Source organism: Mirounga leonina, unplaced genomic scaffold, assembly GCF_011800145.1.
Source record: "Mirounga leonina isolate KUSES-001 unplaced genomic scaffold, KU_Mleo_1.0 Mir_448, whole genome shotgun sequence".
NCBI classification, from domain to species: Eukaryota; Metazoa; Chordata; class Mammalia; order Carnivora; family Phocidae; genus Mirounga; species Mirounga leonina.
Window position 1 is genome coordinate 1,675,828 of NW_023270758.1, and position 144,179 is coordinate 1,820,006.

General features: G+C 47.1%; 1 protein-coding gene, 2 long non-coding RNA genes and 1 other non-coding gene across 5 annotated transcripts; 2 read left to right on the forward strand and 2 right to left on the reverse strand.

Annotated features, from left to right (window-relative positions):
- Positions 1 to 868: 868 nt before the first annotated feature.
- HS3ST2 (heparan sulfate-glucosamine 3-sulfotransferase 2) lies at positions 869 to 95,886 on the reverse strand. Its single transcript, XM_034988067.1, has 2 exons — positions 94,992 to 95,886; positions 869 to 2,353 (listed from the first exon to the last, which is right to left on the reverse strand). The coding sequence occupies exons 1-2, from the start codon at positions 95,483 to 95,485 to the stop codon at positions 1,735 to 1,737; spliced, it is 1,113 nt and encodes a 370-aa protein (XP_034843958.1). The 5' UTR covers positions 95,486 to 95,886; the 3' UTR covers positions 869 to 1,734.
- LOC117999140 lies at positions 10,407 to 24,198 on the forward strand. Of its 2 annotated transcripts, none has more exons than XR_004676223.1 (3): positions 10,407 to 10,547; positions 14,255 to 14,328; positions 23,085 to 24,198. It is a non-coding gene; the product is annotated as an uncharacterized LOC117999140 (long non-coding RNA). The 2 variants fall into 2 exon arrangements; XR_004676224.1 differs by having other exon boundaries at positions 23,308 to 24,198.
- Positions 60,160 to 60,372, reverse strand: LOC117999174. The gene has a single exon (XR_004676229.1). It is a non-coding gene; the product is annotated as a small nucleolar RNA U3 (small nucleolar RNA).
- Positions 95,304 to 105,015, forward strand: LOC117999141. Its single transcript, XR_004676225.1, has 3 exons — positions 95,304 to 95,389; positions 104,584 to 104,681; positions 104,780 to 105,015. It is a non-coding gene; the product is annotated as an uncharacterized LOC117999141 (long non-coding RNA).
- The last annotated feature ends 39,164 nt before the right edge of the window (positions 105,016 to 144,179 follow it).

Here is a 144,179-nt window from a genome sequence, read left to right on the forward strand (position 1 = left end):
ACAAATAATGCTAATCTAGTGTGATAAAAGCTGTAATTGAGATGTGTGCAAACTACCAAGTGAATGCGGAAGAGTGAGCAGGTAACTCAGCTTGATTGGGGAAGGCTTCACAAATATCAAGCAGGTGACGCTTGAATGGAGTCTTGTGGAAGCTTCCATTAGCTGGAGACATGGGTAGGGAGGGGAGGCATTCCAGGCAAAGGCAGGAGGACTTAAAAGAGTCAAGAAAAGACATATAGTTCTGTGAGGTTGGAACAGAGGATGAGGGAAGGAAGATCCCAGAAACTGGAGTTGAGGTTGTCTTGGGCATCCTGCTGGAGGATTTGGGCTTTATTCCGAGGTCACAGTATACACACCCAAAGCAGGGTTGTGAACTCACATGCCAACAGGGGCCAGGAGATGATGTCAATCAGTGAGGTGGGCCAGGAAGCCCTGGGAGCACAGGCTTTATCCAAAGGCGGCAACTGATTGTTACCATGCTAGAATGCACTCAGTGTCGCCAAGTTCCCATTAAAAAAAAAAAAAAAAAGGAAATCCATATTTTTATATGAACACTCCCAAGTTTTAACTGTTGGAAATTATTTCAAAACATCATGCTGGCCAAGCAAAAACATCTGATGTCCTATCAGTCCCTGGGCTTCTAGTTTGGCACTTCAGATATAAAGCTTAAGCAGAGAGCTGTCATAGTCAGACTTATGTTTCACAGTGTCCTCACGGATCTCCATATGACGTTTCTGCAGCAGCCTCTGCCAGCAAGAACCTCTTTTCCCCATCTTCACCCTCTTGCTCCTTGCCCACATGGTGTTTGCATCCCTCGCTGCCCTCCGGGACCACGCCCACCCCTCACTGTCCTCCGCGACCATGCCCACCCCTCACTGCCCTCCCAGACCATCCTCTGCACTAACCACCGCCCCCATCTTGCACAGGAGGAGCAGGATGAATGAGCCGTGCTCCAGGCCTGGCTTAAAGAGAAGAGCCCAGCATTAAGGACACGAGAGAGCCATATTTATTTCACATGGACAAGCATGATTCCTTCGCATGCTGAACATGAAAGCTCGCGTGAGGAAAGTACCCGTAACAGCAGAATTAATGTGCTTTTGTCCACAGGGAGCAGGGAGGGTCACAAAGTGGTTTTCAAAGACAGTTACCCTTCAAGCAAAGTTGAGACCACAGGCTTTGAAATCTCTGGTTTATTTCATCATCGAAGGGTCTGTCCGCTAGGAGTGGCCAGGGGTGCTTCCGGCTCTGCAATGTCTCGATGAGCTAAGGTCAGGAGGAAGAGGACAGTCTCCTGTCTCACCACCCAGGGCGGCTAGGGAGAGTGAAGCTCAGAGGGGAGGTACATGCCACCTGGAATTAGCAAGTCCGCACTGGGGTGGACAGTGACAGGTACAGACTGCTGTGTTCACAGCAACAGAACCATCACCACTTATAATATCTAGCATAATCAGAAGATCTGCTCTTCTTAAAGCAATTTCCCAAGGCCTCTGATGGGCTGAAGGGAAATGATTTGAAATTGACCAGACATGGCAGAAGCAGGTCAACTTTGCCTAGACAGACTGGGGAGAGCTAGTGGCAGGGACCCCCTGGTCTCATGGCCTTTCAGGATGATGGAACCCGAGATGGGAAAGGGGGCTGGAGCCTGGGTTTGGTTTGCTGGGGGAAGAGGATCACAGGCTCTAGGGGCAAACCTCATGGAAGAGACAAGCAGAAGAGCCCTTGCATCTCGGTGGCTCACTCCCACCTGAAGTCCTGTCCAACCGTTTCATAAAATTTAATATTATAAGGTCTATAAAATTCCCGGAGCTGGTCTATCACTTCCGGATCGATCTGTACATGAGTTCTGCCTTTCGATTTGCCCAGGCACCGAGGCAGGAGGCTCGATTCTGTTTTTCTCAAGCAAGGGAATCCTTTGGTCTTGTTGAAGTAGAAATGCTTGTCCGTGATGAACCTCTTGATGCCCAGAAAGTCCTGGACCCGGCCCATCTCGCCCGCCGGGTCGGTGATGAGCCGCTCGCCGCTGACGAAGTGGATCTGAGCCAGCGGGAAGTACTGCAGCCAGCTCTCCAGGTGCAGCGCGTACATGCCAATGCGGATGGCGTTCCATGACACGTCCACCTGGCCCAGCGTGCGGTTGCGGAAGGACAGGCCCTCGAAGGTGGGGATGTCTGGCTTCTTGGAGAGCGTCTGCGTGTAATCCGAGATGGCTCGGGTCACCGGGTTCCGCACAACCACGATCAGCTTGGTGTCCCGGGACATGTTGAAGATGCGCCGAGGGGCCTCCTGAGTGACGAAATAGCTGGGTGTCTTCTCCAGTGTGATCTGGCTCTCGAGGGTCCGGGGCATCAGGCTCCTGTGGGGCAGAAGCAGCACATCATCAGACTGGGTCCCCCTGGGGAAGGGGAGCAGGGAGATCACGAGCGGGCCCCCCCCCCCGCTTCCTCGGTGACATCTGAGCTCCACCTGCATTCTCCAGGGGAGAAAGCCACTTTCAGCAAGCGTGATGCTTACAATACTGTGTTGTCGACTATAATCACTACACTGCATTAGATCTCCAGTGAGGAAGCCACTTCAACTCGTGTTAGTTGTTTAAAAAAAATCTTTCTTTAACAGGTCTGGTCCCAGGAATTCAGCTGGGTAGGGATCAAACCATTCTGAACACCTACGAACTCAACAGGAGATCGAAGAAAAGAATAGCAACAACTCTCTGAACAGAAAAGGGACCACTTTCTGGAAGGTAGGACGTGCGGAGAAGTGAACCTGAGGCGATATTCGGGAGGGTAGACAGCGGGGGAGGGGGCCTCCGTCAGCCACTTCTGGCAAGTGATAGAGCAGTGGAGCACAAAATTGGAACTTTTAGAAGTCCACTCCGCTGAGGGACATCGCTCCAGTGGCTAAGCAGGGGGGTGTAACCCTCACTGGGACAGTGTGGTCTCAGGACCCTTGGGGTCACAGAAAGACTGGGGGTGCCTGAGTGCGGCAGAGCTCCCAGGTATCGGAGCGGGGAAGCTGGCTGCAGAGATGAAGCCAAGGAGCCAGCTCTCAGCTCAGGGTTGCCATAAACTGTGATCCGGGGCTGAGTAGGGCCACTGCTCCTCCAGCAGGGACCCAACAAGTGGCAGATCCGGGGAGACTCCCCTTCCTCCCCCGGGAGGAGCGTCGGGGGAGCGCACCACAGGGATCTGCTGGGTTTGGAGACTCCACACCGAGTCAGGTGCCAGAGATAGAAACGCTCGGTCACAGGCCGGGTGAGCACGGAGTGTGCCCGGAGACCAGGAAGACGGGAGTAACTGACTGCTTTTCTCTGGGGCTAAGGAGTGGGGCCCCGAGTTCTCAGCTCCTCCGGGGTGGAGATTGGGAGGTTGCCATTTTCACTCTCGGCCTCCAAAGCTGTACGGAAAGCTTGCAGGAAACAAAAGCTCCTGAGAGCAAACCCGAGCAGATTACTTAGCCCAGACCGAGCAAGGGCGGGGCAATTCCGCCTCCGGCAAAGACATTTGGGAACCACCGCAACAGGCCCTTACCCCAGAAAATCAGCAAGAACAGCCAGCCAAAACCAAGTTTACTGATCAATGAGAACGGCAGAACTCCAGCGCTAGGGGAATAATGCACATAGAATTCACGGCTTTTTTACCATGATTCTTTAGTCTTTCAAAGTTAATTTTTTTTAACTTTTTTTTTTTAATTTTTCTTTTTCCCTTTTTCAACCAACATCTTATCAATTCCTTTTTTAAAAAACATTTTTATTTTTCATTTTTAGAGTCATATTCTATCCCTTCATACTAGTTACCCTTATTTTTGGCATATATATATATATATATATATATAAGTTCTCTCTTTAAAATTTTGAGATACAGTTTCTTCTAACAGATCAAAATATACCCTAAATCTCTAGTGTATGGCTTTGTTCTAGTCTCCTGCCTGATCACATTCTCTCTTTTTTTTCCTTTTTTAAAATCCTCTTCTTTCTTTTCTTTTTTTTTTTTTTTTAAAGATTTTATTTACTTGAGAGAGAGAATGAGAGACAGAGAGCATGAGAGGGAGGAGGGTCAGAGGGAGAAGCAGACTCCTCGCCGAGCAGAGAGCCCGATGTGGGACTCGATCCCGGGACCCCAGGATCATGACCTGAGCCGAAGGCAGTCGCCTAACCAACTGAGCCACCCAGGCGCCCCTCTTCTTTCTTTTTTCAAAGAACTTATCAATTCCTCTTATAAAATTTTTTATAATTTTCATCTTTACAGTCATATTCCATCCCTGCATCATATTAACCCTTATTTTTGTACATACAGAAGTTTTTCTTTAAAATTTTGGGAGGCACTTTCTTCTAACAGCCCAAAATGCACCCAAAATCTAGTGTGTGGCACTGGTCTATGCACCAGCCTGATCATATCTGATCATATTCTGGGTTTTTTTTGTTTTGTTCTGTTTTTGTTTGTTTTCATCTTTTTCTTTTTTCTTTCTTTTCCCCCGGTTTCAGGTCTTTTCTGATTTGTTTAGAGTATATTTTCTAGGGACCTTGTTACCCTGTTAGCATTTTATTCTCTCATTCATCTATTCTCCTCTGGACAAAATGACAAGATGGAAAAAATCACCTCAACAAAAAGAACAAGAGGCAGTACTGACTGCCAGGGACCTACTCAATATGGACATTAGTACGATGTTGGAACTAGAGTTCAGAACCATGATTTTAAAGATACCAGCTGGGCTTCGGTGCACCTGGGTGACTCAGTCGGTTAAGTGCCTGCCTTCGGCTCAGGTCATGATCCCGGGGTCCTGGGATCGAGCCCCGCATCAGGCTTCCTCCTCAGCGGGGAGTCTGCTTCTCCCTCTCCCACTGCTTGTGTTCTCTCTCTTTCAAATAAATAATAAAATCTTTAAAAAAAAAGATACTAGCTGGGCTTCAAAAAAGCATGGAAGTTATTAGAGAAACCCTTTCTGGAGAAATAAAAACTAAAATCTAACCAAGTCAAAATCAAAAAGGCTGATTAATTAATGAGGTGCAATAAAAAATGGGGGCTCTAACTGCTCGGATAAATGAGGCAGAAGAGGGAATTAGTGATATAGAAGACCAAATGATGGAAAATAAAGAAGCTGAGAAAGAGAGAGATGAACAACTACTGGATCATGAGGGCAGAATTTGAGAGATAGGCGATATCATAAGACGAAACAACATTAGAATAATTGGGATCCCAGAAGAAGAAGAAAGAGAGAGGGGGGCAGAAGGTATATTGGAGCAAATTATAGCAGAGAACTTCCCTAATCTGGGGAAGGAAACAGGCATCACAATCCAGGAGGCACAGAGAACCCCTCTCAAAATCAATAAAAATAGGTCAACTCCCCGACATCTAATAGTAAAACTTACGAGTCTCAGAGACAAAGAGAAAATCCTGAAAGCAGCTCGGGAGAAGAGATATGTAACCTACAATGGCAGAAACATTAGATTGGCAACAGACCTATCCACAGAGACCTGGCAGGCCAGAAAGGACTGGCATGATATATTCAGAGCACTAAATGAGAAAAATATGCAGCCAAGAATACTATAGCCAGCTAGGCTGTCACTGAAAATAGAAGGAGAGATAAATAGCTTCCAGGACAAACAAAAACTAAAGGAATTTGCAAACACGAAACCAGCCCTACAAGAAATATTGAAAGGGGTCCTCTAAGCAAAGAGAGAGCCTAAAAGCAACATAGACCAGAAAGGAACACAGACAATATACAGTAACAGCCACCTTACAGGCAGTACGATGGCACTAAATTCGTATCTTTCAATAGTTACCCTCAATGTAAATGGGTTAAATGCCCCAATCAAAAGACACAGGCTATCAGATTGGATTAAAAAACAAGACTCATCAATATGCTGTCTGCAAGAGACTCATTTTAGACCCAAAGACACCCCCAGATTGAAAGTGAGGGGGTGGAAAATCATTTACCATGTTAATGGACACCAAAAGAAAGCTGGGGTGGCAATCCTTGTATCAGACAAATTAGATTTTAAACCAAAGACTGTAATAAGAGATGAGGAAGGACACTATATCCTACTTAAAGGGTCTATCCAACAAGAAGATCTAACAATTGTAAATATCTATGCCCCTAACAGGGGAGCAGCCAATTATATAAGCCAATTAATAACAAAAGCAAAGAAACACATCGACAACAATACAATAATAGTGGGGGACTTTAACACCCCCCTCACTGAAATGGACAGATCATCTAAGCAAAAGGTCAACAAGGAAATAAAGACTTTAAATGACACACTGGACCAAATGGACTTCACAGATATATTCAGAACATTCCATCCCAAAGCAAAAGAATACACTTTCTTCTCTAGTGCCCATGGAACATTCTCCAGAATAGATCACATCCTAGGTCACAAATCAGGTCTCAACCAGTACCAAAAGATTGGGATCATTCCCTGCCTATTTTCAGACCACAATGCTTTGAAACTCGAACTCAATCACAAGAGAAAAGTCAGGAAGAACTCAAATACATGCAGGCTAAAGAGCATCCTATTAAAGAATGAATGGGTCAACCAGGAAATTAAAGAAGAATTTAAAAAATTCATGGAAACAAATGAAAATGAAAACACAACTGTTCAAAATCTTTGGGATACAGCAAAGGCAGTTCTAAGAGGAAAGTATATAGCAATACAAGCCTTTCTCAAGAAATAAGTAAGGTCTCAAATACACAACCTAACCCTACACCTAAAGGAGCTGGAGAAAGAACAGCAAATAAAGCCTAAAACCAGCAGGAGAAATAAAGATCAGAGCAGAAATAAATGAAATAGAAACCAAAAGAACAGTAGAACAGATCAACGAAACTAGGAGCTGGTTCTTTGAAAGAATTAACAAGACTGATAAACCCCTGGCCAGACTTATCAAAAAGAAAAGAGAAATGACCCAAATCAACAAAATCATGAATGAAAGAGGAGAGATCACAACCAACACCAAAGAATACAAACAATTATAAGAACATATTATGAGCAACTCTATGCCAGCAAATTAGATAATCTGGAAGAAATGGATACATTCCTAGAGATGTATCAACTACCAAAATTGAACCAGGATGAAATAGAAAACCTGAACAGACCTATAACCACTAAGGAAATTGAAGCAGTCATCAAAAATCTCCCAACAAACAAAAGCCCAGGGCCAGATGGCTTCCCAGGGGAATTCTAACAAACATTTGAAGAAGAATTAATACCTATTCTTCTGAAACTGTTCCAAAAAATAGAAACAGAAGGAAAACTTCCAAACTCGTTTTATGAGGCCACCGTTACCTTGATCCCAAAACCAGACAAAGACTCCATCAAAAAGGAGAATTACAGACCAATATCCTTGATGAACATAGATGCAAAAATTCTCACCAAAATACTAGCCAATAGGATCCAACAGTACATTAAAAGGATTATTCACCACGACCAAGTGGGATGTATCCCTGGGCTGCAAGATTGGTTCAACATCTGCAAACCAATCAATGTGATACAATGCATTAATAAAAGAAAGAACATGAACCCTATGATCCTCTCAGTAGATGCAGAAAAAGCATGTGACAAAGTACAGCATCCTTTCTTGATGAAAAGTCTTCACAGTGTAGGGATAGAGGGTACATACCTCAATATCATAAAAGCCATCTATGAAAAACCCACAGCGAATATCATTCTCAATGGGGAAAAACTGAGAGCTTTCCCCCTAAGGTCAGGAATGCGGCAGGGATGTCCACTATCACCACTGCTATTCAACATAGTATTAGAAGTCCTAGCCACAGCAATCAGGCAAAAAAAAGAAATAAAAGGCATCCAAATCGGCAAAGAAGAAGTCAAACTCTCATTCTTTGCAGATGATATGATACTTTATGTGGAAAACCCAAAAAACTCCACCCCAAAACTGCTAGAACTCATAGAGGAATTCAGTAAAGTGACAGGATATAAAATCAATGCACAGAAATCAGTGGCATTCCTATATACCAACAACAAGACAAAAGAAAGAGAAATTAAGGAGTCGATCCCATTTACAATTGCACCCAAAACCATAAGATACCTAGGAATAAATCTAACCAAAAAGGCAAAGAATCTGTACTCAGAAAACTATAAAATACTCATGAAAGAAATTGAGGAAGACACAAAGAAATGGAAAAACATTCCATTCTCATGGATTGGAAGAACAAATATTGTGAAGATGTCAATGTTACCTAGAGCAATCTACACATTCAATGCAATCCCCATCAAAATACCACCCACTTTTTTCAAAGAAATGGAACAAATAATCCTAAAATTTGTATGGAACCAGAAAAGACCTCGAATAGCCAGAGGAATGTTGAAAAAGAAAAGCAAAGCTGGCAGCATCACAATTCCGGACTTCAAGCTCTATTACAAAGCTGTCATCATCAAGACAGCATGGTACTGGCACAAAAACAGACACATAGATCAATGGAACAGAATAGAGAGCCCAGAATTGGACCCTCAACTCTATGGTCAACTAATCTTTGGCAAAGCAGGAATGAGTGTCCAATGGAAAAAAGACAGTCTCTTCAACAAATGGTGTTGGGAAAATTGGACAGCCACATGCAGAAGAATGAAACTGGACCATTTCCTTACACCACACACAAAAATAGACTCCAAATGGTTGAAAGACCTAAATGTGAGACAGGAGTCCATCAAAATCCTAAAGGAGAACACAGGCAGCAACCTCTTCGACCTCAGTCTCCCTAGAAACATCGCCAAAGGCAAGGGAAGCAAGGGCAAAAATGAACTATTGGGACTTCATCAAGATAAAAAGCTTTTGCACAGCAAAAGAAACAGTCAACAAAACCAAAAGACAAGCGACAGAATGGGAGAAGATATTTGCAAATGACATATCAGATAAAGGGCTAGAATCCAAAATCTATAAAGAACTTCTTAAACTCAACACCCAAAGAACAAATGATCCAATCAAGAAATGGGCAGAAGACATGAACAGACATTTTTCCAAAGAAGATATCCAAATGGCCAACAGACACATGAAAAAGTGCTCAACATTGCTCGGCATCAGGGAAATCCAAATCAAAACCTCAATGAGATATCACCTCACACCAGTCAGAAGGGCTAAAATTAACAAGTCAGGAAATGACAGATGTTGGCGGGGATGCGGAGAAAGGGGAACCCTCCTACACTGTTGGTGGGAATGCAAGCTGGCGCAGCCACTCTGGAAAACAGTATGGAGGTTCCTCAAAAAGTTGAAAATAGAGCTACCATATGATCCAGCAATTGCACTACTGGGTATTTACCCCAAAGACACAAAAGTAGGGATCCGAAGGGATACGTGTACCCCGATGTTTATAGCAGCAATGTCCACAACAGCCAAACTGTGGAAAGAGCCAAGATGTCCATCGACAGATGAATGGATACAGAAGATGTGGTATATATATACAATGGAATATTATGCAGCCATCAAAAGGAATGAAATCTTGCCATTTGCAACGATGTGGATGGAAGTGGAGGGTGTTATGCTGAGCAAAATAAGTCAGTCAGAGAAAGACATGTATCATATGACCTCACTAATATGAGGAATTCTTAATCTCAGGAAACAAACTGAGGGTTGCTGGAATGGTGGGGGTTGGGAGGGATGCAGTGGCTAGGGGAGGGTATGTGCTATGGTGAGCACTGTGAATTGTGCAAGACTGTTGAATCACAGAGCTGTACCTCTGAAACAAAAATACAATATATGTTAAAAAAGAAGAAGAAGAAGAAGATAGCAGGAGGGGAAGAATGAAGGGGGGGAATTCGGAGGGGGAGACGAACCATGAGAGACGATGGACTCTGAAAAACAAACTGAGGGTTCTAGAGGGGAGGGGGGTGGGAGGATGGGTTAGCCTGGTGATGGGTATTAAAGAGGTCACGTTCTGCATGGAGCACTGGGTGTTGTGCACAAACAATGAATCATGGAACACTACATCAAAAACTAATGATGTAATGTATGGTGATTAACATAACAATAAAAATTAAAAAAATCTTTAACAGGTTTGCTTTAAGAGAGGAAACAACCTAAATGTTCATCAATATGGCTTAAATAAATGGTGGACTAGCCAATTAATAGAAATAGGCATATCTGTTGCATACAAAAAGGGGATGATTTCCAAGATACAGTGTTAAAGGAAAAAAGGCAAGATACAGCATGTTCACCTCAGGAAGGACACACAACAGACGGATAAAAATGGCTGCTTCTGGGGAGGGGTCTTGAGGTGGGGGCAGAGTGAGAAGGTCAGGGATAAATGAGAATTACTTTTATTGTATAACCTTTTACGCTGCTTACAATTTTTAATGTATTTATTGATTACATATTAAAAAAATACAAAAGGAAGCCACTGAACATTCTTCTGGCAAAAGATATTTCTCCAAACATATTAAGAAAATCTTTTTTTGGGGGGGAAGGGCGTGTTTTGCAGGAATAGCAAGTGTTTTAGAAACGAGTTCTGATGCCTTTTTCTGCTGGAACACATCTGAAATACATCCTCGGTATAAGCCTGAAATAGCATGGAACTCCAGGCGGTTCAGGACCTCAGCCAGAAGCCAGGTAAGGCAACCTCTTGCTCCCTTACTTTTTAATTTCCTGGTTCTGCTTGAGACTTTAAGGGACTATGGTGGGAAGCTCTGAAGTCTCCTTCCCTGATGCGTCTCCTTCAGGCCTTGATGGAGGGGAATACTCCTTGGCTCCCACTCGCTACTTCTCTCTGAAGGTCATGTTTTACACTTTAGACCACCCAAGGAATTTATTTATTTATTTATTTTAAGATTTTATTTATTTGCGAGAGAGACAATGAGAGACAGAGAGCATGAGAGGGAGGAGGGTCAGAGGGAGAAGCAGACTCCCTGCTGAGCAGGGAGCCTGATGTGGGACTCGATCCCGAGACTCCAGGATCATGACCTGAGCCGAAGGCAGTCGCTTAACAAACTGAGCCACCCAGGCGCCCACCACCCAAGGAATTTAAAAAAAAACGCAGATGTCTGGGGTCTATCTTAGACCAACTGATTAGAAATATATGGAGTGGGTACTTTTTTAAAAAGCTCTCAGATGGTTCCAATGTGGAGGCAGAGCTGAGAACCCCCACTAGAGATCATCGTTTCCCCACTGTAACTCACCTAACCCCCAAAGCATTCATCTTCACCTTCCTCTGGAGCTTACAGCCCTGGCTCCTGGTCATCGTCTTCCCAGTTCCCATCATCTACTCCATCCAATAACCCAGCTTCACAGCTCTTTAACCAAAATCTCCACTTTCTCTTTCCTTTTAGAAACTCTTCCTCATGGCCATATGTTGGGTTTTGTCATTGGAATTGCCCTAATTCTGAAATGGTTCACCCTGAAATTCCACTCTAACTGTGGAGGGGGTCGAATGGTGACCCTCTGAAAGATATGTCCACTCAGAACCTATGAATGTGACCTTACTTGGAAAAAGGGTCTTTGCAGATTTAATTAAGTCGAGGATCTCGAGATGAATCCAGGTGGGCCCTAATCCAACAAGCAGTAAGCAGCCTTATAAGGGGTAAACAGGGGAGAAGAGACAGAGAACGTGGTGATGTGAAGATGAAGGCAGAGCGTGGGGTGATGGATGTACAAACGGGAAATGCCAAGGGCTGTTGGCCACCACCAGAGGTTAGTGGTTTCAGCCACACAGTTTGCCCAGGAAACAAATACAGACTATTATAACCTTATTTCTTTCCACCTTGATTTAACACAGTCTCAAACTCCTTATACCTGATCTTCAAATCCATCTATGAATCCCTTGATTTCACGGTCCTCCATGCCTGCTCTGGACCCACGAATACCCATCACAGTAGCGCCAGGTCATGGTCACGAGCATCCTCCTCCTCATGCATTTCCTTGTGCTAGGTGTTCTCCCATCTCTAGCAATGCGTCCTTCCCACCTTGCATCCTCTCCTTGGACTGAGAGACAGCAGCAGAGAACATTACTGACCCTGACAGCTGGATCCTGGATATACTCATTAATTCGGGTTGCAGTGGAACTCTCAAACACTGCTCAGTAATTGTTTATATTTGTCTTTCCAGAACCCCCTACGGTTCTTCCTAATAAGTGCTCCACATTCTCACCAGGAGTCCCCAACTCTACTCCCATTCCTTCCCCACCACACACATCAGCTCCTTCTGCCTTCCCCTCCTCCACCTTCAGACTGTTCTCTGTACCCATCCTGCGCCCCTCCCACCGGTCTCGGAGGACAAGGTGGGCTCACCTGTCCACCTGTGCTCTCAGATCCCTTCCCCTGGTGCCACCCCCTGAACCTGCAAATCCGCTGTGACCTGACAGACAGACACACAACTGTTAGCCTGCTTCCGAGCTCAAGGTCTAGAATGGACCCTTGTGAGTTGAAAGTTTAAGATTTATTAATGCTGAGTAGGCCGATTATTTTTAAAAAATAGGATATCATTATTAGCAATCACAAGTGCACATGAACAGAATTCCTTGGCTGGATTGCCTTAGAAATATGGCTATATTCTATTCTGACCCTGGCATACCCTGTAATTAGGCACTGGCTTTAAGGACAAGAGCAGACAGCATTTTAGATGTGATGGTATGCTGCTAGCTAAGGACTTTCCAAACTCTACGGGAGTTACTGATATAAAGGTTTTCTCCAACACAGAAGGCTGACTTGACAAGCTACTAAACAGATTTCTTTGCAATACCCTTTAACATACTAACAAATACCCAAGAGAGAAATTTGTGGGTACAGTATTCCCAAGCTTATTTGACTAAGGAGAGATACTTTGCCAGGAGCACCAACGAACATCTCTCTGTTACCAGTCTGGGAAAATTCTGACCAAGTCCAGTGATCCCGGAGTCCTGCATCATGCCCCCAACTGTGCCCTAAAGGGAAGTCCCATCCTTCCCAGTCCTAACTAGCGTCTCAGTGGCAAAACCAAGTTACAGATACTAAGGAGACTCTCACTCCAGACTGCAAACAACATCACACAAGTGTCATGGTGCCATGAGTCAAATGGCTCCTGGACCTGGTGCATTTTCTCCATCCCTTCCGTATCGGTTTTTCCTCAGGTCATCAGGATAGACTTCTGAGGGGCTGGGATGAGCATGTGCAAGGAGACTCTACATATACCCCGCTGCTCTGTGCCCAGGCAGGTGTTGGGGGGCATTGGACTTTTCCTCGAGGCTCATTTTCCCTCTTCACATCATTGTTTAAATTTTGCTTACCTGTTTCCAGCTGCTAATAGCTGAACTCTTCTCTCTCAGCTCTGGCCTCCTTTCTTTACTATGTAGCTCTGCAAAAATTACTGGAAGAACTGTCTGACACCCCCAGTCTGGACTCACTCACCTCCCATCTGTTAGCGTAACCTGCTCAGTGGCAATTTTCCCTACATCTGGCAACAGCCCCCAGATTTCTCTATGAAGAACTCCCACTCCCGCTTTGGATAAAATCTTGGCAGGCCAAGGGGGTGGGTGCGTGACTGAAGTTAAGGCAATCAGGCCAATTGTGTCATAAAGACTGGAAACTGTGGGACTGAATCCTCCAACTGGGCACAGGAGCCTGGAAGAGCCTCCTCACCAGCCTTTCCTACCAAATCCCTTTGGCTGTCTTCATTCTCGTCCTTTAAGATTTATTTTAAGAGAGAAAAAGTGCGAGAAAGAGTGGGAGGGGCAGAGAAACAGGCAGAAAGAGAATCTTAAGCAGATTCCATGCTGAGCATGGAGCCCAATGTGGGGCTCGATCTCACAACCCTGAGATCATGACCTGAGCCGAAACCAAGAATCGGACGTTTAACCGACTGAGCCACCCAGGCGCCCTTGTTCTTGTCCTTTCTGAGACCTGGTTCTTCCATTTTCCTCTGTGTTCTGCGACTCCCCACATGTCCTTCCAATAAAGTACTACTAGTTTAAGTTCGTGAGCCTTGGTTTCTGTTGCTTACACCCCAAGAATCCAAATCTTATCTTTTTACAACCTGGCTTCCTCCCTGTTGAAGCCCTGCTCGCCCCACTGGATTATAAACTCCATGAGGGCAGGGCAGACAGCCACTGTGGATCTTCCCAACACCTCCCCCCATTCCACGTGATCTCCCCAGATGACCTCACTCCTCCACCAGCCTTTAACCAGCACCGAGGAGCTGCAGACTCACAAGTCTGTAATGGTAGATCCGACTCGCCCATGCTCTAGCTTGGAATGCCCAACCATCTGTGGACTGGACAGCATACCTCGACAGCTGAATGCCCCATTTTTCCCCCTAAACTCACTTCTCTCTTTTGCCTGTGCTTGCAGGTGATACCACCATGAATCCACTCACAAAGCAGAAACCCTGAGGGTCATTCCTGACTCCTCCTCGCATCATTCCGGTAAGTTCTCAAGGAGCCCCCTTGTCTCCCAGCGTGCTTGCACAGCCTCCGGCTTGTCATCTACTTCTCCCTGACTCCATGTTTCTACTCTCCTCCCTCTGTCCGTTCTGCATCCTGCGTCTGCCAGGGAAATCTTTCTAAAGCACATCCAATCTTGTCAACCATCAACTATTCTTTTGACTATTCCTTGACTTGGTACTCAAGGCCACTGCCTTACCTTTCCAGAATTAATCTCTTGCCACTTCCTGGCAACCCGATGCTCGTGTCATGCTGAATACAGAATCCGCTTCCCAAACACATTGTGCTCTGTCATGTGTTTTGCAACTTGCTGAGTTTTTTGTTTTTGTTAAGACTCTAGATCATTTTTCCTGTCTCGTTCACCCTGGAGAATGTTGACTCATCTTTCCAAGTCCAAACTACAAGTCACACCATCTGTGAACCCTTTCTTATAATTTCAGGGCATTTGGTGCATCCAACTACCAGCACCCTCATCCCATCATGCAGAACTTATCAGATATGCATTCGCTTATATCAACACATGGTCAGCCACTTGGGCAGCTTTCTCGTTAGTTTTTACCTTCTAGCACAACACCCGGTATACTACAGGTGCTCAATACATGGGTCAAAGATCCAGTGTCAAAGGCAAATACCTACTGACAGGTTATCTTGAGTCCTCAGCAGCTACTAGTGTTCGTTCAGGAAGCCCAGCCTTTTCTTGGCCTTCTGGCCATGGGCAGAGGAAGGTTTCGAGAGACAGGCCTGGGAGGGAGGGGGTGGTCATGGTGCCATTTTTAAGATTTTATCAGGGCCACAGGTACTCAGGATCAGACCAAGGGAGGTCCAAGCTCGGCTTCAACCAAACCTCCACATGTAAGAAGGTAAAATGAGATGTAAGAAGGATCTTGTGCCCTTTCTGTTTTGCCGACCACACACACTCCTTCGCCCAAGGCTCTCGCGGTGTTGAGAGAGAACTGGGCTGTGGCCGGTCTGCAGTGTGACTGGGGTGGGGGTGGGGTAAAGTCCTGCTGCCCACTGAGACCACCTGCAAAGCTTCTGGAGATATTTAAATGGTCGGGCCCCACACCAGACTATTTAATTAAATCAGAAACTCTGAAAGTGGGGCCTGGACCCCTGCAATTTTGAAGCTCCTCAGTTGATCCCAGTGCGTCCCAGGGCCAAGAACCACTGATGCAGACTGTATGTCCCTTCAGCCAATGAGCCTTTAATACAGTTGTTCGGGAGTATCAGCTGGGGTGCACCTTAGAGGAAAAGACTCCAGGCCCCTCCCCTGGACACTCTGATTCAGTGGGTTTGGAGTGCAGGAATCTACGTTTTTAACAAGCGCCTTCATGATTCTTCCCCTCAGAAAAGCCTGGGAAGAGCCACCATAATAACACGTACTCTCACCAGAAAGGTGCTCATGCTCATTCCTAATATATACTTATGTGTATGTTCATGTCTCTGCCCGTCCCTACCCCCAAGCACAGACTCTAAGTTCTAAGAGAAAAGGCTTGGTGTCCCTCTTGCTCACTTTCTCAGCACCAGGGAGGAGACTGGCACTCAGTAAGGGAGCAGGAAATGTTTGTCCGAGGGAAACACGAAGTCAGGGCATTCACGTGGGAAGAGTGAGGAAGGAGCGATTTGTGTCACTGGACACGTGTGTCTCTTCCGTGCCACAGAAGTCTGCACTCTTACCCTCTTCCTGAGGGAAGAATCAGACTTCCTGAGGACCCTACCAAAAAAAGAAAAAAAAAAAAATCTAAATACTCTCTTGCCAGCCTGAGGTTCTCTGGAAAGGATGTTGTTTGAGCTACCTGGTGGGGCGCAGGCCGCTCCCGGCCCCCCGCTGTCCACACCAGGGACGTCCTCTGCGTGTCAGCACATGGGAGCCTGTCTCAGCTGGGCCTGATTATGACCGGTAATACCCTCTGGAAGGTTTCATTTTCTACAAAATCTATACACTCCACGTATGTGTTCTGGAAGGCCCAGCTGCCTGGGGGACTTTGGTGATTTATTAGCTCCTAACTGGGCAACTAGGCTCCTTGAAAATCACTGTGGTCTCCAGAGGGAAAATTAAGAGCGGAAGAGGAGGAAAAAGGCTTTATTGCAAGGAACTGGTTCTTACAAGGAAAGCTGCTCACCCCCTGCATGCTGAGCCAAGTGCAGGCCAGGCCTGGTGGTCGTTTATCCTCATCTGGGTGAGAGGATAAGTGAGGACCCCTTCCTTCCAGGTCCACAGCCCAGAATCCTTACACTTATGGGACCCAGGAGCAAAACGTGAAGTCCCAGTTTGAACTCCATCAGCAACTCCTCATTGCTCACAGGATAAAGACTCTTCCTAATCTGGCCCGTGGCCACCCCGGGCTCTGGCCAGACTAGACCCTTCAGGGTTCTCCCCACAAGACTATATTTCAGGCTCAGGGACCTTTCACATGCTGTGAAGCCCTCGGTAGCCTGTCAGGCAGAACTTCAGATCTTAGCTCATCATCACCTCCACCAGGAAGCCTTTCCTGCTTTGCCTTCCCAGAAGATGTAGGCATTTGCTACCCTTGTGATTCCATGGTGCCCACTGCAGACAGAGCCCCCATTTCACACATTATCTGTGTCTATCAGAGCCCTAGAGTGTAAGGTCGCGGAAGGCGGAGATCATGACTGTCACATCTCTATGTCAATGACGCTCGGCCTAGGCCTGGTGGGCACTCATGTATTCATTCAGTAAACAAGCATTCATGAAGCACCTACTGTATGCCAGGGATACAAAGATAAGCAAGGTGTAGCCTCTGTCCTCGAGTTAACAGTCTTGTGGAAACAGGGGTGGGGGGGTCCTCATTTCCCAGTGTGAGGGCCAGTACCTGAACCTGGCTTCCCACAACGGCTGAGGGCTTCCTCCCTCCGGCTAGAGGGGCTTGGCCTGAGCCCAGTTTCCCCCACAGGTCATCAAGGTGCCGGGCAGCGGGCTTTCCCAGATAACTCCTGTGCCCAGCCTGCCTGGCATCCCAGTAGTATGACGATCCCCCAGCCAGCAGGGCTGTGCTCACCCCTCCCCAGAAGAAGGGAAGCTGCTGGAGGTGTGGGGGCAGAGTCCCTTCCCTGGAGCATACACCCAGGCCCTGGCATGTCCCTCGGGGCAAAGTCAGAAAACAGTTAACCCCACACCTGCCTCTTCTACTAAGACCCTTGGTGTGCACGTTTAACCGGTGCAGCCTGTTCTGTCTTCCATATCTCGTGCATTATGGAATTTGTCCTGGATCCTGCCATGTGACAGAGACCAGAGAAGGACCCTCCTTGCATGACATGTCCCTACAGAGATGTTTGGGGGTAGTGGACACCTCTAGTGGCTGGTTGTGAGCATGGGATCTGGAATCCACAGAAATGGGCACACAGCTTATTTCACTGAGCGTAATGTGCCCCAGGTTCACCCCACGCTGTTACAAGGGGGCAGGACTGCGTTCTTTTTTTACGGCTGAAAGAAGTAAGCCAGACACAGAAAGACAGATACTATACGATTTCACTTAAACGTCGAACTTACAGAACGAGAGAGTAGAAGGGCGGTTGCCGGGGGCGGGAGGGAGGGGGCAACGGGAGATGTTAGTGAAAGGGTACAAACTTCCAGCGAGAAGATGAGTAAGTCCCGGGGATCTAATTACAGCATGGTGACTCTAGTTAACAATACAAATGAAATTTGCTAAGAGAATAGATCTTAAGTCTCAGTGCGTGCACACACACACACACACACGGTAACTATATGAGGTGATGGATGTGTTAATTACCTTGATTGTGGCAATCATTTCACGATGTATACATATATGAAATCATCACATTCTAGATTTTTTTTTTTTTTAAAGAAAGCAACAAACGTGCAGCATGCATTGGCCGTATGCATGGTCTGCTAAGGGCTGAATGTTTATATCCTCCTTCAAGTTCATACTTGGAAGTCCTACCCGCCCCCCCACCCCCATGTGACCATCTTTGGAGGCAGGGGCGGTAAGAGGTAATGAGGTCATGAGAGTCAAGCGCTCACTGATGGACTTAGTGCTATCCTAAGGAGAGAAGCAAGACAGATGATCTGGCAGGAAGGCGGCCGTCGGCAAATGAGGAAGAGACCTCTCACCCTGAACCAGATGGGCCGGCAATCTGATGTTGCACTTCCAGCCTCCAGCAGTGAGAGAAGTAAATGCCTGTTGTTGAAGCGCCCCCGGCCCCCGTGGTAGTGTTGTGACAGCAGCCCGAGCCGACAGGGATGCGGTCCCCGGTGCCCTGGACATAAGCTTGTGCCTGTTGCACACTGGCCCGGGGCCTGCTCTGTGGGAGAGCTGCCTCCCTCGGTCTCCACATGAACTCCAGGAGGCCGCCAGCCTCGCTAATTCCTGCCTGCGAGCGGAGGAAACTGGGGCACTGAGAACGCACGTCATCGCTAAAGCCACCGCAAGTCACAGAATCGGGATTCAAGTGTGACTCTAGCACTAGAAGAAAATGTGAGAATGTAAAATTAATCTTGGCACGAGGACAGCCTTTCTAAGCATGAGACAAAAATCATGAAGGAAGAAACTGAAAAGTTAGACTCTGTGAAAAATGGAAGTCTCCGAGATGGAGAAAAAAAGAACCATAAATTGAATAGAGAGAAAATGACCCCTTGGAAACATATTTGCGGCATGTGAGCCTGAGAAACGAAGGGGTGACTTGTTTCAGAGTTTTTGCAAATTAGTAAGAAAGAGAGAACCAGCCGGTAGAAGGAAGGCACACAGGCCATGTGAAGAGTGAATAGTAAAAGAGCTTGATTAAAATAAATACGTGAAGGGGCGCCTAGGTGGCTCAGTCATTAAGTGTCTGCCTTTGGCTCAGGTCATGATCCCGGGGTCCTGGGATCGAGCCCCGCGTCGGGCTCCCTGCTCGGCAGGAGGCCTGCTTCTCCCTCTCCCACTCCCCCTGCTTGTGTTCCCTCTCTCGCTGTGTCTCTCTCTCTCTCTCTGTCAAATGAGTAAATAAATAAAAATGCTTAAAAAAATAAAATAAATACATGAAAAAGATACTCCATCTCTCGCAAAGTTAAAGAAATGCAGATTAAAACCATGATGAGATAATATCCACCTTTAACACCGGGAAAATATATTTTCCAAAAATGCTGACAGTTACTGCTGGCCACAGTGTGCTGAACTCAGCACTCTCCGACGCGGGCAGGGGTGTCCGTGGGCGCAGGACGGCAATAAGAGATCACCTCCCCAAATGGAAAACGCACCCTTAAATCCAGCAATGCCACTTCTGGGAGTTTATCTGTCCAGGTGGGTGAAGGCCTGGGTGCATGGGTGTCTGCAGCATCTGGGGCAGAGATGGGGAGGCCCGACCAGACGCCTGCTCCTGTTTGTCAACGGCAGCTGCCCAGCCAGCTGTGTGCGCATGGGGCGCTGTGCCTGGTGCCTGCCCCGGATGGGGGGCTGGTTAGAGGCGTGGTGTCAACCTCCAGGCAAGCTGCTCACAAAGTACGGGCGTCCTCCTCACTGTCACTCCTGTCCACTGGCTGAATGCAGGGAACTCTGGAGGTCCCAGAGGGACAGAGTGAGACTTGATTTCTACCTTTCCCTTTCTGCGCTCAGTGTATTTTTCTTTGCCATAACTATGTTCTTTGTAGTTTAAAAAAAAAAACAAACCACTAGCTAATAAAAAAAGGGATGTTAAAATGTCTCCATTGAGAACTGTTTTGGAAGAAGATGACTCCAGTTCCGTGGAGTGAGGGGGAGGAAGCGTGTTTGGAGGAGCCGAGGTGTGGGTGGGAAGCAGGCACGGGGAGGCCCAGAATGTTCAGCCCCCCTCTCAAGACGCTTGGCTCAGAAGAGAGGGAGGGTGACCGTGGGTGTTGGATGAATAGTTTCTGCTGCTCCACAGACAGCTCAGTGAGTTTCCAGGCAGCTGGACCTCAGTCTCTCAGGCACTATCTGTGGCTAGCATGGCCTGACCATGGGGACACTCTCGGGGCGCTCTTTGGGGGTAACTCCGGATTCCTTCTTTCTCAGTCTGGGCTTAGCTCCTTCCCCACACTGAAGCCTACCCTCCCTTTTCCCTGGGGGTGGGCCGCTTAAATCGGTGCTTTTCACACTTTAATGTGCATCTGAACCTCTCTGGGCAGGGGGTGGCTTACTGGGATGCAGATTCTGACTGGGTAAGTCTAGGGAGGGGGCCTGAGATTCTGCATTTCTGACCAGCTCTGCAGCGAGGCTGACCTGCTGGTACATGGACCACCGCTGGAGTAGCAAGGTCTTACAGGAGTCCTGGTGATAGGCGCACAAGGCACGTACCCAGCAAACGTTCACTGCATTCAGTGGAATTAGCTCTTTCTTCTTTTTATTTAGTTTTTATTGAGATGTAACATATAACATTAGTTTCAAGTGTGCAACGTGATCCACTATATGTATATACCGCCAAACGATCACCACAATAAGTCTAAGTAGCAACCATCACTACAGTGACATTTTTTTCTCCTGATGAGAACTTCTAAGATCTAGTCTCTTAGCAACTTTCAAATATACCATACGATTAACTGTAGTCACCATGCTGTAGAGTTCAAGTCTTTTTGATTTTTAAAAAGCTAATCACCAGTCCCTTCACCCTCTCCTGCCACAGTCTTATTATCTCCTTTTCTCCCCCAAGTTCTTGAAATAAAGCTCAGTGGCTCCACCTGCCCTCCTCACATGCATCCCTGACGTGTCCCATCTGCCACCCACCCCGTCATCCTGTGCAGCGGCGCTCCCTGACAACACTCCCAAACAGCAATCCCAGCTCTGTCCTGGTCTTGTCACACTTCCCCGTGGTATCAGAGGCACCCACTCCCTACTTCGTGAGAAATGTGTTTTGTCCTGGCCTTGGGAACATCTTTTGGTCTTCTCCATATATATTTAAGAGATTTTCCCTCCACTTCCCATTTCCCTCCTCATGCCTCAGTTAATGAACCCACTATCCACCAGTTGCCCCAGCAGCTCCCACATCTAGTCCATAAGCAAATCCAGCTGGTAACCTCCCACCCAGTCTCCTCTGATGCTGGGCCCAGCCAGCTCGGGAGCGGGCACGGCTTCCTCGTCCATGGTCAGAGCTGCAGGGAGCAGCTCGGCACTTTGCTCCTCGAGTGAGGCACCAGCTTCTAGTGTCCGTTCCGAGCCAGCTCGCTCTCGTGTGACCCTCCCCAGGGGCACCAGCACCTGGGGGCCACCAAGGGGGCCCAAGGCTACCAGTGATGGTACCAAGTGGTGGCTTAGGGGATCTTCACCCCCTCACAGTCTCTCAAAGACAATCTCTGTGAAAGTAGAGAGAGGAAGGGGGGAGGCCAGAGCACCCCTGAAAAGCAGGTGAAGCCGGCAGATTGGCTCCTCTACAAATGTCCGACTGCCCCAACACAAGGGGACCTTGGCCCAGTGGGCACTTCCGCCGCGTTCCTCTGGCCGAGCCACGTTCCCACTCTCCCACTCTGCGCAACAACGAGTTCAGACCTTCTCTACCCTCTGCCAGTGATCGGAGCCTGCCCTCGCCTGCCCGTCTGCTGCCGAGCTCACATCATACTCTAGAGAGAAGCCGTTCGGATGGAATGTCCTCACGATCCTGCTGCCAAACACATAGGGTTTTCCACCATGACCAACCCCAGGCCGAGGCTGCAGGTGTCAGCCCAGTGGCCTCTGAAGCCAGTGTCTCCATCTCCACCTTCCAGTGTTCCCTGTCTGTAGCGGCCATGGAGGTTCCACCCTCCACCTGTGCCTGGGTCCATTCTAAGGACCTGTCCGGCCCTCCCAGTTCTGAATGCTCCCCAGGCATTTGCAAACTCTCCAGCTGATAATCGGGTGAATCAGTGAGTTTACGTTATTTTTTAACACCAAGTTTTACAATCGCACACTCCGGAGTCCCTGGGGCTACTAAGTTTTGCAGGCGGAGCTGCAAGCCTGCCCCACTTCCTGCAGCATCACAGTGCCCCCTCGTGGGAGGTGATCCAACTGCAGCTGTTGGAATGAAACCCGCCCCCCTCCCCCGCCAACCCCCAGCCCCCGGACCCGAGGCCTGCCCCTCTGCAATGCTCCCCTCCCATGCAGGGAGAAATTAGCCCCAGACAGGAGTCCTTTCCATCTTGCCTCCCACACACACAAGTGTTCCAGAATACATTAAGCTCCATGGTTGCAAAGGGTTAGCGGGGGCTGGCTTTCTGATCATGCAGGGAGTAAGGAAAACTGTGGACAGGGCTGCTGGGAAGTCAGTCTGCTGCTCACATATCATCCAGGCCTCTGCTGTGCCCAACGCCACATGTATGATTGAGTCAGTAATACTTGTGCACGGTCCAAGGCCTGCCCAAACTGTACAGACCTGGATTCTTGTCCAGGCTATGGTGTAGACAGTCCAGCTCTGCATTTCAGATCTGGAAAACATTCAGGATGCCCCAGCACAATGAGCTAGCAGACGCTCTTGTCTTGTCTGGTCCTACCTTTCCCTGTCTCCAGGCCTTTGCTCTTCTTCCTGCCTGGGACACTTTCCCTGGTCTCCCCATGGCTCAGTCCTTTTCTCCTTCGGTCTCTGTTTACCTGTCACCACTCTCGGATATCACTCTCTACACCCCGTGGTTTATTTCCTGCAAAGCTCTAAGCAGGATCTGTCATCATCTTGCTTATCTGGTTGTGTATCTAATGCCTTTCTCCCCAGTCGGTCTGCAAACCCCATCAGGAAAGGATGGGGTCGTCCCTGCTGACTGTGGTATCTCTGGTCCTCGTCCCTGTGCCATCCTGTTACAGGCAGCCAAAAACCAGTGACTCACGCCGGCTCAAATGGAGAACACGGGAGGGAATCAGCACCCAGATCAAGGAGACCTGAGCTCCTTGAGGAAACCCAGCAGGCCAAGCTCGTCTAGAGAAAGGGCTTCCCCAGGTGCAGTCACTGCTCATCCGTCACGTGCAAGCAATTCATGGACAGAGCTTACATGTGTTACAGTTACGTGTTCATTTTAATGTCTTTTAGAAAACTGGAACTAGGAATCACCTTCCTTCCACAGATTTCATTGCTGAGGGCGAGGCTTAACTACGCGGCAAACGCAGAAAATGTGAACCGATCTAAAGACGAACGTTCAGTAAATAATAGTACAAATGGCACATGAATACAGAAGAAAGGAGATCCTTCGGTGACTGCAGTCTGGGAACCTCTGGCTCAAAGCAATGCTGGCAGGGCCGAAGGGAATCCAAGCCAGAGTGATGCGGACCTATACTCATTCGACAAACAATTATTAAGTGCCTACTGTTTGCTAGCCATTGCACTAGGCACTGAGGCATGGCTCTAAATAAAACAGATGCAGCATGAAGCCTCTAATCTGGTGGGAGAGATGACAAATAAATGCAGAATTACAATGTGGCATGAAGGAAAAGGAGAGCAAGCATAACAAGGGAATTGAGTGGCCAGAGAAACCCTGGAGGGGACATTTGAGCAGAAGGTCAAGAGGTAGGTATAGGCTTGTGTGAAAAGACCAAGGAAGACAGGAAAAGACAACAAGATAAGAAAAAACTGGTATGGATGAGGTAAGATGGTACTGCAGAGAAGCTAAAAATGTATCAGCAAATGACACTGGTAGCAAGAAAGAGCAGAATTAGTGACACAGACAATTAAAATCAGAACACACTTGAGTCTGATCTTGGGCTTCTCAAGGAAGGGTCTACAAGACTGAACTGATGAGGGAGGAGGCGATGTGGAAGACAGAATTGTCATAGGCAATGCACAGTCTGCAGTGTTACTGAAGAGGAAATCTGGAACAAATTGGAGCGTGATACGCCAAGATTTCATTAAAGAGATATTTATGAGATAAAAGATGGCTATGGGGGCAGATCAAAGGCCAGCTTTGCCCTAACGAAATAAAACCCACATCCAGGAATCTATCTATCCATGCATCCACCCACCCATCCATCCATCCATCCATCATCCATCCACCTACCCATCCATCCATCTCTCCATCTCCCCATCCATTCATCCACCCACCCACCCATCATCCATCCATCCATCCACCCACCCATCAATCATCCATCCACCCATCCATCCACCCATTCATCTTTCCATCCACCCACCCACCCATCATCTATCTATACAAACACACATCAGGACAAACATTTTAAATTATACAAAGACTGCAAAAGTTCTTCTAAGTATTACAGGTACCCAAAATGGCTAAAGCAAACAAAATGGGTTTTCTACAAATTCAAGCCAGACAAGGACTTTGCAACAGCATGAAATGCTAGAAAACCACGGATTATCATCTATAGAGCTTTGCAGAAAAAAAAAATTGTGACTTTCAGTACTTAGCCAATTTGCTTGTGAAGACAAAAGAAAAGCATCACAAGATGTGCAATAGCTTTAAAAGCATTCCACCTCTTTCTCCAAAAAGTTCCTTGAAAAGCAAAGCAATGACCTATGTGATGGTGACAAAGAATTCGAGAATGGGGAAGTTGTGCATAAAAGGGCAATGACTGGGATCAAACAAGTAGGAAGTCCAGATAACCAACAAATTCTGCTTCTAATATCATGATTTTCCTTTAAGAAATTGAAAAAATTAATCAACAATAGTTAAAAATTAGTGATTTGACAAATCAAACCCAATATCCCAGATTAAATTAGTAAAGAAGTTGGTGACAGAGGAAGAAGGGGAGGGTGGCAGAGTGTGTGAAAGTATGAGACTCTTTCCCAAAGGGCACTGCCCACTCATTTTCTCTATTGGAGCAGAGTGTAATGAACAATTCAAAACAGGACATGTATCTTCCAAAACACTGGAAAATAAAGAAGCAAAGAAAATGCAGCTCATATAACAAAGGAGACGGGAAAGGAAAGCCAGGGGAAAAAATAGCCAAAATTGTAGAGCAAGATGACAGAAGTGTACGAGTAGGAATGATTGTGGTAATATTAAAAATTACTGAAAATAGGCTAAACACCCTAATTTTTAAAAATGACAACAATAAAGATTTCTCATTCTAAAATAAAACCTATTCATTTTTGTGTTTACAAGACCACCCCAGGACACAAGGACAGAAACATTTCATATGAAAATGGAGAGGTTCAGACACATCAGGAAAATGCCAGTCTAAAAGAGAGCTGGAGTCATGATATTAATACCAGAAAAAGTAGAATCCAAGGCAAAGACATTAAATGAGACAAAGTGGATCATTTAATATCAATTAAAGGGCCCAAGTCCCAGTAGAACTTCCATCTAACATGGTGGATCAAACACAGTGTTCATCTCCACTCCCTCTCGGATCACCACTAAATTGATAATGAATAGATAAAAAATATAAAGTCTACATAGTGAAAGAAAAGGTAAGGAGCTGGTGGCAGACAATGAAGAGAGACGTATTTTTGGAAGAAGGGAGGCCGACGTGTGAGGGTATTGGAAGAGAGAGCCATAAGCGGCTCAGGGAGGGGAGGGGGGTCACTAATGAAAAGAAAGTGGATTCTGGAACCGGAGCCACCAGGGAGCCTGGTGGGGTGAGCAGCACAGGCGAATGTATAGTCAACAGTCAGGGTCCTATAGATCTCTACAAGCAGCAGCTCCATTGCAGAGCTTGCCCCCAGCCCTCGGCCCAACCCAGGAGCAGGGCAGAGGAGGGGAGATTATGCTTTGGAGCTGCTGAGCCAGGCAGCCCCCGGACACCCGCACAGTGGACTGGGCCAAGACGCCTGCCAGAATGCCGACAGGCAGGCCCACCTACCCTAGGCTGACAAGCAGAAGCTCCCTGACCAGCCAAGATTTTGAGTAGTATCTACCAAAGCATAATTTATTAAAAGAAAAGCTGTTGCGTCCCATTGAGATCCATTATCATTACATCTAATACAAAATCATAATTCAGCGCAGAAATAGGTCAGAAGAAAAAAATGATCATCTCAACAGATCCTGGAAAGGCACTTAGTAAATTCAACATCCATTACTAATCAAGGAAAAAAAAAAAAGTCTTAAGAAACTAGGAAGGCTGCCTCTTTAACATGAAAAAAGAACATCCACCTCCAACCCACAGCCACCGGCATATTGAAGGAAATAATACCAACAGCTAACATTTAGTGAGAGCCATGGGGCAGGTACGGCTTGAAGTACTTTCACATGTATTGTCTCATTTAAACCTCATCACAGTATCACCAGGTAGGTATTTGTATTAGCCTGATTATTCATGTAAAGAAATTTGGCACAGAGAAGTAACCCGCCTGAAGACCCAAGGTACTGATTGGTAAAGCCAAGCTATAAACCCAAGCATTTTGATTCTAGTGACTCCGAGCTGGTAACCCACAGGCTCCGAGTCTCATTAAAGTTAGGCAAGACAAAGATGCCTGCCAACACAATTAATATTTAATATTGTTCTATAATTTATAGACAGTTCAATTAAAACTAATAAATGGAGAGATGGGAAGTCATAACATTAGAAAGACATTCATTCTTTTCAAATTAATCTATAAATCAAACATAATAGCAATCTAAATCCCAAGAGGATTTAAAAAATTGAATTTGACATGACAATTACAAAGTTTCTTTTGGATGAATAAATTAAAGGTAAGAGCTAATGCATCATGCTGGAAGGAAGAATCATGGGCAGGAAACTACAATGTCACACAATATATATTATGAAGCTGTAGTAATTAAAACAGTGTGGTTCTGTCTTGGGAAGAGGCAAATGGATGGGCAGAATCCGAAATCAGAAATAAGCACAACTACATAAAAAGCACACAGTAAAGGTGGCATTTTAAGTCAGCTGGTAAACTGGCCCACTGGGACTTTGTTGGGGGCAATTAGCAAATCGTCTGGGAAAAAAAATGGAATCAAATTTCCTCATTCACACCTACACCACTGTGAATTCAAAATGAATGAAGTAATTCAAAGTGAAAAAGAAAACAGTGGAGTAAGCGATTAAAATATCAATAAATAAGTATATATTCTTGAGAACTGTGAAGGCTTTATACTCATAATACCAAAGGAAGAAAGCAAAGCAAAAGGCTTTCATATAACCACATAAAAATTTTAAAGTTTTGGGAGACAAAAAAAAAAAAAAATCACCATAAGGGGAAATAAAATACAAAGGAACAAACTCTGCTCTACATAATAGATAAATATTTAATATCTGCAACAAATCAGTAAGGAAATAGCCCACCAGAAAACTTAGGAAAAGACACAATTCCTGAAAGAAGATATAAAATATAAAATTGGAAAGATATTAAAATTCATCAGGTATCAAAGAAACACAAATTAAATCCAAAGACAACATTTGACCTATCACAAAATTGAGAATTATTTAGTGTTATCCATGGTGCACAGAAACCTGCTAGGTTTTGCAAATAAGTTTACATTTTATGGAAGGCACTCATTAGAATTTATCATGTTGAAATGTGAAGATATTTGCAGGCAGATATGTGTTTTAAGGATGCGCAACATCCGCTTAAAGTGGTAAAAGGTAATACTAGAAACAACCTAAATGTATATGCATTTAGGTAATGTTATGCTGTGATTATAAATAATGTTTCAGAAAATAAGAAATGAGGAAAAAAAGAAGTCAGAAAACACTACATACACATGATAGCTGGTCTGTATGTGCAAGTGTGTATACTTGGATATTAAAAAGGACATAGTCACCCCATGATATTCTGGTATCCTCTACCTCTCCTAACCATATGTAAAAATAGATGACCTGCTGTTCGTGATGATTTTTCCTGAAAGATGTGGAGAATAGCCTGTTCTTTGCTTGATATTCATACAAAACCCTTCCACACTTTGCTCCCAAAGCATTTAAAATTTACGAATTTTAAATAGGAAAATTCAGTATAGAGAAATAGTCCATTTTAGCCAAATAACTTATAATAGCAACTTCAAAAAGAAAATAAGGTGTAGATGCATGGAATTTACTGGATGATAAAGAAGAATATCAGGGTGGGCCTCCAGGAAGGAAAACCAGAGGGCTAAGAGTTGGGAGGAAACTCATTTTCCATGACATATCCTTTTTGTATCCTTTGACTTTTTTTTTGTCAAATGCATTTTTTTTTTCCTTTTCTTTAAAGAGAGAGAGTGCGCATGTGCAAGCAGGAGGGGCAGAGGGAGAGGGAGAGAGAGCATCCTCAGTAGGCTCCACGCCTAGTGCAGAGCCCGATGTGGGGCTCCATCCCATGACCCTGAAATCATGACCTGAGACAAAATTGAGTCAGCCGCTTAACCGACTGAGCCACCCAGGCACCCCTCGAATGCATTGTTTTTTTCAAATGAAGAATGCAAAAGAGGAAAAATACAGGCTTTGGGGCCAGCCTTGTCTACGTTTGAATCTCTATTTTGCCACTCACTCATGTGCAGCCTCGGGCAAGTCACTAACCTCTCTCAGTTTCCCCATTAAAGGGGGAGAAAATAGAAGTTAGTCTGCAGGATCATGGGAAGGATTGATGATGTATGGAAATTTCCCAATGTGTTGGCTGGTGCATAGTAGGCGCTTGTTAGTTGTTGTTATTATGATTAATCTTGTACCTGCCTGAGACTGGAAGGAGAGCTGGAGCAGAATCTAATTATCCATGTTGGAACAAAGCCAGGATACCTGAGTCTTGCAAAACATGCTGTTGAATGTTCAATCAAGATATGTAAGTACACACAGCCACAGAACATACCCACTGCTTTCCCCCAGGGTTCGGGAAGTAAAATGCATTTTACCATGGCACATCTGCTCGTTTTTTAAAATTCCACAACTAATTAACCAGAATCCTCATCAGCAATCTCCTTGTGGATTAACTTAACATGTCAGCAAACCCTGGCCCTTTTCTGTTAAACACAAGCGATTTCTTCTACCCACTAGCGCCTCCAGCAAGATGCTGAATGCCTGGGGAGTTGAACAGAAAACAAAATCCAACTTTTACTTAACCTACTGGAAGGAATTTCTCATGCTGGAGGTCAGTGTGATAGCTCTTGAAAATTAGGAAGGCACACTAACTTAGCAGTTAAACCCCACAGGCTCTGGAGTCTGTCTGATATGACTTCTAATTGATCACCCCTTAACTGAGAAGTCACTGGTAAGTTACTTGACCCTCTGGTAAGCCTCATTCTTCTCATCTGTGAAATGGGGCCAATTGTGGTGCTTACCTCATAGGATTATTCTAATAGTTAAGGGTAAAGATGGCTAAGAATTAAATGTATACATTATATCAGTGGTGCTCGGCAAGGCCTCAAAAAAACGTTAACAAAACAGACCTATGTGCTTTTCCAAAGAAGATCCAAAGGGAGGATAATGTCCTCATGAGTGCAATGGAGAGAAAGATGTATGATGTACATACATGTTTGTGTAGAAAGATGTAGGATGTACGTAGCTGCACTCTCTTTAGGGAACCCTGTAAATGACCAGGAAAAATAGCTGCAAAGAACAACCATATTGTCTTCTGTGTTAAGCTTATAAATGAGATTTGCTTATTAAGTATCTCCAAGACAAAAAGTGAGGAAAACTGTTTAAAGGTATGATTCCATTATAATCAAAGCCATTTCCTGAAACTAATGTAATACTGTGTGTCCACTATGCTTAAACAACAACAAAAAAATACAAACAGTTCAATGGTTTAAAGGGATAAAAAATACAGCGATGCTCCTTTAAGAAGAAAATCCCTGGGGCACCTGGGTGGCTCAGTTGGTTAAGCGACTGCCTTCGGCTCAGGTCATGATCCCAGGGTCCTGGGATCGAGCCCCGCATCGGGCTCCCTGCTTGGCGGGAAGCCTGCTTCTCCCTCTCCCACTCCCCCTACTTGTGTTCCCTCTCTCGCTGTCTCTCTGTCAATTAATAAAATAAAATCTTAAAAAAAAAAAAAGAAGAAAATCCCTTTAGAAAACCCCAAATTCTGGTTATTACTGTGATTATCTAATGGGATCTCTCATATATCAACATTATTCAAGGGATGGCTGTCATATAAATGTGATTAATTATTTACTCTACACACTTATTAGAAAAGTAATTTTCTGATTAGTAAGGAGGTCAAAGGAGAGATGTCAGAAGTTTTTTGTTTCCCTTTCTGATTGTACAAGATTGTCTCGAGGGAGACATGGGTTTTTCCTTATAATACCAAGATCTTGAAATGGAAGAAGCCACTATGTAACTGCTATACCTTCAAATCAAACCTAAAAATAGTCATTGCTCCAAAGGCAGTTCTTTGGTCTGTTTTATTTTTAAAGAAACATTTTGCCAAAAGCCCATTATTTTCCAACTGAGAGCCTTTCCCCTAAGGTTAGGAACAAGACAAGGATGTCCACTCTCCCCAGGTCTATTCAACCTAATTCTGGAAGTCCTAGCCATAGCAATCCGACAACAAAAAGTAATAAAAGGCATCCAAATTGGTAAGGGAGAAGTAAAACTTTGACTATTTGCAGATGACATGATACTATATAGAGAAAACCCAAAAGATTCCACCAAAAAACTGTTAGAACTGATAAATTCAGTAAAATCACAAGCTACAAAATCAATCTACAGAAATCTGTTGCATTTCTGTACACCAACACTGAAGCAGGAGAAAGAGAAATTAACAATCCCATTTACAATTGCACTAAAAATAATAATATGCCTATGAATACACCTAACCAAAGAGGTGAAAAACCTGTACTCTGAAAACTATAAAACACTGATGAAAGAAATTGAAGAGGACGCAAACAAATGGAAAGACATTCCATGCTCATGGATTGGAAGAACATTATTTTTTTTTCCTTGAAAGAACAAATATTGTTAAAATGCCTATACTACCCAAAACAACCTATACAATTAATGCAATCCCTATCAAAATACCAGCAGCATTTTTCACAGAACTAGAACAAACAATCCTAAAATTTGTGTGGAACCACAAAAGACTCCAAATACCCAAAGTCCTCTTGAAAAAGCAAAACAAAGCTGGAGGCATCGCAATTCCAGACTCCAAAAACAGTATGGTAATGGCACAAAAACAGACATACAGATCAACAGAATAGAACAGAAAACCCAGAAATAAACCCACAATTATATGGCCAATTAATCTTCAATGAAGCAGGAGAGAATATGCAATGGGAAAAAGTCTCTTCAACAAATGGTGTGGGGAAAACTGGACAGGGACACGCAGAAGAATGAAACTGACCACTTTCTTACACTGTACACACAAAGATAAACTCAGAACGGATAAAAGGCCTCAATGTGAGAGGTGAAACCATGAAAATCCTAGAAGAGAGCACAGCACTAGTTTCTCTGACATTGGCTCTAGCAACATTTCTCTAGGTATGTCTCCTGAGGCAAGGGAAATAAAAGCAAAAATAAACTCTTGGGACTTCATCAAAATAAAAAGCTTCTGCACAGCAAAGGAAACAATCAATAAAACTAAAAAGCGACCTACTGAATGGGAGAAGATATATGCAAATGACATATCTGATAAAAGGTTAGTGTCCAAAATACATAAAGATATGATAGAGGCCCCTGGGTGGCTCAGTCCATTAAGCGTCTGACTCTTGATTTCAGCTCAGGTCATGATCTCAGGGTTGTGAGATGGAGCCCCACGTAGGGCTCCACACTGGGCATGGAGCCTACTTAAGATTCTCTCTCCCTCTGCCCCGCCTCCCCATATTAAAAAAAAGAAAAAAAGAAATGACACAACTCAACACCCAAAAAACAATGCATTGGGCTCCCTGCTCAGCGGGAAGCCTGCTTCTCCCTCTGCCCCTCCCCTCTGCTTGTGCTCTCTGGCTCCCTCTATCTCTCTATCAAATAAATAAATTAAATCTTAAAAAATAAAATAAAAATGGGCAGAAAACATGAACAGACATTTCTCCAAAGAAGACATACAGATGGCCAACAGACCTATGAAAAGATGCTCATCATCCCTTATCATCAGGGAAATGCAAATCAAAACTACAATGAGATACCACACCTCACACCTGTCAGAATGACTAGAATCAAAAATTCAAGAAACAGGACGTGTTGGCAAGGATGCGGAGAAAAAACTCTCCTGCACTGCTGGTGGGAATGCAAACTGGTGCAGCCACTATGGAAGATGGTATGGAGGTGCCTCAAAAAGTTAAAAATAGGGGCGCCTGGGTGGCTCAGTCAGTTAAGCAGCTGCCTTCAGCTCAGGGCATGATCCCAGGGTCCTGGGATCGAGCCCCGCATCGGGCTCCCTACTCTGCGGGAAGCCTGCTTCTCCCTCTCCCACTCCCCCTGCTTGTGTTCCCTCTCTCGCTGTGTCTCTGTCAAATAAATAAATAAAATCCTAAAAAAAAAAAATGTTAAAAATAGAACTACCCTCTTATCCAGCAATTGCACTCCTGGGTATCTACCCCCCAAAAATACAAAAGCACTAACTCAAAGGGACACATGCACCCCTATGTTTATAGCAGCATTATTTACAATAGCCATATTATGGAAGCAGCCCAAGTGTCAATCAATAGATGAATGGATAAAGAGGATGTGCTACATATATATAATAGAATATTAGCCATAAAAAGAATAAAATCTTGCCATTTGCAGAAACATGGATGGAGCTAGAGAGTATAGCGCTAAGTGAAATCAGAGACAAATACCACATGATTTCACTCATACGTGGAATTTGAGAAGCAAAACAAATGAGCAAAGGAAAAAGAGACACAAACCAAGAAACAGATTTTTCGACACCCAAGAAACAGACTCTTAACTACAGAGAACAAACTGATGGTGACCGGAGGGGAGGAGGGTGGGGGTATGGGTGAAACAGATGAGGGGATTAAGGAAGGCTTTTGCTGAGATGAGCACGGGATGATGTATGGAAGTGTTGAATCACTATATGGTACACCTGAAACTAACATAACACTGTATGTTAACTACACAGGAATTAAATATTAATTTTTTTAAAGTCCATTATTTCCCAGGAAAAGGTTATAGGCAATTCTCAAATCCCAGTTCTTAACCCCACCTCCTTAGTTGTGGTAAAAACAAAACCAAAACCAAAAACCAAAAAACCTGCTGAATGTGTAAAGCATGACCCCAAGGAGAATGTTTCAATGTAGTAAACCCTCGGGCCTGGGTGGCGGTCCAGTGTCTCCTACTTTGAGGTCGAGGTACACGGAGCAAGTCACAACAGCTCTCAGACTCAGTTTCCACACATACGAAGTGGAGAAAGTAGTATATTTCTGAGATGCGTAGTTTTATGTGTCAGTTTGCCTGGGGTGTGGGAGGCCCGACTAGCTGGTTAAACAGTATTTCTGGGGGTGTCTGTGAGGGTGCTTCTGGAGGAAATTAGCACTTGAATAGAGAGTAAATCCTGAGTAAAGAGATCCACATTATCTGATTTGGAATAAAAAGGCAAAGGAAGAGTCAGTTCGCTTTCTGTTCTTGAGCTGGGAGGTCCAGCTTTTCCTGCCTTCTGACCTTGGGGCTCCTGGTTCTCAGGCCTTCAGACTCGGACTGAATTTATCACCAGCTTCCCTGGTTCTCCATTTTGCAGAGAGCAGATTGTGGAATTTCTCAGCCTCCATAACCACGTGAGCCAATTCCTATAATAAATCTCCTCTTATATATAATCTATATATATCCTATTGGTTTTGTTTCTCTGGAGAACCCTGACAAATACAATTTCTTACAGGGCTTCTGTGAGGATTAAATAAAATGTATATAAAATATTAGCACAGTGCCCTGCATACAAACAATGTAATAATGTTCTGCTCAGCCTCCCTTTTCTACTTGTTATCATTGTCACTATGTTTGATTTTGGTTGTAAATTTATCATCCAGATTTTTAAGTCAGAAGCTTTCTTTGTTCTCTGCACTTCCTCCTTTGTCTATTTTCAGAAATGCCTGTGTGATGTGTATCTCCAGGTTTTTCTATTCGTGTTATTGTTACTTGTATTTTGTGACGGTTTCATATTTGTATATTGTCTTTGTATTGTATTTCAGGTAAACACATCTATGTGTGTCTAGAGTGTAAGGGAAGATGGGTAAGATAGGTTGATCTCGATTTTCATGATGCAATGGTTATTATAGTTTCAACTCCTTCCTGCAAAGGTCATTGAGAAGCTCAGTTGCTGGTGCCAGGCGCTGTCCTTGGTGCTGAGAGCAAATATTTGACCTGAATGAAGGGCTCATAATCTAGCCAAGGAGACAAATAGCTACAGAACAAGGAGAAATGCTGAAGGGGAACATGCACTGAACACACAATGAGGGCAAGTGAGAAGGTGACCTGTGAGTCTACTCCAGAACGTACAAGAGTGAGAAGACTTCTCAGAGAGAAGATGTGTAACTAGAAAAGTAAGAATGTGCCCAATGGGCAAGGGAAGGGAAAGCATCAAATGCAAGCAGAGTGTGTTAGCAAGCATGTGGCATGCTAGGGCAAGAAAGCTCAGGGTGGCAAGAATGAAAGGTGAGTATGAGGCAGTGGATAGAAAATTCAGGTAGGGGTCAAACACAGGGGTGCCTTTCATGGCATCCTTTGGAGTCTGACCTTCATGTGGTAGTTGATGGGTAGCCATTGTGGGAGTGACAGGACGACTGTACCACAACCAGACTCATACTTCAGAATGGGGCCCAAAAATGCCTACAGGGGCCAGACAGATGACATATATAAGAAGCCCACTGAGTTGGTTCTTGGGGAACTGGAGAGCCTATGTCCCACCTCAATAAGGCAGCTACTCCTCAGCTGCAGGAATTGCTCTCATGCAGGCTTGATATGGAAACGTGAGTTTCATGCTGAATAGCTCGATATTTAGATGCTGACATCTAATGACTTTTAGAAAACCACCATGTAGACCAAAAAAATCATATGTAGAGCGTGATGATGGCTCAAGACGTCCAAAATGCAACCCCTGATGGCAGTGTGGAAGGGGCAGACGTTGGAGGGAAGGAGACATGTGCGCAAGCTTTCTTAATACAGTAGGAATGATAAAGGCTTGAAGTCACCGTGTGGTCAGACAGGAAGCATGAGGTATGTGTGTGGAAAGTCTAGTCTACGGTGACTCTCCAGCTTTTGACTCAAAGGGTGAAGGGAGGAAAACTGACACTCGCCAAGGTAGGAATATGAGAGGATCAACAGGGTAAGGGGCAGGCAGAGGAGCTCATCAGCTCAGGTTTTGCATGACTGAGTTTGGGATGCTGAGATCATTTACGGTCGGCACTGGGGAACCCAAGCCAAGAGAGCAGGAGAGATCTGGAAGGTTGGATCTGAGGGGCTGCAGCTGGAGAAGCTCCTCCAGAAACAGACTATGAGCGGTGAGAGAACCATGGGAAGCACAAGAGCTTGATGGGCTGACACAGGAAGGAGACCAGGCGGAGGACTCTGAAGAACAGGATGAGAAGAGAGGAGAACCAGAAACATGTGACTGCTGTTTGCCCCCTAGAGCCTATTACCCCCTGTCCCCGCAGTACTAGAGCCTCTCGTGTTAGGTGCACATGCACCCGCCAAGGGGAGGACTACACTTCACAGCCTTCCTTGAAGCTCAGTGTGGCCACTGCATCTAAACCAACCAGATGCAAGCAGATGTGATGTGTACCCCCACTGCACCCCTACACCCATGCCTGCACCTTGCTTCCTGCTGAGCCACACTGGACTGTAAGAACAATACTTCAGGGATAGAGGAGCAACAAGGCAGAAGGGGTGTGGGTCCCTGGTTGATGGTGTGGAACAGAGCCGCCTCGTGCTGGCCCTGGACTGCCTCCCCACACTGGTAAAGTAAGAGATGCATCAACTTCCATCTCAGTCCAGCCAGTATTAATCTGGCTCCGTCTATATTTTAACTAACTCTCTGGTGAAGTGGAAGACAAGGGATAATAGAGTTTCTAGAAGGAGCAAGGTGGTCAGTAGTGTCTAATGCTGTAAACAAGCCAAAGAAGTTTCTTTAAAAAGTAGCCCTGTGTTTATAAGATCATGAGATGATGGGTGGTCTCAGAGAGAAAGGAGTGTAAGCGCATGGGTCAGCTGGTCAGCTCTGAATGAGAAAGACCCGTGATGACATTAGGGAATGTCTAGGTTTGGTTTCCCCCCAGGAAGTGTCACAGAGACAAGGATTTGAGTGCGAGGAGGGCGACACTGAATGCAATAAGGTGATATCAACTTATTGGAAGGTGATATTAGGAGACACCAGAGAACAGGAAAAGGAGGTAAGGACAGAAAGGCCAACAATAGAAGTGTTATCAAGCCAGCTACCACTGTGGGCAACTGCAGTGCGATCCTGCTGGGAGCTCTGGCAGACGGTATGGAACACACCCCAGAGTCGTCCCAGTGGAAGAACAAGAACTCTGGAGTATCTATCCACCGAGCCTCCGTCTGTTATTGATGGAGTGCGGTCTCCGGGGCTGAGAACTCACCAGCACTATGACTGCCCTCCCGAGGCCACGCGTGCTTCTGCTGAACCACAGCCTGCAGTGTGTGCGGGTGATGACCAGACAGGGGCTGCTCGAGGTGCACACGCGCGTGGAAACAGGTGGGCGGGAGATGGGAGGCTGGGAGGGAGCAAGGTCACCTGCTGAAGGGCGGTTTATAAAGTGCGGCAGAAGACCTCAAACAACCCGGAAGTTCTGAAGTGGCCCCTGGGGGATGGGTGTGGGAGGCCACCAGGCACGCACCAAAACAAATGCTCAGAAATGCTAGGGACTCTGATGAAGTCTGTGGCTCAGAATCCCAAAGTGGAATCAACGGTCACACGGGGACAGCTTTACAATGTGAGGTTATGAAGCAGCACAGAAGAGGGGGGAAAAGGTCTCCTTGGGTTCTTGAGTTTGTTTTGTTTTTAAATCCATGAAAACAGAAGCCACTTTCTAGGTGGTGTGGATGCACCTGCACCAAGCCCACTACTTTATGCTGTGCAAGAGCTTTCCTGCCCAAGGGTGCGCAGCTGGGGGACGCAGGGAGAAATCCCGTCTCCATCTGGTTCACCTTGCCATGAGTCTCCAGATGCAGCCGGGCTCACCAGGAGTGGGGCCTCTGTCGCTCCTGCAGGAGGCTGGCGCCGGCCCTGGGCCACATACAAGGGACCCCCATCCACCAAGGTCAGGGCCAAATGTGGATCTCCAAAGGGGGGATCATCCAGGCCCCATGTCCAATGGAGTAATGTGGGCACCCCCTTACCTTATAGCACCCCTCCCCAAGTTATCCTTGCCCAGAAAGGTCTTCTGCCTATTAGTATCAGGGAGAGCAAAGAAAAGCTCTATTTCAGTTTGTTTATTGCTCTAAAGCATCTGTTACTTTGCCGTGTTTTGTGGGGAAACTTGGCATCTCATATTCATAAACAGGCTGCTTTGGGTTTAACTGTGCAGCTAACTTGAGCTATCATATGGGATCTGTGGTGGCCTGGAGAGGTTTTTGAGGGAGAAGCAAATGAGCCTTGAGAGCTCCTTTGCTTAGAAGATAATCTACATGCTAACTGTACCCCTGAAAAGGATGCACAGTTAGCTCTCAGTCTTAGGGTGGAAGGGAGCCTGGGCTCCCACATGAGTTACGAGAAGGCAGCTGATCTCTCAAGACCTGACCCTCACAGAGAGCTCGGCTGGGTCTGGGAGAGTCTGCTGAAATCTCTTGCTCCCAGCCTTTTGGCGTCCGATAACCAGTCCCTGTGCATCAGCCCTTCCGCACCGCTCCCAAGACCTCATCTGTTCCTGACCCACCAGGTGAGGCAGGTGATGCTCCTCTGGGGAAGGCCCCCACTCTATCCCCAGTAGAGGAGCATCTCTGGTAAAAATCCAGGACCAAAGGGAATCCACAGGGACATACACTGAGGCCACTCTCGTAGGAAGTGAGATGTGAGGGCAAGAGCCCCAAGTTCAAACACTCTGTTCTTCCTGGGGTTTTCGTTACTTCTGCCAACAACCCCCCCTCCAGGGCCTTTCGAGGATTCTCCCTGCACTGGAAGCTTCAGGGAACGAGGCGAGCAGACTTTCTTCTGCCAAGCCACCGCTCACCAAACCTTCAGTGGCAGGGCAGAAGCCTGGGGTCGGGTGGTGGCGGTGCATCGTGTAAGAGTGACAGAAGCACAACGGTTAGAGCTGAAGATGCTTCCAGCAACAGGAATGATGGTCAAGGCCGATGTCTAGGTGGGATCGGACACTGCCTAACTTTTCACAGGGGGTAAAATGGACAGCAGATGGTTTTTCCCTCCGTTTTACAGATGGAAGAACTAAGGCTGGCGGAGTTACCCGAGATCATCCAGCTTGGAGATGGCGGCGGTTTGACCCAAATCCATTGGACCCAGAGCCTGCCCTGGAGGGTGATACTGCCGGGCCTGTCCTTAGGATCCAGGGAGAAGATCTGGATGTGAATCTCCTTCTGTTACGGAGTCCTGTGCCCGGGGCCACGGAGACTCCTGCCAAAACTTGCATCCCCTTGGAAAAGCTTAGTGAATGAAGCTTCCGCTTCTTCGGTCTTGGCAGGAGCTCCAATTTGGAGTCAGACAGACCTGGGTTTGAAGCTCAGCTCAACCACTTACTAGTAGGGTCTTAGGCACATTGCTCAACTTCTCTGTTCCTTGGGTTTCTTATACATAAAACAGAGATGATAATAGTAACACTCCATAGGGTTGTTGCAAGGATTAAATAAAATAGTACAGTGAGATAAATCAGATCATGTGAAGTTCCTAGAAGGGCCCCTGACACACAAGAAGCACTCTGTGTCAGATGTCTGAAGTAACAGTTATATGGTGACATTTGGGTAAAGTATGGCTCAGCTTCTTTCTTGACCCCATTTCTCCTTCCTTCTCTGTCTCTGACTTGCCTTGAATTGGAGCCCTTGTCCCACCTGGGGCAGGACCCACCTGTTCTGGTTTCTAGAGGCCTGGCTAGAACCCCCTGGCTTTTCTCTACCAGACCCAGAAGAGAGTGAGGCAGGTGTAGTTCCTCTCTGTGGCCGGCTGGGTGGGTGCCCCAATTTCTCCTGCAGGCTGGCCCCTACGTCAGGGATAAGGAGTGACGGGTAGCTGCAGAACGCCTAATTTTGATCTTAGGTTCAAGATGCACTCTGCAATCTAGCTTGAGCAGAACACAAGTAGAAATTACATTTTCATTTCCACTAAATTCAGTTGAGAACCAGGAAGTGAGGAGGGGAGTGATTAACGGCTAATCTCAACAGAAGGGACATCCAGCTAGCATCTTCTATTTTATCCTCAAGCCAAAAACAACAAAAACCCAGGTAAGTGGTTATTTCAGCCACTCCAGTGACTTTCTAAAACAGCTCACTTCCTTTTTTTGATGACGGTACCTGTGATTCCTTGAACTTCGCATCTGTCTTCCACAGCACGGCGGGCCTTCCACGTAACATACTTCTATCACAGAACTCTTGTTCGAGCAAGACTGCTCCTATTCCTTCAACTCTTGCCCAATGGACCAGTTGTTCTGTTGTGTGTGTGCGTGTGTGTGTGTGTGTGTGTCCTCTGGCCTCTCCAATTTATCTGGCTCATCCTTAAGGGTGTGAAACTCTGTGCACTGCAGGCTAATGTTTAAGGCAGCACTTTCCTGATGTAGTGAGGCTGAGAAATGTTCTCTGGCTTCTTTTTTTTTTTTTTTTTTAAGATTTTATTTGTTTGAGAGAGAGAGAGAGAACAGGGAAAGGAGCAGAGGGAGAGGGAGAAGCAGACTCCACGCTGAGCGTAGAGCCCGACATGGGGCTCGATCCCAGGCCCCCAAGATCACGACCTGAGCTGAAACTGAGAGTCAGAGGCTTAACTGACTGAGCCACCCAGGTACCCCTCTGAGCTTCTTCTTCTTCTTCTTTTTTTTTTTTTTTAAAGATTTTATTTATTTATTTGAGAGAGAGAATGAGAGAGAGAGAGAGCATGAGAGGGGGGAGGGTCAGAGGGAGAAGCAGACTCCCTGCCGAGCAGGGAGCCCGATGCGGGACTCGATTCTGGGAGTCCAGGATCATGACCTGAGCCGAAGGCAGTCGCTTAACCAACTGAGCCACCCAGGCGCCCGACCCTCTGAGCTTCTTTACTATCATTTCTTTTCACCCCGTGACTCTCGGAGAAGGAAGCACAAATGGTCAATGTGGCCGGGAGCTGGCATCTGTTGGCAGTTTATAATATTCTGCAAGCACTACACAATGATCCAAATTCGCCCCAAATGGAGCCTATGGTTAGCAGGGATGCTGCTATGGTCTGGGAATCTGAACGCAGCTAAGTTCACCTGCCTCGCTGATCCCCAAGACTCTCTCTGGAAATCCCACATATGCGTTTTTTTTTTTAAAGCAAAGTCAGAAATAAAGATGTTCATGTGGAATTTCTCAATTATAAAATTTTGGCTAGTGTTCTTAAACAACATCAACAGCCACGGAAAACCACAGTAAGGGCCAAGTCAGATGTGTCCCCTGATGCCGCAGCCTCCTGGCTGCCACTTTGCAACCTGGGCCACTGGCATTTTCTTTCTTTCTTTTTTTTTGAGAGAGAGAGCTCGCAAGCAGCGGGGAGGGGCAGAGGGAGAGGGAGAATCTCAAGCAGACTCCATGCTGAGTATGGAGCCTGACGCAGGGCTCCATCTACGACCCTGGGATCATGACCTGAGCTGCAACCAAGAGTCAGATGCTGGGCCACCCAGGTGCCCCAACATTTTCTTCCTTTCTTTTACCAGATGTCTGTTAAGGACCCATGAAATGCCAGTAACTCGAGAAGATGCTGGGAGCAGAGAAGAAAGCAATGGACCCACAGTTCTTGCCACTGTGGTCTTGCAAAGAACTAGATTAGGCTATGAACCTAGGGCAGGAGTCTCTGAGATGCTACGAAGTGACGTGTCTTCTCTGGCTTCCCAAGGTCACTGGAAGCCTGTGTGTCCTCATCTTGGTGAGGAGTTAGGGTTGTGCCATAGAAGCCGCCCGTCCCTACAGACACTTTTGTTCCTCCTCTGGTCAGAAAAGCTCTACTTCCTCTCAACTCATTTCCTTTGCTTCTCACAGGGCTGGACAGGCATTCTGGCATGTTCTTTAGAGCATGGAGCGGGGACTGGTGACCAAGGGGAGATGGGGAAACAGAGGAAGCGGGGAGAGACAGTGCAAGAGGCAGGACCCGAGAGCAGCCCTCAGAGCTCGTGGTGTTCCCGAGGGTTCCACCACACCTCCTCCCGACAGCACCAAAGTCTGCATTTCCCACCACGAGGCAGAGTGTCCTCCAGGCCTCCCGGTGCAGAACGGAGGGAAGGGGACCAGCACTGCTCCGAACACCTGGCAACGTCACAGAATGGTCGGGGCATGCACACTCACCCCTCCCACCAGCCCCACAAGGCACAGGGCTAGTATTATTCCCATTCTGCAGATGAGCAAAGTGAGTTGAGGGAGTTCCCAAGATCACAGAATCCATGGACGGCAGAGCTGGGATTTGAACTGAGGTCTGTCCCTTGGTTGCAAGTGATGAGACTCCACTCAAACTAGCATAAACAACAAGGGGATTTGCTGCCACACATTCTCTGATGGCCAGTGATTTATCTGGTCTCAGACCCGTTTGAATCCAGGGGCTCAAACAGGTCATCCCCATATGTGGGTCTGTCCCCAGCACTTGGCTCTGCTGTCCTTGCTACAGTGGCTTCACTTTGCAGACCAGTCCCCGGTGGGTCTGGCAAGGATGTGCACTGGTGGAGCTGGAGATCCCAGAGGAAAAGGGAGTTATTTCCACCAGAGCCCACAGATCGTCTCTTAGGGAGGTTTTGACTGGCCCGGCTGGAGTCACATGCCATCCCTACAAATCTCGGTGGCCACGGAATGAAGGTCTCTGACTGGCTGGCCTGGGTCACGTGCCCACCTCGGTAGATGGGATGCAGTCTTCTATACTCAGCCAGGACCCCATGGCACAGAGCAAGTTCTCCACAGGAGAACCCAAGCCTGGCACCAGCCAGAGAAGGAAGGAGATGCTGAGCAGGCAAAACGCATGAATGTTGTCTAGACTTTGGGTACCAAAGCTTCCCCCACACCTTTACTAGAAAGAAGACAAATAGAGAAGAGACTTCGCAAAGCTGAGCCTTCCGTCACTCACGCGCTTACTCGCCAGCATGGGGGTTGGCAGAATGGCCTTAACTCATCCCAGAGGCTGGGCCCTGCGCTCTCTGGAGCTCTGTGGGGCTGCGGACGGTCCTCGTTCTCCTCTCTCACCACGGCGGCCAGTCACGGGTTCCCTCCCGGGCCCGTGGCCCTGAGACCTGTCGGTGGGGCTCGGCCACAGAAAATCCTCACGCTTCGGTGGCCGAAGACAAGAGTGACGGCCTCACCTACTCCGGGTGCCCAGGGAAGATCTCAGGTTCATACGTATGTGGGGCAAGAATGCAGCAGCGGGGCTGTTACCTCCAGATTAATTTACACTCCGGTGGCCCCCAGAGACGCTGGAGGCTGATGGATGCCCGTGCCTGCTGGGTGTGCGGCCGCAGGAATGTCGCCACAAGCTCAGCTCATCGCCTCCTCCCCATGCCTCGGACACGGTTAATCTGTGAGATGGGGCCGGCTCGCCAGGGCCACGTGCGCTCCATGGCAGACCGCTGGGATGGGCACCCGACTGGCCTCCCACCACGGCATAGGGTGCTGGGCCCCCACCTCCACCCACCACCTGCCTTGACCCCCCCAGGGGCGAGGTGCAGACGTGCAGGAGACCTGGCAAAAACACATTCCACAAGAGGGGCTCGATTACCTTCCGAACCCGGGAGCTCAGTAACGGTTGAAAGGACAGGAGAAGGACAGCTCCTAACACCACAGGCCAGCTCGTTAGGGCGCTGGGCCTCGAAGGCTCCGGGGGTGGTCTACAACACGCTGAAACTCAGGAGATTCTGCTGGAATCCCAGGAGATCATCAAGCTGGGTTTTGCTCAGAAAGCAGAGACTGGGCTTGGGGCTGTCTAGACACAGAGGCTGGGTTGGTAATGACATAGTACTCGTGTTGCATGTGTAGCCAGGGCCCAGACAACCTGTTTAGATGGTCCTGACACTGGCTGGTGAAGGCAGGTGCTCAGCTTGCGAAGATGGAGTACAAAATGGCTGACTGATTTTCTCACTCCCCCCAGCTAAAGTGGTCGTAGGGATATACAGATGGTGCTTTGGGCAAATGCCAGGAGACTGCCTGCACCCTCTCCCTTACTTCTGTGAATTCATCTCCAACCATGTGCCCTCTCCCTTGCTCCCTCCATTCCAGCCTCATGGGCAATTTTGCAGGTGAACACACCAGGCGCACTCCTACCCCAGGGCCTTTGCACGTGATGTTCTCTGTGCATGGAAAGCTCTTCCCTCAGATCTCCAAGCCTCCCTCCCCTTCTTCTTCAAGTCTGTACTCAAATGCACCTTCTCAGGAAAGACACCCCTGACTGCCTTATCTAGAAGTGTAACACTCCTCCCCCTGCGCTCCTTTTCCTCCTTTCTTGTTCTGCTTTTCTCTGCATCACTTGCCACCCTCTAATTACTCCACAATTTACTTGTTTCTGTTGTCTCAGTCACACTGTGCCGCAGCTTAATATCCTTCATCCACTCCCCATGGCTTATGGGTCCCCCACCAGGTGGGGTAATTTGGGGGGTGCTGGGGCTCAGCATCAATCAACACTGAGTCACAGACCAAAAAGGCTATTATTCCCTTTCCAACCTCTCCTGCTTAGCCAAGGACGAAGTCACAGTTTGGCATTAGCGTGTCTGTAACACCTGTTATTCTGCATTTTTAACAAAGAGAGAGCACATCTCATGCTCCGAGCCCACGGCAGGCAGCGCTGTCTAACCAGACGTGAATAACATCATTTTGTTTTTGTTAGATCTATTTCTTTGACAAAAGATTCCAGTTTTCCCTTCACCACAGCAAGAAAGAGTTTACTCGCTAAATAATTAAAGTAGAAAACCCAAATGCCTGACACAAAGAAAAATCGAGGGGCTCTGCGAATGACAGAAGTTTGAGAAATCGTCATACACACAAGCAATTCCAAATATCCTCACATGGCGCCCTCGGCCCTTCGAGATCTGTTACTTGCTTCCATTCCGCGAACGCCCCACTCGGGAAATTCAGGAGGATTTAAGGTGCCCCCGGACTCTGTTTCCCATGCCCCTGCCCTCCCAGTGAACTCCTGCCCCTGCTTCGGAGCTCGGCGTCGGCCTCGCCTCCTCGGAGAAGCCCCCCACTATCCCTCTGTGCACGACCGAGGCTGTCCTTCACCCTCTCCGCTGGGCACCTCGCTTACCCTGCGCCGCCTCGCGTGCGTGGACAGCAGCTCCCGGAGGGCAGAGGCGTCCTCTTCCTCTCCCGCCTACCCCGCCCAGCACGGTGCCTGGCACTTTCCGGATGCTCCATAAACGCTGAGGGAGACAGACCGCATCTCTGAGATGCGGGACAAGCTGGCTGCCTGGTGCGGCAGGGTCAGAGGTGGATCCGGGACACGATCCACGCGGAGACTGACCCGGCACCGTCCTCAGGGAAAGTCGTGACTGCGGGACACAGCCTCGGAGTTTCAGATCCCGGCCCCACGCACGTGAGACTCTTGGCTGTGGCAAAGGGACAAGCATTCTCCTCTGTACGCGTCACCGGCCACCGGCCACCGGCCAGTGTGAGAAGGGGCCTCCGTTTCCCTGCCACGGCAGCCACGGAGAAAGGCCTCAGCTCGAATGACTCCTGGTCTCTCCCCCTCCGCTCGCGTCGCTCCTCACGCTGACTTCAACAGGCGTCAAGTCTTGGAAGTCTCCGGAGGCCAGAGGTCACGGGTGCAGGCAGAGGCCCTGCGCCTGAGCTGCCCCCCAGGGGAACTGGCAGTCAGCACCCGACTGCGGGTGCTGTCGGAAGACCAGATGCCCCTCGCCGAAGCTCCAGGGTCCCGGCCCCTTCCAAGAGATGTGGGCTGGTGAGAACCACGCCAGGCCGGGAGTTCACCCTTCCTGCGTTCACTCATTCCCCCTTGCTGCTGTCTTTCCCGGCTGCCCCGCAGATCTCTCCCGGCAATCTCAGTCGCCCTCCCTGGCAGCCCGCCGTGGGGCTGAAGGGCGCCCGAGTCAGACAGGCCAGGCCTTGATCTTCGCCCCCTCCACTTCCTGCTGGCTGAGCCGGCACGAGGGACTTCCTGTCCCGGTGTCTGGGCTCCCCTTTCTTTAGAGCAGCACCACCACCAATATGAACCGCACAGGGCACGCGCTCAGCACGGTGCCCGGCACACAGCGAACGCCGTCCGCGTCGGCTGCCGCTGCGACCAGCCCATCGGGGCACGTTTCTGCAGCCCTGGCCTCCAACGTCCTGTGTGCTTTGTGATTTGGTGCCGACACCCAGGCTCCAGCTGCAGCCGCATGTCCTGCACCGCATCACCCAGCCCTGGGGGGTCGCACACGGGGAATCAGCCCATGCTGCCTCCCTGCAGGGCAGGAGGACAGGCGGGTCCAGGCTGTCCAGATACTGGCAAAGGTCTCGGGGTGGAAACCCTGGGGCGTCTCTTCTGAGGATCTCGGGGACTCAGAACACAGCCCCCCTGGGGGCCTGGCTTAGGGATACAGAGCGCAAAGATCTGAGAAGAATCAGGAGATCTGTCGCTGGTCCAGCCTCTTGGGCCTACAGGGACAACGGGTCCCAGTACTCATCCTGCTTGTCCCGGGTTCTGGCCCCAACAGCTGCCTCTGCCCATTCTCAGCAAGGACGTTTGCAGTAACTCAGGCCTTTTCCCAGACAGCATACGGCCTTGGCAGCACTTGGCACACAAGAGGCCCAGACTCCCAGCTGCACGGGCTCGCTGCCTGAGCTATTCTAAGCTAGGCCACACCGGGCCGCAGGGGTTCGGGGGCTTGACTAGGTGTCTCTGGGCACCAGGCTCGAGTGGAGCACAGCCCTGCAGGAAGGCTGGTCGGGGCGGCTGCTGAGGGACAGAGTCCAGCAAGCCCAAGAACCTGGAGGTGGGACCCTGGGAAAGAACACACTCGCCTTTGGGTTTTCTACTTAATAGAAGTTGAGGGGATCAAACTGATCGCAAAACCAGCTACAGTAACTCCTCTTCCTGTATTAATGTCCTTTGGGAGAACCCGGTCACGGTGCCTCCAAACGTGGCCACATGACTTTCTGCCGCCAGAGGACAGGAAATGCGACGCGTGCAGACCCTTCAAAAGCTCTCGTGCCCCAGGGCCTGCCCTCTTGCTGCTCCTGGAACCCCACGGCCACCACGGAGCACACCCGGGCTAACCAGCCGCAGGGTGGGAGACCACCGGCAGATGGGGCCCCCTTCGTCTCAGGTGTCCTGGGCCAAGCTGCACGCACCGGCCAGCCCCATCGACCTCCTGGTTGGCCACGGATGCGTGAGCGGGCCCTGCCAAGGGCAGGTGAGCCGGGCCCAGCCCAGGACCGCAGAGGAGCTGCTGGGCTTCATCGATGGCTGTTGCTTTAAGCCCGAGTTCTGGAGGTGCCCCACAAAAGCCCACGGATTTCATGTTGCCAGGGATCACCAGAGGAGAGCCAGACGCAGACGTGTGCCTGTTCAGAACACCCCCGAATGGTCATTTATAAAATCTGAATGACAAAGGGAATGATCAGGCATCCCAAACTACCTGCACCAGGAACGAAAAGCCATGTGCTGCTCCTCCCTTCCTTCCAGTCTGTTATCGCTCACCCAAGAGTTTTAGTTGGCTTTAAGTAGAAGTCCCAGGAAACCGGTCCTAGAAGCTTGACATTTAAGCAAAATAAGACTTAACGAACATTTGAGTGTCTGCTATATGCGAGGCGCTGAACCCGGGTTTTTTTTTTTCAAAGATTTTATTTATTCATTTAAGAGAGAGAGAGAGCGAGCGCACAAGCAGGGGGAGGGTCAGGCAAAAGGGGAGGGAGATGCAGGCTCCCTGCTGAGCAGGGAGCCCGATGCGGGGCTTGATCCCAGGACCCTGGGATCGTGACCTGAGCTGAAGGCACAGGCTTAAGCGACGGAGCCACCTGGGCGCCCCTGAACCCGTTCCAGTTTCGTTGGCCTCGGCCACCCCCAGGTAATAACCCACGGCACGGAGCCTGCTCTCACAGGCTGGCTCGGGGTGGGGGAGCCGGGCTTCGAAATGCCCTCTGCTGACTCGCAGCTCAGCACTGTCTCTCTCTCACGACAGCACAGAGTTCCCGTTCAGTGAGTTCCTGTCCATCACTGCTCACGTGCCAGGTCCTTTTCTGGACGCTTTATGTGAATAACGTAACCCGTAACCCTAAGCGTCCGGCATGGGACTGCTGTGGTCCTCACCTTACAGAGGAGGGAACAGAGGCACACAGGGGGAGGAAATCTGGGTCAGGTCACGAATGATGAGGAGGGCTCCAGCCAGGACTTGCCACCGCGGGGCCTTCTGCCTCGGGAGCCCACTTGAGCCGGACTGTTCAATATTAGGGACTGGAAGTCTGGAAGTCATTGTAAGAAGTAGCTCCTTTTCGTCTGCCTCTGGGAAACCAAGGCAGGCCCCCAGGCAGGGCAGTAGATTGCCTCACAAGTCCGTGTTTTGGATTCTTTGAGATGAAGTTTGGGAGAATCTTGCGCTCTGGGGTCCACAGCTGTCCCCTCCCCCACCTCTGTGGAACAGTGCGACACCCAGCGGCGGGCACCAGGGCAACCAGTTGGGACGCCCGCTGGGGTTACGCAGGTAACAGGGGAGAGGGACGGGCTGGGCGGGCCGGCAGCTGCCACCGAGACAGGAAATCCTTTCTCCCTACCTGCTTGTCAGAAAGCAAAACCGCATCCCTGAACGCGCCCAATCTCATCCGAAAGCAAAAGTACGGGGCCGCCATTGCCCTATTTCCCCATTTTTCAAGACAAGCCAGAAATGTATTATTTCCATGTGCTATTTTGAAGTTGGCACCCAGTGGGGGGAAAAAAAGTTTTCCCCCTCAAAATACTGTGTGAGCCAAACAAAACCTCTCGGGGCCAAATATTGCTCAAGAGCAGCATTTGCGACATTTGGTACAGAAGATAAAACTCAGAGTAAATGACAATAAAAATCAGGATGAGTTTAAGGGGGAACTTATCTCCTGGAAAATAAGTCTGGAAGAATCATCTTTAGGGTCGATAGGAGAAGTGAAGGGTGGATTATTAAACAGTCTTTCACGCGGGTTTATCTCCAGGGCCTGCCACCTGACATCCTAACACTCAGCTGACAAATCACACGGCTGCCCCACTTCTGTGTGGAGAGCAGATTTATAAGCCACGTTCTGAAATTTTCATCTCGGGGTGTCTGCGTGCTGCCGGCTGTCCGGGTGTCTCCGCTACACAGATCTCGTTTCCGTCGACAATAAGCAGACTGACGGCAGGAGCCCGAGGCACCATCTGGAATCATCCATCCCCCTGGCACCAATGCAAGGCCCGCACGTCTGGTCAGGTCCCCAGCGGGCCGTTCTGGGCCTGCGTGCACCCCCGGGGGAGCCTCCCCCGGCCCCGATAAGGAGTTCTGCTCCCTTGCCAACATCGGAGTCACAGCCACACACACAGGTCCCTAGCCCACGAGCTGTCACCAACAGCGGCTGCTCTCGGCACAGGAGCTTGGCGAGCTTTCCCAGAACTTTGCCTCCAAATTCCAGGCCCCTGCGAGGAGGATATGTTGGACCCGGTTCCTTCATTCATCAGATATTTACTGAGCATCTACGCATGCGAGGCACTGAACCACAGTGTCCATGCAGGAGACTGAACCACAGAGACAAAAATCCTTGCCTTCACGGGACTTGCGTCGTTGTGGGGAGATGGGCAATAAACAAGGCGAATAAACAAAACAGGCAGCATGCGAGGTGACTTCAAGTGCCAAGGAGAGAAAATAAAGCAGAACGGGGATTATGAAGGGTGAGGGAGGTTAAAATTTACAAAGGGCATTGAAGGAAGACTTTGCTCAGAAGGGGTGTTTGAGTGGAGACTTGAAGGGAGGGAGAGAGAGAAAGGGGCAGGAGGCTCTTGGAGGAGCGAGCGTTCCCGGCGGGCAGACACAGGTGCGACATAGGGCGCCAGGCACCAGGAGGAAACCGGTGTTTCCAGAACAGGATGGACGAGGAGAGGAGATCAGAGAGACAGAGTGGAAGAGACAGGGGCATAGGACCTTGGAGGTCACTGAAGGACCTGGAGGTTTACTCTGAAGGAAACGCGAAGCCGAGCAGTGACCCGATCTGACTCCTGTTTTAGCAGATCTCATGAGGCTCCAGTGCCGGGGACAGACGGGAGACAGGGGCAGAAGCAAGAATCAGGAGGCTGTTGACAGACGCTCGCGAAAGAGAGGACGGTGGTGTGTCTGCGAGTGGGCGAGAGGCAGTCAGATTGTGGGGACATGCAAGTCCCCAAAGCCTCAGTTATTCCTCCCACCACAGCTTACTGAGCATTGCCGGTGGGATTTGGGGCATGGGGGATGGAGTCCCTGAAACGCTGTTTTGTGTCTGGTACATACCTGTCCGCTTAGGCAGGTCCATCCCAGGGACTGTAAACCAAGCTCAGCAGTCAGACGGCCAGAGTTCAAATTCCACAGGAGCCCCTTACCCTCTAGAACCCTCGGCAAGCTTTCAAACCTCTCGCTGAGCCCAAGTATCCTCACCTGTAAACACAGGGATTTGAACAGCCACATCCTCCTTAAATGTGAGAATTTAAGACCATGTTTGTAAGACACTTCATAGTAAGTGCTCAAAATATGTTAGCTATTTTTTAATTAAAGATTTTTATTTATTTATTTGACAGAGAGAGAGAGAGCGAGAGCAGGAACACAAGCAGGGGGAGTGGGAGAGGGAGAAGCAGGCTTCCTGCCGAGCAGGAAGCCCGATGTGCGACTCGATCCCAGGACCCTGGGATCATGACCTGAGCCGAAGGCAGACGCTTAACGACTGAGCCACCCAGGTGCCCCTATTTTTTTTTTTTTTAATCCAATTTCCTGAAGGCACTGGTGACCCAGATAAGGTGGAGACTCCAAGGCTTTTGCCTTCAACCTAAACTGCATCACAGGTGACGAGAAAGGGTTCCTTCTGCTCCGCTGGCCCAAATTAAAAGCAGGTTTGGGTGCCTAAGTAGCTCAGTTGGTTAATAAGCATCCGACTCTCGGTTACGGTCGTGATCTGAGTGCAGAGTCCCCTTGAGATTCTTTCCCTCTCCCTCCCCCTCTGTCCCTCCCCCTGCTCATGCTCTCTCTAAAATAAATAAATCTCTAAAAAAAAAAAATCATTAAAATAAATAAAAGCAGGTTGAAGATTCGGGGGTGTCCTCCAGTCCCACTCTATAATCTTAAATCAGGAAAGTGAGTCTTGGGTGGGCTGAGTAGTTTGCAATAAGCTACCCAAGATTACAGAGCTAGAAAGCAGCAGAGCTGGGCTTGAACCCACGGCTGGGTGGTGCTAAAGCCACATCTTTACAATAGCATGTTGCCTCCCGAATGTGATGGAAGACTTCTGCTCCAAGATTTGTCCAGCAGGGCCGGTCAGGAGGCCTCTAACAGAAGGCAGGGTCCGAACCCGCCCTGCCTCGGACGGCTCATTTTACAGAGACTCCCTTCTCTGGCTTCACTGGGCTTCCTTCTGTTCTCTGAACCACATAAATCGTAGCGGCCAGTCTCCCTGTTGAATACCTGTCAGGAAAATGCTAATTTCACTGCAGGTCCCATTGCTGTTCAGATGATCACAGACAGGTCCATCAAAAATCCTCAAGGGACGGCACTTAGAAGAGATTCCCCCTGTAGACTCTACCGATGCAGCCTCTTAAAACTGCTGCTTCATTAATGGGCCATCTTCATACTTGTTAATGTCTAATTACTGACACTAATGGGCCCATGTATTTTAAAAATGAAATTATGGGTTTTATTCAATTAGGAATTGAATAAATCTGGCCAGGGACACAGAGGACTGGTAGTTAAACAGGCACCCCCAGCTCAGGAGACCTCAGGATGCTGTGGCAGCAAAATTCACTCCAAAAAGAAACCAATCAATGCCGGGACTTGTAAACTGGATGAATTCATCTGTAGATTAACAGCAGTCCTGGGTAGGGCCCAGGCTCAGAAATGGATCTGAAACGTAACTGCTCCTGACTTTAAAATATTTCCTGACTTGGCATTCTCTGGCTGATTTACATGGAAATAACGCAGCGGATAAGCAGAAAGGGGAAAAAAATGAAGATCCTATGTAATCCCACCAAGCAGAGATAAGCACTATTACCAGTGTGGTGTATATTCCTCCAGACTTTTCATGTTTCTCTTTGGGTGATTTTGTGCAGGCAGGGTATTTTCAAAAAGAAACCGAATCGCAATTAAATGAATGTGGCGTTCCGTAACTTTTTAAAACTTAACACACACTGGATAATATTCCTTATTAAAGTGTGCATTCATATTCTTTGTCTCTGTAAACAGTTGAGTAGTATTCTGTAACGATCCCCTTGGCTGGATATTTGTTTCAATATTCAGACAAAACTTACAAAACCTCCTTGAGGTGAAATATGCATCCACTCTTTCTTTCCCTGGCACTGTCTTCTAAAAGCAGAATTTCTGGGTGTGACTGAGTGTCAGGCTTTTCAACAAACGGCCAAATTTCCTTCTAGAACAGTTACACCAACTGACATTCAAAATAGCACCGCAAGAGGACAGTTCCCAAATTCACAGGTGGAAAAAAATGCTATCGTTATTTTACTTCATTTTTCTCATGACTGCGGAGTGGAGCGTTTTCCTTTCAGTTGTAAATTGTCCATTTGATTTTCTCTTTTACACATTATGTGTTGCGGACACCATTACCCGTGTTACCTTCTGCTTTACTTTTATGATTTCTTTTTTAGTGTAAAAATGTCTTTATGTTTTTATGTAGTCCAATGTCTTAGCCTTTTCCTTTACATTTTCTGTCTTGGGTGTCATGTTTTGAAATTTCCCACCGTTCCATAACTACAAAGTGGTTTTATTTTTAAATCGAAATCTGTAATCACGTTGAGACATTTTGATACACGTGAAGGAAGATTTATTTTCCAAATGGCCAGCCAGTTGTTGTCCCAGCACCGTTTGTTGAATAAACCTTTCCCACAGATTCAAATGCCGCCGTATCATGTTAAATTCAAATTTTTCAATGGATTTTCTCTTCTATTCCACTGATCTTTCTTTTATAGTAGTACTATTCTTTTAATTATTACAAACTTACATTTTGTTTATTATTGTTATTTTCTTAAGTAGGCTTCACGCCCAACGTGGGGCTTGAACTCACGACCCGGAGATCAAGAGCAGCATGCCCTACCGATGAGCCAGCCAGGCACTCCAACAAGTATATATCTTAATATAATAATCTTATTCCCCATGTTAACAATTTTCTTTACTGCTCTCACTGATCTCCAGATGAGCCTTAAAAGTCAAGGTTAAAAAAAAAGTCAAGATTTTTCTTTTCACTGGAGATTCCACTTAGTTGAATAAAAGGAGTAGATTAAGGAGAATTGACATCCTGGTACATACATGCCATGCTGTGCACTTAGGCCTCCTGTTTACATCATCCAGTAGAGTTCTATAGTTTTCTTCATACAGATTCTTCCTGCATATTTAAGTATTTAACATTTTTGTCTCTGTTATAAACAACCCTCCCCCCATAACAACACACAACATATTACTGAATTGGTTACTGTGTGTGTGTGTCCCCTTTGCCAAACTTTGCTCAGCTCTCTTATTCATTCTAATAGACTGCCAGTTGGTTCTCTTTGGTTTTGTGGGCACACGATACCATCATCCTCTAATTCTTGGGGAAAAAATGTGACTTCTCTTCAGGATTTGTGTCTCTTTTCTCTTTTTTCTTTTCCTATTGCATTGGCAATACCGTCCAGACCAACACTAATTTACTGCAGTCATCCTAGTGTTGTTCTGGGCTTTACACATCATGTAGGGAGCCAGTCAGATAAATAAAAAAGAGTGTCCTCCATCCTAATTTAGTATTTTGTTTTCAGACATGACCACTGACTTCCAGCAATGCCTAACTTAAAAGCCACCCAGCTCTGCATTTTTCCTTCTTCTGACCCGCTGCAGTACCTTGGCGGTGTTAGCAGGCATCCGGATGACAAGCCATTAGCATTCCTGGAAGAAATACTACTTGGCTACAACATAGCCCCCCCACCTGAATTCTCTAGATACATATTTCTTTGTGCTAAGTTAGCCAAATACTATTTGCTCCTGTAGCATTCGGGTTTTCTGCGTCTGTATTCAGTCTGGTATAAGGGCAATCCGGTTACTTGCTAGTAAAATAAACAGGGAAGTATGTTTTTCATACGTACGTCTGGAACGGCATAAATAATCTGGTTCCCTGAAGATCTGATGAATTCATACATCAGATATTTCTGGTCTAGCAGCTTTTGGGGGACATTATTTTCAACTACATCCATGATTATCAGTGTATTTTCATTTTTTCTATATCTTCTTGAGTCAGTTTTCCCCCTAGAAGACCATCTGCTTAAGTGACATCTTAATAAATGCCATATATATTTTTAAAATCTGTTTTGTCTTTCTAACATTGTGCATTTGAGTTTTCTTTTTTTTTCCTCCCTTGATTTACCTACCCAGAGATCTCTTCTGCCTTTTAAAAAAAGTATCACTTGAGGGGCGCCTGGGTGGCACAGTTGGTTGGGCGTCCAACTCTTGGTTTTGGCTCAGGTTGTGGTCTTAGGGTTGTGAGATCAAGCCCCACATTGGGCTCCACACCCAGTGTGGAGTCTGAGTTTCTTTCTCCCTCTGCCCCTCCCACTTGTGCGCTCGCTCGCTCTAAAATAAATAATTGTTTTTTTAAAAAGCAGCTTGGGGTTATTAACTATAGTGTCTTGAGGGCCATGCTCTCGGAAAAAGTGGTAAATATGTGATTTACATGTACTCAGCCACTACAGTAGATACATTCTGGGCTGACATCTCCCTTTCTTCGAGCAGCCCCCTCACCCCCAGGACTGGCCCCCTGTGGCCATATTTGGACTAAATAAGCCTGCCCACCCTGATTTGAAATGGACCAGCTGCAGACATTTGGTTCAGGCTACGGCAGTTGAACAAGCCCTCTCTCTGAGGACCTTGGAACTGAGAATCAGAGATGCTAGTTCATGTTTGCCATTTGCTCAAACAGGTAACTGCTGCTTTGGTTCCTGGCTACAGTTCTTCATGAGGACCTGCCATATTTCCTATACTTAGTTCCATGAACTATCCCTGTAATTTTATAATAAATCCCCTTTTCTGCTTTACCTGATTTGAATAAGGGCCTTCCCCTTGTACACCCCTTAGATAAGATCCTCAGAGAGCTTAGCAAAACCCTGCTCTTTTTGGTCTGAATGGACCAATCTGGTCTTAGCCCAGAAGCCCAAATTCCTCCACACACGGACCCCAATAATGGCATGTACCCCAGGTTCTGCCTCTCTCTCTGTGGCCCCTAAAATATGCCAGGTACTCCCTCTAGGACCTGTGAGTCATTAACTTCTCTATTCCAATTTCTCTTGTGGTCTTTGGTTGAACCTCCTCACCATCTGGCACCCTGTGTTCCACTTAACAAATGTCAGTTTAGCAAAGTCTTTTTTTTTTTTTTAAGATTTTATTTATTTATTTATTAGAGAGCGAGCGAGAGAGAAACAGCATGAGAGAGGAGAGGGTCAGAGGGAGAAGCAGGCTCCCCGCTGAGCCGGGAGCCCGATGTGGGATTCGATCCCAGGACCCTGGGATCATGACCTGAGCCGAAGGCAGTCGCTTAACCAACTGAGCCACCCAGGCGCCCCAGTTTAGCAAAGTCTTAACACGTGGTCCATGCGCCCCATGATCAGGGGCTTTCAGATGGAGTGAGGAACCCTGCCAAACTCAACTTGGGAAGGAACAGCGGAGCCTGGTCACGGGTGCTGGGAGTTACAGAGGGTGAGAGAAGAGAGTGGTGGGTATTTGCCACCGAGCTTCTTGCATGGCCTGGAAAACTACAGGTTGTGCTACTAAAAACGGAACACAAACTAAGATGAAAAGGGCTTAAATGGGGAGAGAATTTCTGCCACCAAATGGGAAGATGCAGATCCCGCCAGACCCCAGGGGCTCGGATGATGTCCTCAGAGCTCGGGCTCTCTCTGCTCCTCTCAGCTCTGACTCCCTCAGTGTGTTGTCCACGTGGCAGGACGAGGCCTCCTATGGGCCCAACAGCCCCACTGGAAGAAAGCAGGCATCCTCGTGAGTCTGGCAGGAAAAACCCTGCAGCAGACACTATGGTTCAGCTTGTACCGAGAACCGACTGCCACAACCCAGGGGGATGGACGTTCTGGGATGTGTGGGGTTTGGAAGCGGGATAGGATGGCAGAGGGGCAGACAGCACGCCCGGGCCTGACAGAAAGCTGGACGGTGGTGCAGATGTCTTGGGATTTCAGTTGGAGCGATGGGTGGGTGATACGTTATAGAAGGCCTGGCCACATCTGCCTTCATCTTGAGGCTCAAAAGGTTATGTGTGTGTGTGTGTGTGTTTATTTTTACCCCAAGTGGAGCTGTTTCCTGTCAAGTTCAAGTTCCTGGGGACAGGAAGCTTGTGCCAGGGAATTTGGATACACTGGCAATGGCAGGTGTGTTGAACTCTGTATTGGGCCGCCCACACGCACTGTCACTTTGTCCCCCTGCATCTTAAAGACACCATGGGGTGGCAAAATCACCACTGTCTTTGTTCCCTGCTTTTACCAGGTTGATGGGGAAAGTCATAAAACCTAACTAATTAGGGATACTGTGAGTTCCAAAGCAAACACTGTCATTTCAGCCACGGCCATTTTTTTAAATTTCACTCAAGTTTTCCTTGGCATCTAGTAGTTTCCGAGCTGTGCCAGGTGCTACAGATGCTTGCAGTGAACAAAGCAGGCCCGGCTCCCGCTCTCCTGGGCTGCCTTCTGCCTTCCCATGGGAGACATTCCAAGGCTCTGCTCTCCAGCCCACCCTCCTTTCTGCTCGGCCATCAACCCTGCTCGGCTTCTCTGGAAAAACGAGAGCATCAGCCATACCTCTCTACCCCGAGCCTGGTTCTCCAGCCCGCCTCCTGAGAATGGACTCTGATCCACGAGGAGAGTAGCGGAGTCCCCAGAAGGTGCCAGAGTGTTCCAAGTCTAAGTGATCCTGCAGCCCAGGGTCGGTAAGCTCCAATGCTACATGAGCAGGCACATAACGGGAATGTAAGGCATGGGAAAAGTTGAAGACAATGGATGCCAAACGCCAGGATTGCAAGAATACCAGGGGCCTGGTTCGTTTGCCTTTAAAACTCTGTGGGAGGCCAATCAACCCCCTTCAACAAAGCCACAGGCTCCATCCAGCTCCATGATCTGCCAGCTTGCAACCTCTGCTGTTGATTCTCTTCAAAGGAATGGAGGAGAAGCCTGCCTCGTGAATGAGACGCCCCCACCAGTCGCCTTTAGATCCCGAAACAAGAATGCCTAATTGGCTCGCTGGTCCGTTCATTCATGCCTTCCTTGTAGAGATGCTCACTGAGCCCCCACGGAGTGCCGGCCGCTACGTGGGGCGGGAAGGCTACGGTGGCGAAGCTCCCGTTCCAAGGGGGGGTCGGAGAAGCAGTGGAAACCAAACACGTAGGAGAAACGTGTCAGGAAGAAAATCAAGGGGAGGGGGGAGGCTACTCTGGAAGGAAAGGTGCTCCGATGGGATACGCTGGGCTTGGCTTTGAAGATGAAGGGGGTGTGCAGAGCACTTGGGGAAACAAGGGTAAAGGCCCCGAGGCAGGACAGTGGTTTGGCGGTTCGAGAAACACAGAGGGCCAGGTGGCCGGAGCGCGGGAGGTGAGGCTGTGGAAGCTGCGGAGCTTGGCGGTGGCCAAGACCTGAGAGGCCGAGGCAAGAGGTTTGTATTTCATTAACTTCCACTGACTCCTGGGAGAAGCCCGCCCCCGCCCGCCGCAAGCTCTGGACTAAAATGTCATCAGTGGTCAGATGATGGCGCAGGTGCCCGCTGGCGAGAGCCGTCTAAGGCCGGTCCTGGGACCGCAGTTCCTCCGGCCAGCCTGTCACCTCGCCCCCCACACACAGCCGGCGCACAGCCCAGCCTCCGGGTGTGTCTGAAACAAGAGCCACCCGCCCGGCAGGCCCAGCCCCCACCGGGTTCGGCTCTGCGTGCCGCTGCAGGCCACAGGCAGGGACACGGCGGAGGCCGGTGTCCGTGGAGGCCAAACAAGGAGCCGACATGTCCAAACCCTGTGGCGGGACCGGCTGTTCCGTCCGTTCCCTCCACAAATTATTGGGAACCTACGATGTGCCAGCAAGTGTTGCGCGAGGTAGGGATCAGAGCAGTGAACACACAAGCCAGTTCCTGCCAAGAGGGGGAGAGAGTGTCCCTCCCCCAGAGCAAATCAGACACCACGAAGGGATCGGTGCTAGGAAGGAAAATAAAGCCCAGGCGCCGGACGGCAGACTCTGGCATGTACGGGAGGGGGGCTGCAACCTTCAACTGAGCCATCAGGGAGAACCTCACTCCCGCCGAAGCAGAGATTCGAGTGCCCGCCAAATGCAAGAGGGCTGAGGTTCTGAGGCTGGGTGTGCCTGACACGCTAGGGGAAGATGATGTGCCAGACGTCAGGGTGCAAGGGGGGCGGGCAGAGCTGGGGTGCACATCATCGGAACTCCGGTCCCACAGCCCCCTCGTCCCACTCACCACCTGCCCCAAAGCTACCTCTCTGTCAGATCCCACTTCCTGCTGGAGATTAAGATTTTAGGTCAACTGCAGCCATAGATTGCTGGAATTTTCCATCAAGACGGGCAGTGGGGATTTTGAAGGCAGAGGTGGACACTTCCCCGGAGAAGCCAACACTGGCAGGTGAAGACCACCCTGGCCCGCTCTGGCTCCAGACCAGGACAGGAAGGTGAGCGCACGGGATTCTTGATACAAGCCCAGAAAGGAGATAAGCAAGTCTGGCACCTGCTACACCGAACATGAGAATGAGTAGCAAAGTTTTAATTCAATTACATTTTCAGCAAATAATAATAGAGCATGTACTAAATTCTGTTTTCTGGCCTTCTGCAAATTTGTGAGTCCCCAATATCTCTTCCAAAATTATTAGAGGCGGTGGCATTGTTTGCAAACAAGAAAAATTGCAAAATACTTCCACCTGTCTCTAATGTGAAGGCTCAGCTCTTTCCAAAGTATGGTACGGCTAACATTTGCCTGGGAACCTTGGGAGGGGAGACAGGGTCAGAAAACAAGAACTGTGTGGTTTTATCATATTTCCGATCAGCAAGACTTGGAGTTTTCTTTATTATACTGATGTTGCACTTTGCAATCCATAAGACAAATTCATGAACGTTATCCCAGAGAAGGCCAGTGAGGGAGGCATTTCCCTCCTTTTCAACGTAGAAACAGGCTCAGAGAGATAAAGGGACTTGTCTAAGGTCACACAGTACAAAGCGGGGACTTGAACCCGGGCTGACTGTACAATCCATGCTCTTGCTGATCGGGTTTCCTCACTAAATTGACTGCCTCCCCAGAATAGCTCACTCCTCAAATAGAAGAAACTGGTTCCAAAATAGGTCTTCCTAGAATTATATCCATAATAATACAGTAATCTAATTATCCCATACTTCATGATTTGAGAATATAAAATATCTCGGTTGTCTCAGCAGCTGAATTTTCTGGTTTAAAGTTCAGGGCCATCCGCACCACAAATGTGTCTTTATGCATCCGCCTCCACAGTCCGTGAGCTGCTCAAGACGGCCAAGGTATGTGTGATCCTTTTACCTTTGGTGTCTAGCACTGCGCCCTGCACGTTGCACATGTCAGGGAAGGTCTGTAAGATGAATGAATGAGCACAACAGAAAAGCCATCCTACTTGCTGCTGGTCCCTTCTATCTCTCCTTCAGCTCCCCTCCGATGCACCCAGTGGCTTATTAATTATGGATGGGAATGGAGGCTCTGGAACAGAAGCCGATGTGGGTATAATCACACCCTGTGTTTGCATGATCATAAGTAGATTATTAAAAATGGATAAGGCAGCCATAATTGGGCTCCAGCCTACCAGAAATCTTAGAGGAAGCAGATGGAGCATTTGGGCATTTTCTGTGCTTTAATCTAAACCAGCAGAAAAAAAAATTGATTGGAAGATTGTCTTTCACATTCCATTATTGATGTGCGGGCTATCATTAGCAAATGGGTCACTGTAAGAGCCTTCCCCAGCACAGAATCAGAGACATGGGGATTTTATTTAGAGAGAGTTAAACTTTGTTCTGTTTGTCAGGCTCTTTTGAGAGTTTGGGCATTTAGCCAAAGTTGTAAGTGAATTTTTCCCCAAACACATTTCCCTATCATTTTGAAATGGGCCTGGAAAGGAAATGATATTAACGCATTTTCAACTGTTTATGCCTTAAAATCATCTCGAATACTCATCAAGAGGCTTTGGTGGTAATAACAAGGGGGAACTTTCTTAAAGGGAAATCATCCGGCGTAACGAACATGCAGAAAGATGCAGGAAGTGTCTTGTGAAGCAATCAGAGTTCATATTTTCTAATGGAAGAATTAGGACTGTGAAAACCCATGGCTAACAAGTAAATACATGTAAAGAATCAAGAAGACCATATATTATTGAGTGCTTATACCATCTTGGGCGTGGAGCCCAACACGGGGCCTTGAACCCACGACCCCGAGATCTAGACCTGAGCTGAGATCAAGAGTCAGACACTTGACCGACTGAGCCACCCAGGCGCCCTGAGTGCTTATGCCGTCTTAGGAAGCAAGTTTTATCATGTCCACTTTACAGAAGAGAAAACAGAGGTTCGGGGTCAAGTGACAAAATCTGAACCCAGCCCTGTCCGAAGCACATCGCACCGTCATCCACATTTGCTGTGGAGTCATTACAATTATTTTGTCACTAGACTTAGCATTAGGAAATAACACATAAAGTCATGTGTGGGAGACCAAACAGAATCTTATTTTTAAATATCCAGGTGTTAGGGGCACCTGGGTGGCTCAGTCGGTTAAGCATGTGACTTCAGCTCAGGTCATGATCTTGGGTTCCTGGGCTCCCTGCAGACTTCCGGGGAGTCTGCTTCTCCCTTGGCCCCTCCACCACTCCATTCGTGCTCGCTCACTCTCTCTCAAATAAATAAAATCTTAAAAAAAAATAAACATCCAGGTGTTATTTAGCCTCTCTAAACCTCACCTTCCTTACTAATAAAATGGGGGCATCAGTAATATGTAACTGGGGTTTGTTATAAGGATTAAATGGCACAGTGTATCTAGTAACGAACTATAGAAATGATCCCTGAAAGTATAGTCTTGGCACAGTGTATCTAAAACAGCCAGGGAAGTGCCTCATACTTGATGTTACATATGAGCATTGAAGAAAGGGTTATTGAAATTATGTAGCATTTGTTGAAATGTTGTTATTCTTACAATTTGAGGATACCCCCACCTCAGATCTGAGAGGTGGGAAAGCCTTCAGAAATTACTCAGCCCTGCTCCCTCCTATAAAGGCCCAGCGGAGAGACACGACATGCCCAAGGCAGAGAAAAATCAAGACTGCCCCTTCCTGGGTGCTCTGACGTAACTCTCAGCTTGATGATGTATCAGTTACCAAGTGGAAGCAGACAAGGGCCTCTCCTGTTCTTCCAGAGCCTAATCTACTGGCCCCAGAATGGACTTCCCACCACTCTCTACCACCAGAAATGCTACGAGATAAGGGATGGGGAAAGCATGGTTTCTTAGTGAGGGTATATGCTTTGGGGCTAAGCATGGGGGCACAGGAGAAGAATCATCCTATATTAGCAATAAGATTTCTATTTCTGAGAAATGACACAAGAGTGAGGACTTATATACTTAAACATGCAAAAGCAAGCTAAAGAAACTGCATCAGCCCTGGTGGCTCAGGAAAAGGAAGTGCAGCTTGCAAAAAGAACCACCGAGTTACAGCACCTTAAGAGGCCTGCTCTTTGATACCAGCCTCTAAGGCACCTTTATGCAGTTAGCAAAAGATGCCCCATCTGATACTTCTGTCAGAAAACTAAAAGTGATACAAATTTAGAATGTCTATGATGTGACTTGGGCTCCCTGAGATGTGGCATGGTTATATAGTGCACAACCTGCCCAACTATACAGAGCAGCCCTGCTGGGTCCGTTCACCACTTGCTACTCTGTGGAAACAGAGCAGTTTTACCGAATTAAGTGGAGGAGTCTTCTTTAACAGACATCTATTGTTTGTGCCACTACCATCCATTCATCCTTCTTATAGTAATGGTACCCCAACACTTCTTTTGAGGATTTGGATGTGGCAGATTCCAATCCCTGCTTGAGAAGTGGACATATAACCCATGCCTAAACCAGGCAGAATATCCCACCCCCTAGATGTGACGAGCAGTTCAAAGACGAGCATGTGACCCGATCAGAGCCAATGAGTCTACAAGTAGACTTTTCCCGAAAATGCTGGGAGAACAGAAAATATTCCTTCTGTATTTGGAATTGTGAGGATATGAGGGCTGAAGCTATAGGGGGCATCATGCCACCATAAGGAACCTGAGAATGAAGGGGAGAGACAGACAGACACTTGATGCATTGTTTCGGATACCCCTGAACCCAGCCGTACCTGAAGCCACAATGACTCCTGAATGTTTCAGTTACGGGAGACAATAAATTCTCTTTTGCTTAAGCTAGTCCGGGTTTGTTTTTATGTCATTCATGCACAAAAGAGTCCTGAACGTCACTGTGAGGGCTCTGGACACCTGGGGCATTTGAAACGTGCCACGGTCCCCTCGTCAAACGCGGGGAAGTCACAGTCCTGTGCTGGGATGGTCTGTGGCCTTATCTTCCTTCTCTTTCCCCCAGGATGTTCAATCCCTGAACTTGCAAAAACTTCCAGCTCAGGATCCATGGTGGGGGTGGGGGGGAGGGATTACTAGAAGAACCCACTCACCTCTACGTGGGAGGAAATGGCAGACCTGGATAGAACTCTCATCAATTAAAAGCAGTAAGAAGAGGGTGCCTGGCTGGCTCAGTCAGTGGAGCATGAGACTCCTGACCTTGGTGAGGTGAGTTCGAGCCCCACAGTGGGCATAAAGCTTGCTAAAAAAAATTTTTTAATTAAAAAAAAAAAAAAAAAAACAACCTGTGAAACCTATGAGAACTATGTCATGAAATGGGCAGAAAAAACATGCTTTTGAAAATGATTTTCTGCAGGAAATAGAAACAAATTCCAACAGCATTTACTTTCAATAAAGTTAAGGAAAATGCAGACATCATGAATCAAAAACATAGATGAAATTAAAAAAAAAGAGATGAACATGATTATGGTTTTGAGGCAGAAAGGAATTAAGCTATTTAACAATGTGTATCATGAACAAGATACTAAAATAAATGTAGCAGGAGCAATATTCGATACAAGAAACAAAGTTTCCTGAATTAAAAAAAAAACCAAAGCTGTGCTTCAGAAGAGTGCAAACCGTATTGGGGGGTAAAAAAGAAAATTCATAGACACCAAAACCAAGACACATACCCTGGTCAAGTTCAAACTTTAAGGAAAACAACTGGACAAATACTCAGGGGAAGAGCTTACCGACAAAGGGAAAGAGTCAGCCTGGCCTCAGACCTCACCTGTGTGGCATCAGGCAGAAGGCAATGTCCAGTTTTGGGTTCTGGAAGCCTGCGACCCCAGGGCTCGACACACCAGCCAGGCTGCCATCCCCGTGTGCAGCAATGGGACCGTCTCTCAGCTATGGAAGGCCCAGAATATTCAATACTCCCATTCTACACTCCTGAACTCATACTCCAGCCAGTCATCAGCTGATTCAAAACACAATTCTGAGAGCACGTGTGTCTGTGCCTATAAACGAAAAATTGGATGAAATGGATGTTTTCCTAGGAAAGGATAAATCACCCAAATTGACTCAAGAAGAGTCAACCTGCTTAGACCAATAAGCACGCCAGGTATCTTGCTCCAGCCGACAGCCAGCCTCAGAGGATGCCCAATCTCCATGGATTTTTATTTGCTTTGGCTGCCAGCGCTGGGAGATGCCTTCCACGGAGCTGTTCTGCACATGGCAGCCTTCCAGCCTGGGAGGCAGCCCAGCTGCCATGCTGGCTTCTGCTTTAGGGATCTCTGCCTACCCGTGGCCCTCTCCCCTCCTCTCAGGATGGGGAATACGAGGCTGCCCTCCCTGGTACCTTCAGACCAACCTCATTGCTACCAATATAGGAGAAATGCCTTCAAGTTTCTACCAAACAGGAAAGCTATTCCCAGAAAAGTATCCAAAACCAATGCAGAATTTCCTCCTGTTGTGTTGACCGTTCTCCTGGTGGGGGGGGGGGTGCGGCTTTGGTCCCTGGCTTCTCCAAAAGTCCTGAATTCTCTTTTTTACCCATTCACGGCCTCCTGAAATAGCAGCAGCAGAAATTTTACCAAATCCTTTCTCTTTCCTGTGGAAGAAGCTATTGAGAGTCCTTCAAACACATGGATAGAGAGAAGCCAGACACAAATGAGTAAATAGTACATGACGCATCATATGATTCAGGCTATGTGAAGTCTTGAGAACAGACAAAATCTTGGGTGATGAAGACAGAATAGTGATTACCTCTGGGGGGGTGGTGACTGCCTGGAAAGGGGCACAAAGGGACTTTCTGAGGTGATGGAATGTTCTAGATCTTGATCTGAATCGTGGTTACACGGGTGCATACAGACGTAAAAACTGATCCAGCCATACCTTCGGGTTTGGTGCATTTTACCGTATGCAAATTATACCTCAATTTAAAAAAAAACCCTTCAAAGTGGGTGGAAAAGGTAAGCTGATATAAAATGGAATTGCTTATTCGGTAGGTAAAAAAAAAAAAAGCTTCTATAATTTCTTTTGGGCAGATTAGTCAGAACCCGATCCTTTTCTCAGTTTGGAAACCAAACTACATAAGAAGATCTTAGGGGATGTGAGGATTTTATAAAGGACCAAAAGGAATGATTTTCATCTTTTCTGAGAAAGTACAGAATGAATTAGGCTCCTCGGAGACACGAGTCACCACCGAACACACGGAGTCGTCAGGGCTGGGGGGGCCAGCCTGAAATGATGAGAGAAAAGGCTGAGCCTTCCTGCAGGAGAAAACAAGCAGTAATAACCAGCTGGAGAAAATTCTTCAGACAAATTGAATGTGACAGAGAGGGGAAGGGCCAGGCCTGGCGAGGGAGAGAGTCATTAAGGGCTTCAGGAGGCAAGGAAGAAGGTGACATGAGGCTTGAGGGAGGAATCTTCGGGGCCTAGGGTGGTGCCTCCCTTCCCTAGGGGGGTGTCTGGGAACCAGTAAGAACACAAGCTGGTGAGCTCGGCAGCCCCTGACTGGAATGACCAGGGACCAGCACCAGTGAGATTATGAAGTTTAGCGGGAAGCAGCCATCTATGAACTTGGGTCATAAAACGTGGTTCCCTCATCTGCCATTATATCTGCTACTTATTACCCAATAATGCCGCATTAAAAACCTCCCCCCAAACTCAGGTTTCAAATAACAGTCAATTAGTTTTGCTCATGTGTCTATAGATGGGGGGAAGTTTGCTCATCTAGCCCCAGATTTCTCAACCTCAGCACTGCTGACGGTTTGGGCCAGATAATTCTCTGTCACGGGGGACTGCCTGGGCATGGAAGGATGTTTAGCAGCATCCCTGACCGTCGAGGCCCACTAGATGCTCAGAGCACCCCTCTTCCTAGTCTGACAATCAAAAATGTCACCAGACATTGTCAAATATCCCCCAGTGGGCTGACACTTGCAGCCGAGAACGACTGCCCCAGGTTGAGCTGGGGCTGGGCTTCAGGCTGGGTCCAGGTGAGCCACATGTCTCCCATCCTTCTAGCCCGCTGGTTCTTTTTTTAAAAAATATTTTACTTATTTATTTGACAGAGAGAGACACAGTAAGAGAGGGAACACAAGCAGGGGGAGCGGGAGAGGGAGAAGCAGGCCTCTTGCTGACCAGGGAGCCTGATTTGGGGCTCGATCCCAGGATCCTGGGATCATGACCTGAGCTGAAGGCAGACGCTTAACGACGGAGCCGCCCAGGTGCCCCTAGGCAGCTGGTTCTTGTAACGACTGCAGAAGCACAAGGGAGCAAGCCCAAGGATGTGAGCTTGTCTCAAATCTCTGATCACGCGACATCAGCGGCGAACAGCCCTTTAAGCCAAGTGTGTCACATGACTAAGGCCAACACCGATGGAGTAAGGGAGCGTACTGTGCCATAATGGAGGGTGAGGCGTGTGAATATTTATGGAATAATAATCCAAACTATGCCCGCCATCAACACCATCACTGGCTTAAGATGATATTAGTCTAGGACGTTCTTTATCTTCTATCTCAAATTATCCTAGAGGACACAGAGAGAGTGTGACACAACCAGCAGAGAGGGGGAAACTCCCATGAGTCAGGAGAATCCAGATTATATCTGAGAGCCTCCTCCCTCAGGAGGATGAATTTTCATCTGTATTCTTAAATCCATGGGCAATGGCTGGACCAGGCCAAAGAGGAGACAGCCGGGCTGCCACAGAGAACAAAAATATGGACTTGGAGCCAGAAGACCCGACTTCTACTCATTGCTTTGCCATCTCCTACCCGTTTGATCTCAGGCCTGTCTCCGGACTCCACGATGACTTCAGTTTCCTCATCTATAAAACGGTGCTACATTCGTTTCTCCCCAATACAGCTGGTGGGGGGGTGTTAAATGACATAATGCATGTAAAATGCATGCGGCCGACAGTCTGCACGATGACTCCATCCATCCCTTCCCTCTCTGTACGTGCTCTAATTCCCTGGCCCCTGAATCGAGACTGGACTCAGGGACCGGCTTGCCTAAGAGAACCCAGCACAGGGGAGGTCCAGGGACTTCTGAGACTAAAGTCATAAGAAGTCCTGCAGCTTCCCCGTGGACCTCTTGCAATGCTTGCTCTCGAGAGGCTTCTTCTCGGATCACAGCTGCCACGCTGCCAGAAGCCCACGCCACACGGAAAGGCCTTGTGTGGACACTCGGGTTGGCAGCCCCAGCTGAGCTCCCAGCCGACTGCCAGCCCCGGCCGTCAGCCGCGTGACAGTGCCATCTCGGACATGCATCCCTGCAGAACCTTCAGATGATCATGGCACCAAGTGACATTTACTGCCGCTGTATGCAAGATACCATGCACGAAGCGCTTGGCTGAGCCCCGCTTGCCCCCACGCAACCGGGAGAGGTAATAATAAACTACTGGTGTGAGTGACTATGGGAGGTTGGTTGTTACAGGGCAATAGTAACCGGAACAGGGTCATGCCGTAATAATGTATTATTTTAGGGCTCTATGACCATATACACCTAGAGGGAGCATCGCACACATTCGGCACTACCACAGTTATTACACCGAACAACTGCTTTGTGCCACTCAGTAGACACGGTCTCTTATTCTGATAATACAGCATCCCGACTTTGCTTTGGAGGAACCACCCTGTCCCTGCACATGGTCTGGGAAGGGGTTCCCATACGGAGCTGCCAGTTTTAGCAAATAAAAATACAGCATAGCCAGTCAAATTTGAACTTGAGATAAACAATAAATGATTTTTTAGTGTAAGTATGTCCCCTGTGATATTTGGGACTTCCTTATACCAAACATATTTTTTGTTGTTTATCTGAAATTCAGATTCAACTGGGGATCCTGTATTTTATTTTATGGGAGCAACCATACTCCTATACCCAGCCCCAGAAGTGGGGGTGACCTACACTAAGCTGAGAGGGCACTGCACTGCCCTAGCCATGGTGATCACATTGGTATGGCTATATTACTTAATCAGGGGCAATGAGAGAGGGACTCTCAGGATTTGAAACTACTTGAGGAGACTCTGTCTCTCCTGCTGAGGTGGGTGCTCTGATGTGAAGATTAGAACTGCTAGAAACTAAGGATGGAGATAACCCAGAGGGAGCAGATCCGAACAATGGAGCATTGTGAGCCCTGGATCAAGCCTTTCCTGAAGCTGCTCCCAGATAGACACATTAAGAGCGAGTGCACACTACTGAGGACGTTCCCTTTCTACTCCTGTGGTGACTTTGGGAGCACATATCCAGAAGAAGCCTCCATGAGCTGGGTCCCTGTGTGACCACGATGAGTAGAGGTCCCCTGCGGATCTTGAGGGTCACTAGCACCAGCAAGAAACAAGCCTGTGCTGTGCTAAGCCATGGACACACGGGCGGCTGTGTGTTAACTACAGCACAGCCGAGCCTACTCAGCCTGTCTACACGGACTGAGCCCGAGAACTAGACAATACAACGGGTGCTTTCCCACAGACAGAAGATAAGCCGTAGTACTTCCGTGCGGCGGCAACGTTTTTGTAAAAGGTTTTTTCCTCCTTCATTTACGCTGTGAGTCTCTGGGTGGGCTGGCTGATCTTAAAGAGATGGAGGACTAGACTATTTTAAAGAGGTAAGTGTGTGTGTCTGCGCGCTCCTCCTGGCAGTGGCACGGGAGCGCGGGTGGACGAGTGAGAACCGGGCGGGGAGTGAAAATCCCGGCTACACCTGCTATTTCGGGCACCGGCATGCTTCACGGCCCTCGGGGCGTTTCGACGCACCGTGCTGAAGTTCACGCCCGTTTCCTAGATGAGAAAAACAAGGCACAGAGAGAGGCAGCAACGCCCGCCCCGATCGCACGGTTTCATGGTCCAAAATCAGGCGGGTTTAAAACATTCAACGTGTGAAAGCTTTTACAGATTCTCGGGTTGAATGCAAGATTTTAGAAAGCAGCTGGATAATTTTATAGCGAGTATAACCTGCTGCTAGGATGAATGCAATCAATCTAAAGGCCTCAGAAAATCACCACCGTCCACGGGAGAGTGTCAGGATTTCTACAGTCTGCGGCAGGCATGGGGGTAATCACCCAGCCCTGCATCAAGTTCTGGTCTCTCTAACAGACAGCAGAGAACAAAAGGGAGGGGGAAGCCAACCTGAATACACACAGTCCTTCTCTCCGAGACCAGCAGGGAGGAAGGTGAGTGAGGAGTCACAGAGTCCCCAGGACTGAATGTGGAGACACAGAGCTGGGGAGGGATGTGGTGGAAGCGTGTGTTTTCCACAACCGCACTCAGAAGCAAGCTTGATGCTTTAAAAACAAAAAACAAAAAAACACCATGCAGAAGTTCTGTTTTAGCTGGACCCAAAGCCACCATCTTTTGCTCCGCTTTACCGTGAATATCAGAGTTCCCTTCTGTCTACAAATTTTTGATAGGACCCCTATCATGTGTGGAGACCCACGGGAAACATAATCAAGGAGAGGATGCTTTACTGATTTACTGAGTCTCTGCTATAGGCTCTGTACTGCGAAAAACCGTTCACACTTCTCACTGAGCCCTAGTAACAACACTCAGAGGTCCTTGTTCTCCAAATGAGGAAACCGAGGCTCAGAAAGAGGATGTGACCTTGCCCAAGGTCAGACCGTCCGTGGAGGAGGCCCACCTGACCCCTGATCCATCGACTTTCAGCCACATCTTACTGCAGCCGTGTAACAAAGAATAAGACACAAATGCTGGATTTAAAGAGCTTATCAAGAGAGTGCGGGGGGGGGGCAGGGGAGAGAGACACATAAAATAAGAATTACAGGATTCCAGAAAACACGCGAGGCTAGCCTGATCAAGCAAGAATTCAAGGAGAAAATCAGACTCCCAACTGAACAAATGTTCATTTCTTTCTTCTTTTTTTTTTTTAACATCGTGTACTGAGAGTTAATCATACTCCTTGCTCTATGGCTTATCATCATTGTTGATCTGTGCACGGCCCCTTTCTTACCTATATGTTAATAATGTATTCGCCTCCGTTCTCATTCTCCTCTGCCATAGGCAATCCATTCTCATATATTTAATGTGTATCTTTTTGCTTGAGTGTGTTCTTGCAAAATGTATACTGTTTTGCATGTGGGTTTTTAAAAATTTACATAAATGGTATTATGCTGAAAATCCCATTCCCTTTCCTGCATTTGTCACTCGGCCCTGTACTTTTAAGGTCTATCCGTGTTGCTTTGTGTTCATCTAACCTGGTGAGTCAAAGAGCCACAGGGGACTCTGCGCTGTGGACCCCCACCTCTGCACCCCCACTTTCCCCGGCTGGACACCGCGATGGTGGCCACCTCCCCCGCACCACCGCTGTGACTTGCTTTGTATGTGTCTTTGATGGAGCGCTCTGAGAGTGTCTTTAGGCTATCTGCCCAGGCGTGGAACTCTGGAGTTGGACAGGTTTCATCTGGCAGTAACGTCAGACTGCTTTTCAGAGTTACACCTGCCTGCCTTCCCATCAGTGGTCCAGGAGAGTCCTCATATCCCCGCGTCACGCCCACACATAGCGGTATTCTAATTTTTGCTAGTCTAACAGGTGTGAAATGACATCTTGATTTATTTTAATTTTGGTATCTCCAATGACAAATGAGTTCATACATAGAATGTGTACAGATTTTTTTTTGAACTGCCAACTATGTGCTTGGCATGGTGGGGGGTAGGACACAGGTACATGACCCAGGTCTCACTAAGCTTATGCGGGGTACCGGGTAAGGCCAAGCGTGTAACAAGGGAGGCATTAAAGGTGGGAGGACAGAAAGGGCTTGCAGCGAGATCTGCTGGGGACACCACCATCTAAAGCCAAAAATAATAATACTAGCTGGTGTTGACCGGTCCTCTTGCTCCAATATGGTAACCAGTCTGAAGGGCCCACTCGTGTCAGTTCATCCTCACGCAGCATCACACCAGAAGGGTCTTTTGTTAATGAGAAGAAAACTCGATTTCAAAAGACTGGGACTTTCCCAAAAGCTGAATTTCTTTAACACAAAAGCCTTCGCTTCACTGTTCTGCTACGTTTCTTATTGAAAGCAAATGTAGCCACACTTAAAGAGACATCATGAGGCCCCACAGCACAGTAGTCTGAACCGATGTGAACGCTCCTATCAACAGAAATGCTTGACGAAAGATTACAATAACAAACGCACAGGTGAGTTCACAGAAAAGAAAGGGGAATCCCTGAATGCCAGGCGTGAAGAGAACACGGACGGTCAGAGTGTGCCACGGTAGCCAAAAGAGACAAAAAACCACCAACAGGCTTTAGTTGAGGAGTGGGTATGTCCGGAGAAGGACCCTAACCACGTGAGAGTACCTAGAACCAAGACCCCTGCTTGGAGCCAGGAATCCTCAAGGGGTTGCCATTGTTGGGATGGGGCACTAGAGAAAGTCTTCCATCTGGCCCAGCAGAACCGCCTGGAACATTGTCTTTACTCAGGGCTCAGGGAGGAAAACCTAAGTCTCAAGAAACTGAAATCCTGAACTTGCGTTTAGGACACAAGAACTCCAGAGCAAGAAATTAACACAAGAGTTTGTCCCCTTGCGGTAGGAGCAAATGCAAAGCCTCTCAGTAGAAAACACTTCCACAGCCGGGACACATGGAACTCACAGGGCAAAAATCACCCTGGCTAAGATGAGCTCGCAATTTAAAAATCACAAAAAACACGCCAGGAAATGATCCATCATAATGGAGAGTAAGAAATACGACAAAAAGGGAATGGATCTTCCAAAGAACTTGAGATAATAAAGCAATTTTTTAAAAGATTTTATTTATTTGAGAGAGAGAGAGAGAGCACATTGCACCGTGGGCACGAGCAGGAGGAGGAGCAGAGGGAGAAGCAGACTCCCCACTGAGCAGGGAGCCTGATGCGGGGCTTGATCTCAGGACACTGGGATCATGACGAGAGCCAAAGGCAGAGGCTTAACCGACTAAGCCGCCCAGGCGCCCTATAATAAAGCAATTAAGAAAAAAAGATAATAAAGCAATTTATTTTTGTTAAAGATTTTATTGTGTTATTTATTGGAGAGAGAGAGAGTGAGCATGAGCAGGGGGAGAGGTAGAGGGAGGGAGAAAGGGAGAAGCAGACTCTCCGCTGAGCAGGGAGCCTGATGCAGGGCTCGATCCCAGGACCCCAGGATCACGACCTGACTAGAAGGCAGATGCTTAACCAACTGAGCCACCCAGGCGCCCCAGCAATTTATTTTTTTAAAAAAGATGTTTTTAGTTATTCATTTTACAGAGAGACAGAAAGCGAGCAGGAGCATAAGCAGGGGGGCGGGGCAAAGGGAGAGGGAGAAGCAGACTCCCTGCTGAGCCCAATGTGGGGCTCCATCCCAGGACCCTGGGATCACAACCTGAGCCAAAGGCAGAGGCTTAACTGAGCTACCCAGGTGCTCTGATAATAAAGCAATTTAAAAGAAACTGTAAAATAACTATTTTCTAAAGGTGAAACCTCAATTAAAAATAAATAGAAAGCTTTTGAAAGGTTCAAAATAGGACAAAAAATAAATACATCTTTAATATAATTTAAGAGATTAAAAGAAAAAAGAACACAAATGAAAAAACAGCACATTATAGGGGGAAAAACCTCCCCAGGCAAATCCAAGTTTTGGAAAAATTGTAGCCTTTCCAAATTGAGCCTCTTGTTAAAAACAGATACTCTCAAATGAAAAATACAAAGGAAATTTTCTATAGTTCAACACAGAGAGCCTAAAGGAAGGAAAACAGGAAAGTGTAAAAATGTGAAGTGCTGAGGAACATTCATTAGCAGGTGCAACAAGTGTCTAACGGGAGGAAGGAGAGAATGTGGAAGCGAAAACAGAGAGATGATGGCTGAGAATTTTCCAGAACTGACAAAACAGCATTAAACCCTCAGATTTAAGGAAGCAAAATGTGTCCTGATCAAAAAAGAAAATAAAAACCTAGTTCATACTAAGATATGTTGTAAAGAAATTACAGAACACCAAAGAAATAGCAAAAAGCAACCAGAGATACCACACATGTTCCCTCCAGAAGAATGACGACTAGATTCAGAGCAGATTTCTCAATGACAGTAAAGAATTTCAGAAGATGCTAGAATTATACCTTCCAGAATCTGCGGGAGAATAATCACCGACCTAGAATTCTGTAACTATTAATCAAGGGTGAAGGCAACATAAAGACATTTTCAGGGGGAAAAAAGTCATTGGCAGAATATTTACTGCTAACAAGACAACTACAGCGCATACTTTGGTAGAAAGGAATTCAACTCAGAAGGAGGAGGTGGAGAAAGAAGCAATGTGAGCCAAGGAATTAGGAAAGCTCTGGATAAATCTACACAGCTATTTACTCTCTTTCAAAAAGACAGGAATAAAAATCACAGGATCTGGGCTGTAACAGAAATCCTACATGGTACGTGGTCGTGGACGTGGGGTGGTGACAGCAGTTAGTAGGTGAGGTTCCTGTATTATTTGGGAAGTAGGTACGATCCTGATACATTCTAAGATGGTTACAGTAAAATGGCAAGGATGGCCCCTCAGAGAACATGGGCAGAAGAGAGAACTTCCAGAGCCGTCGAAGTAGACAGGCTTTTGAGCCGCCTTGTGGCTTGGAGCAGTAAAGGAGAGAGGAGCAGTGCCTCTGGAGAGTTCTGGAGCCATGGACGTTTCCCCGACAGCTTGAGGCAGGTCACGGGGGGAACGCGAACTGTGCCACCGATCCTAGCACGCGGCTGGATGTCAGTCCCACTACCTCCCCGTGCAGCCGGCCGCTCGCCTTTCCCTCTTAAGTGCACCCTGACACCATCACGGAATTCCTATTTTGCGAGCTCCTTTGGGTGATTGCAAAAGCAGACGGCAGCTCTGAAATAATGAAGGTTCTTTGCCAAGCAACGAACATGCAGACCGGGCTGGAGGTGACCTCCCTGACACGCGTGCAACGGAAATGATGTGGCGTGATTTCCACTTAGGGAGTCTGGGGGAGATCTCGTGCTCTTTGACACAAGGCCACCCTCCTTGGGCGAAGCTGCCTGTGGAATCCCTGATTCCATCTGTTTCTACTTGCCTTTCTAAGTCAGGTGCCCATCGCCCTGAAAACCAAAAAGTCAGAATCGATTTGATGTCAAAGATGACATGTGCACTGCACCACAATTCAGCTTCTGCGCAAGCGAACAACATTGGCAACACTGGCACCAAAGTTGCCTTTTGAGCAAACCTGAAGGCTACTCTTTGTCTTATTTTGCATAATTTGGGGGGGTCCTGCAACCCCCCCAGAAAATGACCACTTACATGAAAAAGCAGAAGTAGAAAAAACAGAGCTCTTGGCCACGATCATACTCCTGTCGCACGCATTCGAAGGCAATCAATTTCCACTGCAATAAGATGAATCCTCTGCAAAATGTTGCGGGTATATATTTATAAATTTGAGGGGGATGGGAACAGAGCTTTCAGCATGTTGTCAGAGAAATTTATGAGCAAAATGGAGCTGGAAGCATCCGAGGCATTAATTCTAACTAGCAGGAGTGGCAGGTGAGGGGTATATCTGATCTTTGGGGACAAAGGAGAGAAACTGTGTATCATCTTAAAAAAACAAAAACCCAGCATTTAATATGCTGCCTTGAGTTGAAGAAAAAGAGTGAAGTCGCGGCCACCCTGGAAAGGAAAGTTCACCTAACTCACGGGAGTCACCTCCGCAGTTGCTTTTGTGCCAAAAAGAAAGCAACGTGCGATATGCTGCTCTAAGGTGTGATTTCATGTATCAAATGTGATTGACGGACCATTCAAAATCACTATTCTGAAGCTGCAGGCAGAAAGGAACATTGTTGTGCCCCTCCTTCACTATGTACGTACGCTTTTTTTCTTTTCAAGAGCTCCTTCCAGATTTCCCTGAGAAGCTCTTCACCCTTTCATGCCTTCGCAGCTGGGGGTTCGTGGCTGGGCAGGGAAAGGCAGCGCTGGGCTGGGCTGGGCTGGGCATCCCTGGGTTTGCGCAGCGATACCAGAAGGTCAGCATCACCACACCCGTGAGTCCTACGGTAATGACACCACGGCAGGATTTCCCAGGAAGAACGAGCACCCCGGGACCCCTTTCCTCCCCTGCAAACGGCAACAGGGCACACGCCAGGTGACACCTGAACCGCCCACCCTACACCTGCAAGAAGGAAGAACGGACGTTTCAGGGACTGCCTGTCTCCACACGCCGTTGTCCTTTGAGCAAATTGCCTCCCCCTCTCTCAAGCACATTCTTGCCCTTCTTTATGACCCCTGGCCTTTCATAAATGTGGCTCTAGGAGCTTCCGCTGCTGGGTTTCAGCAGCCGTGGACACCTAATCGATAGCTTTTCCTAACGATTTTCTCCCCAGCGAGGATGTCGGCCCAAACGCTGCAGCAACAAGCACACCTGGCCTGAACTACACAAGGATGTCAAACAGCCAAAGAGGCAATTTAAAGGTTATGATTTTTGAGGGCCTGCTCTGTGGCTCCTGTAGGAGACAGAAGCGTCCTCCAACTGTCAAAAACGCCTCTTTGATCCCATGTTGCCGATACTGCACCTGAAGGGTGGTTTGCTGGGAACGCATTCCAGAGCGTCCAAAACGGATCGTTCCAAATCCCAGGCCACGGAATGTTGTATTTGGAGTCCCAACTGCGTGATAAATTTTTGCTCAGAGAGATCCTTGAGCTGGAAGGATCCTTAAGTTGATTTTCTCCAAATTTAGTCAGTCATATACAACTTCCACAATTCTGGCCATATTCTTGCACTTGTGTTTATTTCATGTTTCTCTTTAAAATCCACTCACTTTTTTCTTTTTCTTTAATTTTGCTTACATAAGTCTCTGTCTTTAGGTTTTTGTGTTTTTTTTCCCCTAAAACGTTGTTAGAATCACATATAAAAAACCAGTATCTCTTGCCATAAACAAATACAGAGGAGGAAAAGATTTAGTTCTACCCAGGTGGTGTCGAGCTGTTGGGGACGTGTTACAGGCCCGTGAACACCAAGCTGAGACCTTCTCTTTGATATAATCAGAAGGAGGCAATGAAAACTGACAAAGTCATGTGCTCACAATGTATTTTGATGTATGTAATATGAGCGCGTGTCATCCCAGATCCCCTCAAGGGTCGCCCCAGACCACCCGGTTCATGACACATTCACCTCTCAGGACACCCAAGTCCAGTCTAACTCTGTAATTCTACAACAGAAAACAAAGACACTAAGAACACTCAAGTCATTTGCCCAAGGTCAAAGGCAAGCCCACGAACTTACCAAACCTAGAACACAGGTTTCTTGTTCTTTGGACACCACTACTGGACTGAGATTTCCTTCCCTCGTGGCGCAGGACCCTGAGCACCATTTAAGATGATTCCTTAGACGTCCTCAGATTCCCCAGCAAGGCTGAGCTCCAGTCACCATACTGTGGACCAGGTATCCATAACCAGCCCCTCCTCTTCCCTGCACCCCCTCCTCTCTATCAGTCCTGCTTTCGGGAATCACTACCTAAATAAACTCCCTGCACTCATGTTCTTGTCCAAACTCAGACACATAGTAAGGTCAAGAGTGCCAAGCTCATGTACTCCAGATAAGGTGCCCAGAGTCACACTGGATAGAAACTCTGGATAGAAGAGGACAACTCCTGTCCCACTCAGCGAGGGCACGCTTTCCTGGAGAGAGAGCAAGCACAAAGCCCAGGGACGCAACAGAAGGAAGGAGAAGAAAGAGGCTGTCCGTCAGCAAGAGAGTTAGACTGAAAATCCGCACTACAGTGCAAAACACCGCAAAGAAATCCGGTAGTTCCAGGAGGCAAAAGACGGTCACGATGCTGGTTTCAGGTAAAAAGGTCTCCTTGTACCTTCAATGTCCCTCACCCCACCTTGCCGGCCCCTTTTGCTAATGACAGAAATAGGAGATGTCTGTGTCTGCACTGGGACCTGGGGACGCGCTTAACTCACATGCCAGTAGTTCCGAGGATTTTTTTTTTTTTTTACAAGATGTACTTAAGATGAGACCACAATAGCCAAGACATGGAAACAACCCAAGTGGCCACTGACAGGGGAATGGATAAGGACGATGTATGTATTCACGACGGAATATGATTCGGCCAAGGGAAAGAGGGAAATGGGTCACCTGTCTACTGCCACAGAGAGGGGAGAAAGATCACCAGGTACACGGAAGGAAAAGGCAGTTCAAAAACTCGATATGAGGAATCAGAGTGCATGTCATCAAAGCAGCAGAGTTGCAGCAAGAAACAGAAGTAAGGTCAGAAAATCGCCGGCCTCATCCTCAACGGGACTCAAGAAAACATTACATCCGTGCATCCACGGAGAGGGAATGATCTAGGGGCAATAACAGCTGCAGAAGAATAACCAGTAATGATGGGGAATGGAAAAGCCAAGACCGGAGCTGGAACCCCAGATGCCACGTGTCAAACTATGGGTCAGTGAATAGAACAAGTCAAGAGAAACAGCAATCAGAGGCAAAGGAAGAAAGTCCTGGTAGAGGCGAGAACCAAAGAGGACAAATCTGCAAAAGTGATTAAGATTTTTAAAAAAATTTTTAAAAGATTTTATTTATTTATTTGAGAAAGAATGAGTGGGTGAGCACAAGCATGGGGGGTAGGTAAAGGAAGAGGGAGAAGCAAACTCCCCACTGAGCAGGGAGCCCCATGAGGGGGCTGGATCCCAGGACCCTGAGATCATGACCTGAGCTGGAGGCAGATGCTTAACTGACTGAGTCACCCAGGTCCCCCCCTGAATAAAAATTTAATGGGGAATCTGGATGACTAGATAAGGTGGGTGCTATTGATCAGAAGTGCTAGTAAGTGGTGATGTGAAGTCAGGAACCACACCTGAACACATCCTGATGAAATGTTTTAATTGAAACAATAGAGAAAAATTGTATAAACATCTAGGCAGGGGAAAATGAAATAGTTTGTCTGCTGAGGGAAAAAAATGAATCCAGCTGACATCAAACTTCTCCTCTGCCATATACACAGACACACACACACACACCCTACGATAATATGACCACATCTTCAGAGGTATTTTTGAAAAGATGTTGTCCTAAAATTTTTAATTCTGCCAGATTATCGCCCACGCATGAGAAAAACAGGAAGAGTGTCTCTGAATCCGCAAAGGACTCAAATTAAAACACTAACTGAAAAAATTTTTTTTCTTCCTAAGAGTTTGTCCACTGGTTGAGAGATAAAAATGAACAACTAAAGAAAGGTATTAATTATGGAGAAAGGAAGGTGAGGCTCGGTACCCGTAAACACAGACTTCTGCTGTTACTACGGTTTCGAAGCTGAAGTAGGACATCAAATGTAGCATTTGAAACAGAAGACGCATTACAGGAGATGATTTAGTAACAATTACTTAGCAGCAAAGTCCCCTGCAACAGTGGCTGAGGCTGCCTGTTTTCTGTGGCTCCTGGGCATGACCTTTCCTCAGTTCTCCGCTAAGACTGTGGCTTTTAGCTGTAGTCCTTGTCTAACTCCTCCCGTACCTACATTTTCTTGAGCATGTCCACGATTTACCAGCAGATAAAGTCTGGGGAAAATGCTCCCCCGCTCCCCGCCCAGGCCGCCGTGCTGAAAATTAGCTTGAAAATGGTTTTCAAGATCATGCTAAGAAAATATCTTTAAGATACACAGAGTGCTTTATGAGGACTAAATATTAGATTTTACCTACTTCTTTTGCAGCATCATAAAGATGCTTAAGTCCTTTGGGGATTTTTAAAAGTCTGTGGTTACATGCTCTTTCTCATTCCTAATTTTGCGTATTTGTGTTAGCTTTATTTTTTTTTTTCTTGATTAGATACCATTGGTGTTTGTTGATTTTACTGATCTTTCAAAGAATCAGTTCTTGGGTTTATTATTTTTTTTAAATCAAGGTTACTGCTTTCCTAGATTAATCTTCTGTTTTTATCTTTCCAAAGGACTCCTTCCTTATGTTTGTTTCATCATTCGGCTAACTTCTGGGGCAGAATCCTTAGTCAATTCATCTTTTTCATGTCATAAAGAAGCCAAGGTGCTCCAGCATCCAGCTTCGGCTACATGCGACTGGTTTCAACACATATTATTATACACGTTATCATTACTTTTTACATATTGCACACCTGCAGTTTTGAAATTCTTCATTTACCTGAGCAATTGAGAGGTGCAATGTGAGCTCCCAAGGTTAGCCTTTTTGTGATTTATAAGACGTGGCGATATAAACATATTACTTGGTAATATGGAGGAACACAGAAGTCTGAGAAAGCCCAAGGAATCAAAATTGGTTGCTCCATTGCATGCGAATCAGAATGTCGGGAGTCAGGCGGTGGGCTGCAGTTTTGGTGATAAGCCTTATGATATTATTTAACTGTTTAGACAATGTCGGCATTATTTTGATGAACATTAAAATCACAGAAGTGGAATAAAATACTGGGCAACCATAACATGGACAGTGTTGGGTGGGGAAAGGTTGGGAGTCACGATCCTCGATTACTTTTTGTGAAGGCTTTGTTTGGTCAGATGTAAGGGCAACCATTAAATGCACAGAAATAGCTTGTATAACTTCCACTCCAGTAGAGGGAAAAAAAGAAAGCTCCACTGATCCAATAGCAGAGTCAGGAAAGGGGGGGAAAAAGAAGGAAAATGAACAAAATAAATGACAGAAAAAAATCCAAATCGGTTGATAATCAGAACACACATAAACAAGCAAACTCTTATTGAAAGATGATTATCAGACTGCAGAAAAATATAAAAGCCAGCCAAATTCTATTCACCCAGAAACACATCTGAAATAAGATGATGCTAAAAGCATGAAGTGAACCCAGAATGAGCATCCTAAACCCCTCACCATCTCTTTGAAAAAGAGAAAGAAAAATCTCCGGAGATAAAAACAATTAGCCAAAATTTTCAGAAAATAAATACAAATGGGCAGTAGACATGTTTAAATTGCTATCAAAATTTTTCAAATTAAAAGGAGATTATTTTTTTTGAAGATTTTATTTATTTATTTGACTGAGAGAGCAAGAGAGCACAAGCAGGGGGAACAGTAGAGGGAGAGGGAGAAGCAGGCTCCCCGCCAAGCAGGGAGCCCGATGTGGGGCTCAATCCCAGGACCCTGGGACCATGACCCGAGCCGAAGGCAGACGCTTAACCATCTGAGCCACCCAGGCACCCCAAAAGGAGATTATTTTCATGTGTTAGATTGGCAAAGATCAAATCGGTTGTTGATAATCAGCGCTGACAAGGTTATGAGGGGAAAAGCCCTTTTCGGCTCTGCCAGTGGAGTAGAAATGCCTCCGCCATATTGTCATGGGGTAGGGGAGGGCTGGCAATTTCTATCAAAAACTTTTCTTTTTTCTTTTACGTATACTTATTCTCAAACCCAGAAACTCTTCTGTAAGAGACTGATCCTCAGGGAAAAGAAAATGGACAAGATGCTTGCTGCTGATGTTTTTATTTTTAAATAATAAAACGTGAGGACAATTGAAGTGTCTGTCAATAAGAGATGTGATGAAATAGATAATGGTCTAACTGAAGGCATTTACTATGATCCTGTAGATTCATGTGTACTGTGAGGGAAGGCTAGCCATGTCATACAGTTAAATGAAATCGCAAGTCATAAAATGATGTAAAATAATATATGTGCGTGCATAGAATGGTATAGATGTGTCTGGAGGAGTAAAAAGCAGAATGCTAACAGTGGTTCCAACTGGAAGTACCATTCTGGAGGGACTTTTTAACCCTTTTATCAGTTTCCTTATTTTGCCACAATGTGCAGTTTCTATTTTCATTTTTCAAAGAATATACTCATATAGCTCAAAAAAATAAAAGGTGTGTAGTGACAATCTCCCTCCTACCCCATCCCCATCCACCCAGTTTCTTGTGTATCCTTTCAAAATTTATGTATGCAAAAGTAAGAAAGTTCAGAAATATATTATCCCCCCGCCATTTCACACAAAGTGTGTTTTTCGCCTCGCTCTTTTCTCACCTGAACAATAGATCCTGAGAACGTCCCATATCAGCGTGTATTCTTTACCCACTATGCTGAATTCCACCATGTGGCTATTATCTTTGTGTGTGTGTGTTTTCTTACTTCTTTACTTAGAGATGAATCATAATCAGAAAAGCCTGAATATTTGTATGCTGGGGACCCTGAGGACAGTGACCGATGTCCGACACCTTGATGTGTAGTATGATCATCATTTTTAAAATAGGTTAATATGATTTACTGAAGCCGACTGTATAAGAGCCCAAATAGACCAGGTAACGTCGAGAAATAGAAATGGTCTTTCCCTCAGTGGAGGAAGGGAGGCTGGGCGGGGGGGGGGCACCAGGAACGTACCCATGCGCACGCCCCCTGCTCCACTGTGGTCAACGCACAGACCACCCTTCGCGTCCTCCCTGTCGCTGTGTTCATTTACTCCCTGGGCATGCCCCCTCCACCCCCACCCCATGCCCTCCTTCTCCAGCTATTCGGGCTCCACTTCGTGAATCCGATCACCACCCACAGGCTGGCAATGCGCACACTTCTGCCTCCAGCCCAGGCGGCTGTGGTCCCACCACCCAAGTAGTGTCTTAGCCACCTAAGAAACCCATTCAAACCAAGCCCAGTAGAAAGTGCGGTTTGGGGAAGGATGCGAGGGGAGTCTGGTGGCTTTCGTGGCTGCTCTCTGTTGTACGCATGGTCTCCATGTCCAGCTTCAGACACCATGGGAAGAGAGAACATGACTGGGTGCGCATCTTTAGCCGTGGCTGGGAAGTGAAGCCTTATGGCCCATAGGGCTCTGGGAAGCATGGTTCTTTCCCAAGTACTGGGAAGAGGGAAATGTGGGCACCTCCAGTCCATAGTGCTCTTCCCCAGCTCTGGGGGTGCTCTGGCTTGGAGGGGGTGCATTCGAGAGCTGTTTGTCCCTGCTGGGTTGGCTGGGGGTGGAGAGTGGGGGGAGCAAGGGGATGCCTCTAGCTTAGTCCTTAGGCTGTCTGGTGGTTGGGAGGTTAGACACGTTGTCAGTACACTGTGAACTGTTTTGTTTGGGGGGAATCCTTGGATTCTTCTTCCAATCGTGGTTTGTGACCCATTTTTTCCCCCATGCTACATCTCTTCCAACTGTCCCTGGGAATCCCAGGCAGATCTGCTGTCCACCAGCAGGCACTCTGATTACAAGGTGCATTTCCCACTGCTGCTTTCCACAGTCCTGACCTCAGCCCCTCAGGGGGAAGGCTGGCTGGACGTCTGTGCTGGCCACGGTGGCCCCAGACCTCAGTGCAAACTTCCCAACCTTTGCTTCAGATCCTAGCATCATTCAGGACTGGACGCTGGGATGGCGGTGGGGGTGGGGGTTACTGCTTCTAATTTGCGATCAGGATGGAAGTGAGGGAGGCTGGTGAACTCCAAACACATGGGAACTGGGTCGCTTTTTGGTACTTAGGATTTGGGGCATAGCATGCCCATCCGCTGCAGAGTTCTACAATCCTGGATGTTTTTGTTTTTTTTGTTTTTAAAGATTTTATTTATTTATTTATTTGAGAGAGAGAGAGAGAGAGAAACAGCATGAGAGGGGATAGGGTCAGAGGGAGAAGCAGGCTCCCCGCCGAGCCGGGAGCCCGATGCGGGACTCGATCCCAGGACTCCAGGATCATGACCTGAGCCGAAGGCAGTCGCTTAACCAACTGAGCCACCCAGGCGCCCTGTTTTTTTTTTTTTTTTTTTAAATCAAGTTGGTTTTTTTTTTAATCTTTAAAAGTATTACACAGTGAAATAGACTTTTGACTGGTGTTCAGCTCTATGAATTTTAACACACGTATAGATTCATGTGACCGCCATCACAGTCAGGATACAGAATGGTCCCATCACCCCCCAAAAATCCCCTTATCTGCTTCTTTATAATCATACCCTCCCCCTGTCCTCGACCCTGGCAACCACTGATTTGTTCTCTACCCCTGTAGTTTTGTCTGTTTGAGAGTATCATATAAATGGAATCATACAGTACATAACCTTTCTTTCACTCGGCATAATGCCTCTGACGTTCATCCAAGTCGCAGTTTTTTGTTTTTTGTTTTTTTAAGGAGCAACAGATAAAGGTTTTACGTACGTTGTTTAAATTGGAATTGTAAAGCAACTTTGGGTTAGCCCTCAGTTAACAGAGAGAAGGTACTGGAACTTACCAAACCCAGAGTCCAGATAAAATTATACAACACCGATCCGGGGGGGGGGGGGGGAGGAAAATCTAAAAATACAGCAGAGCTGGATCTTTTCCTCCAGTTCTTCACGTCTCCATTCGCTTTTCCCATGATGCCCCATCAATTTGCAATTAAAATTGGAATCACAGCTTTTGAAACTACCCAGACTTTGTAATGTCAGCCAGTCCCTCCCAAGCTGTTGATGGACCATGACAAGCAAGTATGATAAAATAATACAGCGACTTCAAAGCAAGAGGGATCTGAGGGGGTCGGCCAGCGTGTCCCCCAATATACACACACTTTGGTGGTGTGTACCACCAGCTGAAAAAGAAAAATGTAGGTGGCCCACGGACACAACTTGAAATGCCACCTAATCACATCCCTAGAAAATAATGACCTTTCCTTTTTCTTTCTGTTCAAATCTTCCGATTACACGATGGAGACAGTCTTAGGTGCTAAAATGTTGTTAACGCCTCTCTAATGGGTTTCGTTCCCTCTCTCCTCATCAGAAAGAACGAGAGTGCCTCAGGCTGAGTATGGGCTGAGACTGAAGTGCGCTGTTTGGTTTCTACGGACTTTGTGTTTATGACAATTTTCTACTCCGGGCTAGTGGGGATTCTCACATACGATGGTGATGCGAAGTTTCATGTTTGAGAAAATCGGTTTTAAAGCAAAAGTTATGAGTGGACTTTAAAGTCATGTGAAGTCAGTATCTGTAGACACATCCAAAGGTAAATCATGAAGATGGTCCCCAAGTGACTGAAGGTCTCGATGTGCCGTCAGATTTCAGACAGAACCACGAAGACCCAGTGCCTGAGGAGGCTTGCAGACAAGACTGCCCCCCAGGCACCACAAAGCCCACTCTTCCACCGACGGTTCAAGCATCTGGGCTCTCAGTACTGACCATGCAACCAATCCCAACGGACCACCCTTCCCATGAAAGTTTTGCTTGGCTTCAGAGGGAACTGTGTCATCTCTGACACAATGGGTCCTCCTCACAGGCGGCTGCTTTCTTGGCTCCATCCTGATCTCTCCCCCTAGCATCCTCTGCAGCCCTCACCCCAGTGTTTCACTGTCGTTCTGAAGGTGCCAACTCCTGATCAAGGCTGAACAAAAATTCTTCCAGGCTGATCTTTACGTCCACTCCTTGCCCTTCCCTTAGCCTCTCCTTGTTAGCAAGATCCACTCTCCAGGTTGGACTTCTGTCTACACCAAACCACCGAGTCAGAGAGTCAGTCACCTTCTGTGCAAGCAAGGTCATCTCTAAAGCATGGACCGCTGAGCTGCTCTGCCCTATCCAGTTATGAAGGCCAGAAGAAGGATGCAGAAGGCTGGAGAGCCTGGAGCTGTTCTGAACAGCACTGCGCGCTGGGGACAGTGACCGAGCTGCACGCAGCAGTCTGGGGGCAGGGATGGCGTCACCAACTCAACATCCTCCCAGTACTCCAAGGGCATCCACAGGAATGACAACAAGGAGCACAGGGGATTGTGGGTTCCCTCCCTGGGGGCCAGCTCTAGAACCACATGGGTTTCTCCAACCATAGGTCATCCTGGCTCTAGAATCTTCTCCTCCCTATTGGTCTAACTGAAGACTGAGAATACTCCAGCTTTCCCCACCCTGACAAAGGTCCATGCCTCTTATCTTCCAGGCATGCCCAAGAGCTTAGTGATGGTCATACCTCCTCCAAGCATGATCCAGGAAGGGGGAATCACAATAGAAAGAAAATCTAATGCATACTTAGGACATCAAGTCAGTACCACAACCTGGGAGGTAGGAACACATGTCCTCCCCATCTCGCAGAGCAGAAAGCAAAGCTTAGGATGGTGGTGACTTACCCCACAGCGAATACACGCCCGAGGCAGGACTGGCAAGCAGCAGTGGTTTTGATGACCCAGCCCATCAAAGTCATGAAAGGACAGTGACAGGTAACATCCAGCCCCCAAACATGTTTTACAGAAATTGTCAATCAGTAAGACACAATTATAAATTGAGATTCGCTTTTTTTAAAAGATGCCATATTTCAAGCTTGTTCTAAAAAAGGAAAAAACCTAGAAGATTTGGCAATAAATCTGTTGAGATTAACTAGTGGTTGTCCCCCCTAAATGGGACAGCGCCCTCTCTAACTGGGACTTGTCCTTATCGTCCCTTCTCTTCACTGTCCCACAGCCAACTTCATTCGTTCACACATGTGTCTACAGAGTCCCTGAAGGATCTGAGTTTGTGACGCCATCATTGTTCCAAACTGTTCCTCCACGAGATGCAAGGTCTGGGCAGCTCGGTCACTGCCCTTGCTCACTGCTCGAGGCTCTCCATGCTTTTACACACCTCCCTGGGCGTCAGCCACCCGGATAAGGTAGAGGTACTCGGGGGTTCATGTTTGAGAGATGACCGTGAGGGCACACTTGTCATTTGAATGATGTCCAAATTTGAGTGCCTATCAAAACAGCTTTGATAGAAGTACCTCCCAGATTCATTTATGCCCATTTCCCCCTCTTTATCCTCGGCAGGAAAGAAGAATTGAGTTAAGTCAACTTCTTTCTCTCCTGGAGAAATGACGGACACATAGCAATCGGGCCAAGGTGCTCCAGGATTTCTGGTTAAGGGAGAGGTCTGTGCTAGAGAAAATACCAGATGGGGGGACCTCCAGTAGGGATTTTGCCACCGCGGAGCTTTGCAATGACTTAACTCATTTTTCACGGAATTAATAATTCAGATCCCCCATGGTTTCAGCCAGAAGTGGCCATAAACTGCAGAGAGTTTAACCAACCACTTCTGAAAATGGGATTGATCCTGGGAAATGCTACCTCCACTTTCAGCCACCTCGCTTGAGCAAAATGAAAGCTGTTAGGTGATTTCATATCTTCATTAAAACCATCAAAGCATAAACACTGCAAAGAGGCTGCCAAAGCAGAGAACATTTCCCCATGCTCCGGCAGCTCTGGGGAAGTCAGGGAGACGCAGACCCCGATTACCTTGCAGGAAGGCGTTACGGTGTTCAGTTCCATTTGAAGGGACCCACACATGCAAGTCCCCTAAATCTAGCAGTACCAGCAAGGCTGTTATCTTGCCATGCATGCTGATGAGGCTGGAATGAGAATGAGAAACTGGGACGGACACACACACACACACACACCCTGAGGGGCAGGTACCTCTTCTGGGTTGGAGCAAAGCTAATTCAACCTTCAAAGGATCTCAAGAGGTTACTTAAGAACACTGCAATTGCGGGCGCCTGGGTGGCTCAGTCATTAAGCATCTGCCTTCGGCTCAGGTCATGATCTCAGGGTCCTGGGATCGAGTCCCGCATCGGGCTCCCTGCTCCTTGGGAGCCTGCTTCTCCCTCTGCCTCTCTCTCTCTCTGTCTCTAATGAATAAATAAATAAAATCTTTAAAAAAAAAAAAAAAAAGAACACTGCAATTGCAAAAAGAGCCTCAAAGACCCCTAGAAAGAGGGACTATGCCATCTCCCAGCCTCCAAGCTACAGTAGAACATGATTTTCCTGTCTTTGGTTAGTTCAAGGACACCTACAGATAGACCCTTGGCCAGTCAAGCCAGGGGCTGTCACAGGAAGTGTATGAGGATCAAACCCCAGCACCACTACCTTCCTCAGCCCACCGCAGGCTTCCTTGATGCCCGTCCTCACGCCTTGCCACAGCAAAATCCCTCAGCATATCCTACTATGAACCTTCACACCGTACCCAGTGTCCGACACAGATGTCTTTGAGTAGGTAACACCTGAGCTGGAACCAACACGATGCGAAGCAGCCAGATCTAGGATACAGCAAAGGCCAAATCCCTAAAGCTGAGGCACTGGCCCCCCAAAGCCTCTCTAACCCACGCTGGGTGGGGACCCCTCCTCTGTGATCCCACCGTGATCTCACAGTCCCTCTGCTAGTCTCACTCCTGGACTTGTTTGCCCTTCAGCTCTTTAAAGGAGAGATCCTATTTCCCATCTCCACTTTTCCAGGGCTTGGCACCGTGCCTGGTACACAGTCGATGGTCAATAAATGTATGCAGGACTGAAATCAGAAGTGAAATCATGGCATGAATATATTTAGAAACACCCTTGACCTCCCCACCACCAACTTCAGCCACTCCCTTTGAGAAATCCTCTCTGCCCCCTGAGACCCAAATAACATACTGCCTCCTCCAGGAAGCCTTCTAAATTTCTCCCAATTGGATTTCATCTTCTTTCTGTGCTGCTATAGCTTTGCTTGGATCTCTACATGGTATCTCTCACCATCTGATTTTCCATGAGCATCTCGTAACTGCATCAAACCATGAAGAGCCCAGTGGCAGTACCCATGTCCTATTTATCTCCAGCTCAATATAGACTGGATGGAAAAAAAAAAAAAAATCAATGACTAATAATGACAGGTAACCCTTGTTGGACACCTTCCACATGCCAGAAATCTGAGCACTTGTCCATGTTATCACTCATCCAATCCTCACAGCAAGCTTACAGGGTAAGGCAACGTGATTCGTCCTGGTGTGCAGATGGAACTGAGGCACAGAGAAGCGGCTGGCTGGTGGGCGCACACCTGGCAGGTGGTAGAAGTGACAGCCCAACCCGTTCATTCTGGTTCTAGAGCCAAGTTTTTAATCACTGTGCCCAAACTGCCTGCCCTGGGGCTCTCTGCCTCCTTACCCCCACTTTGAGGTCATCTCGCCCACGCCCTTTGAATCTGGGCTGTTCTCCCTCCTTCTAGTGAGATGCTTCTTCTCATCCCCCCACTCCCAGGAGCACCGCTCCCCCAAGAGCCAGGGCTGCAATGCCTGGAGCATCTCTCTCCGCCAGCCTCGGAGAGGATGCGGTACTCCTTCACCCAGCTGTGAGTACCCAGATGGGCGCGGGGGGGGGTGGGGGCTGAGTTCATAGGAAGCCACCTCTTCATCAGCACTGATGGCTATCTGCCCAACTAAAGGCAAGCTCCGGGAGCCCTGCTGTCACAAACACCCTCTAAATTGCCGCTGCTGGATACGGTTCTATCCAGGGACAATAAGTCCCAGGGACAATTTTCCCCTGTGGAGCTCCCTCTACGGAGCTGAGAAGGCCAAAGTGTAACCTTGCCCCACCACTAGGTTGAAGTGTCACATCATGCATCCCAGAGTGGAAGGGACTTTGCATCCTGAAAATTTAAAAAGACACCCTGTCTTGCATGAGCCTCAAAATTAAAAAAAAAAAAAAGGCTTGAGCCCCATTCCCATAAGTTGCCATAAATTGCTGAGTCCCTGGTGGAAACAACTTTATGTCTGACTTTTGCCACACTGACCCCTGCATGTATGTATGTGACTGCCTTCGTAGATCCAATAATCATGGGGAAGAGCGCTGTTTTTCCACCCATGGGGACAGTGAAGAAACCAATGGCAACTTTGAGAGGGTTGGGGTTCTTTTTCCCTTTAAATACCTGCTATACCCTTTATTCTGGGAACCCCTGTTCTTCTGAAGGCTAGACTCTCTTGTAAATATTGCAAGTCAAAATACTTCTTGAATGCTCTTATTTGTTCGGAGTTTTCCTTTGGCTTGTCTCTTCCAATCATTAACACATCAAAGGAATCTGAAAGCTAGAAACCTCCCTGGATTTACTCAGGGTGTATTTCCTGCAAATTCTAGCAGTGCTTCCCCAGATGGGATGTCGGCTGGATGGCCCATCTCGGTAATCTGGAGTACTCCACAGACCTACTAAATAGCACCAGGTAGTTATGAATTATTTATGAAGTATCACTGACTACTTCTCACTGTGAGAAAATTTGTTATTCTTTACATTTTGTTTCCACTCCTTCCATTCTCCCACATCAAGGAGAAAGGAAAGGCTCACACTGAAATTAAGATTTCTTTAACTAGCTCTTACTAGTATCCCCTAGTACCCTCTTTTATTATTATTTTTTTAAAGATTTTATTTATTTGACAGAGAGAGACACAGCGAGAGAGGGAACACAAGCAGGGGGAGTGGGAGAGGGAGAAGCAGGCTTCCCGCGGAGCAGGGAGCAGGGAGCCCGACGCGGGGCTCAATCCCAGGACCCTGGGACCATGACCTGAGCCGAAGGCAGACGCTTAACAATTGAGCCACCCAGGCGCCCCCTTAGTACCCTCTTTTAGACAAAGCCACGGCAGGCCACAGGCTTGGAACATTCTAGCCATCTGAGGAAGCAAACTTTAATGGCACTGTTCTGTCTTCAAGCTATTTATTCTTATGATTCCCTTCTAATTATGGCACATGAGGCTGGTTTTCCAGGTAGGGTGTTTTTGAAATCAAGTTGTTTTTTAAAAACACGTATTTTCACTCTCTCTGCCTACCCTGTGTTGGGTTTACAAACACACAGCCCGTCTCTAGAAGGACACGCAAAAGCGGGGACCTGTGATGGCTCTGGGAAGAGGGACCACACAGCAGAGAAACAGGGGTGGGAAGGAGGGGGATAATTTTCACGGGACATCCTTGTGAAGTTTGCATCATGTTTCCAAAATATTCGCACTGAAGAAAAAAAAAATAAGCCCAATTCTCTAAGAAAAAAATCACAATCTGCAAACGTGCTGACCTAAACAAAAATATCAAGAACATAAATAGTAGAGGCCAATGCCAGAGTTTGGCAAATATCGTGAAGGTGGCACAAGAATGTCGGACGCTTGGAAAACGCGCCCCTCGGAAGATGGCAGGGAGCAGCCCCCCGCCTCCACCCCGAGCAGACGCCCCAGGTTTCTTCCTCATGGGAGCTGGTGGTCATGGGCATGGAGCCTCTGATTCCAAAGCTTGAGAAGACACCGCCAATGGACTTGTGCCCGGGGAAACCCCATGTCGCCCAAGCCCCAGATAACCCAGTCAGCACCCCTGGCCCGGGTGCCTTGGAAGAGCGTGCCCAGTAATACCCCCTTGCCCCTCTCCCTCTGCCATTATCTTGCTGAGAAAGCCGCCCCCCGCAAGGGCAGCACTGGGCCAACACCCCAGCTGTGTGGCTTGACAGGCAGCAATTATGTCTCAAATGCTACGTTATTTCCACTCACTGGTGGCTTTTACCCACCTCGTCAAGCTGCCCGTGGACTACAAAGCACCACAGCCCCTGAGGAGCACAAAGTGGCAGCAAGGGCTGGCCTAGAGCAGCCTGGCACGGAGCCTGGCACAAAAGGCAGGCACGTGACAAGTACACGGATTAACCCACCCCGGGGTCAGCTCTGGAGGAGAGAGGGAGTCCCGCCGGTTCAGCTCGGCTGCGACCTCCCCGACCCCTCCAGCCTGACTCCCGGCCGCGTGCCCGCCTACCCGCCCGCCGCCCCCCGGCTGCGGGGCCCTCCGAGTCCTCCGAGGACCCAGACCGGTAGAGGGCTGTGTGCTTCCACCCGTCCCCACGCAGTCCGTCACTCAGGCATTCAGGGCTGACTCACGGAGCTCTGACTGAAGGGGAGGAGGTCGTCCCCGGTCCCACGCGGCAGGGGCACGGGCCCATTAGCCAGGGTGTGGGCCGCAGCACCTGCTGGGTGCCGACTCTGCCCCGAGCCCATTCGGGACTCCCAGTATGTGCCTCCAAATATCGGGGCGGTCCAGCAGCCCACAGAGAACGCGCCCGCCATAGCCTCTTGTTACCTCCTTGTGGGAATCGGACCGCACTTGCTCATGTCAGAAGGGACGTTTTCGGGGAGATGGGCGCAGCTCCCTGACCCATCAGAAGAGGCCCCCGCTGGCCGCAGAGACAGCAACCTGGGGGCTCCCTCCTGGGCTGGCACTTGCCACCTAGCGTCGGGCTCTTCGGGGGGGTCCAGTGGGTCCCCACGGCAGAAGGCACCTCTGGGCGAGAGTTTCCACCCAACATGGAAGCATTACCCCATCAAATACCCTCATTTCAGAGATGTTAAAATGTGGGGGGAAGTGTGCTCTTAGAATCTTTGATAAATGATATTTTCACATCCAAAACAGCCTTAACAATGTGGGGCACCTGAAAAGCACCAAAGCTGTCAGGGTCTTTTCCCCCCTAAACAGCCACACACCAGAGGCCGTGGGAACAGCCCGTCCTAGGGCGAGCTCCCTCACTGTCCCTGGAGGCTCCAGCAGGGAGCGAAGCCAGCTCTTCAAGACACGTCTCTGGGCCCTGCCAGTCCTGCCTGCCCATCCTGCATGTTCCTCGGTGCCTGACAACTGGACACGGGCGAGAGCTAACTATTACATCTCCAGCGCGCCGCCAGGCTGACAGCGAGCATACGAAGGACGGGGGATTTATGGACTCAATGATTTCCTTTAATCAGCGTGGATGACATCCTCCTGGACTGAGGCAGGAAAACTCCTCCGAAGACCTGGGTCTGCACAGACGTTGTAACCGCGCATGCAAGGGAACCCATGTGGGCTGGGCGCACGCGTGCATCTCTGCACACCTGACAGGCACCGAGCAGCCCGTGTCGGGTGTTGCTCAGTTGGTTAAAGACGGTAGAGTCTTTGGTCTTAGTTCTGCCTTTGGTCTTAGTTCTTTCTAAAGTTTGGCTTTGCTATTAGAACCTCATTTCTTGATTGAGAGGAGCTGGAACCGGTGATAGACCGTATTCTTGGCTTTTGGTTCTGTGTCTTAACTTAAGACGGTTGCGTCCCGGGCACATGCTGTGTCTTCTCTGCCTTTCACCCTCCCCAACACCACCATCGATGCTGAACAAATAAACAACCTGAGATGTGATGTCTAAAGTTTACAGGACAGGCTTATCTATCAAAACGACGTCACCAAAGCACAGAGTCAACGGTTGTGTCTTAACTCGCTCATGGTGGCATTTCAATGCATTTTAGAGAAGGTTTGGTTCCTCCTCACACCCCGCCCTCACCCCCGGCCATCCCTAAAAACTAGCAAAATCGAGAACACTTCGGACGAAACTCAGCTCCCCCTAAGACTCAAAAAACTACTAGATGATGCACCGTGTATATCTCCTGATGAAAGATGAAGACCCTGAACAATTCTGCCTCACACGAGAGCATCCCACATATGATCTCAGATTGGGAGCAGCCTCTTCGCATGTTCTGTCTTACTCGAGTTTCACGAGATTGTAAAGCAGGTCAGACATCAGTTCCATTTTTAAAGGTGAGCAAACGGACACCCAAAAACATGAAGCGACTGTTTATCGATGCCAAAGGAAGGAAGCGGGGGGGGGGGGGAAAGTGGGAGGAAAGCAGAGAGAGAAAGAAGACCGAAAAATAAAAAAGCAAATTAAACCAGAGCTGGAACTAGAACTTAAGACCGGGACGCTATCTCGTCTATCATGGAACTACTTTTCTAGCAATTAGTCATTTCCTCAGCCCCATCTGGTAACAGCAGCAGGGGTGGAACCCAACAGCTTTAAAAGTACTCACAGCACTGACGGCAATCCAGAAGCCTTGGAAGGGACGCAGAAGGCAGCCACAGCGGCAAGACTGGTAACGGGGCTGCCCTGTCTTTATACCCCCCAGACTTTTCCAGCGCACTTTCCCACACAGGGTTTCATTCATTCTGCAAAACAACCTTCTGCGATGGTCGCTACCAGCCCCATTCCAGGAGGAAGCGGAGAGGCAGGAGGACCACGGTCGGCCAATCCCACAGCATCTGGGTGCCCTCCCTGGTTCCCTCGTCAGCCTGCTGTCGCTTTGCCCACCTGTCCGAGCATGGAGCCGAGCCCACCCTGCAGGCCCAGATGCCACCTTGGGGAGGAAACCGGGAGAGGGGAACCAGGCCAGACACACACATTTGGGATGGAACTCAGAGAAACCTCTAAGGGGAGGGATCCCAAAGCAGAGGGCTGGGCTCTCCTAGGGTGGCCCGAACTGGGCTGGTTCCCAGGAGGGGCTTGGGGTCGACACAAGGCGGGCACAGATTCTGCCTCCTGGTCTCTCCGGCTGTATCACTCTGCCTTCAGGCACCGTGTGTCACCTCTTGACTTACCTCCACAGAAAGCAGGCTCTCCTTTGGGTTAGGAGTGAAGCTGGATTCTTCCATTGTCTCTCTGTACTGGGGCCTCGGGACCCAGGAAGTTGTCCCCAGGGGCTTGGCCATGGGCAGATTATAATGCGATGCATGGCCTGCTGCTCTGCCATGCTGAGCTCTGCCTCTGGGAAACACAGTCTGCTGCTATGGGTGCTCTTTGGCCATGTCTACCCGGGGGACACTGGCCCTATGGTGGCAAGCTGTGCAGAGCAGGGGCCAGAGCGCTTGGCTGGAAATATGCACACACGCGCACCCACACCCATACATACATGAGCATGTAGATACTGCATGCCAGTGACTTCTGGCTCATCAACTTGCTTTGTGACCCCATTTCAGATGCTCTCCGTTGGGGGCTGCAGTTTTTACATCTGTGAAATGACACGGGCCATGGGCAGAAAGAGGAGCATCCTATCACCTGCTGTCCGAACTCACAGAATTTGGGGATAAAGTGAGAACATGGGTTTTAAAGGATCCCAGGAATCCCTGTCACTTCTGCAATTAATACATATTTCTTGAGCAATAATAAAGGATAAAGCACATGCAGAGAAATGTTCTGGAAAGTCTGGAAACAGCATCCAAATGGGGCAGCATTACCTTACCTAGAAACGGCAAACCACAACCAAACCCCTGGACTCTGAGGGTGTGGGTCTGCAACGAAGAGAGGTGCAAACCACACAGCGCTTTCCTGAGCTGTACACTCCTGGCCCTCCTGGGGAAGCGGTGGGATAGGGCAGTTGGCACCAGAGCTCTGGGCTCATCGTTCTAGAAAGGCAAAGGGTGAGAGGGAGGGTAACTCAGACCCTGGGAAGTGAGGTGGAGGAAAGAAGTGGACCTGTCAGTGTGCTTAAGGCTAAATAAAACCTACCAAGACTCAGCTGAGAGTTTCAGCAGACTCCAAATGTGCTATTAAAAAAAAAAAAAAAAGGCATGGCTCCCATCTCTAAGGTTCACAGCTAAGCTGGCTTAGAATCACACACGCCAAGGTTAAAAATAAAAAGCAGCCATCCCTGAATGACACGGGCTCTGGGAAGAAAGCCTGGGGTAAGCTGTTTGCTGGTGAACCTGGGAGAGGGGAGTGCAGACACTGGGTGCAGGGTACTGGTGCTTATTGGAGGACACAATATCTAAAAGCCAGATGCTCAGAATTTTGCTATTTTGCACTTAAAAGGCACTTCATACTGGCAAAGGGTTTCATAATAATCTTCAGATTTTCCATCGAGGAAAGCCTGCTGTGCATTAGAGTGTGACCACGGCTGACCCACACAGGGTTCTGCTGCTCCATGCATTTGCCTCCCTCACCCTGGGGTCCGGCTCTGGCGCTGTCCTCACACACCTCGTACACCCGTATGGGATGCCTGTGGGTCACAGCGTGGAAAGCACCAGACCTACCATTCTGTGTCACTCTACTCCATTAAGCCAACATAATGGTGCTGGGACCACCAACAGGCCGCGTATCCCCTGCTGAGCTCCACTGGAGACAGAGTGTGTGTCTGCCTCCTAAGGACAGTACATGTCCCATCCCTTGGCCCCACAACCACGAACACTACAGGTCAGGCCTATCGGCCTCATTACCCCCTTGCAAATCCAGGACCCCTTATTATGACCCCAGTGGGGTCCCCCTTCTAATGAAGTTTTCATTTGTCCAATATGCTTATGACTTCTACTCTCTAAAGGGTTTATTTATTTATTTTTTTAAAGATTTTATTTATTTATTTATTAGAGAGCGAGCGAGAGAGAAACAGCATGAGAGGGGGGAAGGTCAGAGGGAGAAACAGGCTCCCCGCTGAGCCGGGAGCCCGATGTGGGGCTTGATCCCAGGACTCCGGGATCATGACCTGAGCCGAAGGCAGTCGCTCAACCGACTGAGCCACCCAAGCGCCCCTAAAGCGTTTATTTTTATAAACATTTTAAAAAATTAGCTCTAGTTACTGTTACTCTAGTCAGCTACCATGTTACTCCTCCTCAGCTCTGTGACTATGGAGACATTTCTAGAAGGTCTTCAAGGGGTCAGGTGAATGATGGGAATTCTGTGACCCGTGTGTTCAACACCACCCTGGGGGACGCCCTGACTCAGCCCACGTTTGGGCCAGTCCTACACCACAGAACCATACAGGGGTTGGGAGGCGGATGGGCCCTGAACAAGAGAGGCGGTCACCTTCCAGAAGCTTCAGGCTATCCCCAGACACCACCAGCCTGGGTGACTGTCATCCCTGGCAGGGCAACGGAGGAGTGGACAGACTGGCTGTCCCTAGGATCCAGCCAACCCTTATCTGAGGTGCTCACCATATCCCAAATTCCGCATCCTGGCTGCCGGTTTGGAAGCACCACCCAGGGCAGATGTCTTTTTCACTCCTTGAAGGCACTTTAGAAAGACCTCGGAAAGCAGGTGAGGGAAGGGACGATTTTCCTGCCCATGGTGATATATGAGAAAATCGAGGCTCGAAGAGTTTCAAGTATTTGCTCAAGCTAAGTGACAGCATGACTCAAATCCAGGGTTCCTTTCCACTACCCAAGACCACTACCTCAGGGTCAGAGCGTCTGGGGGCTCTCAGCCGAGGCACAGCAGCAAAGACCTGGAGCTGGGAATGACCCTCCAGAAGGGACCTTCCTCATCCCCACACCTCTCTTAGGGCCAGCGCGGAGCCCCGCCGCAAGGGGGCCCTATTCGGACCTTCTCTGCTCAGGGTCCTTCAGATGCCTGGAAAGATCGGCGAAGGTCAGGAGAGGACCCCCTTCCCCGGGCCCCCTGCTCCACCCCAGAGGCTGGACAAGCAGGCAGCCCACCAGCTCGCCCTGAGGTTTGGCTAGAGACCCCCCTTCCCTTCCGGCGCCTCCAGAAACAACTGCCCTTTGCCGTTCGAGAAAGTGCGTGGTCTACACCATCCCTGGGAAGTTCTGAGTAAATCCTGCTGGAGTCCCCCCACCTGTCAGCCTGAACCCCCACAACGAGCTGGATTAAGGGGGAGAGAAGACGCAGGAGAAGGCCCTAAGGATGGACCCGACTGGGGACCCGGCGCGCGGAGTGGGGCGCTCCCTCTCACCTGTACCAGTCCAGCCCGCGACCGTAGTTCCTGTCGAAGAAGTGGGGCTCGGTGCCCAAGGCCCTCACGTCCGGGTGCACGCGGATGAACTCCAGCACGGCCCGCGTGCCCCCCTTCTTCACGCCCACGATGAGGGCCTGGGGCAGCCGCTTGGTGCCCATCCTGACCGAGCCCGAGTGGTTGGCAGCCGGGAGGCGAGGAGCGGGCGCGGCGGCGGCGGCGGCGGCGGGCGCGCTGGGAGCGCCCGGCGCGCTGGGCGTGGGCCCCGGGGGATCGCAGGGGCGGGACTTCGGGAGAAGTTTCTGGCCGCCCGCGCCGGGGCCGCGGAGGCACCGAGGCGCGCCGAGGAGGCGGCTCTGGCCCAGGTCGTCGCAGCAGCACAGGAGGCTGTAGCACAGGTAAGTGCAGGAGAGCGAGAGCGTGAAGGCGAAGAGCAGCCTGCGCGCCCTCCGCGGCTGAGCTGGCCCCGCGCGGCCCAGGACCCTATAGGCCATGGCTCCATGGGCCCGCGCCGGGGGTCATGGTTTCCGGGGAGCGCCGGCGGCGGAGCTGCTGTGGCCCTGCGGCCGCCTAGAGGGCTGGCGCGGCGCTGCCCCGGCCCCGCGAGTCGGGCGTGGGGGGCGCCGTCTTCCCCGGGCGCTGCCGGCCGGGGCGCGCACCATGCCCGGGGATCCCGGGGGCGGCGGCTTCTCGGGGCACAGGCGGCTGCGCGTCCCACATCTCCCCGTCCCGGGCCCCGGGGCCCCGGGCGGCGCTCCTCGGGTCTCACGTGCGCAGGCTTCGGAGTGCGCCCAGCGCCCGAAGCTCCATTCCCTGTCCTTGGTGCGCGGCGCCCCGAACGCTCGGCGGCGGCGCGGCCGCTCGGGCTGGCGCGCGGACCGGACGGTGGCGCTGGCGCGGGCCCCGCTCGGTCTCCTCGAGAAATGCCGAGCCGCGCGCGCTGCCGGCTCTATTTAAGGAGTCGCCTGACGTCAGCCGCGCGGGTACCCCGAGCCCGCGCCCCGCCCTGGGACCTGGCCCGCCCCCAGCGCCCCCACTCTCCTGCCCCTCCCAGGGACGCGCTACCCCGGGCCCTCCCCGCGCCGGCCGCTTCCTGAGGAGCCCCGGCGGGCTTGGGATGGCGAGGCATTTACTCCTCCAGGGGGGGCTGGACGCCCCCACCACCCCCAGGGCTGGGAACCCCGGTCCGGGTTGCGCCAACATCCAGACCCGGGCGCAGACGCAAGCACTCTACACTGATACACGGTCCCACCACACTGACACACACACACGCAAGCACACACACAGGTACACACGTACCCTGACCAGGACACACCCCCTCACCCCACATGGGCGTGGAAACACCGACAGGGACCCTCCCCTGTCCCCCTCATCCCCATCTCACCAGACACACACACACAGCCTGGAATCGGACATCGTGCCGTGTGCGCACACACGCGCGGGACTGGGACACACGCTCTAGACGGGGATGGGTGGAGGAGCCGATCGTGAGATTCCGTGACTATTCACGGAGCTCCCTAGCCCCCCGCGCGCTGACTCATACCCAGGCGGCTCGCTCTAACACCCATGAAGCATGCGCCCCCACCCCACTGTCACCCCACCGTTCCCGGGTCGTGGCGGGAGAGTGAGCCCCAAAGGCGCGGACTCCGCGAGGGAGTGTGTGTGTGGGGGGGGGGTTCCTCTCTTAACGGCCGCCCCCTAGCGGCGGACTGCTCCCCAGGGAGCTGTTCCGGGGTCCCACAGTGTCCCTAAGGTCCAGGATGATGCAGACTTCACCCAGGGGCAGGAGGAGGAGAAAGAGGGGAGGACTGATCCAGGAGGAATTCCACTTCGAATGACTCCCAAGTAATTGCTCACAGTGACCATGCCCAGACCAGGCATGTGTGACCAACCCCAGTGCTGCCCTGAGTGACCCACACTAGTGGATCAGAGCAAACCTAAGTCACAGTGCCCAAGAACGCAGCTAGCTAAGTTGTCACCCCACAGCAATGCCAAATCCCTGTGCCCAGGTGTTCACCAAGTGCTACCCCACAGAATGTCTGAATGACCACCACCCCCTCTACCGTCTCCCCCCACAAACTAAACATACTTCTTCAGGGAATACCTTGATCAGGCTTTGTGGACCTTAGCCCAAGCCAGGGAATATTAACCAGGCCCATCCTAGAAACCTCAGGCCAGTCCTTCTAGTACAGATCATAACTACCAATTTTGTTTCAAGCCCTCCCCAGGTTAACTCAATATCAACCACAGCCTATGAGTTTGTTACCATTATCCCCACATCACTTCCCTTCCTTAATTCGAATAGCAGCTAACATTTATTGAGTGGTTTGGTGCCGGTAATGTGCATATCACTTGACATGCACTACCTCCTTACTCTTTGGAGATAGGTTACTCATTTATAATTCCTGACTTATAGACAGTGAGATTAAGGCTTAATGAACACATAATCAGTAGTCAACAGGGCTGGGGTTAACCTGACTCCAGGATTCAAGCTCTTAATGACAATGCTTTACAATTCCCTCTCTTGCTTTGATCATTCCTAACAGCATTCCCTGCTAGGCTCCTCTTCCAGGTGTGAACTAACACATCTATATTACCGCTAAAACCTGACACCTGGGACCCAATGAGGACTTCCAGGTGTAGGTTGAAAAGTTCACCCGGATGCTCACCTCCCTTCTGTAGACTCTGCCTCCAGTAATGCCACCTCCGACTCCATTATATTTTTCTTGTAGCTACATCAAGCTGCTGACATCTCAAGCTCATAGCCAAGTTCCATCTCTAAGTCTCTTACAACTGCTGCTGATTAAGGCATATCTACCCCATACTGTGCTTGTACAGTGGGCTTTTTTGGACCCAACATGTAGGTCCTTACACATCTGATCTGATTACATTTTATCTTGTCTCATCAGCTCACTGCTCCAGTTTTTAACAAATGTCTACTTGAGTCTTAAATCACAGTGCAGCTTTCAGTTATTCAAAAAGAAAACGTAGAAAGTTGAATTCTGGCAGCCTGATCCTTGATTCCAGGTGTACCTTGGGCAAGGGTTGACCTTTCTGAGCCTTGGTTTTCTCAGCTGTAAAATGGGGAGTTAGGATTAACTAGGAAAACCTCCTGGGGTTCCATTATTCAAGGCATGAACAACTCTGTTGGCATTATGTCATCTCCGTGTGTTTGATTACAATTTAATTAATTTTTCTCTCACGTTTTTAATAATGTCAAAATAAATATGTTGGAAGGATCTCTAAGATAGACCTTCGACAGTTTTTCACACTGTGAACCTGTTATTTCTGCACTTCACTGTTAGAATTACAAGGTTAAATGTGGATTAATCCACTCTGACAAGAAATTTTTTTCTTGCAAAAAAAAAAAAATGAGTGTAGTTATTTCTCCTCATTCTCTACTTGGCTCAATTTAAAAATTATTTTTATCTTTGAATTCATAAGCTGTGAAATGCCTGGGTATTCCAGCCCATCAGAGACAGGCAGATTTGCCTCTTCAATTTTCCAACCAGAGTAGTGACCGTGATTTGGATAGAGTTTCTCAGGAGTGAGACAGCGGACATGCCTGCTTATCATCCCCCACCCCTCTCTTTTTTCTAGAAGTACCATGATCCTCCTTTGAGAGCATCAGGGAGGATTATGCACGGACTAGGACTGGAATCCTTCAAAAATTAGACACAGTACTAAGATCCAGCTACTTCTCTCCATCTACTCTGTTCCTCTTTGGACCTTATTTTCTTCTCACTCCTATCTGCCTTTTTACCCCCTTTATTTATAAATCAGGAAGGGCTACTGAGTTGCAAGCAAAAGAGCTGATTTTGGCTAATAGAAGCAAAAAGAGGGATTTGGAATAGCTCACACAGGAAAAGAACTTAGCAGTTGCTCACAGAATGAAGAAGGTGGGGGAACTGGGCGCATAAACAGAATAGCAACCACAGGACATAGATCCTTTTCTTGCCTTCCTTTGAGTCTTCATTTGCTGTTTTGCATCAGCATTCTCTTGAATCTTCCCATCCACTCTTACACCCTGCATTTAAGACCTTGATCTGAAATTACAAAACAAGGAAATGTTCTTTCCCGTAAGTCTATGGACCCAATCAAGCCTTATTATTCCGTTGTATTTCAGTGTAAGTTTCCATTCTGTTCCCCCTAGAGCCGAGTTTTGTAAAATGTGAGAAAATGTTCCAAAGAGGGTGGTTCCTAAGAGGCAAAGGACTGTGAAATGGACTCACATGGTCTTGAGGGGTTGTGTGAGATGCAGAGTTCACATCTGAGCCGGAGGGTGTGCATGAATATTATACTTTTAGGAACAGACTGGGAGTGAGGATGAGAGAAGGATTTCCATGTGCTTCACGCTCTGGCCAAAGTCAGAGGGCAAAAGTTCGAGGGACCAGATGCTGCCTATAGAAGGGAACAAATCTGGAAGGCCAGGAACCATGGTTGATTTTAAGTACTTTGTAAGATTCCAAACTTTCTGTCGTCTCCATATTGGTTTACTTGTGCTGTTGGCAGCATTCTTCTTCTTCTTCATCATCATCATCATCATCATCATCGACATGATGTATTGACCACCAGGCACTGGGCTAAGCATTTGGGTGCAGTACCTAATTTAATCCTCGAATAAACCAATAAGGTAGGGCTTATTAGTATCCCTATTTTATAAATATGGAAACCATCTCAAGGAGGTTCATTTTTCCATGTTCTCCCGGATGCTGCAGGCTGGAGAAGGGGGAAACCAGTGCAAAAAAAAAGTATGAATGGGGCGCCTGGGTCACTCAGTTGGTTAAGTGTCTGATCTTGATTTTGGCTCTGGTCATGATCTCAGGGTCATGAGATCCAGCCCCCAGCCCCGAGTCGGGCTCCGTGCTCAGCGAGGAGCCTGCTTTAGATTCCCTCTGTCCCTCTCCCTCAGCCCGCCCCCTCCCCCGGCTTCTCTAAAATCAATCAATCAACCAAACTTAAAAAAAAAAAAAGCCAGAATGGGGAGGCTGATGATCAGCTTCACCCATAGCCTTCCCTTGGGTCAGAACTGTTTCGTGCCCCACCTCCCATCCTGCATTATGTAACCCACACAGTCTTCTGCTCACCTTATCTTACCATCTTGCCTTCTTAATGTGACTGTAAACCCCTTGGGGGCCAGGGACTAAACAGCTAGTTCCAGATCAGCCTGGTACTTAGAATCTGGGCTGCATATTCATGTTGGGACTCCCCTGGATTCCTGATCTCCTTTCTCCTCCTTGATGGACCACAGACCACTATTACCCTGTTAGGTCTTCCAAGAAAGAACTAATATTTCATTTCAAAATTTATCCAAAGTGGATTATTTGTAATGTCTGGGAAGTTACTAACCTTGTACAATAATGTGGTAGAGCTGACCCAGAAGTACCTGGTGATACTCCCTCTCGTCTCCTTGTCTTTAACCAAATGGAAGCAGATGAGAATGTCACCATTGGTGACCCCCCAGTTTATCCATTGCTGAAATGCAGATCTTAGTGGTATAAGAAGAGTACCTAGCTACAGAGAACAACTTAGGGAGATATATTTGTTGGCTTGCATTGAGTTTTCTGTTTCCCTCAACATTATTACTCTGTAGTAATATCCTGAATGTAGAAACAAATGAAAATCCTGAGAAACAAAAAGAAAAAAGTCCCCCAAATAACAAGACTCAGAAATAACTATCACTTAATGTTTTTTACATCCTTCCAATTATACATGTGTTTGTTAGTTTATGGGTCAGCCCATATCTATTGTTTTGTAAAATGCTTTTATGCTTGACAATATGGTGAATCTATTTTATATCATTAAATACAGACCTATGTAGGTCTAGTACTTTCAGAAAGAGAAAATAGCTTACTTGCTTTTCTAAGTATGGGGTAAGCTTGCAGCTACCATGAATGGAGAGAACTGAACACGCTTATGAACTAATTCAACATGTAAGTAAGCAGAGTGAAAGGGAAAGACTGAGTCCCAGTAATAGTGTTTGAATCCCTGGATCCAGCTTTGCCTGAAGCTGTCTCTTCAAGAGACAGTAAAGCATAGTGGTTAGGAGTGCAGTGTCTGGAAACAGGCTGCCTGAGTTCAAATCCTGGCTCTGCTAGTGAGATAAAACAAGATTATAAATGTAATGCACTCAGAACAGAGCCTGGCTAACAGTAAGCCCTCAGTAAACATTAGCCATTATTATACTGCAAACTTTTCAGTTATATCCATCCATAAATTCTTTTTTACTTATTTTGATTGATAGAGATATGTATTTTTCAACTAGATCTTTATCTTTCAACCTACTTAAAAATTTTTATTGACAATAAAATAAAGTCAACCTGTGTTCTCAGTAATCACCTAAGATCCCTCCTGCTTTGGATCCAACTTATCTTCCTGATACTTTAAATGCTTCTAGGGAAGTAACCACATATCCATTCTGGACCTAGTTCATGGCAAGTGTTCAGTAAATGCTTGTTAGAGAAATAGCTAATATCCCCAAAGACCCCTGTGCCTGGAGGACAACAATTTTAGCATGAGGACATGGAATAACTTATCTTAAAGGACTGGATTTTCTATTCATTGATCACCCCCCGGATAAACATGATATATAGTCACATTTTGTTTATGCCATCTACCCCCTTGATCCTCTCTCACTGTGCTAGATTTTCTGGTTAAAATCAACTTTCTGCCCACTCAGTGCCCAGTGCCTGCACCCACACAGCTGAACACAGCAAATGCACAAGCATGATGACTAGTCCCACTTAAAATTCATCATTTCTAATCTCAAGTGGACCCTTCACATTTCCTGGCAATCATGCTACATTTCCCTTGTCCATTCATTCTCGGTTCTCCTATGTAACTATTTGGTTCCTTCTCCCCTCTTCTCAGTCCTCAAGCAGCTCCTCCCAATCCTGATCATCTGATGGCCTTGCTTCCTCCAGACTTCACTGGCTAATAGAAGCAACTGGAAGAGAGCTCTTACTGCCACCTCTACCCACCTGCCTGTAGCTATGTTCATATACTTTATTTTCTCTCTCTTGAATGGGAGTTCGTGGTCTATGTTCCTTGATCAGGCCAGCCCCTCCATCTGTGTACTCTATCCAGACTGTTTCTGTCTACTCAAGGACATGACTCCAGGAAGCCTTCCCTTTTTCTCCCTTGTTACCAGTGTCCCCTCTCCACTGGGTCCTTCCCATCAGCATATCAATAAACTGATATCTCTCCCATCTCCAAAAGAAAAGAGGCAAGCAACCCTGTCTTGACCTCATCTCTCTCTCCAACTGGAGCACCATTTTCATCCTTCTCTATATAGCTCAGCTCTTCAAGGGTGAGCTCTACTCACTGCTTCCCATCTCCATCCCCTCACCCTAAGCCCATCCCAGTCAGGTGTATGCTCCCACCTCCCCTCTGAAGCTGTTCTTCTGGAGGTCACCAGTGCCATCCATTGTGCAAAACTCAAGCCAACTCTTCATCTTAGTGGGACTTGACCTAGGGACAGCCCGTGGCACAGCCGACCCTCTTTTCTTCCCGAAACTCTTTGTTCACCAGGATTGGAAGATGCCACATCCTCCTGGTGTTTTTCTCACTTTTCTGCTCCTGAGTTTCCTTTGATGGCCTATTTTTACCTCCCTGACCTCTCACTTGGGAGTACCCCAGGGATTGGTCCTTGAAAATTATCTCTTTCCTGTCAAGACCCCCTCCCTTAGTGACACCAAAGGTCTCCTGTGTGTATCCCTTCATATACTGCTGCATCTCAAATTTGCAGCTCCTTTCCCTGGAATGTCTACTGAGACATGTCTGCCTGGAGGGCTAACAGGCATCTCCACCTAAATATGTTGCAAACCAAACTCTTACTAGTTCCCTAAAACCTGCTGTCATTGTAATTTTGGTCTTCGAAGTAAATGGCAATTCTCATCTTCCATTTGCTCAAGCCAAGAATAATCTAGAGTTAGGGGCGCCCGGGTGGCTCAGTCAATTAAGCATCTGCCTTCGGCTCAGGGTCCTGGGATTAAGCCCCACATCAGGCTCCCTGCTCAGCAAGGAGTCTGCTTCTCCCTCTCCCCTTCCCCTTGCTGTGCTCTCTCTCTCTCTCAAATAAATAAAAATCTTCAGGGGCACCTGGGTGGCTCAGTTGGTTAAACATCTGCCTTCGGCTCAAGTCATAATCCCAGGGTCCTGGGATTGAGCTCCCGCATCAGGCTCCTTGCTCAGTGGGGAGCCTGCTTCTCCCTCTCCCTCTGCCCCTCCCCCTGCTTGTGCACTCCCTCTCTCTGTCAAATAAATAAAATCTAAATATATAAATAAATAAAAATCTTAAAAAAAAAAGAATAATCTGGAGTTGGCCTTGACTTCTCTGTCATACCCCACTGATTTGTGAGCAAATCCTGTTGTTCCTCCCCACCCAGAATATATACTGAATTTGACTGCCTCTCACCACCTCCACTGCTAAATATCCTAGCAGGCTTCAAATTTGTTCGAGTAGGGCGCCTGGGTGGCTCAGTTGGTTAAGCGACTGCCTTCGGCTCAGGTCATGATCCTGGAGTCCCGGGATCAAGTCCCGCATCGGGCTCCCTGCTCGGCAGGGAGTCTGCTTCTCCCTCTCCCGCTCCCCCCTCTTGTGCTCTTTCTCTCTCTCAAATAAATAAATAAAATCTTTAAAAAAAAAAATTTGTTCAAGTAGCTTGGAGTGCATGTTCCTGTGGCCTCAGCAGCACAGAACTCATGGGTATAGCAGACCCTCCACCTCTTAGACACCTTTGGGGTCTAGAGGATCCTGCAGTAGGGGAGTGTGACCGCCTGGCTTGCTGCTAGGTGGGTGTGGCTGTGGTCCCGGAGGCTGCAGACAGTTCCAGATGCTCCAGAACACACAGTGATGTAGCAGTCGTGGGCTCTGCTAACATTTTCCCTTTTGTTTCTCCGGCCTGGGTTGGGGCGGCTCCTGAACTTACTCATTTTGCAGTAACTCCATCCTTCCCTTTTGGCGCCATCTACCCTTCCAGTACTTTTAGAACCAATCTCCTGTATTAAATCATTTCTGTTTGAAATACCTAGGGTGTTTCCCTTTTCCTGACCAGACACTGATCGATCTAGCCCCCACCCAGTCTTCCTAGGATCTTCTCAACAATGAGAGGGATCCTTCTGTTGAAAGCCCTCTGTGGCTTCTCAGCTCATCCAGAGGGAGGATCCACCCCAGGGACTAAAGCATTGTCAACCTGGTAAGAATTGTTGGGAGATAGTAAACCCAAAATAAAACTGTCAGCTGCCCAGATCATTCCCCTCCACTCCGTACCCCTGCCTCCCCACTATTCTCAAGCAATGAGGAGTCTCAGAATTGACCTCATTTCAAAATGAGAATCAGAAGACACTGCAGGGGACTCAGGAATAAATACTCCATAAGAGGGTGATTTTAACCTCTCCTTGGTTCATACCAGCACACCTCTCCTTTTCTGCACTCTGTGAGATTTCCATGCCTGGAGCTCACCTGAGTCACGTTTTCTATAGAACGAGTGACTGGAGAGTGGGCAGCACACATTCCCAGTGGCGTGCATGGCAGGCGATACCTGGGGGGGCCGGCTGCTCAGCCTGGCACCTCTCCCCCCGCTTCCCGCAGCACCCGATGCGTCTGAGTACTGAGCTTTTGGCGATCCTCTCGGGCAGTCGTTCCCGTTTCCAGTGTTTGGTTCGACTTTCTCGGCTCTGCCGTGCCAGGTAGTGCTTCTGGTGTTTTATTGTAATTTCTCATTAGCTGTCGTGTCCTCTCACTTTCTTTGTCCTTGTAGGTTAATACCTTTATTTCATTCCTTTAGACGCACTGGTATTGTAAGCAATACAATCTGTGTGACAGAGGGGTTCTGAAAGAACCGTGAACTTCTCCCAACACAGAGCACTCAGGTGGTGGCTCTCGAGCTAATCTGTGTGTGCCAGAGAGGCTGCCCCTCCAAGTCCGGGTCTTCAGCTCTGACAGCTCTCACATGTGGACCCTGCAGGCAGCAAGCTGCAGGCAAGTAGACAGTTTGAGAAGGTCAGCTGGTGGGTAGGTGGGAAACCTAATTAATTCGTACCATTCAGGTAGTACACGAATCATTCTTTTTGTATGAAGGTAGGATGGCAGAGCCAAAGAGGAGGGGCCCTTTGACATCCCCCAGCAATTTTTCTTCTCTCCCCAAAAGTTCCTAACATTGGCACAGCTTACGTAGTCTACTTTTAGTCTTTCTTCTGCGCTTTCCTGTCTAGAAAACTAGGAAAACCCGGCTGAGTTTATTAGGGGTTTGGAGTGGAGAGTACACAGATGATGAGGATATTCTGCACCTTGCTTTTTTCACTCGACGTGGTAATGCCTGTAGATTTACCTCGACCTCTGCAAAGTATTTCATCAAACATTTGATGCCTCAGGTTGTTTACAATTTATATTGTTTACATATCATGGGTGATTTAGTCATTTCCCTGTTAATAGGCATTTACCTTTGTATCGTGATTAAATGTGACTGCCTATGACTGAGAAGCCCAAAGTACAGCAGTTTGAATAGGATATTCATTTGTCTCATTTAAAGGAAGTCCAGGGGCGCCTGGGTGGCTCAGTCAGTTAAGTGGCTGCCTTCGACTCAGGTCATGATCTCAGGGTCCTGAGATCAAGCCCCACATAGGGCTCCCTGCCCAGTGGGGAGTCTGCTTCTCCCCCTCCCTCTGCTGCTCCCCCTGCTTGTGTGTGCTTTCTCTCTCTCTCACTGTCAAATAAATAAATAAAATCTTAAAAAAATAAAATAAAGTTCAGAAGGAGGTGGTCTGGGTCAGTATGGTGGCTCCACAGAGTTACCAGGCACCTGAGCTTCTAGTCTGGGTAACCTTGGATGTGTCCCCCCTGCTTGTCGTTGAAGTTGGGTGCTGCAGTCTCCATAAGCACTTCCTCCGTCCCGGGGACTGCATGGAGGAAGGGGAAGAGGGTGTTCATCCCCCCTCCCCGATTTCCCAACAGTCCCACACGAATGTCTGCTCACTTCTCATTGGCTGGAATTCCATCACGGGGCCACCCCTGGCTGCGAGGAAAGCTGGGACAGGCACTCTCGTTCTGGATGGGTGGGAATGTGAACAGGTTCTGTTGGTTTGAATAGGCTGTGGGCCCAGAGCTGGAAGGGGGTCTGGGAGTTAATCTCCGGCATTGACTCTAACTCTTAAATTGTTGATCACAGGACAGTGTGGGGGGGAGGGGAGAAGGTTCAAGTGGCCTGCGCAGTGGGAGTCAAGGGCCCTTGCAGGACTTGAGGTGGGGGCTGTCTACCAACTTGAAAGGGAAGTAGTTCAGTATCTTAGCAACTGGTAGAGCCCTGCCTATACCTGCTCTTACCGTGTGCACGTGCTGCTGTTTTTCCGAGTAAGTCCTCTAGGTCATAGGGTGTGTGTTTTAAATTTTTTTTTTTTTAAAGATTTTATTTATTTATTTGACAGAGAGAGACATAGCAAGAGAGGGAATACAAGCAGGGGGAGTGGCAGAGGGAGAAGCAGGCTTCCTGCCGAGCAGGGAGCCCGATGCGGGGCTCGATCCCAGGACCCTGGGACCATGACCTGAGCCGAAGGCAGACGCTTAACAACTGAGCCACCCAGGCGCCCCTGTGTGTTTTAAATTTTGATAGATCCTCCCAAACTGGCTCCGCTGATCATACCCTCCCAGCAATTCGCCCCCCACCCCCGCAACCTCATCAATGCTACCTATTAAGAGATTATATTTTTAAAAGTAATTTTGCCAATCATACAGAAGAAAATGATAATCTAATTGTTGTTTTTATATACATTCCCCTGATTATCACTGTGGGTAAGAGTCTTCTTATATGTTCCTTGGCCATTTAGGATTCCTTGTCTGTAAATTACCTGTTCATGGAGTTTGCCAATTTTCCCGGAATTTATTTTTGTATATGATCTCAGGTAGCGCTCTAATGTTTTCCAGTTAGATAAGCACATGTCTGAAATCAGTGACTGAATAGTCCTTTCTTCTCTTGCAGATATAAAATACTGTTTCCTTGGGCACCTGGGTGGCTCAGTTGGTTGAGTGTGCAACTCTTGACTTTGGCTCAGGGTCATGAGCTCAAACTCCGCAACCAGCTCTGGGCTCAGCGAGGACTCTGCTGGAGATTATCTCCCTCTCCCTCTGCTCGCATGTGTGCACTCTCTCTCTCTCAAATAAATAACTAAAATCTTTTTAAAAAATACTATGTCTCCCATGTGTGGACTCTCTCTTTGGTTCCACAGATCTGTCAGTATTTGCAAACAGTATTGTCTTAATATGCATTAATTTTGTAATGATCTTATAAGAGTTTCTAAAATACTATTCAAGGAAGAATCAAAGAATAGACAGAATACTTTTGAAAATAAGAGTAAGAATGAGACACAGTCGATCCTTGAACAATATAGGGGTTAGGGTTATCAGTCCTCCACGCAATTGAAAATCCATGTATAACTTTTGACTCCCCCAAAACTTAACAGTTAATAGCCTACTGTTGACCAGAAACCTTACCAATAATATAGTCAGTGAACACATATTTTAGAAGTTATATGTATTCGGGCGCCTGGGTGGCTCAGTTGGTTAAGTGTCTGCCTTTGGCTCAGGTCATGATCCTGGAGTCCCAGGATCGAGTCCCACATCGGGCTCCCTGCTCAGCAGGGAGTCTGCTTCTCCCTCTGACCCTCCCCCCTCTCATGTGCTCTCTCTCTCTCAAATAAATAAAATCTGTAAAAAAAATAAGTTATATGTATTCTATACTGTATTCTTAGAATAAAGTAAACTAGAGAAAAGAAAATGCTATTAAGAAAGTCCTAAGGAGGGGCGCCTGAGTGGCTCAGTTGGTTAAGCAACTGCCTTTGGCTCCGGTCATGATCTTGAAGTCCCAGGATCGAGTCCTGCATCGGGCTCCCTACTCAGTGGGGAGTCTGCTTCTCCCTCGGACCCTACCCCTTCTCATGCACACTCTCTCTCTCAAATAAATAAATCTTTAAAAAAAAAGAAAAAAAGAAAACGTCCTAAGGAAGAGAAAATACATTCATGGTACTAGATTTTATTCATCAAAAAAAAAATCCACCTGTAAGTGGACCCACACAGTTCAAACCCATGTTATTCAAGGGTCAACTGTACTTTTTGGAAGATCTTAAAGTAAATGATAAAGTGACACTATTAAAGCAGTGTGGTCTTAGCTCAAGACAGAACAGACAGAATGATCATCAGGGCAAAAGAGAAAGCTCACACCAGGGCCCTTATGTCCAGTATGTGATGGAGATGCCATTTGGGTGTTGAAATTAAGGCAGTTTCTTTGCCAAAAGAAATTCCAGATGAATCAAAGTATTTAATGTTGGAAATTAGACCATAAAATAATTACAAGAACAATTTAAAATAAAAAGAAACTTGATAAACCTAAAAGTAGTGAAAGATACCATAGAGGATAAGACTGGGAAATTTGGCTCCATATACAATTTACACTTCTATACCTAAAAGTCTCAAAATCAAATGCACCAAGAAAATATTGGCAATGTGCATGACACACAAGTCATACTGTAATATATGTTAATATACCATTAATATGTCATATATTAATAACCATTAATACTGTCATATATAAAGAGTCTTCAAAAATCAGCAAAAGGGGCACCTGGGTGGCTCAGTTGGTTAAGCAAGCGACTGCCTTCGGCTCAGGTCATGATCCCAGGGTCTTGGGATCGAGCCCCACATCAGGCTCCCTGCTCAGTGGGAAGTCTGCTTCTCCCTCTCCCACTCCCCCTGCTTGTGTTCCCTCTCTCGCTGTCTCTCTCTCTCTCTCTCAATTAAATAAATAAAATCTTTTAAAAACAACAACAAGGGCGCCTGGGTGGCTCAGTTGGTTAAGCGACTGCCTTCGGCTCAGGTCATGATCCCGTAGTCCCTGGATCGAGTCCCACATCGGGCTCCCTGCTCGGCAGGGAGTCTGCTTCTCCCTCTCCCACTCCCCCTGCTTGTGTTCCCTCTCTCACTGTGTCTTTCTCTGTCAAATAAATAAATAAAATCTTAAAACAAACAAACAAACAACAACAACAAAAACCAAAAATCAGCAAAACTAAACACCACAATGGAAGAATGGTCAAAACACATGAATAGCCACTTCAGAAAAGAAATACAAGTGACTAATATACAAACGGAATTAATGAACATCAAAGAAGTGCAAAGTAAAATAATATTAAATAGAATTTATTACCAACCAAGTTGGCCGGTAATTTTTGAATCATTGAAACTTGAGAAAGTATCCATACCTTTTTAATCAGAGTAGGAATTTATCCCAAGAAAATAGATTATGGATCCGTGCAGAGGTTTGCAACATAAGGTGACTGGTTCATTAGAGCATTATTAATACAAAATCAGAAGCAATCTTAAAACTGCATCTGTTGGGACACATGAAAAAGTGCTTAATATCACTCGGCATCAGGGAAATCCAAATCAAAACCTCAATGAGATACCACCTCACACCAGTCAGAATGGCTAAAATTAACAAGTCAGGAAACGACAGATGTTGGCGGGGATGCGGAGAAAGGGGAACCCTCCTACACTGTTGGTGGGAATGCAAGCTGGTGCAGCCACTCTGGAAAACTGTATGGAGGTTCCTCAAAAAGTTGAAAATAGAGCTACCATATGATCCAGCAATTGCACTACTGGGTATTTACCCCAAAGATACAAAAGTAGGGATCCGAAGGGGTACGTGCACCCCGATGTTTATAGCAGCAATGTCCACAATAGCCAAACTGTGGAAAGAGCCAAGATGTCCATCGACAGATGAATGGATAAAGATGTGGTATATATATACAATGGAATATTATGCAGCCATCAAAAGGAATGAGATCTTGCCATTTGCAACGACGTGGATGAAACTGGAGGGTATTATGTTGAGTGAAATAAGTCAAACAGAGAAAGGCATGTATCATATGATCTCACTGATATGAGGAATTCTTAATTGCAGGAAACAAACTGAGGGTTGCTGGAGTGGGGGGTGGGGTGGGAGGGATGGGGTGACTGGGTGATAGACACTGGGGAGGGTATGTGCTCTGGTAAGCACTGTGAATTGTACAAGACTGTTGAATCTCAGATCTGTACCTCTGAAACAAATAATGCAATATATGTTAAGAAAAAAAAAGAAGAAGAAGAAGGTAGCGGGAGGGGAAGAATGAAGCAGGGGAAATCGGAGGGGTAGACGAACCATGAGAGACGATGGACTCTGAAAAACAAACTGAGGGTTCTAGAGGGGAGGGGGGTGGGAGGATGGGTTAGCCTGGTGGTGGGTATTGAGGAGGGCACATTCTGCATGGAGCACTGGGTGTTATGCACAAACAATGAATCATGGAACACTTCATCTAAAACTAATGATGTAATGTATGAGGATTAACATAAGAATAAAAAATTTAAAAAATTAAAAAATAATAAATAAAAAAAACCTGCATCTGTTGGTTTTTGCTTATATAAATTATGGTCTCTTGCTCTCTCAATGCCAATCCTGTATCTCCACCCCAATTCAGAGTGTACTAGAAAGAGGAAGTCACAGATTAGAGAAGGAACATTGCCATCCCTCATGTGTGTCTGAACTTGGCCCCTTAATGATCTAGCCTGTTGGCTCTCAGCTGGGCTGCACATGAGAATCACCTGGGGTGCTTTTAAAAAATGGCTTATATTCAGCCCCACTGACTGGTCCTAGGTGAGGTCTAGGCCTGGTATTTTTAAAGCTCCCTAGGTGATTATCTAGTGTGCAGCCAGGGTCAAGAACCATTGCTAACCAGCACTCCCTTTAAGTTGATTAATTACATAGGCTATTGACCAAAGCTGAAACTAACGGCCTCCAGAAGCCCCAGGGAAGCCAAACCATTGCCTGAGCCCAGGTGATCGCAAGTGGGCAGCGGCCAACCTCATGTCCCAAGAGACTGGCCTCCCTGGTCTTGCTACAGCCCCGCCAGCCAAGTGTCTGTTAGATTTAATGCCAAAGAGGTCACGGGTGACCTTGACAAGCACACTTACCGGCGAGGGATTCTTGACTGTTCTGTGACAAACTGCCATAACAAAGCTACACACCAGTTCGTGTTTCCATTTTTAGCCTCTTTATTACCTCCATCTGTTGATGGAGACGAGGCAGCAAACACACGGAGTGTGAGCTGCAGTGCTATCTGGTATCGTATAAATAAGGACCGCCAGACTCCTACAGTCTCCTATTTAGGGTGGGAGCTAATGCTTCCTCTGTGGGTCCCTCCTTCTTCCCTTCCCCTCCACCTCTGTAACATGTTTGCAGTTTACACTCCATTTCACACAAACAACTTTCTAGCACTTCCTTGCTTATCCAGTGATGGCTTCAGGCTTAGCTGCAGACCTCGAAAATGCTTCTCTATTTTCATCGGCGACTGCCTCTTCCCTAATCCCCCAGCCCTATCTCTGCCTCCAGACCCACCCCAACCCCTGTGTAATGGTATTGGGAGCTCCAAGGACCACTGTTCATTTCAGATCGTTTATTAACATACAGAGGAGGCGATGTATTAATGTCTAGAATCCCCCCTTCTAAGTATGAATGAATAAAAGGGAAGGAGGAAAGATGTGGATCGTATTTATTGGGGTTCTTTAATTTTCTGTGCCCTGTGCACCGTGCACAGATTCCTTAGAGAGAGACAGCAGGGAATTGGGCATATTCCAGGGTAGCGTGCCTTGAATTTCAGTCATTTACACGGCACCTCCGTGACTTCTGCCCTACCTGTGTACCAACAATAGGATTACTTCGCTAACATTTCTTTAGATCATCCCCTCCTTTTATACTTAGATATTTTTTAAGTGAGCCTGAGTAGTATTTCCTAGCGTGGATGTATCCTTTTCTTTAATCATTTACCCAATGAAGGACATTTGGGTTTTCCAATTTTGCCAATTTTAAGTAGAGCTGCTGTGAACATTCACGTAGGGATTTTTATGCGGACATACGTTTTCACTTCTCTGGGATAAATGCCCAAGAGATGAAATGCTGGATCCAATGGTGGTTGCATCTTGACTTTCTGAGAAACTGCCAAACTGTTTTCCAGACTAGCCATCCTCTCTTCTGCTATGTGAGCTATCCAGTTTCTCTGCATCCTTACCAGCATTTGGTGTTGTCACGATTTTTTTTATTTTAGCCATTCTGCTAGATAACTAGTGGTCTCTTATTGTGGTTTTTTACTTCCGTCTCCCTGATTGCTAATCACATTGAACATTTTTTCGTGGGCTTATTTTCCATCTGCATATCTTATTGGGGGAAAAGTCTTCTCATGTCTTTGGCCCATTCTCTAATTTTTTGTTTACTGCTGAGTCTTGAGAGTTCCTTATATATTCTAAATACTAGTCTTTTGTTGGATGCATGGTTTGCACATCTTGCTGCCTGAGTACCAGTCCCTCCCACTGTCCCCAGTCTGCAGCTTATATTTTTGTCTTTTTCACAGTTCCTTTGCAACACAAAAGTTTTTAATTCAAGGTCAAATTTTAAATTCGAGGTTTAAATTTGAGGTCAAATTTACCAATCTTTCCTTTTACGACTGTGCTTTTGGTGTCCAGTCTCAGAGCTCTCTGGCTCTAGATCCAGGTTTTCTCTCATGTCTTTTTTTTTTTCTAAAAGTTTTATGGGTTTACATTTTTATGTTGATGATCATTTTCAGTTAATTTTTGTATAAGATATGAGGTTTAGGTCAAGGTTCAGACTTCCCCAGATTTGGTATATAGGTACTAATATAAATATATGTTGTTATGAAAATGAGTTGTATCCTATCTTACATCCTGTTCTATAACCATTTTCTCACAGAACCCTGTATTATGGACATCTTCACACACCCACTAAATGTATTCATTTTAATCTGTATGATAGTTTCTAATGGCCGTATCATAAGTCACTGCACTGATGTATCATGCTTTATTAAGGCAGGCATATTTTAAAGCCTTCTTACACTGTTCTAATACCCATTTAATGGAATTCTCTCTAGCTTAAAGCAGGTGATGTCAGTATCCGTTGCTTGAAGCTAAAGACTCACGCAAGCATATAAGCGGCTTTCTGAGAGGTTATTTAAGCAAACATCACGCATCAGATGTGTCGGGAAATGTGCTAGAACCTTGAAAACAGTTCTTTCCTTGAATCCCTTCAGGCCTCAGGGTTAGGACTGAGAATCTTGCAGCTTCAAGCTTACCCTCATCTTCGTGGGTGTTAAAATACTCGCCAACCCATGGTGCTCATGTCCTTTATGTTTCTAGTGTGTATTTGAAGGTTGACATAGTTTGTTTGTTTTTTTTAAGGACCTGAGTCACTGCCAAGGTTGAGGTTGGAGCTTTAGAGGTCATCCGTCTCGCTCAGTGGTTCTTTCCTGGGAGTGCTTACCAGCATCGTCTGGGAAGCTTTTTCAACATGTACCTGCTCAGCCCTACCTGACCTTTCTAGATTATACTCTTCTGGGGTGAGACTTGGACCTGGCTGCTTGGGGAAACCCGTCAGGTGATGGTCTTCCACACTCAGCGTGAAGAACCCCTGCTGTGGTCCAGTCTCTCTCCCTTTCAAGTATTCCAAAGTAGGGATTTCTTCTTAAAAGTTTGCTTCATTGACTACCACCAGAAACGTGGAGTTCGCTCCTGAAGCAGCCCATTCAGGGGTTCAAATTCTTGGATTATAGAAAGTTTTCTCTACTGGGTATGAGTGTATTTGTGAACTTCCACCCACAGATTATCGTTTCATGATAAGGTTGTGGTTCCTGCCCTCGACTACACCTTGAAACCATCTGGGGGAGCTGTAAGAACCCACCCCCAGAGAGTGTTGCATTGGGCTGGGGCGCAGCGTTAGTACCGGGGTGGGAGTGGTTGTAAAGATCCCCAGGTGAACTGAATGCAAAGGCAAAATTGAGAACCAGTGGATGAAAGGCATGAGGGGTCACAAATGCAAACGCCTATCGTGGCCAGACAGGCAATGAAGTAAGGACTGTGGTGAGCTAGAGAGCTCTAGATTCTTCCAGAAGGGACGTCAGCTACTCAGCTCCAGGTAACTGTTGCTGTGCAGGAAGGCGAGCCCAATATTGTCAAATGTAGGGATTTTTTTTTTTTTTTTTTAAAGAAAGGGCTGGAATTCCAGATCTTTATGTGAAATCCCAGGTTTTTTTTTTTTTTGAGAGAGAGAGAATGAGACAGAGAGCACATGAGAGGGGGGAGGGTCTGCGGGAGAAGCAGACTCCCTGCCGAGCAGGGAGCCCGATGCGGGACTCCATCCAGGGACTCCAGGATCATGACCTGAGCCGAAGGCAGTCGCTTAACCAACTGAGCCACCCAGGCTCCCGAAATCCCAGGATTCTTAAACATTAGCCAGTGACATAAAAAGAAAGACACCTGGAGGCCCGATCCAGCCAGGGGGCTTGGGCCTCTGCTCTACAACATCACAGTACAGGAATGCCTTCTGAGGTTTCTCAAGCTCAGCACAATCAACAGTTTGGGCTGGATAATTCTTTGTTCTTGGGCTGGCCTGTGCACCATAGGATGCTTAGAAGCATCCCTGGCCTGTACTTACCCAGATACCAGGAGCCATCCTGCCTCCTCCCACTGATGACAATCAACGTCTCTCTCTCCTGAGGGGCAGGAGTGCCCCTGAGAACCACTTTGCTGAAACAATGCTGGTTGATTGCCTCCAGTGATGAGGAACTCACTCTGGAAGCCACCCATTCTGTTGTTTGACAGGTCTAAGATAAGGAAGTCAAAGTTTCTTCTTCTCAGTAGAATTTACCCTTGCCATAACCTGCATCCCTGAGTTATAGTTCCATTTTCCAATGCCACACAAAAGCAAGCCTTCCAAATTTTAAAGTTGCCTCCTGTGTCCCCCTGCCAGGTCTTCCATCCTACCTGCTAAGTTCCCAGATTTGCTTCCTGCTCCTCAAGAGGTGCCTTTTCCAGACTGTTTGCCCTCTGCCAAACGCCCTCCAGGCTTGTGATATCCCTAATAAAGTGTGGTGCTGACCTGAACACAACATTCCAGGGGCGGCCTGACCAGCAAGGCCAGCCAACACAGGGGCTATTTCCTGCCTTACTCTGAACATTGTGCTTCTATTAACGCACCTTTGGATCACATTAGTTGTTTTTCTGGCAACCACATCCCACTGTTGACTCAGACTGAGCTTGTGGTCAATTAAAACCCACAACTCTTGCTCATGCTGTTCTAAGGCCACTTTTACTCCATCCTGTACTGCTGTGTGTGTGTGTGTGTGTGTGTGCATGCACGCACACAATATGCACTTTAACCTAATTTTAGCATATTGCATTTACTGTTTCATCTCCTTGGTCTCAGTATATCATTCTTGTATACTAAATATTTTGAATCCATATTCATCATTCCGCAGAAGAGCTGTTAGGCCCAATTTTCTGTCATTCACAAGTTATTAGCTTGGCAGCCCTCCTGGGTCCTCATTTAAGTCATTGTTAGAAATGTCATCCAGGGCAGTCTGGACAGGAGTCTTGTGGAGATTCCTGAGACAGCTTTCCTCCCCCATGACACGGACTCAGTACGATTTCCGTATCCCACCCCACAGTCCGCATTCCTGCCATTTAGCCACAGGATATTGGGAGAAAATTTATCCCGTTAAAATTGAGATACAATATTATTCAGCCTTTAAAAGAAAGGAGATTCTGACACATGGCCACATGGATGAACCTTGAGGACGTTACACTAAATGAAAGAAGCCAGTCACAGAAAGAGAAATATTATGTGATTCTTCACAGAATCAGAAAGCAGTCAAATTCAGAGACAGAACATGGAATGCTGATTGCCAGGGGCTGGGACAAGGGGGGGCCCTCGAGGGATTGTTTCAAGGGTACCATTTCAATTTGGGAAGATGAAAAAGTTCTGGAAATGGATGGTGGTGATGGCCGCACGGCAGGGCTAATGCACTTAATGCCACTGATACGTATACTGAGGTGGTTAAAATTGTAAATTTTATGTTCTATATATTTTACCACAATACAAAAAATAAAAAAGATACATTATCTAGTAAAAAAAAAAAAATGGAGATATACAACCTGCCCAGAGTTTCCTGCACCTGAGGAGTATTTTGTGGGGCTTTCAGAAGAGAAGGTAAGGTCTTGTAAGCTGTTTGGGGTATTCAACAGGAAGCATGAAAATCCAAAAGTATGGCTGTGCTGGACTTGTTGGGAGCAGGGGGGCAATGGCCCTCATGTTCCCCAAACTGTCCTACCTCTGGTAGAGGAGATGCTTGGAAATAATAAACCATTAGTTCACCGTCATCAGAAGACACCCCGCCTGACTTCCCTGGTAAAGGAACTCATTTGTGCACATACACACACACACATATCCAAGCACATGGGTGTTCACCTGTCCATGGCCCTTCCAGTCAGGTCACGGATGAGGACAGACTCCTCTACCCACCTTTCATCAGACTGCATTGTGAACTGGGGAGAGTATGTCCAGAACTTGGATGGGTAACCTGGTTGCCAAGCTTGGTAGGGGGGAGGGGGAGGTAGGAAAAGACCCATGAAATGAAGTGGGGGGTTGGGTGGACAATTACCTTGGGTCTGGAGACTCAGCCTCATTTAATGAAGCAAGATTCTCTTTACCTCCCTCTGTTTTTCTTTAAATTTCATTTTTAACGATTTCTTATTTCAAACCTGAAGACCATTTTCTTTGTTGGAAACAAAGTAAGACCCGAGTTCTACTTTTAATCTGTCATCTGTTGGCACCATCTTGTCATTTATCTGCTTGCTTCAAATGTGCCCCCAAATCAATTTTTCTCATCCTTAACATTTTGGCAAACCTTTAGCTCTTTTTGCCTCCACAGCCTCCCTGAAACCATTCTTGTCCATGCTTAAGAACTTTTGTATTCATCTTTGGTTTTGTGCCTGTCTTCCCATTTTTATGGACTGATCATTTTAAGATCAGGACTTGCCGGAGAATTCCCTGTGAGAACACACTAGTTTCTTTAGGGCTTTACTCTCCCTCACCCCACCTGGCCCCACCTTGGGAATTACATGGAAAATTATCAAACATCCTTTTATATGAGTTCCATAGATCCTGCTTTGCATTTTTGGCCACGGGACTCTGGCTTATGAAAATGTGTAAGTCCAACAGTGAAGCCATGGGGCACGGTAACTCATTTGAGCTTCACAGCTGCCCTGCGAGCTAGGCAGGGCAGATATTAATATCCCCCCACCACCACCCAGCTAAGACAGATGAATTGCAGGGAGGTCACATGAGGTTATAATTGAGACGAAGTTCCAAATTAGTTGACTCCTAGTCATCAGCAACAACACACAGCTACAGTCTTGGTTGGGCACTTACCATGGGCTGGGCACTGTTCCAGACTGTGGGGATATAAAGGCAAACAAAACAAAACAAGGGTCTTGTGGGACTTGCATTCTGGTGGAGGACAAACTATATACAAGTAAACAAAGAGAGTATGCCAGGTGGTGATAAGAAAGGAAAGGATGTTGCTTTATATTAGATCAGGGGATATATTTGAAGGGCATGAAGGAAATGAGGGAGTCATGTGGATAGTGGGGAAAGAGAGAAGAGTATTTCAGACAGTAGGAAGAACCAGTGCAAAGGCCCTGAGGTTGGAATGTGTTTGGAGTCTTGAGCAACAGTAAGGAAGCTAATGTGGTTGGAACAACGTGAGTGAGAGAGAGAAGCAAGAGATCACATCAGAGGGTCCAGATCATGCACGATTTTATGGGTTATTGTAAGATATTTTGTTTTTACTCTGAGGCATATGGAAAGCCACTGGATTTCGTGGGGTGTTAGAGAAAAAGAGGAGTCAGTGATAATTCAAGATTTTGGAATTTGACAATTAAAAGTTTGGAGGTGCCATTAACTGGAATGGAAAGGACTGTGGAGGAAGCAAGTGGGAGTGGGGAGAGTGGAGATCAAGAGTTCAGTGTGGATGTGCCATGTATTGGAGTAAGGAGGATCACAGGAGGAGCAAGTGGGGGTGGGGGCAGAGGAGGCTGAGGATATAAAGGCATTTATTGATCACAGGATAGGAGTTCTAGAGGGTCCATGGAAAGGTTTGAGAGAATGTTGTAGGAGATGCAGAGAAGGGTGGGGCTAAGGACATGATTCCAGACTCACAGATCCACTTGCTTCCTTGGCCACAGCATTTGGAGGTCTTAGTCTCCCAAACTTAACAAGTTCAAAGCCAGTCCACTGATCTTCAGGCTCAAATGTGTGCCTCCACCCATGTCTCTCACTTGAGTAAATGGCAACCATCTTCCCAATGCACACACCTGAAACCTGGAACCTTCTTCTGTCCTTCCCTTCTCCACCCCATCCCCAGTGCAATCTATGGGCAAGCCCTCTTATGTCATCCTCCTATAAGAGAGATCCTAAATCCAGCTGCTTCTCTTCCCCATGATCATGTGCCAGATCAGGCCTTCATCACTTCTTACCCAGTGTAGGCAAAACCCTCCTCATTCCTGTGCCCACCCCACCCTTGCATCTGCTAGTCTATTCTTCACACAGTGGCCTAGAGATTCATATATATATATTTTTAAAAAACATCTATCAAATCACATCACTCCTTTGCTTAAAACTCTTAGGGAAAAAAAAAAGTTCAGCTTTTAACTGCAAGTTTCAAAGTTCTGCACCTTTGTACTTGGAGATCTTTGCAATACCATTCCCTCTGCCAGGATCTGACGTGCTTTTGTGTTGCCTTCATACCTAATACCAACGTGCATAGTGAGTTAGAGCCTGATGCGGGGCTCGATCCCAGGACCCTGAGACCATGACCTGAGTGGAAATCAAGAGTCAGACGCTTAAGCGACTGAGCCACCCAGGCACCCCTCGTGTTTGTTTTTGAAGATGATTATTTCCATGTTTGGATGCTTGTAAGCATAATTTCTTTATGTTCAAAACATTAAGAGACATCTTTAGATTGTGTCTAGTGGCAGGTCTCCTTCCATTGATGTTTTTTTCCCCTGAAAAGATAATGAAGTTTTTCATTTAAGAACAGGAAATTTTTGCTTAGTATGTCTTTCATGATTCTATAGTTGCCACACTGCTATTTCCTTGCCCTCTTTTATATTTTACTTCTGCTAGCTATGGTTTTTCCAACGCTGAGGAAGAACACATAAATCCCGTGAATTGAAACCCCTGGCCAGACCACTGGTGGCCTCCCACAACAATCATGGGATGCCTTTTGAGCGTCTGGCCCGACTTCCCTTTTGGGGTTGTTGTAATAGAAGCATGAAAATGCCCATTCACGGAGCGCCTGGCTGGCTCGGTGGGAAGAGCATGCAACTCTTGATCTCGGGGTCATGGGCTCAAGCCCCATGCTGGGTGTCGAGATTACTAAAAATAAATAAACTTTTTTAAAAATGTCCATTAAGAGATACATACAGCCCCATCCTCAAGGAACAGAGGAGCCAAGGGGATGTAGTCTAGAAACAGCAAATAAGATTAGAGGCAATATTCTGGCCTTGATGTCTTTGTCAGGTTCTGAGTAGAACAGATCAAAGTTTGTCTTTATTTCCACAGCCAAAAAAAAAAAAGAAAAAAAAGGGGGGCCTCAGGCCAAAAATTGTCACTGCTAATTCAATTTTCTTCTTCTAATGTGTATGTCACTCAGCACCTTTTGATTTTGTGGCCAGCCGCCGTATTTTCTAATCCCATTAGAACTGAACTTCATGGCCTGCTGCTTTGGTCTCCTAGAGGCACATGAGACCCTACAGATGGACTCTCCGCCCGGCAGGGACTCCAGTTATGAAGTTTGGGATTACAGGTGTCCTATAAAGCCTAGCAGAGAAAAATAGCCATTCACTAAAGTCTTTTCCCAAATATCTACTTTTTCCCTTTCCTGCTTTTTTTTTTCTGAACAAAACAAGGAATTTCGGGGTGGCAGAAGTGATATTTCAGGTGGGTGTTTTTTTCATCACAAAAGTTAATCCCACGGGGTAGAACAGGGTTCATTCCACAATGCCCAAAATTCAGGCAAAGTCATGGTTGAAACAGTACAGAGTCTTTGAGGTCAGCAAAAAAAAAAAAAAAAAATCATTAAACATATAAAGCTTCCAGAATTTGTAATCCAAATCTATAAACAGACTTCCATACACTGATGTAGAGAAAACACAATATCATTCATCATGGGTCTGTTATTGTCAGAGCATCTGAGCCGAGGCCAGTCCCGCAGCCCAAAATATGCTTCTTCCGCCACACCCCAACTGAAGCCGAAACTGACAGGGATGTGAGACAGACACTGAATAATTCAGGCCCCCAATCACACACACACACACACACACACACACACACACACACACACCCCGACCCCGAGCTCCCTCTCTGTGTGTATCATTCGCCCTAGATCTGGGTGGTTTTGTGCACATCTATGGGTTTGAATCAGGAAATTACCTCTATTGATTTCGATGGAGTGTGTGATATAAATTTACATTCTGTCTCCCTGCCCCCAAGCTAAATGCCAGTAAGAGTCCCCTTCCAAACAGCCAAGTACATGGGCCATTCAGCTGGCCCTGTGGTTTGAGAGCCTGTGCGGGGGGGAAGCCAGGCTCTGAAGGTACTTTCATTGTGGTCATTTTAATTTTTAGATTTTTATTTGTGAACTGTTTCAGACATAGAGTAAATAACAGACAGCTATGTACCCAGAACCCAAACTCTACAGTTTGTGCACACTGTCCCCAGATTTGCCCCCAAATACGTATTTGTTATTTGTTTGCACGCAGAATGTCACAGGTCAAACAGAAGACGTCCTCCTCCCCCGGCATGCTCGCCCTACCCAGTCTCCAGACTTCTCTCCTCAGGTGGAGACGTGGCCCGAAGCGGCTGTGTATCCTTTCTGTGAATGTTTCAGGATTTCCACTGCATATAGACATAGCTTTAAAATTGATACCAGAGAAATTAACACCATGCTCTCCTTCTCTTCAACATTAGGGTTTTGAGATTTCTCAACATTGAAAAATGGAGATCTAGGTTATTTTAACTGCAGGATTGTATTCCGCTAAGTAGATAAATATGACCTTTTTTTTTTTTACTACACTTTCGGCTATTTTCAATTTTTACTATTGCCAACAACCCTACAACGAATACTCATCTCGACCCTCCCCCTTCCCATGGACAAATGTGAGGGTTTCTTTATGGCAGGGTCTGTTTGATTCTTTTCTTTCCCATGACCCCCAGAAAGCATACATTGCCATCGCCACCAACACACAATTTTTACAAAACCGACACTTAATCTTACTGTGGGTAATGCACGTTGATATTCTGTTTCCTCTTTGTTTGCTCTGAAGGCTGTTTAGGATCTTTCTGATGCCATGACCCCCTAATGGGTGGTGGCCAGGCCGTGGCATGTGCTCAGAGACGGCCGACTTGGAGGGTGTGCACGCTAGTTTGTCTAGCTGCTGACGAGCCTCCCAGACCTACCGCGGCCTCGACGCCGCCAGCCAACAGCCGTGATGGAGGTTCCCGCCATCTCATATCAGTGCTGATGCCTGTCCTTGCCAGACTTGTCCCTACATTTTGCCGTACTGAGAGGTGTGCCAGAATCTCCTTGTTACTTCAATTTGCATTTCCCCCATTTCTACTGAACTGGCCGCTGTACTCTTCTGTGTGAATTTTTAGAGTCAGCATCTGCATGTTTTAATGGGATGTGTTTTTTATTATTGCTTATGTCTAAATATGTTCTAATATCCATCAGATTTCTTCTTTGACATGTGAATTGTTTAAAAGTATAATCATTTCCCTGGGGCACCTGGGTGGCAGCCTGTTATGCAGCCAACTCTTGATTTTGGCTCAGGTCATGATCTCAGGGTGGTGGGGTCAGGCTCTGTGCTCAGCACAGGGGATTCTCTTTCTCCCTCTCCCTCTGCCCTTCCCCCCACATGCTCTCTCTTTCTCTATAATAAATAAATCTTTTAAAAATTAAAAAAAATTGTAATCATTTCCCAAAGGAGGGGCACCTGGCTGCCTCAGTCAGTGGAACGTGCCACTCTTGATCTCCAGGTTGTGAGTTCGAGCCCCACACTGGGTATAGATTACTTAAAAATAAAATCTTTAAAAAATAAAAATAAGTTTATACTGTGTAATCATTTCCCAAAGGAGTGAGGAGAGGGTTTGACTGCTTTTCTGTCCTTCTGTTTCATTTTTCTTCCATCAGCAAGGAAGTAGTCTACAGGAATGGAATCTTCAGCATTTTGGAGCACCTGGAAACTTCTTTTTATATTTTAATTTTTAAGTTTTGTATCCTAAACATGAAAGACCAAGTTTATGAATCGTGATGTTCAAAACTTCAGTATCCTTACTTTTCATTTCCTTTGTGCATCAGTTTCTACAAAATGCTAATTGCAGATTTATCACATTCTTCTTGTCATTCTGTCACATTTGCTTTATCTGACGCTGTTTTGTTCGTTGAACATAGCTTCCAGTATTTGTATTTTACTGGTGAACTTTTCCCTTTAATAATACATCATGGTTGCGGGGCGCCTGGGTGGCTCAGTTGGTTGAGCGACTGCCTTCGGCTCAGGTCATGATCCTGGAGTCCCGGGATCGAGTCCCGCATCGGGCTCCCTGCTTGGCGGGGAGCCTGCTTCTCCCTCTGACCCTCCCCCCTCTCATGTGCTCTCTCTCTCTCTCATTCTGTCTCAAATAAATAAATAAAATCTTTAAAAATAATAATAATAATACATCATGGTTGTTTTTATCCCTAATTATGCTTTGTCATCTTAAGTCATGTTTTATCTGATGCCACTGTTTGATACACCAGCCTTCTTTTGGTCAGCCATTCACCTGGGATATCTTCTTCAACCCCATTACCTACAAAATTACTTTTTTTTTTTTATTAACATATAATGTATTATTTGTTTCAGGGGTACAGGTCTGTGATTCATCAGTCTTACACAATTCACAGCACTTACCATAGCACATACACTCCCCATTGTCCCTCACCCTGCCACCCTATCCCACCCACCCCCCTCCACTCCAGCAACCCTCAGTTTGCTTCCTGAGACTTACAAAATTACTTTTTAGGTGTATCTCTAATAAAAAGCATATAGATACCTTCTTTATCCAATCCAAAAATCCCCGTATGTTAACTGATGACAACAATCCATTTACATCGATTGTGATTGCACATCTGGATTTACTTTGACCATTTTATGTTGTGAATTTATTTGATATTATATATTTTATATCATTTATATTTCCTATTTTTGTATTGAATGAATTAGATATTCTTTCTGCTGCTTTGGAAGTTATGCATTCTATTTCTATTCTTCTAGTAGTTCCCCTTTAAGTTTTTAATATGCATACTTTGTCTCTGTAACTGATTGCTATTTCTGCTCTGCTCCAGAACACTAAGCAGCCCCTAGGAGGATTAGCTCTCACAGCTTTCCCTTCACTGCATTCATTTTTGTTAACTGGTTATTTTGTTCCGACGCCCCCCAACCCCCAATATTAGTTACTATTTTTTAAGAGAAATGCTTGTTTAGTTAGTGACAGAGGGCAGTAGTGTGTTTGCTAAATAATTCTGGCCCCCTACCCCTTTTTTCTATGGTCAGTACCCTTTTTCCAGAATACATCCCTGGGGCATTAACCTTCCTCCACCCTTTCTGTCTAGAGATTTTTTTTTTTTTAATGACCTTCATTGTTGATGTTTAAACTGAGTATAGAGTTCTAGATTGACAGTTTTCTTCTGCAGGAGTTTGAAGGGACTCTTTCACTGTTCTGGGCTTCTCTTGTGGCTATCAACCTGTGTTTCCTTTGCAGATAATTTCACTCTTTAATATTTTGTCTTTGTTATCTTTCAGTTTCAAGTTGATAGATCCATATGTATCCATACCCTGTTCAGAACTCTGTGCTTCCTGCATTCTGAAAATCCTGAATATTGCCTATTGCCCATTATCTGTATTCTTTCCGGCTAGAATGCTCCTTGTATCTGTTCTCCCTGTCTCTTATCCTTGCCCATCTTGTCTTCTGTGACTCTTATTCTGGGTGATGTTCTCAGCACTATCTTTTACTTTAGTAATTATCTTTTTGGTGGTGTTTAATCTGCTAACATATTTGAGGTTTTATTTTCTGTGCCCATGTTTTGTTTTGTTTTGTTTTGTTATAGGCAGACATTTTTTTTTTTTTAAGATTTTTTTTTTCTTTTTATTTATTTATTTGAGAGAGAGAATGAGATAGAGCATGAGAGGGAGGAGGGTCAGAGGGAGAAGCAGACTCCCTGCTGAGCAGGGAGCCCGACGCGGGACTCGATCCCGGGACTCCAGGATCATGACCTGAGCCGAAGGCAGTCGCTTAACCAACTGAGCCACCCAGGCGTCCCTATAGGCAGACATTCTATTTGCTTCTCTTTCAAAGCTGCTGGTTATTCTTTTCATATTATCTTGTTCTTTCAGGATGATTTCTACTTTTTTTTTCCTTAAAGATTTTATTTATTTATTTGACAGCGAGAGACACAGCGAGAGAGGGAACACAAACGGGGAGTGGGAGAGGGAGAAGCAGACTCCCCGCCGAGCAGGGAGCCCGATGCGGAACTCGATCCTGGGACTCCAGGATCATGACCTGAGCCGGAGGCAGTCGCTTAACCAACTGAGCCACCCAGGCGCCCCCCTCTCTTTAAAAATCTTAACCAGACTTTTTCATATTGCCATCCTGTTGCCTAAAGTTCCTGAGGTGGCTACTTTTACTGCTTTTGGTGTCTACTGACTCTTCCTCATGGTTGACCATTTCTTCCTATGGTTTGTACTATTTTAATGATAGCTAAATGCTAATGGGGACTGTTTATACCGTGGGAGTCCCATGGAACCTAGGGTTATGGTAATGGTATTATACAGTACTTCTGCTTTTGTGTCTGCAGGGAACCTTGGGGGTTTCACTAGTTTAGAACACATTTATAATGTGAACTCATCACTTTAGAAATCCGGCACTTAACAGTAGCATCAGTTTGATTTTCAGCATCACCATGAAGTGCAGACTTGGCATCTCAGTTTCTCATGAGTGAGTTGGTTTTGTTTATTTTCCAACCCAGAGCCCCGGTTAGTGACAGAGTCGCTATTTGCTTCCCTGGGCTGATGGGACTCAGTTTTTCTAAATCCCTTTCGCTGAGGCTGTAACCCTACCAGGGTTCTAGCTTTAGTTTACTTAGACATCAATTCTCAATCCCTCCCACTGTCCTGGTAGGGACAGTAGGTAGAGCAACCCAAACTGATAGGTAAGGGTTGAGCTTTCAGTGACCAGTGGCTGACTCACCATAATACAGGCCACTGTCTCCACATTCCCCAAGGCCAGTTTTTTCTCTGCTGATTGCAGATCTACATTTCAAACTTCAAACTCAGATATGCAATAAATATGCCTTTTTTTCCCCACCTTAACTTGATTATCCAACTGCATGTTCTCTATCTCCCTGATTTGTGGAAAAAGTTAACTTTGGTCCTTTTTAGGGTCAGTCACCTCCATGCGTTTTGCATCCAAAGACTAGCTATGTTTGGTTCTCAGTTATCTGTCTACACAGGTTGCCACTGATGCATCCATTGTCTCCGTCTGCATGGCTTTTCGTCCACTCCCTTTCTGTGTCTTTGTAATGCTCGCAGCGAGTCTTTTGGGAAGCTTCCTGTGGTCCCAGGGGAAGCACCACAAAGCTTTCCGTCTCTGAGGTTTGTGATCTGTCCCAGTGGTGCCACTGGAGGGTGAGGCTCATCTCCTCTGCCCTGGGATTCATAGGGTGCTGTCTTGTTCCCTGTCTCCTTCCCTCCTTCACTCCATCTCTCTCCCTTTCTCTGCCCCCGCCCCACAGTGCTCATTCTTTCTCTCCTCCTCCAGTCTAGCAGATCCTAATTCTAGTGGAAAAAATCTTGCCATTTTTTTCAAGCCAACACACTCTGTGTTCTTGGATCCCTCTTCCCTAAAGCCTTAAGCTTTGGGAGGAAAAGGCCAAAAGGAAACCCTTTTTCCTGATTTCCACTCCACTACAAATGCCCCAGGAGGCAGGGGTCTCAGAGACTGCTCCCTACTTGAATACAGGGAAGGAAATAGGAATATAGAGAAGAAGGGAAATTTGTGGGAAGAGAAAAAAAAAACATTAATACTTCCTAATATTTTCCTAGAGTGATAGTTAAGATTTTTTTGGTTTTGGAGTCTGACATACTTGATTTCAAATGCTGGTCACACCACTGCTAGTAATGTGATTTGGGGTTAGTTTCCTAACACCTCCTGACATGCACTTCTTCATTTTTGTTGGGGGATAATAACATTAGTTACCCTGTAGGTTTGTTGTGAGCAATAAATGAGCTAGTGGATGTAAAGGATTTATTTCACTACCTGGCACATGGCAATTTAATTAATAACTGGGAGCTATTCTTATGAACACATTAGTCGTCGTTAGGATTCACTTTCTACTTAGAGCTAGATCATCTGGGATGAGTTATTTAAGCTCAGTTCCCTCGTTGTGTTTTGAGTATCAAGGGGTGCCATTTTGAATGAGAGGACCTATAAGCCTGGAGCCACCAGGCCCCTCTAGGCACCCAGCTCCTGGTGGTGACTGCTAGGGCCTCATACTTGCAGGCTTCTGAAGTCAGCTAGAGCCCCCCCGCCCCCCGCTCCCGGCCTGGAGATCCCCTGCTCCTCTCCAGGGCCACCTGAAGCCAACAGCTGATTGATGTGGGGGGTATAAAAGTCAGCCCCCTTGCTACAAGACAGTACTGACTCTGTGGAGGATTCACTGTCCAGAGCTCTTTCCAGGCCTGAATTGAGGTACCAAAATCCACCACATCTTTGTCTAGCTTCTTATCCTGCCTCTCTTGCTTTTTTACACATTTTTTCTGACAGCAGTCTCATCATTTGCAAAAGAAGGTCCTTCTTAGGTTCCTCCTCTAGGAATGCCACCTAAAACAGAGCCCAAATTCATAGTAAGGTTGGGAACACAAATATTTCTAATACCAAAGATGAAAGTCTTAACTTCTCCATTATACTGTCTTTCTCTGAATTAAAAGTTACCTTACAGATATATGCACAAATGCCTAATATGATGAAGGGATGGTTTATTTATTCATTTATTCAAAAAATATTTACTGAAGACTTACTATGTATCGGACAATGTTGCAGACCCAGGAAATTATGCAAAAAAGCATAAGTATGTTAAAAAAAACCCTGGATTTTATAATAACATTAATAGTTACTATTTACTGGCAATCTGTTATATGCTAAGATACTTTATATATTATATCTAATACCCAGAACAGCACTGCAAAGCCTACATTATTTTTGCCAACTTTTGTCATAAGGCAATGAAGATCCAGAAAGGTCAAGTGACTTGTCCAAGGTCACGCAGCTAGGAAGTGGTGGAGACAGGATTCATATAGAGGTCTCTCCACAACATACACTCTTCACTGCCTATTTTATTGCCCAGAATTTCAGTCATCTGCTTAAATGTCTGCATCCCCCCCAGACCCCACACGCTGGACTTGAGTTAAGGGCAAGCAAGATTTTTCCATTTTAATACCCCAGACCTAGGAAAATGCTTGACATCATAGGCACCCAGAAATGCTTGTGGAATCAATAAATGGGAATGGATGGGCAGGACTTGGGGGTAATCTGTTTCCAGAATTGATGCCACACCCCCTCTTTCCTGCAGGACCCCCGTCCACTTCCAGTAAGAGGAGACACAATCTAGCTTTTAGCAGTCCATTTTAGTTTAATGTAGCACTTGCTATGGGCCTATTTCTGGGGCCCGTTGTCTATTCCCAGCTAACAGTCAAGCGTGGCTGAGGCTGATACAGCTCATGAGTGGAGCCTAGGGCCCTGGATGCTGAGAACCAATAAGGACAAAAGCAACTGGGGGCAACAGAGTAACCAGCTAAAGGCAAATAAGATCACTCAAACTTCTGGGCATACCTTGGTATCCAGAAAAAGATTGTGTGCCCAGGTATGGCAATTTATGAGGAAATGTCAAGTTGAGAAAGGCAAGCAGATGGCTTTTCCAAAGGTCAGACAAGACAGCATCTGACACAAGCTTCTGTTAGATGATTTGCCAGCCCCTTATCACTGAGAACCACCCATATTGATTGCTCAAAGCCATAGCTCTGTGTTTCTCCTGCAGGACACTTCTCCTGGCCATCTGTGATTGGCCCAAGACTTAACCCAAGCTGGGCCAATCGTTTTCTGTCTCCTGAAAAATTTAACTGATGGACCCAGAGTCCAGGAGCTGGAAGGTGTGTCGGATCATGGCAGAGGTGTAGAGGGACGGCTGACAGAGTCCTGTCTCTGGGGTCCGCAGGGCCGTCCTGGTCCCCGCAGTTCCTTGAATTGCTTGCTCATCTTCTCCTTGGATTCGGAGAACTACTATATCCTTCCAACAAATCTTTTTTCAACTTAAACTAGAAAGATTAGGTTTCTGTTACGTGCAATGAAAAGAGCCTTAACTAAAACACTGCCAGATAAAGGTGGAGGAGAGACTCAGCGTTGCTGCCTTTTATCTGTATTTATCCTTTCTTTGGTGTATTTTCCCCCTGATTCTTGAGAGAGAAATAGAGGAGGCTTCTGACACTTACAATCTAGAGGGAGAGGCAGACATACACAGATCGTTTCAACACGATGTGGTAAGTGCTCTAATAGGTATGATAAGAGTGTCGTGGGAGCAGAAAGGAGGAACCGTCTAACTCTGCTTGGGGCTGGGGGTGGGAAGGCTTCGTGCAGAGCTGAGTCTCTAAGGATGAGTGGGAGTTCTGATATACTGATATATTTTCAGGAGCATCAGAAGAGTGTTAACAGCTTTTATATTTCTTAAAAGGATAAGAGATGAAAGAGGAAATAGAGTAAGGTGTAATTTGCTTCTGTCTTTAAGAGGTGTTTTAGTCAAGATGGTCTAGGTTTTGCGGAGATAACATTAACTCTGGAGTCTCAGTGGCTTTAATGCAATGAGTTCTGGTTCCTTCTCAGGGTGCACATGCAGCCAGGCCACTGGGAGCTGTGCGCCAGAGTCCGTTGGGGTCTCGGGATGATGGAGGCTCTGACATCTTCTTGCTCCACCATCTAGAACATGAGGCCTCCTCGATCATCATAACAGAGTCAGATGCTTTGGCCCAGGAGTGACCCAGGCCACTCTCGCTCTAGCCCATTGTCACGCGGGTCGGCCTGCATCATCCGCCAGTGTGCCTGAGAAGAGGGTCGGCAGTAGAAGTCTCCCCTGCAGCAGGAGACCATCATCATTCCTCTACCTGGATCTGAGTCTTGGTCCCTGTGCCTGAGACTCCATCTTGTTCATTTGTCCCAGACCCCACTTAGTGCTCTCTTGCTCCATCAGTGACACCCTTGCCACGTCGTAGAAATCGTAGGGACTTCTTGCTCCTCAGTAGGAAGGATAGAGGGCAGTGTGGCTTTAAGACACTCAGGAAGCCTTGTGGGCTGTAGGAAACCCATCCGTGTTAAGGCAGCGGGCTTCCCCACAACTTCGTCGTGAAGTCCGTTCAGTGAAGGATTCGATGGGTAAACCCCATCTCTCCTTTGCACGCATCCCCAGTTCCCTCTTGGGTCCTCTCAGCTCCCATCTCAAGCCACATTCCATGACAAATCTGAGGATGGTATGAGAAGCGAAGAAATGAGCCTCCAAATGTCCGGAACGGAGTTCCTTATCTTCCTTCTCAAAACTTGCCCCACAGCCTTCCTCCCCTGCGTTAAAGGCAAGTCCATCCTTTGACTCGTTTACAGCGACCTCGACTGTTCTCCTCCTTCTCCATCTCACAACCAGTATGTCATGAAACCCCCACTGGTGCAACCTTGGTTTACACCCCAAACCCACCTACTGGCCACTTTTATTCCTATCACCCTGGCCAGATGGGGCCACTGTCATCTCAGGATTTTTCCATTAGATTCCTTACTGACCTTCCTGCCTCTGTTCTTAAGTCTGTTCTCCCCACAGCAGCCTTCAGACCCTAAAAGATATGTCGGATCATGTCATGGGTCTCTGTGCCGTCCAGAGGAACACTAAGGAGAGCACTGGGTACATTTGTAGGTCATCCCCAAGGGATGAGACAAATTACATAAATCCTACAGACATAAGAGGGGGAAGGTGAAAGCAAACTTGCTACAAAGAATGCAGATCAACACAGGCTAATCCTATGCCTGGATAAGAAAATGCAGTGTTAGAAAGTTCTAGCAAGAACCTCAGTGAGCCAGAGCACTGAATGTACTTCTCTCCCATGGACTGAGTTCCTCCTTTTTATATGTCCTCCTTGATGGCCAGTCGGTGCTCACACAGCATCTCACTGGAAACCTAGTCCCACAGCTTGGCCATTCTGCTCCAGATCCTGCTGCCAGCCTGCATCTTTGAATGTGACTATATTCATGTGGAGAAACACAACATGGCAGACTGGGGTGGTGGGAAGAGCTTCAAAGTCAGACAAATCTGAATTGAGATCTGGAGTGCTCAGCCCTTCATCTTCAAAATGTGGGTAATTGTATCTGCACATCTACTGTGGAGTTATTAAGAGGATTGAAAGACACAGTGGATGGTAAGACTCTGCACAGTACCTGGCATGCAGTCAGTACTCAATCAGTGCCTGATCCTATTTTGTGTTCCAATCAGTAAGGACATTCCCATTTCCTATAGGCCCCTCAACATTACTCGTCCAGTCTATCACCTGTTGTCTAATGATGCCACTGACCCCGATCTGCCCCCCGCAATACCCACGGCTGAGCCTGTCTACCAAGGAATCTGTCTATTCCCACAGCAAAGCTCAAGATACGAAGTGGCTTCCACCACTGGAAAAGGAGGAATGTCTCTGGAGTCTGTGGAGAAATTGGTTTTAGTAAAAATCTATTTGTGTGTATCTCCTGAAGGACCAAGTCTGATTCTACGTGACTAGAGTTCAATTATGCTTGACCAAAACGTTACGAATGTTTTAAGCTGCCAGACTTAATAAACAGTCCTCTGGAGATCAACTGCTTCCCTAGGGAAGAGAGTGGAGAATGAATATATCATGTTGAAGGTGGAAAAGGACTTTCTAAGTGTGATAACAAAGACAGAAACCACAAAATAAAGGACTGGTGCATTTCACCAAAGAAAAACTTCTTCATGTGTTCCAAAACATATTTTTTTCACAAATTTTTCAAAACTGGTGTGAATCATTTCCAGGTAATATATAAAGAGCTCTGACAAATCAGTAAGATAAAGATCAACAGTTCCATTAAAAAATGGGTAATGTACATGAAATATAAATTTATAAAAGACATAGAAATAGCTAATTAAAAAATTCTACATCATTCAAAAACAAATAGATGCAAATAAAAACAACAAGATACAATTCCCAGCTATTGAATTGGCAAAGATTAACCAGAAAAATACTATCTAGTATTGGCAAGTGTGCAGGTAAGTTAACATTCCCACGTTCTACATTTTTAGGAGTGCAAATACTTTTCCAGTAAGTATTAAAAACTATAATATTGTGCATATGCTTTGACCCATCAGTAATCACAAATGGGCACAAATATTTGGCTATTAGAATGCTTAGTTAAAGCACTGATTACATTAGCAAAAAATCCAGAAACAAGATAATGCCAAAGGAAGTTGATTCTCTAAGCTATAATACCTTTAAACAACAGAAAATGATCTAGTCATTAAAAACTGAAATGGGGAGGGCGCCTGGGTGGCTCAGTTTGTTAAGCGACTGCCTTCGGCTCAGGTCATGATCCTGGAGTCCCAGGATCGAGTCCCGCATCGGGCTCCCTGCTCGGCGGGGAGTCTGCTTCTCCCTCTGACCCTCCTCCCTCTCATGCTCTCTGTCTCTTATCCTCTCTGTCTCAAATAAATAAATAAAATCTTTAAAAAAAAAAAAAAAACTGAAATGGGGAGCACCTGGGTGGCTCAGTCAGTTAAGCATCCGACTCTTGATTTTGGCTTAGGTCATGATCTCAGGGCCATGGGATGGAGCCCCGTGTCAGGCTTCATGCTCAGCACGGAGTATGCTTGTCCCTCTCCCTCTGCTCCTCCCCCTGCTGTGCTCTCCCGCTCAAATAAATAAATACGATATTTTTAAAAAATTGAAATGGAAGGGGAAAAGTACCTACAAAGGATCACCCAGCCATTCAGCTATGCCCATTCATCAAACAACTATGTACTGACTACATACTCCTTGTATTTAGCACCACTGATGTCAAGATGAATAAAACAGAGTCCCTACCACCAAGGGACACACATTTTATTATGGGATACATTTAGTGAATGACACAAAAGAGCTGTGAACTGAGTGTGGCTATATTCTTCTCCTTCCCCCCTCAAAAACATCTGTTCTGGCCAGTGGTCCAGATTTGGGAGAATCAATAGCAGCACTTAGCGGTTCTGCACCATAAGTACAATGACAAGAGGCAGAGGTGGGATCAAACTGAGAAGGAATTTAGTCGCTGAAACTCCAGACCTGAAGGGAGTGTGTATTAGTTCTCTATTACTACATAACAAACAATACTACCGCACACTTAGCAGCTTGAAACAACTCACATTTGTGTGTATCTCCTGAAGGACCTGTGGTTTGGGGGCTGGGGCATGGCTTAGCTGGATCTTCTGCTTCAGGGTCCCACAGGGCTGCAATCAGCCTGTCGGCTGGGTCTGTGATTTTATGTGAAGGCTCAACTGGGGCACAGCCAGCTCCTAAGCTCACGTGGCTGTTGGGAGGATTCAGGTCCTTACGGGCTGACGGGCTGTCAGACTGATGGCCTCAGGTTCTTACTGGCTGTTGGCCAACAGTTGCTCTCAGATCCTTGCACTTGGGCTTGGGCCCCACCAGCATGGCCACCGGCTTCCTCAGAGCCAGCGAGGGAAGATAGTCTGTTAGCAAGACAGACACTGTAGTCTTACGTAGTGTGATCATGGGAGTGACATCCGGCCACCTTCGCTGTATTCTGTTGCTAAGAAGTCGTAGGTTCTGTCCACACTCAAGGGGAGGCTGCACAACGACACAAGTACCAGGAGGCAGGGATAATTTAGGACCATCTTAGAGTCTGTCCACCACGGGATACAAGAAAGAACCATTAGGTCACTGAAGTTGAGCCACAGGGGCAGCTAAATCAGCACAGCAGTGTGGGTTACAGGGAAGGAACTCCCCCAACTGAGCCCAGTGGAATGCTCTTGGCCTCACCTAACCACCAAACGATGCCCCAAATTTGTAAAATGGTCCATTCCATGGGCCTTTCTAAGCATGAGTGCGGTCTCTCCGGGGCAGGAAACTCAAACTCTACCCACAGAAGCCGGGCAGATCACATAACACGTATGGCTCAAAGGGTAATAGGGAAAGGTGGGGACCGTGGCAAACGAGCCCTTACAGCCCTTTGCAAAGGGGCAGGCACCACACAGCTCAATGGGATCCTCACCCATGTAGGAATGCAGGCCTGCTCCTGCCAGTTTATTCTACAAAGAAGCCCCCAAACCACATCTGTACATGAAATTTCCCCAAATTTAAAATTATTTGTGGATTAAACAAAGCACATCTGCAAGTCAGGGCCAGCCCCAAGACCCCAATTTCAGCCCCTGACCTGGCACCTCTGTGCCTCTTGTAGGGACACTGAGCAAGGCCATTGCCGAACTGCAAGCAGACATTTTTCCACTCTGCTAGCTCCTGGCTCTTACTAACTTGTGCTCCTCTCGTTTGAGCTTCTGATGGTGTGAACTCCTCACATCCAAAGCAGTCCAGCTTGCTGATTAGTTTTAAATATCAGGAGCTTTAAAGTCTCCAAACTTGGAGGTAAGCAGACTCTCATTAAGAAGTCATTTGATAAAAATTAATCCCTCCAGGAATATCTTGGACTCAGAAGCAAGCTCTAGCTCTCTCATTAGCTGGTTTTAACTACTCAGTCCACCTTGGAGGCCCCAGTCCTCCCTGGGTTTGACTCCAAGGCTCCAAACAGCTGCCTGAGAGTCTGGGGAGCAGAGGCCAGTGATCTAAAGTCACGGGAGCAGAACTTAGAACTTGGAACTACAGCTAGACCCCTGCCCCCTGAGCCTAACTCCTCAGATTTAATCATTTCCACTTGAGCCAGAGAATGAAGGGACAGATTTTCATCTTACTGAGTAGATTTCAGAGCTTACTGAGCCTAATCCTTGCAGATCCGTCACTGACCCAGCAAAGAGAATAACTAAATGAACATGCAGGGTCTGTCCGGAGGGGCTTCTGGGAGGGAAGCACTTCAGAGGAAGCATCCCTGTGGGCTCATCCCGGAGAACAGCCTGTGCCCAGGCCCCAGAGGGCTGTCATCGGCTTGCTGGCTGCCTTCTCCTTTGGGGTGGCGGCGGTGCATCCCCAGGGGCCTGTGAACGGGCCTCCACTTTAATCTCTAACCCAGTTATAAAAGCCTTTATGTAAGTCCGTGGTTGTTTTTAAGGAAGGTGGTTATTTTCTTTTCTAAAATGTCTCCATTTTGATGCTTTGAAAACATAATGCACGCACAGGGTTAAAAAAAAATGCAAACAGAACAAAAGGGACTCCCATGAAAAGTCAGTCCCCCACCCCCACCTCTGTGTCCCCATTCCCCACCCCACGGCAATCGCTGATATAAGTTTCTCGGGGAAGAAGGCTGGCTGTCCTTAAATTTTCTAATTTGGTCTCAAAAAATAGCCTAAGGCCAAATAGAGCCCAGAGTAATGTAATTAAAATGAGCGATGCGGTTATACATATAACATGTTGTGGGGAAACAAAAATCACAGACACAAACTCACACCCACAGGAAAAAAAAATCTCTGTGTGCGCGCATGTGTCAGAAAGCGTGTCTGTGTGGGTAGAGAGAGTGGGTATGGGTGTGTGGAGGATTTGTAGGTATAATGTGTGTGTACTTGTGTGTGGACAATGTGTGTGTCAGTGGGGGGGGGGGGGGGGGCGTGGTCCCCTATCTCTCTGCAAACTCCAGTCAATTCCATAAACATTTATTGTGTGCTAGGTGCCAAGCCCTGTTCCCAGTGCTGTGGGTTATACCAAGATAAATCATACAAGGTCCCTGGCTTTGGGGAGCTTACAATAAGAATAACTCACATTTGATTGGCCCCTTTCCCTTTACAGGGGAATTTTCAGGCAGAGTTAGGTCATAACTCAGGCCGGCCAGCAGCCTGAGGCATGCTGGAACCTGAGCCGCAGGGGCTAGTGGGAGGGGAAGCCCGCATGGGGGATGGGGAAATGGGACAGCAGTGGAGGCTGGGTCTCCAAGAGCTGCTGATGGCCTCCGCTGGGGGCTCAGGCTGGAGGCTCCGGCCCCTCAGAGAGGTGCAGGGAGGTGCCAACATCAAAAAAGCAGGGTGCTGGCTGCTCTGGCCTGTAGTTCTGTCACCAGACAGCCCTGCTTCAAAGCCCAGCTCTGCCACTAATTACAAGTGTGATTCTGGGCAAATTCCTTAACCTCTGTGCGCCTCAGTCTCTTCAACAGAGAGAAATGGTAATTCCTCCTCTTAACAGCTGATACAGGGATTAGTGAGATAAGGCAAGTAAATATGCGGCACAGCATTACAAAGTAAATGCTCAGTAAAGGGTGGCGTTACTGCTCTTATTATTATTCAGTAGTGCAGAACTTTGAATCTCTGATTTAATATGAGGAGGAGGATCCCTGGTTAAAAGGGATGTCTGATCAAGAGCCTTTGGAGGTATCCTCCTAGATTTCCCTTTCCATCGGAGCCCCTCTGATTCTGGCTCTCCTGCTTTTCCTTTAAAACGCCAGCCCCAGCATGGCCTCAGGGAAACAGAGCAGAATTTTCAGAAAGTTGGGCTCAATTTGAAGGGAAATCAGCCCGCCACATATACAGAATCTGACTCTACCCCATCTAGCCAGCTCACCAAGGCTTTCGGGCCAATCTCTTAACAACAGAATGCCAAGGAAAGAGGCAGAAGTGAGTCCCTCGCTTCCTGGCTCTGTATCTGGTGAGTACCAAGGTTTTGAAAGCATATACGAGGCATCCTAAATTAGTTTAGGAAAGCTCCCCAGAGAAAGCAACATTTGGGTAGAGACCTAAAGAATGAGCTGGAGTGTGTGGATGAGGGGTGAGAGGAGAGGTCAGGAATGCAGAGAGAACATCCCAGGCAGAGGAGACAGCACATGCAAAGGTCCTGGGACAGAAAGGCATGTGGTGAATTTGAGAGGGCTGAAAGAAAATGTGCCTGAAAAGTAAACAAGGGAGAAAATAACAAAGAACAAGACTAGAGAGGTAGGCAACAGCCCAACTGCAAAGAATGTTGTGGCCATGTGTGGTGACGAAGAAGGGACACTTGTTAGAATATATAGGAAACTATATTATAAAGAATCAATAATTAAAATACCAACAGACCCATAATGGAACTAAGACATAGAAATAAATGGAACTGAATAAAATTTTCAGAAAGTGATATAAATATACAAAAGGCAATGTAGCATGTGGTAAAATGGGCACTTTTCCTCAGACGGCTTATTCAATAAATGACGTTAAGACATGTGATAACCATTTAGAAAAATGCATAATATCCCTACCTCACATCATACACCAAAATGAATTCTAGGTGGCTCTTCAAGTTTTATATAAAAGAGAAACCATAAGCCCCTTGAAATTATGTTAGATGAATAATTTTAGAATTTGTGACAGGGAAAGACTTCTTAAGCGTGACATTAAGGCAGAAAACATAAATGAAAAGGCTGACGAATTTTATTAAAGAAAGAAAAAGTAAAAACTTACCTATGTCAAAAACCACCATAAATAAAACTGAAGGGCAGAAATACATCTGCTAAATATGAAAATATCCTTAATATTGAAAAAGGTCCTTCAACTCCAAAAGAAAAGATGAATAAAGGACACAGGGCCTGAAAATGCCACTCACAATAGAAAAACTGCAAACTGACCAATACATATCAAAAGCCCACTTCATATCAGTAGGAATCAAAGAAATACAAATTAAGACAATAACCAAATGTCACCTTTCTCCAATGTAATTGTTAAAAATAATGGGAATTATGTGCTGGCTGGGACCAGGGACAGGGGCATTATCATTTACGGCAGGCAGAAATATAAATAGACTCATTGATCCTGCAGTTCCACTATTTCTAAGACTTTACGCTGAGAGGATGACGGATGTATACAAAGTTATAGTTCAATAATGATATTCTTCATAGTGCTTTTCACCATGGTGAAAAAGAAACAAGGCCTCACTGCTGGGAGAAGTTGGCTACATACATAGTACTTTTTCTTTAAAAAAAAATGAGTGAGAGCGAATATAACAAAATATTAATAGTTGTTAATTGTACATGGTGGGAGTGTAGGTGTCTATTATGCTGTTCTTTGTACTTTTCTGTAACTCTAAATTCTTTCCAGATTGTGGTCAAATATGTTGTTATTGGAGAATAATTGCTGGCATAGGGAAATAGTCGAAATATATTTTTAATGAAAATAAACACGGATTACAAGAATATCTTATTTCAAAAACAGAGATGCAGAAGAAAACAACTAGTATGCCAAGTTATTTACGTATGAATAGTTACATAATTTTTATTTTCGTCTCTGTGCTTTTCTGTATTCTCTACAGTGAACATGTATTTCCCTGAAACATGCTAAAATCAATACCTAAACATACTTAGAAGGCACGTCTTACCTTCCCATGCTTTATGACTCTGCACATACATCAAATTCCTTTTTAAAGCTGCAAAGGTAAGAAGAGCCAGTACAGGGGCTCCTGGGGGGCTCAGTTGGTTAAGCATTGCCTTCGGCTCAGGTCATGATCCCAGGGTCCTGGGATCGAGCCCCGCGTCGGGCTCCCTGCTCAGTGGGGAGTCTGCTTCTCTCCCCCTCTGCCCCTCCCCCTGCTTGTGCGTGCGCTCCTGCTCTCTCAAATAAATAAATAGATATCTTAAAAAAAAAAAGAGCGAGTACATGTCACACTGGGTGTCACACTGAACTTCTTGATGTAAAAAGGTAGAAACAAAGTGAATGGGATTCAGATTTCTTAAATTTCCTTCCAGAAAGTTCTGCTGGTTTTATCCATTCAGTAAATAGTCACTGAGCACCATGTTCATCAGGATTCTGGATTATATGTGACAGAGTCCCAAATCAAAATGACTAAAGTTTTTTTGAAGAAATGCTTTGTTCACAAAGCTGGTAATCTAGGGGTTGGTGGATCAGGCTCTGCTGGGTGCAGAGACCCAGTGACCAAACTCTGTTTCTCAGGTCTCCTCTTTTGAATTCATGCTCAGGCAGACTCTTCTCCAGAAGGCAAAGGTGGTCACTGGTGGTTATAGACTTTTATTTAAAGATTTTATTTATTTGAGAGAGCAAGTGCACAGGCGGGGGAGGGTTAGAGGGAGAAGCAGACTCCCCACTGAGCAGGGAGCCTGATGTGGGGCTGGACGTGGGGCTCCATCCCACAACCCTGGGATCATAACCTGAGTTGAAGGCAGATGCTTAACCCACTGAGCCACCCAGGTGCCCCGGTGCTATACCTTTAAATTACATTCTATCTCATTACATTGTATCCTTATGGCCATCAAAAAAGAGGGTGCCAAAAAAAAAAAAAAAAAAGAGGGTGCCTCCGCCCCAGTGGCACCAGGCAAAGTCCCAGACATGGCTCTCATTATTCTCACATAGTCAGGTGTTTATGTCTGAAAACCAATCAACATGATCAGGAAAAGCAAAATGGCCAGACCTGGGTCACATATTCACCATGCAGTTTGAGGGAGATCAGCTCCTAAACCAAGAAACTTGAGAAAGGGGGAAGGGTGGCTCCCCAAGGGAAAATCCAGGATGCAGTTACAGGAATAAGGAGAGCTGATGCTACTCAGGCAAAAACCACAGACTCCCTCTTCAAGGATATGTGCACATTCTAAATGACTCCATGAGCGGGCAGTTGCCTGCCATCAAGTTACCTCATTCGCTACAATGCAATACGCCTTGGGAGGATGTGAGGTGCTCACCTTTTCTTAAAAGTCTCTTCATAAGGAAGGATGGCTGGAACCTGCAGCCCTGGTTTTATCTTCCCAGATTCCCTTTCAAATTGCTCACCTCCCAGCACTCCCTTCTCTCCTCCTTTGATTTATGGTATCCAAAGCACTTATTAGCAACTGATACGCTATATATTTTACTTTGTTTGGTACTTACCTTTTGTCACTAGGAGGTAAGCTTCTTGAGGGCAATGTTCTGTCTCATTCATTACTGTATCTTCAATGCCTAGAACGGTGCCTGGCATACAGCAGGTGCTAAATAAATATTTGTTGGATGGATGGATGGATATATAAAAGGATGGATAAATGGATGGAAGAATGCAAGGATGAATAGGTTAATAAATGGATGGATGGGTGGATGGATGAATGAAAGCATGAATTAATGAATTTCAGCTCTAATCAAAAGAAACATGCTTCCCTTTAAAGCTTTGCTCCAACCTCAGTATTTCTACCCTATCCTGCAGCAGAGCTAAACCAGCTGGGATATTCAAACAGTTAAATGCTAAGAGAGAACAAAAGAGAAACAAACACAGAGGGGAAAAAAGAAAAGAAAAACATCATAGCTAACCAAGCAAATTTTATCATCCTGCCATACTGGCCTTGCTTCCAGAAATCTAAAGCCTTCTCCCATTTCACATGCTGTCTTGACACAATGCTTCAACCCCCAAAGGCTGGTGCAACTTAGACTCTCCTTTTGGCAGGTCCCATGCCACCACCACCCCCCAACTGCTTCCTGCTAGACATTCTCACTGTGGATAACAAGAGAGCCTGAGCCCAACCCTGAGCGACACTCCCAGCTCTTTCTCAGTTCCTTGGTCTGGTCTGCAAGACACACCTCTTTCCTGAGCAAGTGGCACCAGAAAAGCCTTTTAACTGGAACCCCCTGCTCCTACAGAAAGGGATTTTTGTCTTCCACCAAACCTCAACACTATAACAATGCCTTAATTCAATATAATAGCCACATTCGTATAAAACACCTACGCAGAGAGGAAGGGAAGCTAGGCAATTGTTCCCTTACAGCATGAAAAGTTCAGAGACTACAGAATTTAAGGTCGGTCCACGTTTACTGACCTTCTCTCTTCATAAGCATTTTTTCTGTTCCCTGATGCACAAGGCAGAGAACAACAGGAAGAGGACCCTCAGGGCCCTTAGGAATGTGTTAGGAAAGCAACTCCAGGAACAAACGGAACATTCTCCTTATCTTGGCAAGCAGTATGCGGAGTTGTTAGTTGTTATATTAGATCACTTGGGGGTGCTCACTGTGTGCAGTCACTGAGTTAGTCACCTCACCCTCATGACAACCTATTAGCCACATCAGGGAGGTTACGTGATCTGCCCAAAGTCAACTGGCTACTTGGTGCCAGGGATGGGATTTGAACCCAGGCCCTCCGACTCCAGCTCCCACGCTCCTGACCACCATACCGAACACTGCTTCTTGTGGCTATCAGTTACACATTAAAGGAAATGCATTCTTATTTTTTTTTTAAAGATTTTATTTATTTATTTGACAGAGAGAGACACAGCGAGAGAGGAAACACAAGCAGGGGGAGTGGGAGAGGGAGAAGCAGGCTTCCCGCGGAGCAGGGAGCCCGATGCGGGGCTCGATCCCAGGACCCTGGGATCATGACCTGAGCCGAAGGCAGACGCTTAATGACTGAGCCACCCAGGCGCCCCACTAGGCATTTTTTTTTAAGATTTTATTAATTTATTTGACAGAGAGAGACACAGTGAAAGAGGGAACACAAGCAGAGGGAGTGGGAGAAGCAGGCTTCCCGCTGAGCAGGGAGCCCCATGTGGGGCTCGATCCCAGCACCCTGGGATCATGACCTGAGCCGAAGGCAGACGCTTAACGACTGAGCCACCCAGGCGCCCCGCATTCTTATTTTTGTAGTCTCAGGCTAGTGACTGGGGTGAGTACAGGGAGACATTTGGGCTCTGTCTGCAGCCCACATTTCCTTGCCACAACCGTCAGGGCATCAATCTCTCACCCCTACAGGTCCCTGGACATCACCACTGCATGGGGCATAGCCTGATGCCTCCATCGCCAACTTGATCTACGAAAAGAGCTGATGCAGATCCCAGAAAAGATGCAACTGTAGAATTTATCATGGGACCCCACCCCCTCTCCAGAGCGTCCATCCTCCTTGCTATCAATGTTGACTTATAGGGCAATGAAGCATTTCTGTATCGGAGACACAGGACTGGCACTCGCTACACAGCACTTGACACCCCGCCACCCAGTCAGTCTAGAAAATCAGTAATTAGTCAGCGTGGGCTACCGTAACAAAGTACCACAGGCTGGGTGGCTTCAGAGACCTGGCATTTCTCACAGCTCTGGAGGCTGGAAGTCTGCGATCAGGATGCCGGCGTGGCCGGGTTCTGGTGGGAGCTCCCTTCCTGGCTTGCAGACAGTCACTGTCTTGCCGTGTCCTCACAAGGAGGAGAGGGGCAGAGAGTGCATGGGGGAGAATGCAAGCTCTCTCTTCTTCTCTTCTTGTAGCGGCCCTAATCCTATCATGAGGCGCCCCATCCTCATGACCTCATCTAAATCGAATCACCTCCCAAAGGCCCCGCCTCCAAATACCATCACACTGGGAGGAGGGCTTCAACATATAAACTTGAGGGGAGGGACACAACTCGGTCCTTAACACACTGCAAAATGAAATCGAAATCATTCCCGAAGCCCCGTGTAGAATAAATACAAGCTGGTAGAATAAGAGCTAAGGCAATACACTCCTGGTTCTGTAGGAAGGTAGTAATGGTATATGTTTTTTTTCACGTGGGGCTTGAACTCACAACCCTGAGATCAAGACCTGAGCTGGAGGTCAAGAGTCCAGCACTTAGGGCGCCTGGGTGGCTCCGTTGGTTAAGCGTCTGCCTTCGGCTCAGGTCATGATCCCAGGGTCCTGGGATCGAGCCCCACATCAGGCTCCCTGCTCAGTGGGGAGCCTGCTTCTCCCTCCGCCTCTGCCACTACCCCCTGCTTGTTCTCTCTCTCCAATAAATAAATAAAATCTAAAAAAAAAAAAAAAAGAGCAGCAATTCAGTGGTAGTACTGGTACAACCACAAACACACTAGTTATGTCATGTAACCCATAGACCATTTATAGCCTGCTACTATTCAATCTGTCAAAAATTTGGTGCTGTACTATAGAGGGTGTGCAAAAAGGTTGGGATTCTCTGTTGAAACATATTAATATTCAGGGGCGCCTGGGTGGCTCAGTTGGTTAAGCGACTGCCTTCGGCTCAGGTCATGATCCCAGGGTCCTGGGATCGAGTCCCACATCGGGCTCCCTGCTCAGCGGGGAGCCTGCTTCTCCCTCTGCCTCTCTCTCTCTCTCTGTCTCTTATGAATAAAGGAATAAAATCTTAAAAAAAAAAAAGAGTCCAGCACTTAATCGACTGAGCCACCCAGGCGCCCCCTAGAGGTAGTAATAATATTAACAGCTAACACCGAGCACTTACCCAGTGTCAGGAAATATTTAAAACGATTTACATGAATCATCTTAAAAGAGTGAGGTAAGGTAGATACTATTACATGCCCATCTTATAGAAGAGGAGAATGGAGTCACAGAGAGGTGGGGTGGAACTTACCCACGCTCCTATGGCTAGTCAGGGGCAACCGGATCTGACCTGGGCAGTCTGGCTACAGAGCCCTTGCACTTCACTACCTTACGCTGCCTTCCTAGCAGCTGCCCTTGGAAGGCAGATTTCGTTCACCTGCTCCTTTCCCAGAACACTGACACAGGGAGAGGTGCACCAAAGCATCGTCCTGGGTGTTGTCGGGCAAGTTTCCTAACCTACCCGGGCCTCAGTTTCCTTACCCGTCAAATACCAATACTATTTACTTCATAGGGTCACTATAAACACTTAATGAAACAAAATATGTAAGCTCTTAGTACTGCATGTAACATATAATGAGTGCTCAGCACAATTAGTTAGGAATATGACTAGTATTATGCCTTCAGAGAGGCTCTCTGCAACCATCCGGAAAGGTGCCTGGTCGCATGCCTGACCATTCTGTCCAATGGGAAGACACATCGGCAAAGCCACTGGAGGCCCCGGGTTCCATGCTCGGCACCATGTAGGTGCTCAGTAAACACCTGTTTGAATGAATAAATGAAGGAATAAATGGCCCAAATACCCTCCAGCTCCAATGACTGAGTCCTCCCTCACCCTACTGGAATGTGCACTGATTTGCTCTGGATTTCTTGATAATTAATGTCTTGACAAAATTTAAGACCTGTTAATTACCCCTGATTAATTAGGGTGAACTTTTTAATTGCTTCCCTAAGCTGAAATACACTGTCAATAGGCCCCATAATTAGTGACCCAGTAATCAGTTTTAAACCAATTATCCCAGGGTAACAAGTGAAACTAGGCAAGAAGCACCCCAGGGGCTTGGGCCAATTTCAGTGGAACTCAGAATAATACAAATTGGCACTCATGTGGGTGAAGAATGCATGTTCAGTGTAATTGGAAATACGGATACTCATATTCTCTCGGGTATTTCATTTGTCTTGGTTTTCACTGCTGTATTATTTAAAAACCATAAAATAAGTATACTCCCCATCCACCCAATCAAAGGCCTGGAGCAGATTCTCAGAGTTGCCTGACTGCCTTTGGGTACAACAAGGGCCACCGCATCCGGTTGTGCAGGTTGTGTACTGCACAACTCCAGGGTGCCATTCACACTGTGGTCTGTATGAATAGCACCCCTAAAGGTTGTGCAGAATATGACCTGGGTATGATAACCTGGGGGTCATATGGTGCAAAGCATAGGGGCCTAATCATGAAGAATTCCTCCAAAGGTAGTGATGGGCTTGGAAGTGCTCTGAGCTTTCTTGAAATGGGAAAATGCAAGTGGCAAGCACCTCTCATGGTCTGTCTAGCGCAATGGAGTGGTATCACATACATGTTTAATGTCTGCAAATCTAACTCCTTGGATTCAAAAAAAATTAAGAAAAAGAATTAGTAACCTGAAATAGTACAGGCAATCCTTCCTGCCACCTCACTCAGGAAGTGTACACCCCAGAGCAAGACTGAAATGGGGCCTTGAATCTGCTATTCCTTATGTACTTCTGATAGAATATCTCACTGTGTGGAGAATTTAAAGATTTGTACGTTTTAAACAGTAGAATCCTCAAACCATCCATTCACTTTATGCCCACTGAAGAAACAGAGATGTCTCCCCTTAGTGGAGGGAAACTGTTTGGGCTGGTCTTTTTAAAAGATGGTACAATAACCTCCAACATGGCACCTTCCTAAGTGATCTGAAGAATAATTTTGACAACGTGAGACTTTTTTC

Bases quoted from the DNA above. Each gene is read 5' to 3' on its own strand.
- HS3ST2 (XM_034988067.1), bottom strand. From the start codon at position 95,485: ATGGCCTATAGGGTCCTGGGCCGCGCGGGGCCAGCTCAGCCGCGGAGG. The intron at 2,354-94,991 runs GTGAGAGGGAGC...TCTGCCCCACAG, and splicing joins CGCGGGCTGGACTGGTACAG to GAGCCTGATGCCCCGGACCC.